A 109,164-nucleotide genomic window follows, 5' to 3' on the forward strand; every position below is an offset into this window, starting at 1 on the left:
TCTGTGGGGTTCAGCCAGGGGGCATCATTACAGGGGAAAAATGGAGGGGGGGATTGTGTCACCCCAGACAGCTCCATAGGGGATTGTATTAATCCTGGGGGGCGGGGGTAATGGAGCATATAGCTCCGGGGAGGGGAGGGGAGGGGAGGCCAAGCCAGGCCGGGGGTCACTTGTCCCCCTTGCCTCCTAGCCCGTGACACCGCCCGGCAGCCCCGGAGCTCTCGGGGCGGCTGGTGCAGGAGCCAGGCAGGGCGGCGCCAGCTGCAGGGACGGGGCCGGGGCCGGGAGCCGAGCGAGCACCGCGGCCCAGAGGGAGGCGTGCACGGGCCGGGAGCAGCCCGCCCCGGGGGGAGGAGGCGGCGGCGGCGCTGCACGTCCCGGCGGCCTGAGCCTCAGTCCGCCCGGAGCCGGGAGAGGAGCAGCACCGCCCGCCGCTGCCATGCCGGTGGGTGCGCCGGCCGCTCGCTGCTGCAGGCCCGGGACTGCCCCGGCGCTGGGGCGCGAACCCGGCGGCTGCTCGTGGGGTGCAGCTGGGACGCCCCCCGCCTCCCCGGGTGCCCATTGCCGGAGGGGTGGAGCATCCCCCCAGCCCCCGGGCCCTTTCCGGCCTGGATTCCCACCGGCCGGGGAGGGGCCTGATCCGAATTCGCCCGAAGCCTGCCGGGGTTCGTCCCGCTGGGGGTTGGTCCGGATACGGAGTCCAGAGGCGGATCCAGGCTTCCCCCAAACCTGGGTGGGCCCGGGCCAGTGGATGCTGTGCCCAGCAGGGACCGAGGGGAATCGGTTCAGGCCGGGCGTTTGCCTGAAAACCAGATAACTTGTTACTAGTAGCTACAGTGGGGACACGCCCGGGCCTCTGGGGCTGGGGGGCCTCTGGGAGATAGTCCTCAGCACAGGTTAATGGCACCTGGTTTTCTTACTCGTGGGGGATCCTTATCCTTACGCTTGGGAGAAGCCAAACAGCCACAAAACTTCCCCTCCAAACCAACCCTTGACGTTCTCTTTTGCTGCAGAGGCTAGGAAATGCCTGAGGGTCAGGCTGCTGGGGTATTGTCATCCTGCTGAGCAATGTTCTCATTGATTCCTTCTGCTCCCTGTCTGCCTGTATCATGTCTTCTCTTTTTGGCTTGCAAAGATTGTAAGTTCCTCAGGGCAGGAATTGTACAACGCCTGGCCCAATGGAGGGCTTGGTCCACGATGCCCCTTATTTATACCTCTTGCTGCCATGCAGATGTTTGCACCCAGTTTAACGGAAGGGGAGGGATTTTCCAAAGTTTTTCATTTTGGGAAAATTCTCTCAAAATCAAACTGACCTTAATGAATTTTTAAAATGTGAGCGAGAACAAAAAATAATTGTTGTCTTTCTGGATGAAAACTTTCCCTTGGAGCCTTAGGAACTCAAATGCCGTGGGAGGGGGACAGAAACTGACTAAGGGCTTGACTGTACTTAAAATGCTACGGCTGCAGCACTTCAGTGTGGACACTACCCACACCAAAGGGAAAGGTTCTCCTGTCAGGGTAGCTAATAGGCAGCAACTAAGTTGGCAGAAGACATCTTCTGTTGACCTAGCACTGTCCACACGGGATGTAGGTCAGCTTAACTATGTTGCTCATGGCATTTGGATTTTTCACACCCCTGAATGATGTAACTGGGTCAACCTAACTTTCTAGGGTCAAGGAGCCCATGGCCTTGAAGCAGCAGTGAAATGAAGGCAATTGGTTTTATTATCTAAACAGCGAACATGCAGCGTTAGTGCGAAAAAAGAAATGTAGGATTCTTTCAGTTGTAATAACTGAATATGTTCATTAATAACACAGGCAAATATATTGTATGTTACCGATAGAATATCTCTGAGTAGCAGCTAGGATCATAATTAAAAATATTTGTTTTTTTAAAAAATGTGCCAGTCATGTCCCTTTAATCATGTTTTCAAGGTACAGTAGTATTGTTTGTATTGCAGTGGGGTGTGTAGGTGCCACAACTATGGACAAGGATCCTATTACACGAGGCCAGCATAAGAAAAAGAGAGCCCCTGTCTCAGAGAGCGAAGAGTCTAAGAGAACATAGCAGGGGATTACAGACAGGTTGTGAAGCACAAGGGAGCAATGAGATCAAGTAACTAGATATGCTGGAGTTTGCAGAAAGCTTGGTTTTATGCCAGACTACGTTTGCAGTGTTTGGATTACGATCCGTGCCTGGTAGGATTGGGGTGAGAGCACCTTTTGTATGTGACGTTATAAGGGTTTCAAACTCAGCTCTCCTGAGGTCCCAGGCCAGTGTATTGGGATCATTGCTGACAAAGCAAGATGGGCTCCTGGTTGTCTCCAATCTGTTCTCTTCCTTATTTCAGAAGCACGAGTTCTCCGTGGACATGACCTGTGAAGGCTGCTCCAACGCGGTCACACGCGTTCTCAACAAGCTGGGAGGTGAGTGGCACTGCTCTGAGCCAGGTGGAGAATTGCACGGGGATCAACAAACAGCTTTCATGGATGTGGGAGTTTCCATGCTAGCCTTAAGGGACCAACAGCTCCTATGGCAGTGAAATGGAAACTGTAGTCAAGTGCCTCACTCAGACTGACCCCGCCTCCAGCTGATGATTGGCACATGGCAGCCCTTGCATCAGAAGAACCATTCTGGCCCAAACACTGAGAGTTTGTGTTGTTATCATTGTGTCTGGGACATTAACCGGCCAATTGCAATGTCCAGTACCTATGGATAGTGGCTGCTATTTGCAGAGGCATCTTTCCTTCCCCATATCTCCGTGGTCACAGCTGTTGCTTGCCTAGCACTGTATGTGGAGTTAACGTGAGCATCACTGGGGTCACTGTGTCCTGGCAAAGTAACCCATGGCTGAGGGTAGTTCTCAATCCTACATGGGAGGGAAGGCCTCATTATGCTGACTCCTCCTTTGGTAAGAGACAGTGCAGCCCCCCGGGAGAGGAGTATTGCTTTGGACTGGCCCGCCGTGGCATTTGTCCTGGAAGCTCTGGCATGCCAGATGATGCCCTCCACCAACAGGGAGCTGCTCTGTTGGCAGGTGACATAGCCAGCACAAGCCCCTGTCAAGGCAAAGTGTGGATTGTCTGGCCTGGATGAAGGACCATGAAATCTTGGCCCTGCTGAACCCCAGGAGAGTTTTGCCGTTGACTTTAATAGAGCTGAGATTTCACCCTGTATGTTATAAATTACTTCCCTAAAGAACTGGGTCCTCACTTAGAGCCTTCACCTGCTCCCCTCTCTGCAAAACCAGCTCCCGCTTTTGTTCCTAGTGTTCGGTTTGCTCTTCGCCATGTGTGGCACCATTTCAGGACTGGGTCTGGGGAATGTTCAGGCTACTCTTGCTGCTACCTGAACACCTTGGGGCTGGCACCTCCGGCCCAGTTGGGGCCCTTCTGTCACTGATCAGTTGCATTCCTGGCAACAGACAAGAGTCTGCCAGGTGATCTTCTGCTGAGGGAAACTTGCCTGGGCAAAGTAGCATTTCTGGGCAGCCAGGAGAAGGGGCATGAAGCAGGGGAATGCAGTGGCATTAATGCTGCACCTGTAAGAGACAGCAAGGGACAGAGCCCCTGCAGGGGGCTTAAGCAACGTCTTTCTGGGCATCCTTGGCAGAGAGGCGAGCGACGTCTAAAACACGACGTGCCCATTCCTTTTTAAAATCCACCCTGCCCCACCCCTTCTGGCTATTTCAGAGCCAGACCCTTCTTCCTTTGTAGACTGAGGATGGGGCCTCTCATGCCCGTTCTCAAGGCACTTGCCTGCCCGGGCCTGGGGAAAGACTCCTGGCAAAGAGAAGCAGAAAGGACTTTGGCCGACATTGCAGTCGGCTTAGCACAGTGTTGCCCAACCACGTTCACAGAGGAGCAGTTTGGGGCTGGAAGGCTGCCTGTTCCAAACTCAGTCCTGCCCTCCCCCTGCAGATGAACTTGGGGTCAAGCCACTCCTTGAAAGCCGCCCACCCCCTTCCTGTGGGAGCCCCTGCTGCAACTGGTTAGTCAGTAACTAATTATTGATCTGCAGTGGCAAGATGTCTAATTGGACTCTGTGACCATTGCTGAGATGGGGGAGGAAAGTTGCTCAGAGCTATCTTGTAACTGCAGGAAGTTGCAGTCAACAGACTGCAGCAGTTTCTATTCTCCTTTCAGGGCAAGGCCTCCACCAAAACCCGCTGACATCCCTGGGAGTCTTTCAGCCGACTCCGTTGGGCTTTGGACCAGGCCCTGAAAGCAGAAGGAGCAGAGGCCTGGTGCATCTAGCATACTCCTCCCCGTGCACTGCTGCTATAGGGAGAGCTGTTGTGATTCCCCTGAGGGATATTGCCAGCTCCAGAACAAGCACAGGGAGCCCATCACTGCAGTGGCTATGGAGAAACAGGCCGACCTTTCCCGCCACTGATCAAGGAGCCTGCACTTTCCCGTTCAGCTGCTTTTACCACCTCTTCCAAATGACAGCCCCCAGCCCCCATCTGTGTTACAGAGGAGTGGAGTCGGCCCGGGGTGGGTATGTTGGCAGCTGCCTTCCCTGCCCAGTAGAGGAGCGACTCCTCATGGAAAGCCCAGCTTTGTTCAGCTTGACTGAGAGTGGGTTAGCCCAAGTTTCAGAATGCTCGGCCCTCCAATTGGCCTGCTGGAGCTGAACTTTTATTTATTATAGACTTCAAAAATAAAATATATTGAAGCTGGTGTCTGCTGAGCTGTATTTACCAAGAAAGCCACGCTGGGGTTCCCAGATAACCAGATGGCCGCTCCCCAGCAGCGTGGCAGGTGGAACAATAATTAACAGGGCAAAAAAATCTCAGAGTGCTCTGAATGAATGGAAATGCACCCCGTGCTGGTGGCTCATGCCAGTTCTGGTTTCACATGGATGCCTCTCCCACCCTCACCCTGTGTGGCCCTGCTGCATCAGGAAGAGATCAGGAAAATGCCTTTTCCCAACAGGCTGGCAGTGCTAGCACTGAATCAGTCCAGCCTTGCTGCTTAACCTCTCGTTGGAGAACTGCGTGCTGCTCTGGAGGCCATAGACTGTGCTGCCCTTGGAGGGGAAGGGCCAGGCGGGAGGCAGCAGGTGAGCTCTGAAGTGGATAGGTCACGGTAATACTTTTGTCTGGTGGTGGTAATATGTTGACATGCCAGCAGGAGGCGCACAAAACCTGTGTTAACAGAATATCCTTTGACTGCCCCGCTCTGTGCGATGTACTCCATGTATCCCAGGGGTAGTTTTTCTAGTTAACGGTGTGCCTTGAGCTTCTGTGTTTTCAAACCCCAGCAGACAGAGGGGCCACTGGAAACTAAATTCCTGTCTCTCAGCTCAATCCTGAATCCCTGCACCCTTGGCCTGCTTCTCAGCACTTTCCTCACCAGTAGCACTTCTAAGGATTGTCTCTTTAAACCAAGGGGATGAGGACTTCTGGTGGTTGGAGGCATAGGCTGAGAAGCTCCTGACTTGCTGTCTGACCCTGGAGAATGTCACACAAGGTCCCTGGGCCTCAGTTCCCCCCTCTGTGAAAGAGGGCTAATAAGATAGGCTGTACCTTCCTCCCATGGGCTGAGGTTGTGAGGAAGGAGCCCCACAAAGCGCTCTGAGACCTGTGGAGGAAAGAGGCTAAAGAAATGCAGTAGAGGGGTATTCATGCCCTCTCCTGAGGTTGCAGTGAAGTTAAAAGGCTGAGTTAGCGGCATGAGAAGCTGCATGGTTGGGGGCCTGTACCCGTGGGGCAGGATGGCACGTCCGAGCAGGAGCAGTGGTTGGGTGATGTCTGAGTTTGCATCAGAGCAAGAATGGGCACACACTACCCGAGTCTTGTTTATTTTTTTAGGCTGCTCACCTGGTTCTCAATGGGATACTCAGTGCATCAGCGCTACCCCATCCATTACAGGGGGGAAGAGTTGCGGGGGGAGGCTATGGTGGGTGCTCTGGTTGGAGGCTGCACGGCTGGTTCCTCTCACACGTGGGGTATCTTTTCCCCTCCCCCAGGTGTCCAGTTTGAGATCGACCTGCCCAACAAGAAAGTGTGCATCGATTCGGAGCACAGCGTCGACACCTTGCTGGCCACGCTGAAGAAAACTGGGAAAAGCACCTCCTACCTGGGGGAGAAATAACCCCCTAGCCGATGGGTCGGAGGGTCAGGCTTTCTCCACACCCCACAGGAGGTCAGTCTGCTGCCAAGGGGCTTTCCTTACACAGCTAGTGGATGCAAGACACTGGGGAGGAACCCTGAGCTCACCCACTCTGCCCAGGGTCCCATGTGAAGTGATGTTGGGTCAGGGCAGCCCTGACAATGCAGTAGCGGCAGGGTTTGGGCACGTTGCAGCGTGAAGAGCTGGGCGGCAGGCTGAACTGTGATGCCAATGAGATGGGACTTGGGGAGTCACGGCCAGTGTCGAGATTGGCACATAAGGAAAGTTTGGCCGGTGCTCAGTTGTGGCACGGGAGCTAAAACCACCGTAACATCCCACTCGCCTGCCCTCCTTGCCATGAGGCACCAGCCCCCAGGGCTGGCTCAAGGCACCAGTGCAGGAAGCAGGTGCTTGGGGCGGCCAATGGAAAGGGGCGGCACGTCTGGGTCTTCGGCGGCGGGTCCCTCAGTCCCTCTTGGAGGGAAGGACCAGCTGCCGAAGAATAAAGCAGCGCAGTAGATCAGCCGCCCATCGCAGCTTTTCTTTTTCCTTGCTCTTCACTGCTTGGGGCGGCAAAAAACCTGGAGCCGGCCCTGCCAGCCCTTTGCCCCATCCGAGGCGGGATCTCGAGCTGAGGTGGGAGCATTCACAGTCAGCATGGCCGGAAGCCTACAGACTGGCCCCTCTGAATGCAGAGCTGCCGCTCCCACAGCGGTGCGTGTGTAGGGCCGGGGTGAGGAATGTTAAAGAACAGTCGCTGTTTCCTGGGAGAACCTTACACAGACTTTACATTTGGAAACCTGTCTGCTTCCCTCCACCATGTTGACTGGCTGCAAATATGAGCTTTGGTTCTAGCAATTGTCCCGTTGTGGTCGCATCACCATTGCTTCTTCAGCAGCCACGTGTGATCTCTCAGAGGGAGAGTTTGTGGGGGTTGCGTGTCCCCAGGCTCTGCTCCAGCAGGATGTTGAGGGAAGCCAGAGGATGGCTCCTTCCCTTTCCCACCCCGAGATGACCAAACGGTGTGTGTGTATAGGGGGAGGGAGAGGCTGAGAGGGACTCTCTCCTCCCCCTGATGGTCCCTTCTGCCTTAGTATTAGACATGGCCCCTCATTCCGAGAGACACCCTCCTCTATGCCAGCATGTCATAAGTGACGGGGAATGGCCAGGGAATCTGGCATTCTCCTGGGCTGACTAGACTTTCTCCCCTGGTTAAAGGATGCCTTTTGCAGCCAACTTTTCTGCCCCTGGAGCAGGAACCGGAGAAGCCTGACTAGGCCGGATCCTTCTCCCTTGAGTCTCTGCTCAGAGAGAATAATGCCGTGCACTCGCAGAGCCCTTCTCATCTGTAGATCTCAGGGTACTTGACAAAAGAGGCGAGTATCACTAACCACATTTTACAGATGGAGAATCTGAGGCACAAGGAGGGGATGTGACTTGTCCAAGGTCACCCAGCAGAACCAGGAATAGAACAGCACTCTCTGGATTCCTAGCACCAGTGCCCTATCCAGTAGGCCACATGAAAGAGGGGAAGGCAAATTGAGCCGGTTCCAGCAATCTCAGAGAATCCCGTCTTTGCCTCTAGTGCTTAGAGACATGGCTGGGTCTCGCTTTTAGTGCTGTCAGAAACCAGCCCCTTTTCCCTACAGGGCCCTGGGCCTTATCTGCTACTAAGCCCAAGTAATGCTGAACACTACTTTGGTGAGAACAAGCAGAAAAGGAAATAGTTTGAATTTCATGGGACTTTTAATGGTTTGGGCTACTTTCTCTGGGGAGGTGGAAGAACACCAGCCTAGCACCATTCCCAGCAGAATCTGCGCTCTACTGGAAAGTGCCATCAATGAAAACAAACACTGAACAACACAAAACAACCCAGCCAACAAGGTCCCCGGTGTCTCAGTAGCACTAAAAGGGAGTAGGACACAGACCCAGAGAGACAATGGCTCAGGAGATTGCTCGTTAACTAAAGAGGCGCCAACCTCAAGTCAGTTTTTTAACCTAGCTGAGGACTTGAATACATGAGGGTGCAGAAGATGGAGCCCTAAACTAGTAACAGTTTAGTGGATACTGTGAAGGAAGACAGTGGGTTTCAGTCTGGTTTCTTGTGGGTTTCAGTCCAGTTCCTAGTGGGCAGATAGCCAAGAAGACCTCACTGCAGCTTGAGTGCTCCCTAAGACCTTTAGGGGAGAGGCCACAGACTGAACTATCCTCCTGCCAGAAGAGGTTGTTTCTCCAGGGCAGGGTTGAGAGACAAGTGGGGTGAGGTAGGGAGGGGAAGCTGGCATTGTTACTGCATGTGCTGTACCTTGGATATGCCAAGCTGTCCATCTGGGCTCGTCTACGTTAGCAAAGTTGCACCAGTTTAATGAAGTAGATTTAAGATCTATCTTGTTCAAGCAGTGCAGATCCCTAATGTAGACACATTTAAACCAGTTTGTGTTGGTAAATTCCTGAATTAAGATAAAGCAATTGAAGTGAGGATTAAACTGGTTTGTGTGTGTGTCTGTGTTAGGGATTTGCATTGCTTGAACTAAATGGGTTTAACAAAACTGATATTAAATCAGTGCAACTTTGCTAATGTAGAGAAGCCCTGAATTCTTCTAAAATGTTGTTTGAAGAAAGATCTTGGTTTTAAGAAAATGTTGTTAGTAAAAAAAAATGAGTAACACAAAAATTTATGAAATCTCAGACTCTGTTTTTAAACATAAAACATTGAAGAAATATTCCATGAACAGGAAAGAATAGGAAGCCAAGAAGTCCTGAGTTCGTTGCTCTGCAGGTGACTCATTATATGGTCTTGGGCAAGTCACTCAATCTTTTTATGACTCAGTCTCCCTCTCACACTGTTAGCCAATCAGAGCTCAGGTAGGGAGAAGCTAAGTTCTCAAATTATGAATATTTATGGCCCTGCCCATCATTCACCATCTTCTAACATACTAAATGTACAACTAATAAGAATCTGAAAATATTTACACCTCTACTCCAATATAACACGACCCGATATAACATGAATTTGGATATAACACCACAAAGCAGTGCTCTTGGGGGGAGAAGAGGGGCTGCGCTTACCAGCAGATCAAAGCAAGTTCGATATAATGCGGTTTCACCTATAATGTGGTAAGATTTTTTGACTCCCGAGGACAGCGTTATATCGGGGTAGAGGTGTACTTATATAATTGCTTAAATAAATGTACATAATTATAGCGTACCCTCCTAGGTAGCAAAAAGATGGACCAAGTCTATTGTAAAGGCTCTGTCTGTTCAGTTGTAAATCAATATGTATTAGTGGTTATATCAACCAATGAGAATGCACCTATAGGACAAATGGAAAAGTTGATTTCATTATTTAGATTGAGGCTTTCCAGTTGGTTATTTAAATCATGATTTAAATTGCCTTGATTGAAATCAATCCACCCTGGAGGACTCTTTGCTTAGAGTTAAAGGGTTAAAGATGGGCAGGGATGGTCTAGACAGTATTTGGTCCTGCCATGATGACCTCTCGAGGTCCCTTCCAGTCCTAGAGTCTATGAGTCTATAAATTGTCAAGATTGCTGGGCACTGACCCATCCTGCAGAAGTCAATGGGAGCTGCACGTGCCCATTGCCTCTGAAAGTCTGGCCCTTATCTTTAGTGTAGCGCTCTGACAATTGGAAGCACTGGATAGCGAATGGACTTGGATCATGTACATTATATTTGTTGCTGTTTAAATGGCCACCAGCTACTTGAAAATCACTCTTAGAAAATCCTTTGTCTACCCTTGTTACAAGGAACCTCTTCAGATAAGTGTAGCTGGAGGACAGTAAATGTTTTCCTCTCTTTTCAGGTAGTTTGCTTTACATCTGACGCAATGCTTCTCATACAGCCAGTCACTTCCTGCGTATATGGCACACAGCAAGAAGAGAGAGGATTTTTTCTTTAAAATGAGGATACTAGTTGTGAAACCACATGCACTGGCTGGAGGGTCCCGGGGGGAGTTAATACCTGGAACTCTTTTCCTATTTTGAAATTGACTAGATGTCAGGTTGCTGAGTTTCCTTTAAGGTTTAACCAGCAGGGGGCACCCCAGTATAACTCCCCTCCTTGTCCTTGTTTTTGCAGGAGCGCTAATGTGATGGCTTCAGAGAGAAGATGGCCTGTGTACAGATCTGTTGACACCCTCTGTCATTTGACCCCGGATACCCTGCCAGATGTTGGAAAGGAGGAGGCAGGACCCTCAGAGTAAAGGACTATGATCTACTTGAACCAGAGTTTGTAAAACTCCCCTCTTGAAATGGAGAGTTCTGGTGTGCTCTCCCTCTCTGGCCTTGCAGTAAACGAAGGGGATGCTTCTCTTTTCAAATACATGTTCTGGTGCCTGGTGTTTTCTTCAGCCAGGAGAGGTGGCTGATGCACAAGTAGGGCTCTTAGAAATAGGAGACTGCTTGTTACTTAGGAGAGGATCTCCAAGCTGCTTGTTCTCTAGGGAACTTGCACTGAGCCTTGTGTGCTGGCTACAGTCGGCTTGAGGTAATGTCTCTGGAGAGCTGAGTTCAAATGCTGATGAGGTGATAAGTCACATGAGTTAGTGTCTCAATGGACCTTTGTTATAGTCAGACTTTGCAGTGGGGCGGGGGGGTCGCTTGAAATGTGGAAGAAGAACAAGATTTGCTGAGTGGATCCTTTGGACATATCATTTTCCCTCTATCCCAAGGGAACAGTTATATTACAGTAGCACCTAGTGATCCCAGCTGAGATCAGGGCCCGGTGCTGAACATATATGTGCTTAGAGACAGACCTCGTACTCAAAATCACACTGCAGGTCAGTGACTGAGACTGGAATAGAACCCAGGTCTCCTGGCTGCTAGTCCAGTGTCCCATTTACTAGCCCATGCTGCTGCTTAACCCACATTAGTGTCCACCTGCTGTTTAATTGAGATTGCCCTTGTGATTCCTGCTCCAGCACCACCTGTCTGTCCCCTCCCACTATCTGCTACCTCCCGGCTGCATTTAGCATCATTGGCAATTAGTACCTCCCTTATGAACCATCTTCCAGCCTCTGTGGCTGAGTCCTGACATCATTAGAAGGTCACCGTGGCTAGGATAGATCATGGATGGTGCCTGGTCCTGTCGCACAGTGTGCCCTTTTACTCATCTACATCAGTCTTCCTGGGGCAAAGGGAGTTTGTCCTAGTTCAGCCTCACTGTGAGCATCATTGAATTAACCCTTATTATAACTCTAAGCAGCAGCAGACCCTCTAGTTAAGGCTGAGCTCTAGTTTCCATTCGAAAAGCCCTTTTTCAGATGCCGATGGCACTTGCCAAGATATTCCTCTTGGGCTGACATTTTTCCAGTCATTTCCAACCAAAAGCTAATTCTGAGTAAAATGAGTTCTACTGCGTTTGAGTTCTATGAACTTTGGTGCTAGGGGGTGGGTGTAATAGATTGCCATGTGTTCTGATATTTAAAACAAACCAAAGGAAGTATTTCTTCACACAACACACAGTCAACCTGTGGAACTCTTTGCCTGAGGATGTTCTGAAGGCCAAGACTATAACTGGATTTAAAAAATAACTACATACGTTCATGGAGGATCGGTCCATCAATGGCTATTAGCCAGGATGCGCAGGGATGGTATCCCTAGCCTCTGTTTGCCAGAAGTTGGGAATGAGCAATGGGATGGATCACTTGATAATTCCCTGTTCTGTTCATTCGCTCTGGGGCACCTGGCACTGGCCACTGTCGGAAGACAGGATACTGGGCTAGATGGACCTTTGGACTGACCCGGTATGGCCATTCTTACGTTCTTATTTTTGGCTCTGGCAAATGTCTGTAGCTGGAAACATCAAACTGGCTTGTTTTACAGCCTTCCTCAAGGAAGGAAAATCAACTCAAGTTTGAAGGCAATCCGTTTAGAATTTTAAGACATGGATATTTTCATGCATGCATATTTAGATCATTGTCCGTTGAGTTGTGACCACGCTAAGTTTAGAGAGGTTTAGAACACTGGCTTTTCTCTGGCGCACGTTAGCTCAGATCTAAGATATTCCACAGCCGTGGCTAAACTGCTGTAAGCTATAAGCCCTCTGTTAAGGAGCTTGTCTCTGATATGGAGGCCCAATTTTTCCTCTTAAAAGACTATAGGAACTAAATGCTGAAACCTAATGTTAATGTGACATTAAAGTTATGCTATAAAGCACCTACATGTCAAGCAAGCTAAAGGGCTAGATCCCTGCCCCATTCCTCCTGGGTTGTGCCGCTCCAGCAGCCAGAGCCCAGCTGATCTGCCTTGCTGAAGATTCCCTCAGTGCAGGAGAATCTCTAGGTGTCTTGGTGCTGGCACAGCTGCCTGGGCATCACCCCTCTCCCCACCTATGGTGAGGGGGAACTTCCCCGGGGGAAGTGGGCATGGCCAGATTACTCCTGAACTCCAGCAATCACTGTGTTGGTCTGACTTCTTTGGGGCCAGGGGTAGCCTGTGTAATTTAGAGCTGTCCCAGAATTGGGGACATGAAGAGAGGAGTTAAAGCCACTTTTGCCATCCTAACGTCCACCTCTAGCTCTGCTGCCACTGAGAGGATGTCTGCACAGCAAAAGGACCAACCCAGATAGCAGCAAGTCTCAGAACCCAGGTCAGCTGACTTGGGCTCATCTTCCAGGGCTAAAAGCAGCAGTATAGCCAGTCCTGCTCAGGCAGGAGAGTGGGCTGTGAAACCCAGCGAGGGGGGAAGGTGTCAGAACCCAGGCCCAAGCTTGACTGTCTACACTGGATCAGTTGAGCTTGGCTCTGAGACTTGCTGCCATGGGGTTGGTTGGGTTTTTTTTTTTTTGCCATATAGATGTAGCCTGAGCGTCAGGCCTAACTGTTTCACCCAGAATGTTACCTTGGCTGCAAGAGACACATCTTGTATTTTTATTTACTAAACACCCCCCCTTCTTCTTTCCTCATCATTTGTGTCCAGTTTTGGGGCCCCCACTACAGAAGAGAGTTGGACAAATTAGAGAGAGTCCAGCGAAGGGCAATGAAAATGATCAGGGGCAGGGGCACATGACTTACGAGGACAGACTGAGGGAACTGGGATTGTTTAGTCTACAGAAGAGAAGAGTGAGGGGGGATTTAATAGCAGCCTTCAACTACCTGAAGGGGGTTCCAAAGAGGATGGAGCTCGACTGTTCTCAGTGGTACCAGATGACGGAACAATGATCTCAAGTTGCAATGGGGGAGGTAAAGGTTGGATATTAGGAAACAGTATTTCACTAGGAGCACTGGAATGGGTTACCTAAGGAGGTAGTGGAGTTTCCATCCTTAGAGGTTTTTAAGGCCCAGCTTGACAAAGCCCTGGCTGGGATGATTTAGTTGGGGTTGGTCCTGCTTTGAGCAGGGGGTTGGACTAGATGACCTCCTGACGTCTCTTCCAACACTAATCTTCTGATTCTATGATTGATTCTATGATCAAATGCAAACACTGCTAGTATTTATGGAATCTTTCCTAAGAACTACACAGGATGTGCATTGGAACCACATTAACGGAGTGGGTGAAACCTAGCCTTCTGGAATTTCCAGCCTGTTATGCACCAGTTTCTTCACCTCACCGTTGGGTTCACATTAACTAGCTTTATTTATTGACTCAATGTTCTTTGCTTTGGATTTCCTTCTTGCCCAGGTATGGCAGACACGGCTGGGCATTCATTTTAGCAGCCAGTCTTAACATACATGTGTTGCCTAATTTATTTATTTATTTATTTATTGAGGGGGCGGAGAAGTCTGGCATTAGCTTGGCAAGGAGGTGAAGGGAATGGTGTGGCATGAAGGCACAGCTACCAGCTCTGCTCAGTGGTAGTTCAGTGGAAACAGCAGTCTTTAAGGAGCTAGCCCTCCCTGCCAAACCAGCAGGCGTTGCGGCCTTGCTGTGTTTGGAGAGGAAAATCACTGACTGTCCCACTATAAATCAGAGAATTTTCCCTCATGTCTTTGCTATGGTGTTTCCCAGAGATGCTGGCACCCTCGCTCCCGTCAACGTCAGTGTGGATTGAGGCATCTAGCTTTGTCCTAAGCTCTTGCCCACCATCAGACGAGCCATGCACCTGTGGGTCCCATCTACGCTACCGATGGCAGAGCAGTGGATCTCAAAATATGCTAGGCACGGCAAGGGCTTAACTGTGCCGTGGTTCTGATGGCACGGTGCCCCATGCCAGTGGGGCAGTGGGCAGGTTCAGTGCTGCCCAGAGCTCACCCAAGGCAGTCGCTGTATAACCCTGATGTGCCACTGTGGCTGGTAGCTTGGTACAGCATACGCACTCGTTCCTGTGTGCTCAGCTCATGGAGAGCTGGGCAGCCCCTTGGGAGCTCTCCTTGGGCCCCCGTTTGCAGACGCACATGGAAGCCATGTGCAGAGCACCGCTAGTTAATCAGAAATTAAGTGGGAGCCTCCCCCTGTGGATAAATCAGGTTCAGAGGGACAAGGGGGTGGGTGAGTGGTGGTTGGGCACAGCATGGCTGTGACATGTGCCAGCCCAAGTATCAGCCTGTCTTACAGAGCACTCTGGGGTGCCCTGTGTGCAAGGGCTCTCTGACTACCCAGCTTTCTGCAGCACTTCACAATCCCCCCAGATGCCATTAACCTCTGCCCCTTAGGCCTGCCTCTCATTTGCTAAAAACACAGGCAAGCGGAAGCCAGTTTATTCCTTAAATCCCAGTAGGCTTGTTGGGGGTGGGAGATAAGGCCTGGATTGGGATTAAGATGCTGTGTGTGAGTGAAGCTGAGAACAACTCCTTGATTCCCCAAGACCGTGCAAACTTCTTGCTATCGGTTCAATGAGCGTCTGCTGGGAGCGGCAGGTACATGACAGACTTGTCATTGGTGCCTGGACGCAGCTGACAAATTCACTGTAGCAAATAGCAAACCGATGTCCCAGGGCTGATGCCCGTCCCCGTGCCCCTATCTGCCTTGGGGTTTGAGAAATGCCTCTGGATGTGTCTAGCTATGGGCGATCATTATCATAGGATACTGCTCTCTTCCCCCTGCCATTATCTCATAGTGAGAACAAAACCCTGTCATTACGGCCCCCATAATTTTCCCGCTGCGCTCAGCCTGGTGGGTTCCAGCAACAGCCTCTGTGCCCAGTGCAGATGCCAGTAACAGCAGCTTGCTATGGAGACAAACCCTCCCAGCCCTTTGGTGGGTGGGATTGCATCACACAGCGATGTGCTTGGGGGTTTTTGTGTGTTAAACTTGGCAGGCACCGGAGGTTAGCATCTTCTAATGCCTGGGTAGGCACAGAGTGGGCAGCAGCAGTGCGTTCTCCCCAGGGCTGGCACTCATCCTGCACCACTGGAGGGCCCAAGAGAGAGGAGTGTGGTGTTCATGCCCAGTGAGAACAGACCCTGCCAATGGTGGTGCGTGCTCCTGTCCAGTTGGACCTGGACAGGCATCCGGCGCTCATTTCTCATGCACTTCAGATCCTGCCGGGCACTGGGGTCTTTCCCTGGCCCCGCGTGTAGCCTGAGCCAATGGGCTGTGTGAAAAGCAGGTCAGGCAGGGCTTAACCTCTTCTTTGCTTATTTGTGACTGAGAGGGGGCCTGGGGCTGCTCAGCCCCCACTGTCACAGCCCCTTAGCTGCAATACCTGCCCTTAGGTGGTGAAGGAGCATAGTCATAGGTCCTCCCACTGCTTGCTCTCTGCCACCCCCTCCCCCCACCTCCTGCCACCAGGGAGCAGAACTTGGAGGGCTCGTTGTTCCATAACCCCTTCTGCCCCGGAGGGGGTGTGCTGACCAGCAGGATTCCCCCGAGCACAGAGCTGCTCGTGCCAGGTGGCCGTTAACACATGCTGCAGCGTGGCAGCATTCTGAGCACGTTAATATAAAATCCCCAAAGAATTCAGCAGGATTAATGTTATGTGAGAGCAGAGCGAGCAGCACAAGCCTGATTCGCCGCCTCCCCCTACCCCGAGCAGAGCCTTAGCCTTGCGGGACAATGGGACGGCTCCGGGATTCCACAACCTTGCTAGCTTATCAAAGGAGCAGAGCATTTCATCCAGTCCTCACAACAACCACAAGGACACGCTCTTCCTCGCCGCCTTACGTCCTTTCTGATAAGAAGATAAGCATTTGTGGGAATCTAATTTTCTCGCTGTCTCAGTTACCAGCAAACCACTGTATTTTATAACCCACTACCCTACAGATTCCCGGTGCCACATAATACCCATCCTTCCCCAAAAGCATAGTCTAAAGATCCACTGTGATCATCCTGGCATTGGCGGGTGGATAACCTTTTAGCTTTCAGTCTTTCTTTGATGGCAAGGTGTGAGGGGCCCAGTCATGCATTGGCAAAAAACAGCCTCACCGGCTATTCTGTAGCCGTTTAAGGAACACTGGGTTTTCCACTCTTTGTAATTAACAAGTGACATTGTGGGTCTGGTATAGGGCAAAGGAGCAGTTAGATCATGTGGAACAGCCAGGAAATGAGAGAGTTTCCAAAATAACATTGCCCGGTCTGTAAAGCAAAGGAAGGCGGCCACAGACAAATGGTCCGTCTGATAGGTCTGGAAGTGAAAACACTGGGCAAACTGTAAACTCTTAAAGATCTTTTTGAAAGAGGAGGGATGGTTTGGCTTATGGGAATCTCAGGCTTTCTTCCTTTGGTAACAATCCAGCTGGCACGTGGTGTGAAGGGTAATGAGCGTTAGCCATTTACAATGGGGGATTCATTAAGCCAAGACAGGGATTTTCTGGCATTTGCCTATTAAAATTTCACTTTTAAATTTGAGCTGTGAAACAACATGCTCAGTGCAACACAGAGGCAGGCTCACACCTTCTGGTTTGGCTCTGTCCCCCCGCTGCTCTGGAGCAACCATGAGCTAGAGGTGGAGGGGTTCAAACACGGAAACTGGCTGGAGAACTTTTGGGTGCCTCTCTGAATTTAACCTGAACTTCAGCCTTTAGGTTCACCCATTCCTACAAGGGGGAACCCAGGGCTTAAGAGAAGGAGGAGTACAGAGATCCAATCCAAGGGCAGGATCAGGCTCAGAATATTCTCTACCTGCCATCAAAACAAATAAAAGGAAATATTTCTTCACACAGCGCACAGTCAACCTGTGGAACTCCTTGCTAGAGGATGTTGTGAAGGCCAAGAGCATAAGAGGGTTCAAAAAGAACTAGATAAGCTCATGGAGGATAGGTCCATCAATGGCAATTAGCCAGGATGGGCAGGAATGGTGTCCCGAGCCTCTGTTTGCCAGAAGCTGGGAATGAGCAACAGGGGATTGATCATTTTAGGATTCCCTGTTCGTTTCATTCCCTCTGGGGCACCTGGCATTGGCCACTGTTGGAAGACAGGAAACTGGGCTAGATGGACCTTTGGTCTGACCCAGTAGGGCCATTCTTATGTTCTCATCATGCTGACCCGGTTAATTACCATTCTGCACCTGATGCTCACACGCATCTCAGAGGAGATTGCCGGCATACCAAGACACCCGTGCCAATGCACATCAGCACTGTCTTCTGACCATTCCAGGCAGCTTTCTGTGCTGTGAACGTAGCACAAGAGGGGAAAGCGGACACATCTTGGCAAACATCTGTTACAGGCCCTCCCCCAAACAGATGCTAAAATCAGGAAAAGAACATCTATTAAACAAGCTTAATTAATGGTGTCAGAATATGGAAACACACACACCAATGAAGCCAGTGTGCAAACATTTGATTTCAGAGTGACTCTATAAAAGGCTTATGAAAGGTGGTCAGGGCCAAGTTAAAAATAAAGCGCAGAAATCACATCTCCCAGCCGCTGGGGAATGTAGAAGCACCGCAAAGAGCTGTTGCTTTGCTTCTCGTTTCTCCGGCAATTTGGCCTGGTCTAGCTCAGGGCTTGGCTTCAGGTTCCCACTGTGGAAACTGAAGCTATTCAACCATTTTGCTGAGAGCAGATGGGGAAGGAAAAGAAAACAAAGTCAAATGAGATGCAGAAATGTAGCTCTTGTGGCGGGATACGTCTGTAAGAGCCCCGTGCTGCTTTGGTCCTTGGGCTGACGGAGAACGGATCTGACTCTGGAGGGGCTGATTAGCATGGCTGCTTTCATGGCCAGCAGCTGCCGCAGGAAATGGCATTTTGGGTGGCGGGGGGTAGCAGCTTGAGAGACGTCTCTCATAAATGATCAATACAAATGAACGGCACGAAAGCCTTGGAGCCTTTGCTAAGACACTCTGCCAAGCGTCCCGCTCTTCCTGACTTGCAGAGAGATGGTTCAGTTCTCTGGGAGGCTTCACAGAATGCAAAGGACGTGCTGAGCTTTTGCTGATGTGCTCGCAAGGCAATTCGCCACTGCAACCAATACAATACATAGACTGACCATCTATCTAGCTCTCTTTCAGGGCACAAGACAGCCTCTATCTAATGTAACTTAGGAAGAAACTTTCTCTGTGGGTAGAGTGTTCCATAGCTACCCACAGCAGGGTTTCTTGCACCTTTATAGCTGCCTTTTCTTGGAGACAGGACACTGGACTCAATGGATCACGAATCTGAGCCCATCTGGCAATTCCTTCATTACCATCTATCTGCATACACACTGCACTCATTACTGTAGCACTTGCCAGTGTGTGGGGAAGATGCTTTAGAACAATCTCTGACACTACAGATAAGTAGGGCTACGTTTTACCCTTCCTTCCACCCAGGCAATCCTAATAGAAGTCAAAGGAGCTGCAGTGGGTAGCTAAGGGCAAAATTTAGCTAACGGTAAGTGGAGTGTTGCAATGCTTAAAACAAAACCATCCAGCTTCCCTGCTATTATAAAATTCCCAGTGCAATACAATCTGTTCCATACAATCTCAGAGTTTGAGATCCAGTCGCGTATTTTAAACAGATAGATCGACAGTTGGCAAATACATGAAGACTACAGCTTGTTCCTCTGCAGAAGAAGAAAGGAGGAATGCAGAGAGGAGTCAACTGCACTCGATAGTGTGCCCTCCCTATTAGATAGGGACTAAATTGCCTGCTCAGCTGCTCTTGTGTGGCTCTTACTGAAGTCCCGTTTTGCAATACGCAGGCCTCTGAGGGCAGAGTTCGACCCAGAGAGCCAGTTGTCAGCATCATGCAGGCTGGGATTAGGTGCACAATGCCCGGTCATCAAAACAGGAGTCGCTCGTTTCATCCGTCACGTACGACACTAACAAAGTGTGCAGCTATTGTCAGAATTATTCCATTGATTTGGTCAGAAATGTGTTTAAAAACCTGGGCAATCTGACTGCAGCCTTAACCCAGACAGTGACTAGTGCAGAGCAGAGGATAACAGCACAGATTGCTCAGGAATGGGGCTGCGCGGAGTGGCTCCCAAAGCCTTGAAAATGACAGGAGGGGAGTGAGATGTAAATTTCCACCTCCCTAAGTGAAAAGAGTTCTTTGTTATCAAGGTTCTCTGTACAGATGCAAATAGCTTGGAGACACTGTACAGTGTGTTATTGTTATGGCTAATATGATTGGTGCCAGAAATAAATAAATATACCCTGCTTCTAGATATGGCCATGTTGCATTGCTTTCTCTTAACATATTTTGCATGAATAAAGAGCATGAGATCATATTAATAGACTTTTCCAAACCATAGAGGCTGGGAGACACCAGCACCTACATGCAGAGCGGATGGCTAAAACCAAACCTAGGCAAAAGAGACATGGGACAAAATTGCTAGAAAACTTGCGACCGATCCAAGGTCACCTTCTGCTGAGGGTTTCTGGCCTTTGATCATCAGAATGGTCCATGGCCCTGGGGTACTTCAGGACTCATAGTTTCTAGTGGTTACTCAAATAGCTACCCATGGCTGCTAAAAAGGCCTTTTTCATGTAAGGGGACTGTTGTCCCCTTACTAACATTCAGTGGGGGTGTTTTGGTCGGCTAGCTCCCAGCACTAAAAGACTGGAGGGAGGCCAGTGCTCCAGGTCAGTCTGACTGACAGGGCGGGCAGGCTCATCAGGGAGTCAGGAGGCCAGGGTGGCTCCCGTCCTCCCTGTGAGCTGGAATTGCCTGGGTCAGACAGAGTGGGTCAGAGCTAAGGAGAAAGCAAGGGCCCAAGCTGAGCTGGGGAGCAGAGCCGAGTCAGCCAGAGAGGCCAGAAAAGCAGCCCAGGAAGCAGGTCAGAGCTGGGAGAAGAGTCATGGAAGCAGTGCAGACCTGTGCTGGGAGCAGAGCTGCAGCCACAAAGCCAGGGAGACAGCCCAGGGAGAGCAACTGGGGCCAGCCAAGGGGAGACCTTGGGCAAAGAGCCCAGTGCATAAAGACACCCCCAGCCAAGGGTCCTTTCAGGCCAGACTGGGATGGGGCTCTTAACCCGATGGGGGGCTGACACTGGGAGTAAGGGTCCCACCACCCAAAGCCTGGAGGTGTATGGCCACCACCAGAGCAAGTGTCCAACCCGCAGCATTTGCAGCACAGCCAGGGCCTGAAGAGGAGGCCTGGGACATACAAGGAACAGACAGTGAACTGCCCTGACGTTCCAAAGACACTGTTTGTGATGTTCCCTGCCACAGAGGGGGGTGATGTGTTTCCTTTAACCTTAGCCATTTTTCCTTATTCTTTTTTTAAATTAAATGCTGATTAAATAACTTGTATTTGCTTTAAATCATTTGAAATGATCAGTGGGTCAGGGAAGTGTCCAGGGCAGAGAGAGTACCCTGGAGTGGGAATACCCTAGCCCCTATCCTGGGTGACCACAGAAGGGTTGGGGGTCAAGCCCCCCAGGAATCCTGGCCCAGCCTTGTCGGGGTTACGAGGACTCTGCCAGACAGGAGAGTGCAAGGGGAGTGAGTCCTGAAGGGCAGGGAGGCCTCTGAGTAAAGGAAGTGGGAGCGAGGACTCAGATCCTTCCACTAGCCCATTTCACCGGGGTAGTGCAGAAGCCAGGAAAGTTCCCCACAATAGCAGGACCATTCCCCCGCTTACATTCAGCCTAGGGCTGGTCAGGAGGCTGCAGATGCAGACATGGCCATGGTGATCCTGGCATCTGGGATCTCCAGGCTTCTACTGCAGGTTGCAGTAAGTTGTTCCTAGGACTTTGACAAAAGCACCGATTGGTTCAGAATGTGGCAGCCCATCTAGTAAATGATACACACCCCTCAGAGCTCATCACCCTGGTGCTCAGCTCGCTGCACTGAACATGGGGTCAAATTCAAGGTTGTGGTGCTAATCCTCAAAACCCTCTAAGGGGCCAGTACGGCTTATCTAAAAGACCCCTTCTGTTTCTACCACCAGGACAGGCGGAATGGTGCTGTCAACAACAAGGGTGAGGCTAATGAATGCAGGAATGAGAGCTGCTTTGGTAGCTGGTCCTGGCCTGTGGAACTCACTTCCACAAGAGATTAGCATGACCACAAATCTTGCCTCACTCCAAAAAAATGCAGAACCCACTCTGTCTTTGAGATAATAATAATTATAATGTTACATTAAATGCTGTCTCTAGAGGAATAGAGCCAGGAGCCATAGACAGCAATGTGGTCTGGTGGATATGACAGTAGAGCAGGACTCAGGCGATGTGGGTTTAATTCCTAGCTCTGCTGCTGCCTTGATGGCTAGCCTTGGGAGAGTAATTTCTCCTGTGCCCCAGTTCCCCCAGGAAAGTGGTAGGGATAAATACATTAACAATGATGTGGTATTCAAATGCTACAGCAGTGGGGACCATACACATAACTTTGCCAGCTGTCTTTTTACTAATGGGGGCAGCCAGTCTGTAACTACAGGGTCATCTTATGTCAGAATCTTCTCTGCAGGTCTCCTCGCTAAGACCAGAGAAAGGGAGGATTTTCTTTAAGAACTTTTGTTATTAACTAAAAAGGCCTTTTGAAGAATTTAAATCATCCAAAGTAGCTTTGCTCGGAGTGAGAGCACTGGGCTGGGGATCAGGATTTCTGGGTGCTCTTCCCAGCTCTCGCACTCACGTGATCTGTGACTTTGGGTAAGTCACTGATGCTCTGTGGGCCTGGTTTTCCCAATATGATCCACCTGAGTAAAGCAAAGTGAGTGCAAAGTGTGACCACTCAATCACTTTTCTATTAGCCAAAGCCAGACAGAGGGGAATGAAAACAATTCTCTGAGCTGAGTAGTTCTTATCTTCTGTTTGTTTTGGGAGAGCACAGCTGGGCCTCTCCTGCCTGTATTCCAACCCTACTCTGAAAGAAGGGAATAGTGAAATCTCAGGTTTCAGGCCATCAGCTGATTGCCACAGGGAGCTGGGAGGCATTTTGCCCTCGTATGCATCAATGCATTTCTGGCCAGAGACATGATGGGTCTTTTCACCTTTCTCTGAATTATCAGGCACTGCTGGATTGATGCTCTGGGATCCTAGCTGAGCAATTTCTTTTGGATCTTGGTGAATCATTTTTTTAAATCCCCTGGAAATCTGCAAGATGCATATATGCCTAAGCCCTGTCTTCCTGCCATTAATGAGGTTCCTTTCTCAGGCTTGCTACCATCCGAGATGCTGGAGCATGCTAGCACCTCTCCCAAGTGCTGTCTTGTGCAGCAGGATCTCACCTTTCACTTAGAAAAACCAAGTCAGTCTCTGGTTGCCATGGCTCCAAAGAAAATCTTGAAAATATGAAGGGAGTGTAACCAATGCAGTCATGTCTGCCTGCAGAGCCTGAAACAAGGGCCTGGCTCTGAGAGGAGTGAACATCTCAACTCACCAGGCAAGCCCAGAGAGCATGTGTGATCATATTTTAAACATCTACATAACCTACCCTGAGCAGCATCTCCAGTAGGTGGGGCTTATTTTATAGGCAGAGCTTGGAAAGGTACTACCATTTTTTAAATCCCTTCTGCTATGGGGGGAGCTGAACTCATGGCACCAAGGGTGGGAAATTTTAGGACAGAAAAATGCTTATTTTAGTAGTCAGTCTGTTTCCAGCCTGCTGATCCATTTACCTCCCTAATCTTGTCTCCCAAGAAATGAGGCCTCCCCCACATCCAGTGACTCATGTCAAACCAGGCCTAGGTAGACAAGCCCTGATCAACTCATGCCATGTACTAGCTGTAAGTGTTCTTGCAAGTTTTTCTGTCTCGGGGTTTCTGCTTTTGTTACACTTCTGTCTCTTGTGAAAGTGAAATACGTAGCAGGAGTGTCTGGAAATGAGATTGTCCTGCAGTCAGGGAACAGATGCAGGCAGATTTAGGGACCCTTCCCAGTGTTTCTCACTGTAATCCCTGTGGGGGGCAGTAGACATTAGGAAAGTGCAGAACAGGCAAAGCCAACTATTATTGGGGTACTGTGGTAGCACCTAGGAGCACCTGGACCCCATTGCACTAGGCTCTGTACAAATGCAGACCAAAAAGATGTCCCCGTCCCTGAAGAGCTTATGATTTACGGTTTCCTCTCTTTGCAGAATAATAATAATTCATTCAACTCTCTGGCCTCACTGTCAAAGTTGATGCCTACAGGGATCTTGGCAGCATGTTGCCCTGTGATTTCCTCCCCAGTGGAATGAAGGAAGTGGAATATTATTGGGCAGGGGAGAGGAGGTCCCAGGCTTTGCTCCGGTGTTTTTGCAACACAGCCCATGTATGGCTAGAGGGGTCTGCCCTAGTCTCAAACCACTCAGATGAGACTCATCCTGAAAAACCATTATCCTCAAGGAACAGGAGGCAGCTGGGAGCTTAGTACCTGAGGATCAATGTGGATTATGCTTAGAGGTATGAATAATTTTCTCCAGCTCTGCCTTTTCAGAAGCCATCCGCTATCATGGCATTCCCTATGACTTGGAGTAGCTGTGTGCCCTCAGATATGACATGTCTTGTACAACACATGTATAGCTTTGTCTTGGAGTAGGCAAGGCTGAAAGTCTGGCAGTGAAGCCGCCTGTCTGTAATGACCCTGCAGCAAGCAGTGCCTGATGACATGCTCAGCATGTCGTCTCCTACAGACATAGTAATCAATGTCATTTGTGGATCTTCAGACTTTGATTTTAAGAAGGACATCTGAGCAGCAATGTGGCAGTTGCTCATGGGCTGCTTTGGCATATAACATCCCCAATCTTTTCCCTTCAAAAAAGGTGGCTCTGTGGTGCAATAGATAGCATATTGGACTTCTAGAGGCTGAAGGGATTCAAAGGTTCTGGGTTCGAGTCCCAGCAGAGTCACATTTTGGGGAGGGATAGCTCAGTGGTTTGAGCATTGGCCTGCTAAACCCAGGGCTGTGAGTTCAATCCTTAAAGGGGCCATTTAGGGATCTGGGGCAAAAATCTTTCTGGGAATTGGTCCTGCTTTGAGCAGGGGGTTGGACTAGATGACCTCCTGAGGTCCCTATATTCTATGATTCTTTCTTACCCACCTGAGCTGGGGAGGTGTAGAGCTAACTCCCTCTCCTTTATGGCAGCCAAGGAAACCCCCATGCTGATGGCATCCAATTAAAAGCAGCCTTCCTACTGGCACAAAGGGACCTTAGCATGAACCGGACCAGGATCCAGCCCCAGAGCCTTTCCAAAGTCCTTCTCTGGGCTACTAATAGCAGCTGGACTCATTAACATGGACACCTTTTTAAAAAGGATCCAAGTGTGAAATGGCCTTGTCTGTGGCAGCACACAAGGGGCTGAGAAACGATGCTCTGCAGGGAGTGACCTCTCTTACCTGGCATCTGGCAATGGCTGCAGGGCTTGGCCGTGTTACCAACATACAGAGAGAGGCTAAGGCCATTTTCTCGGGTCACTACGTGATAAAAGACAAGTAAGCAGGTGAGTGGGGTTTAGGCTGGCCTTCCAGGCCATTGTATTGTCTCACAGGACCTAACTCCATCCGCTAAGCTTTATTCTACAAGCGAAAAAAGAGTTTGAAGTTTCTCTTTGCTAGAGAAAATTCCTGGACGTATGTTGGAATTGACATTTCCCCTTATTTATGTTGTCCCCGGGTCCAGTGTTAAAACACCTGTGCCCTCCAAACTGCAGTCAAAAGATAACAAAACACTCAGCTCAGTGGGAAAAAAATGATTGCAGGGCCATATTCAGTGAGCTGAATGCTTGTGTCAGGCCCGTCCTGGACAAGTCTGGGGCTCCTTTTACAGCACCACTGTTATTACTTCACGGTTTCCTCTCCATTTGGTTTCTTAATTCAGCTGCTGCTCTGCCAGGGGAGAAGCCAAGGAAAGCAGACATGCGGCTGACGGGGTTTTTAGGAGATGAGGATGAGTTTCTTTGGGGGGTGGTTGATTGCTTTTGAAGGGGCAATCCAGCCCGCCTTGGGTTGTTTGCGTAGTGAGGGTAAGAGGTGATAGACTTAACGTCTTGGAGAGTGAAGCTGGGCACAGGGCAGGTTCAGCCATATCAATAATGCCACCCTGAGCTGCACCATTCTGCCAACAGACCTCAGTCCTGGCTAGAAGAGGGCAGTTCTGACTCTGTGACCCACTGAATCTTTGGTCTCCAGCAAAGTGCTGGAGATGTGGACACCTGTCCACTGCTGTACATGGCTGTCTTAAACTAGGAATCTGGCCCTTCCCACCCTGTCTGGCTTCTCCAATCTCCGGCACCAACTCCTCCTGCCCCTGTATCTGCTTCCCTTCTCTTCCCCACCACCGAGAGCCGCACCATCTGCACAGCAAGATGTCAGCATGAAATTTACCAAGGCAGGTATCCACTGGGGCTCAGAGTGTCAATAGGAATGGTGAGTGCCACTCAGCCGCTCTGAAAGCCAAGCTCTTATTACATAGCATGAGAGGGTTGCATTCAAAGAAGCCAGCAAACAGCAGCAGCAGAGATGCAAACTCTTGCCTGGCTACAAAGCACATTGGTGAATGGATGGATTGTGCTAAAGGGACAGATGCCAAAAGAAAAAGAGAACATGGGCAGGTCCTACTGTAGAGAATCATCTATTTTCTATGGGTGAAAAAGAATTAGGGATTCTTGGGTGTGTGATTTTAAAACATGTCCCTAGCAGGGGCTCTGGCAAAAGAACCCCTCCAGCTCTTCTTTACAGGCCTAGGATGGCAACAGGCTAGGAGCTGCTGATTAATGGCAAAATCAAGGCCAGAAAAAGAAAATCCACTCAGCTCCCTGCATCTCCCTGCAGAATGGACAGGAGACTCGGAGCCTGGAACGTGCAGGGATCTCTCAGCTGGCTCCTTGTTATCACTGACGCGTTGTCAGAAAGTTTGCAGGGTAGAACCTGCCTTTGGGAGCAGAAGGAGGCTGGGAGCCAACCTCCTGACACATCAGCCTGTGATCATAAGGATCTGCTTTCATTCCAGATGCAAGTTATCACTAGGCACACGCAGAGAGATGAAATCTCTCTCTTTCTCCCTCCCCCTCTCCTGTACGTGCCAGGACTGGAATGCTAGGAACAAGGAGACTGGAGCTGGGGAAAAAATGGGGATGTGCTTTGTAACTCCACTGAACTACATTAAACTAGGAGAGATTTGGGGTGGGCAAGAGCAGAAAAGTGGTTAATCTCTCTTTGACTTGTCCTCCAGCAGAAAAACAAATTCCTTCCCAGATTCGTCACTAAACCCCTCTTTTTTAATTCCCTGGAAGGCGACAAGTTGGAGCGGCAAAACCCTTGAGATCAGTAATGGCACAGTAAAGGTGGACACATTGCAGAGAGCTGGCTGGCTGGGATCTTCTCTCTGTAAAGTTCACCTGGAACAGGGTAGCATGGGCCAGATAGCTTGTGGCATATCCCAGGGAACCAACGCAATTGTCCAACCCTCAGCTCACTTGGGAGGGGAAAGGACTCCTAGCTAGTGTCTGGATAGGACTGTGTATGTCTGTGTGTGACAAAGGGACACTTCTCTAGAAAAGGGTCACAAGCTGCCTAGATTTGAGCACCAGCTAGGGCCTGATTCTGATCTTACATCTGTTTTACACAGGTGTAACCCAGCAGATTAGGACTCTACCATCCAGCCTCTGAGGCTGAGTTGGTATGTTCCTTCCTACCTCTTTAGCTATCAGCCGGCTTCCCAGTGATACAGCAACAGAGTTAACTGGGATTCTGATCCCAGTTACAGATTCTCTCTCGCATTCAGAGCACGGCTCAGGCAGGCAGGTTAATACAAGTGAGGGAGTGAGGCAGGTTTCTTGGGGGTGGGCTGGACCAGAGAAGCAGCAGAGGGACTGCTCCTTATGGGAGCTGTGCAGGGGAGAAACATCACCAACGTGCTTCTCTTCCCCCTCCAAAATTTTCCACCTCTAAAGTCAAGGAAAAAAATACTTCAGCTAATGAGGAGTTGATGCTAATGAACAGGAACAAGCATTCGGATGGGACAATTCTGACTGGCTAGTGAAGGCTCCCACTCTGTAGATGAGACATTTTTAACCTGTTGTTACGAAAGCGTCATGTTAAAACTGTGTTTCTAAAACTCCATTTGGACCCGATTTTTTAAACAAAAAATAATAATAACTTGCTAGCAGCCCCCACCCGGCAGCGCTTTATTGTGGGGAGCCAGAGGGTGGAGAGCTCGGAGAGTCAGCACTTGTATTCAAAGCATTAACAGCTGCCAGACTGAATTGCACTGTGAGGGCAGCCTTCCCTGCAGGGCCAGGAAGAGAGCTCGCAATGGGGAGTCTTTGTCCTGTGACTTGTGATCTGGACCCAGTACACAACAGTTTGGATTTAGTTCCAAACTTCCCCAAAGCTCTGGGCTCCTTGGATGCAGGTGGGTTTTCTGATCCACCTCTAATCTGATTTCTTTCCACACTGGACTGGCAAATGGTGATGGGTAAAGACACGGTGACAGTCACTCCTGGTGAGGAATGGGAAGCCACTGCTAGTAATTCACCATGCTCCTGGGACCTGTACTAATCACTCACTCCAGCTTCACCTCATATGCTGCTTTCCCAGCTGATCAATGGATGCAAAATGTTTGCTGAGCTCATAGTGGATTTTCTCCCCCACACACTTTATTTAAACTGCTGCATTTGTCCAGCTATGATCAGTTCAGGGAGGGTCTAGGCAGGGGGCATAAGTCATGGGTTATAGTAGGGTGATCAGACAGTAAATGTGAAAAATCGAGACGGAGTGGGGTAATAGGAGCCTATATAAAAAAAAGACCCAAAAATCAGGACTGTCCTTATAAAATCAGGACATCTGGTCACCCTAGTTATAGTGATGCTTCAAGAAGAGACAACGCCAGTGGCAAAGACCTAATTTCAGCGTATAATTTGGTTAATTTTAGCAATCTTAAAAGTGAAGGATCACAGAGTTAGTTAAAGCCAGGCACAGGATGGACAGTCCTGGTGCAAACTCCCACTCACACAGCTCTGCCAGTGCCTCTCAGTCTGAATCCTGCAGCACCCCTGCTATTTCAGTTCTGGCCACACAAACACATTCAGCTTTGCTGATGCACTTCTGTCCTGAGGCATGTGACACCCCCTCTTCTATCTGTCCCAAGCATCTCATGGACAGAGCATCAGTCTTGCCAAATTGTGCCACACTCTGGTGGTTGCCGATATGAGCAAACAACTGCTGTTGGAGGGGCTAGTCTGAGACCCACCCAAACTCATTTCACTGCAGCAGCGAAGTGCTGGTGCATTAACCCAGTACTCAACGGGTTCCTTTCTGCATCATCAAGGATTTAAAACACAATGTCGCTGTCTCCAGGGTAAAGGATCTGAAGTATTTTATGTTTGTTAATATATTCTGTTGGATTATTATATTTTTAACCAGACTAAGTTTCCATGTTTCTGTGCTTCCTGATTTCTTTAGCCTTCCTATCAAAAAAATCCTATCAAATTAAATCCACTTGGATTATGCAAGTAACCTCTTGGTTGATTATTCCGTGCATGGAATGAAATATTTATGCATAGTCATAAATATCGAGGTGGCCGAAGACAAGGCAGGTGAGGTAATGTCAAGCTTGTCTCTTTCACTGACAGAAATTGGTCCAGTAAAAGATATTATATCTCACCTTGTCTTTCTAATATCCTGAGCCAACACCACTACAACCACACTGCATACAACAATGGATTGCCAAAGGCATAAGAACTCTTATGTACATCAAATTCTTCGCCCTTTTCTCTCTCCACTATAAAATCAACGTTAATCACCGGCCTAGCCAGAGGATTTTATAATGGCTCATAACAGTATTGAGAAGAGTCCGAGTGAGCTTGGAGATACATGTGACAGGGATGCTGGGGCTTTCCTGCTTGCTCTATTGGTTCTTGGTCTGTTCCTGAGAGATACTGAGCATTCGCAATTCGACAGCAGCAATGAAGAAGAAACAGCTCTCTGCCTCAACCTTATTGCTTTATGCCTGAGAGAAAACACTCAGCCAGGGGCTGATGCTTTCCAAGGATGTCTGGGTCCTTTTTAACCATTCCCCGGGATCAGCTTGTGCTGTGTTTACCACGTACAGTCTCTTTCTTCTAAGCAGGGATGTGGAGCCCTACCACATATGCTGAGCTCGTTTGACCAAAATCAGTCAATTGCTATCCACTTGTGGATTCCTTTGAGTTTGGAAGCAGGATGTTTTGCTCTGTATGTCTCAAGTTGGAGGGCATTTTTCAGCACTTTTAAGTGTCCAGAGATGTTGGTGTGACAGCCCTAAAGATGGAAATTCTGCTTAGCCGCAGAGAGGGTTAAGCACAGACTTGTTCACACAAGCAACACAAATGCCACTCACATAGTGCACAAATATAAACACAGGCTCTGCCAGCCTGCCTGTGGTATGTCTGTTGTAAAAACACACACACACGTCCGAATCTGCAGAGCCAGTGTCTGGGGACAAGCCAACGTTACTGCTCATGTACAGTCTGGTTACCCTTACACACACACTAATAACAGCTTGACTGCAAGTGATGCCAGTGGGGACGTGGCCTCCTGGGATCCCTTAAACTGTATCTCCCAGCTTACACAACCACATCTGCGGAACCACGCCCCTTGGGCAGGATATGGACATGTACTGTCCCCAACTGCAGGGCAGCCATTTTGTACAGCTGGCAATAACACAGGAAGCAGGGAGGGTGGGGAAGAATTCATACAGGAGACACTCGGTACAATCCAGTCACTAAACTACTTACAGGCTGAGGCAAGAGGGGGGAGCATTTAACAAGCATTCACTGAAACTGAATGTTATTAAAAGGACAATAAAATCCCATCTACCAGCCGCCACAAGGGAATTACTACATTTTCCAGGCTTCTGTTTCATTTTCATGTAAAATCACTCGCCCAACACCCCCTAAACAGCCTCCCCTAGTCTCATTTGTCATCGGCAATGTGCAGGCCTGAATACAGTTTTTGTCACTGTTCTGGTTCAAAGCAGCAAACTTCTCCATTAGCCCCTCAAGAAACCAGAACTTCCAAGCCTAGGCCAAGATTTCCAAAAGTCTTGAGTGATTTGGGGCTGCCTCTAGTTTTTTGGGAGGTGGGTGGGTGGGGTTTGATTTTTGGGGGGGGGGGGGAGGGCATACTGAAAGGCTTTAAATGGAGCCTGATCTTCAATAAGTGCAGAGCACCTGCCCTCTGCGAATCAGGCCCCTTTAAGGGCTCTCAAGTTGGCAGGCCTCAAAATGGAGGGACCCAAGCACAACAGAAACGTTGGAAAATCTTGGTCTTTGACTGTAAAGGTCACTGTGGAATCTGCAACATGGAGAGCTGAGTGAACCAAATGGGGGTCAGCATCATGGGCCCAACCAACACCCTTTGTCTGGAGGCCTCTGCTCTTTCACCAGCTCCATCCTAAGCAGCTACAACCCTCTCTTTGGGACACTGCCTTCCATGCAGGAGAGCTCACCCAGGCACTTTTGGCCCCATTCTTGTGACTAGCTGGACTCTTAAGAGGAAGCAACAAGAGGCCACAACACATGTGTGGTGGCTTCCATAGGGACCAGTCCTGCAAGGTGCTGATCAACCTCAACTTCCATTAACTTCAATGGAAATTGAGAGCTCAGCACCTCCTGGGAGCAGCATCTTTCAGGAGAGGGTGCAGACTGCACCTTCTTTCCTGGGCTGGTCTTTTCAGAGACCTGCCCTTCCCGATATAAAATTTGCAAGGCCTCAGAGCAGTTGACTTGATTGTTTCTTGGACGCTTCTCCTCACCTCAACATCGCCTGCCTTTCTCCCCATCCCACAGGACATCTCCTCTCATTACAGGAGGTATCTGCCATTTCTCCCCAGTGAGATTTGTTTATAGCATGCACCCACTGTCCCTAGGACAAGCAGTTGCCTGTCAGGCACACACCAGCCCAGCACAAGAACAAGGGACCCCATCATTCCGTAGCTTAAACTGTTCCTACTTGTTATTCCTGCTGCTTTGCCCTGCAGAGGCCGGGTGGCCAATGTTTGGATGTTATGAGGTGGCACGGCCCCCGTCCAGGGGCGTACATCACCCCTCCCTTTTAGAAGGGCCAGGTCCTATTTATCCAGGCACAGCAGCTGTCATCATCGCACTCTCCATCCAGACACCTCTCCTAGTCCAATACACGTCAAGGGCGTTCGATGGTGTATCCTGTTTATTTCCTAGTCATAGCTTTCAAATGCTGGCCATACGGTATGTGCATCCACAGAGGAGCCTGGAAGGATTCTCAGGCCAGTCTGGGCCAAGTGACGGGGCTGCCCAGACATTGCCCTGTTTGTTGGGTCCCTCACACTGAGCCTTCCTCACCCCTTTTAAAGGCCAGTGGCTTGGAGAGGAGAGAGTGGTGCTAGAACAGCGTCTGATCAGGGTTTTGCTCTGAGCAAGGGGTAGCGGCTGGTTGCACTGTCCTGGGAGCATGCCAGGAAGCAGACGGTGATACCCAGTTCCTATCTCTGCTGGGATATGCCCTCCCCCAGCCCTATGTCTGGCCCAGCATATATCTGTTGGTTGGCCCATCAGCGCAGCTGCACTAGACGGTACATGGGGGAAGGGGGTGAAAACAGAATCAAGACTTCACACATTCCCTGCCTGAAACATAATTGGGTGGGGGGGCTATAAAAATCCTTCCACAGAAGTGCCCCTGCCCCACCCCACACAAGTATCTGCAGTATGTTTAGGAGTCAGGGGGCAGCTCACAGCCACGGTGTGGGCGCTCAGGGGGCAGCACCGTCTGGTCCATAGGCTGCACAGAAGAGTTTGGGGGTCTGAACCTCTGTTTACAGCACATTTGCCTACCAGGAACAGGACCTGCGCAAGGCCTACAGGCCTGACTGCCCACTGGGTAACTTCAGTGAAAATAATGGAGTTATATCAGCAGACAGCTAGGTCCATAACTGCCTGAAAAGGAAGGCTGATACCTCAGCCTCTACCCAATGGCCAGGAGGGGTTTATGGCTGGACGCTGGCTATATTTGAGATCCAGCTCTGGATGAAGCTGAGAGGAAGTTAGAGCTGAACATGTGGGTGCTGAGGGGGTCTTATGCCAGCATCGCTCTGAGATCTGCTGTGTTCCACAGGATGTGGGTCCAACTTCCCCGCAAACCGCTGCTCCACCAAACTCCTGGCTGGGAGAGGAGGTGCAGTTGAAAGATAATGGAGAAGGTGTGTGTGTGTTTGAGAGAGAGAGAGAAGAGACAGCCTTCTCCTTATTCAAACATGTCCACGTTTCATATCTGTGAGGAGAGGACAGGGGAAGTGAGAGATCTGCCCTGCTACGGGGTAGAATGCATAGCAAGGAATGTGGGCTGTGACTCTCCCCCCATGGAAAAAGTGAACTATCCCACAGTAATGAGGAGCTGGGTCTGAGCAGCAGAAACACATCTCTCCAAAGATCATGATTCACCACACAGTCATGCACCGCTGGATTGATTCCTCCCTCCCATCTCCCAGGTCCCTGGCATGCTACTGGAAATCTTTGGTGTTGCAGTAACATCTGCTCATCTTGCTGCATAGCTCTCTAACTAATCAGCAGCCCTACTCGCTAGCCATGTTCTGATTAGAATTTAAAACCTAATGCTTGGGCAAGCCACCCCAAGGCTATTTGCAGAGCGGTGGGTTCCCTCAGGCTCTCACTGGACTGGACTGAGCACTAGAAAATATCTCGCAGTGGTAGATAGATGGGCTAAATGGGTTACTAGCTCTGTTCCACCCCTTAATTTAATTGCTATGATTATGCTGCAGTGCCTAGAGTGGCAGTTCCCCTTGTACCTGCCATACTGGGATCCAGCTGACTGGCTAGTGTGGGTTCATTGGTCCCCATGATGACAGCACATGCAATCCCGTGATGTTAGCATTGGGCAGTCGTGTGCTTCAGAACAAATCCAGCCACTCTCCTTGCCCAGCCCACTAAGTTTCTTATAAATGAGGTGAAGGGGGAAACAACCCTGAGCCAGGAGCTAATGTCACACTCTTGGTGTGCAAACATTCCCTGGGATAAACAAGAGTCCTGTCTGTTCTGCATTTACTGTTTCTAGTCTCTTTCTTATAAACAGGGCTATGGGTCTTCACCAGACAAGCATAAACCATTCTGAGCAGTGATCATAGAATAGAATAGCATGGTTGGAAGGGACCTCAGGAGGTCATCTGGTCCAACACCCCCTGCTCAAAGGGGGACCAATCCCCAGATAGATTTTTGCCCCACATCGCTAAATGTCCCCCTCAAAGATTAAACTCACAACCCCAGGGTTAGCAGAGCAATGCTCAAACCACTGAGCTATCCTTCCCTCCTTGATTTACTCTGGGACGGTTGCATGGTGTATGCAAGACATTTAGTGTTCAGACTCTCATCAAGCAGAGGCTGATATATCCAATGACGTTCCTATAGTGGCCCCCAAGTGTTGTATTTATTTATATATGCCCTGCTTTATACACCACTCACTCATGCGCTGCGATTGAGACCATCACTCCCTTTGCTCTGGAACTAAGTCGCTAGGGAAATCCTTCCAAAGCTGAAAGAAGGAGGCGCTCCTTGTACTGCAGGATTTATGAATGAGAGAGTCAGTCCTTTTTATTCTCTGTCCCCTGGCCCTTCCCACAATTGCCTCATGCACAGGACTGCGAAGTATCACTGTAGCTCTGAAGAACTGCAATGGGGCTGTGATGGAGGGGCACACAGCTCCGAAGCACTGGGTCTCCTAATGGATAAGTGTGTCCCTTCTAGAGAGCAGCACATTTCTTTGGGAGGGGAGGCAGCCCCATAGATGCTGGAACAATTTATGCTGAAAGCCACTGAACAAAACTGTAAATCCTGGGTATGATGGAAACCACTTCAAACCAGGGGGTGCTGCCACACCCCCAGCACCCTAGTTCCAGCACTTGTGGGCAGCCCTCTAAGGGTACATGGTAAGGATCCGATTGTCAGCTGGGTGAATCGGCATAGCTTCATTGACCTTTGAGGAGATAAACCTGTCTGCACTGGCAAACAATTTGCTCATGGGTTCCTCTGCATACAGGGGATCAATGGAAATTGTCTGTCAACAAAGCAAAAACATTTGTGGTCAAACCACAGATTGTTTTGCATGTTACATATGGTGATTTATTGTCATGGAGGGCTTCGAGCCAGTCCCTCAGACTGGAAGGATCACAGCCTAACGGAGATCTTTCAGAATAACATGAGCCTTGAAAAGTTAAGGGCTGGCTGTATATTTCAGTCTGGTATCTGGACAGAAGAGGGATGGTAGGGAAAGCGAAGTCAGTAGCCAAGCCCTTTTTGATTGGATTGCTGGTGAAGTAGTAGTGGTGAGTGGTGTTATCACACAGTCAGGATGTAACCTCGCCATCCATGTAAAGACAGAATTATGTTATGCCGTAGAGCTGGAGGTGTAATCGTGCAGTGGGTTACTGTCATTTCTGGAGGCCTGAGTTCAAATCCTGACTCACGTTAAGAGTGAAAATGAGTTTAAATTAGTCTTTCATCTTAGCCCTAGTGGCTATTTGGCCCAATCATGAATCTCTCACAATGATTGACAGTCTCTGATCAGGCGACGCTGGGGCAATGAGAGCAAGGAGTGATGCAAGTCAGGACCGAGGTGCATTCAGATAGCTGTGTAGGGACCCAGGAGAGGAATAGCAGGGGGTGCTGCAGGTTAAAAGTGAAATGCATTGACAGTGCTGTTTGTAGGGGAACAAGTCTGGAGCAGCAGAGAGTATTACACAGCAGAATGAGTTGCACTGTAGGAGGTCCAAAGATTGATATAATCCCTTCCCTTCTTCCTATACCATTGAAGAATGCATCTCAGCTTTATCCATTTCTTCCATCTTGCTCTCTGAGCATTTGATCACCTTCTCCTGAGATGCAACTTCTACCACATATAAGATCTAATCTTTCTTCAGTGAGCCAGACACATCCTGCCGGCATCTAAAATATTATTTTGTGGCCTCAGGAAGCCTTCCAATACCCATGAGAAGTTTCCATAAGAACGTTTTGCTAGTTCTGAGTTGTCCACAGGTCTTCATAAAGCTGGGGAGGTTGGAGGATTTAACCAGTTCTGCCAGCTTCTGACTTCCTGGGCAATGCAATCCCTCCCACCCAAGACAATAAAATAAATCCAGGGCTAGCAATGTGCCTGTCAAGCATTATATCTGCCGGATAGCCTGAACTCTGCTCCTGCAATTTACACAGATGATGGAGCTTCTTTCTTGCCTTAGACAACCCTGACCAGATGAAAAGGGGCATGTGTGCTACGACTCCGACTGCAAACATTGTGACATTATAACCATGAGCCCATGTCATGTTTTCTGATGTAATGCACAGTCAGAGCAAGTTGATTTTTGCTTTTGTGCATGATCAGCACTTAGCTGCCACGTATATGAAAAAATCCCTATTATAATGATCTCCCTGCCTCTGTCATTTGGTTCTCCTTAGAAGAGGTTTTAGCTTTAGGCCAGAGTAGAGAGCACTGAGCAGTTGCCACGTTGTCAGAATGAAGAGAGCGGTGGTTCCTTTCTTTCTTTGGTAAATTTTTTTTCCAGATGTTTTTCATCTTAACAGGACAAGTATGAACAGCTGCCTGATTTCAACGCTGGGCTCATTGAGAGGCATGACCAATCCACTGCAGAGAAGATTCAACTCTGCAGGGACAAAGATAATGACGTGCAGGCTCAGAAAAAATGACTTCAAGTGCCAGCATGAAATCTCCTTGTGGGATATCACTCCCAGCTCCCCTTACGAGTTGTCCACGTTAATGGCTGAGGCAAAAGCCATTCAACACTCTGGAGGGTGGGGGGTTGGCCATGCTAGGCTGGCTCTCCTGGATCATAGTAAAGATCTGGACAATTTCCTCCTCAGAAACCCTAAAATGGTGGTCTGGTTTGCCCTGCCAGTGCTGCTGGCTGATGCTAACAGCTTCCCATCAGCACACAGGGCCAGATTTTGAAAAGTACTTAGGTGTCTAAAGATGCAGAGAGGTGCCTTGTACGGGTTTCAATGGGAATTAGCCTCCTTGGAGCTTTGAAAATCTCACTAGGCCTTTCTCTGCATCTTTAGGCACCTAAATACTTTTCAAAATCTGGCCCTACGCTCCTAATATCCACCTCTTAAAGGGGAGCCCCTAGATGAATCTCATCCCCCTCTGATTGTTCCATTGTTTCAAATGAAGTCCTTTGGGGCCAGGGATCCCATTCTCAGGGATGGGTTCCAATATTGAAACTTCCACCACACTGCAGTTCTCGCCTTTCTGATCACAGTTCTTGCCTTTCTGATTCTAGCTTTGTTTTGATGCCATTCCCCACCCTTCCCCTGCACGGTTAATGCTTATTCACCCATCTGCACCCTTCATTTGTTGCAAAGTGCTGCGAGAAAGGATGTCTGAATCAAGCTAATGAAAGATCACAGAATCATGGGCACCATAGATAGAAAAGAGCTACTAGAGACCATGGAGTCACAGTGTCTATTCCATCCAAGTGTGGTCTATAGTCCTCTATTAGGTACTAAATTGATACTATGATTGACAAGGAAGATACATACCATTGTATGGTATTGTCCAAATCAGGTTTCTGGTACCCATTGTCTACTGTAAGCCTCTTAGTACCCAGTGACCGGATGGGCTACCTCTACCAAGTCCAACCCTAGCTACCAGAGTGGAGGATATGAGCCATAGTGATTCTCAAAGGTCCCTTGAAGAGTAATTGTATCTTTCTCTGGCTGTGTGTGTTATCCATGAGCGAGGGAGAGCCATTCAGAGTCACGGCATGGAGGCTTGGTGTTACAAACATACACAGCTTCACATTCCAGTTGGTATTATTGGGAGGTGTTAAATGAGCTGTACTATGTTGAAATGGGGTTCACTTGCTGCTGTGGCACTCCCAAAGAAATGTCCTCGTGGCTGGGGATCAGCTCTCATCTGGTCTAGTGCCCCCTTCTGTTGCTTGCTTGCCCTGCAGCCAGGGCCGGCTCTAGGTTTTTTGCTGCCCCAAGCTCCGAGAGCGCAACTGCCCAAGCAAAGAAAAAAAAATAGCCAGAATGCTGCCCCTGAAATTGTGCCACCGCAAGCATGTGCTTGCTTTGCTGGTGCCTAGAGCCGGTCCTGCCTGCAGCCCCTCTGACCTCCAGGCCTCAAGGTACTCTCGCCTCATGACCCAGCCCTCCCACCAGGTCACTACAGAGTTTTCCCCTTGTGGGGCATTGACATCTCGCTGGTACCATCTGTCCAGTTGCTGCTTTCACCAATCCTGTGCCACTTCCCTAATGGCTGGAAGCAGAACCTGGGCCCACTTGCTACTCTGGGTTCCAGCCTGGGGACCCTATAATCATCAGCCAAGGCCTGCACAGCCTCAACCCTCACTGTGGCTTCCTTGGGCTTCTTTCTACTCTGCCTTCCACATGCTTTCTTCCCCACAGCTTCTCTGGATAAACCCTTCCTGCAGGGCTAGGATCCCAGGGCTTTTGTTCCTTCTGGATTTCCTCCTACCAACCTCTCTGTGCCCAGACAGTGACTGCAGCCTCTCCCCCGGCAGCATCTTCCTGCTGCAGACTTCCTCACTTCATAATCCCTTCCCAGCTTCTCTCCCAGCTGGGCTTCATCAGCCATCAATATAAATCCCTGGGCCTCCAGTCAGGTGCAACCGTGAAGATTAATCAGCCCCTTCTGAGCCCCAGGGCTCATGTAGAGTAAACACACCATCACATAGGACACACCATCACAGGGAATGGATCTCTGTTCTGTTCATTCCCTCTGGGGTACCTGGCATTGGCCACTGTCAGGGAACAGGATACTGGGCTATATGGACCTTTGGTGTGACCCAGTATGGCTGTTCTTTATGTACATATGTCTAGCCTGGACTTCTGGTCTAAAGCTTTCTGGAAGGCCTTTATAAGGTTATAGTGCTGTTAGGAACCAGTCCAATGCCACTCAGCTCAATTACCCTAATCAATGCAGACAGTGCCCCTTGACCCTCACCTTCTCCCTATGATGTGACATAGCTGGCCAATAAGGCTGAGTTGTCCTGGGCTGCCATAAGCAAAGCTGGATCAATGCATGGGGAAAGAGAAGTTGAACTAAGGAGTCTGTCCACACTGAGGAAAGTGCCAGTGGTCTGACGTTGGGAGGGAGAAGCCCCTCTTTATACTGGACATGTCAGTTTACCCTTGCTTGTGAGTTACTGCTGGTCCTGAGTTATAATCTGAAGGGTCAAAATACAGAATGGAGCCTGGAGATGCCATAGAATTTAACTGCCTGGTAATTTACAGGATACAAACCTGTGTGGTTTGCCCAGTAAACATGGGTTCAGCTGATCCAATGGGAGGTGTCCAAGGAAGATGTAGATGAAGTCAACATTGACATGTTAGGGGCTGCGGTTACATATTAAGTATTTATCTAGTGGTACAAAGTATATGAGATGTCCAGGGATTACCCTGCAAGAGCTCTGGGATTAAAGGTCTCACTCCTCCTTCCCCCCCATAGACCCTCGGTAGTAACGATAACAGCAGAGTTAATAAGAACGGCCATACTGTGTCAGACCAATGGTCCACCTAGCCCAGTGCCCTGTCTCCCAACAGTGGCCGGTGCTAGATGCTTCAGGCAGAGTGAACAGAATGGGGCATTTATCAAGTGATCCATCCCCTGTTGTCCAGTCCCATCTTCTAGTAGTCAGAGATTTAGGGACACCCACACCTACCCTGGCCAATAGTCATTGATGGACTGATCCTCCATGAACTTATCTTATTCTTTTTTTGAACCCAGTTATACTTTTGGCCTTTGCAAGATCCCCAGGCAACAAGTTCCACAGGTTCACTGAGCTGTGTGAAGTAGTACTTCCTTCTGTTTGTTTTAAACCCGCTGCCTATTCATTTCATTGGGTGACCTCTGGTTCATGTGTTATGTGAAGGGGTAAATAACACTCCCTTATTCACTTTCGCCACACCATTCATGTATAGACTTCTATCACAGCCCCTCTTAGTTGCCTCTTTTCCAAGCTGAACAGTCCCAGTCTTTTCAATCTCTCCTCATATAGAAGCTATTCCATCTCCCTAATTGTTTTTGTCATCCTTCTCTGTACTTTCCCAATTCTAAAATATAATTTTTGTGATGGGCTGACCAGCACTGCATGCAGCATTCAAGGTGTGGACGTACCATGGATTTATATAGTAGCATTATGATATTTTCTTATCACCTATCCCTTTTCTAGTGCTTCCTAACATTGTTCACTTTTCTGACTGCCACTGCATGTTGAGCAGATGTTTTCAGAGAACTGGCCACAAGAACAGACAACATCGTCCAAGCACTCAGAAAGCCTCATGTTCTATCCCGTTAGGAATCCCATAGGATGGACTAAGCCATCAAACTGATCCAAACTGGAATGTTTTTACTAACAGTTTTTAATATTTGTATGACGGAAGAACACAGGCACTGCAAGGGGCATGAGGGCCCCACTGTCCTGTGCACTACGCAAACCTAGGCATAGACACAGTGCCTGCCCCCAGAGAACTGGCAAACTCATTGCAATACTGCAGGCGATGGCTCAGCTGAAAATGGGCATCCCTGGGAATCCTCTAACAGCCCCATTTTTCTCTGATTGCTCTGGTCTTATGGTTTGAATTTAGGCTGTGGACTCAGAATACATTTTGGGAGGAAACAGGGGAGAGGGAGAGTTAGGACAGCCCACCCGAGAGAAAGTGAAGCAGAGCAAGAGACAGAATTGGAAAACATAGAGGAGGAGGAGGAGAGAGGGCGACAGAAACCCTGCCCAGTGCACTGAACGGTTTCCTCTTGCTTGGTTCTAAAACGTTCAGATTCCTTCAGACCTTCAGAGAGCCTGAAGTTTTCTCATCTCTACTGCCCTGTCTGCGAGGTATGGCACAAAACCCTTCTCCCTGCTCTTTCTCTGTTTCAATTATTTCTCATCACTTCATTATTGCTAATCTGGTCAATTCCTGCAAAGCATCTAACACAGGGATCTGAACTGTTATCAGTACAGAAAGTTCTGCCCATTATTCCTAGACAGAGGGGGCATGCTTGGTTCTGTTGATAAACCAATGCTTTATCTATCTATCTATCTATCTATCTATCCCCAGACACTCCCTCTATCTATCTGTCTAAAACTCACTGAATTCTTTCTCCTCCAGAGCTGAAAACCTTATTACCTTTCAGTTGCAGATTAACAGTGTTAACTGTTATGAGATCAGAAATACTGTATATGAGTTTGCAGTCTTTTCTGAGCTGGTTCTGTTTATCCTTGTTCCTTTCTTTTGTTTTTCAGTAGCTATAAATAGATATCTGTTTATTTATTTGTTTAGAGAGAGGTGAAGTACCAGCTTGCAGGCATGTCACATTTATTGCACTGAGAATCAGATTTAGTTATAAATCAGCATTGATTAATTAAGTCCTGGGGCGGCATACTGTCATTTGATACCTTGGTGTCCCATGCGTTTGGAAAAACAAAGTTTTGCAGATTTTGTTCTCCTGAACTCTTTTTACTACATTTACTTCTTTTTTCTTTTTCCTTCAAAGAAAGATATTCTATTCATTCTTTTTCTTCCAAGTAGCTTTTGAAATTATGTCAGGTTCTTCTTATCCCTCTAATAGTTTTGTTTAATTCTAGCTAAATTGTAAAGGACAGGGATAGCAGGAGAGAAAACAGAATTTAGGGGGTTTGTTTTTTTTAAAAAAAGCCCAGTTGAGGGGCATTAAAAATAACGATCAGACACTCCAGTTATTTATGTTTGTCCAAAAGAACAAACCACTTGTTTCCTTCAAAGGCAGCAGCTGCCTTAGCAGTCCAACTGCCTCCCCCACAACCCAGAAGAAAAACTTTGTTTCAGAAGCATGGACACAGTATTACTGCAAAGAAAAGAAAATTCAGCTGGATGGTGACTAAATTCCCATTCAGACTGAAGGGCAAGATCTTCCAGTGAATTTGAATTTGAATATTTTGTCTTTATTATCAAGTTAAAACACCCGGAAAAAAAAACCAAACAAACCTAAAGGAACAGACTGAAAACTGCAACAGATTGTTCTCCTGGAAGGGTGGAAGAGATGGGGTGGGGGGAATAGCTTTAAATGGAAGTAAATGGCTGCAGTGTTCTGTGAAAGAGTTAAAACAAAGCATTGTCTGCCACATAGGCAGAGGCAGGAGATGGGTGGGGGGAGGAAGGAGAGAAAGAGGAGGACCAACTTTTCAAACTTTTTTGCAAGCCCCACCTCCTGTAAGCCCTCTTCTCTGGCATGACTCACCCCCACTGGAATGCTGGCTCCCATGGAAACCCTTGCAGGGTCCTCTGCTGGAGCCAGGATGTAGAGCCTTTATCGCTCAGACAAGCTGCTGAAGGCAGGGAGGGGATGTTCAGAGGGACCTTGGGGGAATGTTCTTCTGAGCCTTTACAACCTGTCTAGAAGTGGGGTGACCAAAATCGGAACAGTCCCAATTTTGGGGTCTTTTTCTTATATAGGCTCCTATTACCCCGCACCCCAACCCCCCGTCCCGATTTTTCACATTTGCTGTCTAGTCACCCTATCTGGAAGCAGCAAAGTCCAAGGGTGTCTCTGTGCAGCATCCAAAAGGCTTTAATAGGCCATCTCTTCATCTTTCCCCTTCCTCCTTTCTAGTCTTCTCCTGCAAGTGTGTGCAAGCTGGTTCATTCTAAGGCCTAAGGAGGCAACAGGGCCTGGGTATTTTTGGAATAAGCACTGAAATCTCCTTATTCTGAAGTGAATGACACCGTCAGCCTAGTAATGCTGCATTTGGTTTGAATGAGGATGGGAGTCTGGCCCAAGTGAAAGAGTATTTTCTGCCTCATCGGGGGACTGTGTCCCAGGCAGAGGGCAGTAATTCAAGGGGAAGGATTCAACGTTACTTTGTTTCCTTATATGGGGTAGCTTAGTCCAAGAAACGGATCAGAAAATAGAGCCCAATTCTGCCCTCTTACTCATGCTAGGTAGTGCCCGGCTCCACAAGGGTCCTGCTGAAATGAACAGTGGAGAAGTTGACTTTGCCTCTCCCAAGCTAAACCCATCCATCTAGCCCTAGAAGGGTCAGAGCTTGATAGACGGATCACATCTACCTCCTGAAGCAACCGAGTCAGAGAGGTTGCTCACAGAGGGCTCGATCCTGCCTGATGTTGTGAGCCTCCTGAGAGCACTCTACAGTTCGACTGCCAAGGTCCCTGGAAAGTCCTCTCTGACCCGGGCTGCTTTCAAACCCTCTCTTCAATGGCGCTTCAAGAGAAATTAACAAGTCACTGTTACATGTGGCAGTGACACAGTTGGCTCAATTACCAGAGCCATGGCTAAACTGAGTGGCTGTTAATTCCACCTGACTGATAGCCTAGGCCTGGTCTACACCGTTTTGGGATCAATTTAACTATTCCCACAAGGGGGTGCGATTTTCTACTAAACTAGTTAAATCAGCACAACCTCTCATGTGGACAAAGTTACATCAAGATAAAGGTGCTTATACTGTTCCACCTTATTCCTGTGAGGAAAGAGGAATAATCTGTGCCTTTTAAAGCACCATTATCCCAGTGTTCCTGCATCCACACTCGAGGGTTTGTACCACTTTAACTAATCTGGTATCCCTATAGCAGAACCATTTTTTTGTTTATGGACAAGCCATTCGTCAGCCTTAATCTGAGGACGTAGCTGCCGCCTTTCCCCCTGGCTCTAAGTGTGGTGCCGGAGTGAGTGTGCTGGTAAGTTGGAGTGCGTTTCTGCAGGTGTTGGGAATCATCCCAGCTTCCATCCAACCCCAATTTCCTGCTTCTTCTCTCTCGAGATTTGGTGCTGAGTGCTGACAGCCCCAAGTGGAACAGCTGGGCTGGCTGGCGTAGGTGGCATGGGATCTGAACAGGGACCTGATCAAAACTACTGGCAAACCAGCGACAGTCTAACCCTGGTTTTATCCCAGAACCGATCTGTTAAATCAAATTGAAAAGAGCCTTGTTCGCATGGCTCGGGCTTTGCTACCACGGTGGCTTCACAGTGCTCCCATTATGTTTATGTAATGGTTGTTTTCCTCCTGTATCTTGACGTGCTTGGTCTGGCTATACTTCAATATACTGGCCTTTTTTCACTGGTATCTTCATCCCCTTTTATTTGATCTGAGGAGCTGCAATTTATTATAGACACTGCAGAGCCGTTGATCACTAACAAATACTAATGCAATATTAGTAACACACGATATCTTGCACCTTTCATATGCTGACCCTAAAGAGCTTGAGAAAGGGAGGTGAGTATTATTAGCACCATTTTACAGAGAGGACACTGAGGCAGGGAGTGGCTAACGTGATTTTGCCCAAAATCACAAAGCTAATCTGGCGCAGAGTCAGAAAGGAAACCCATATCACCTGACTAACCTAGCTTCTATAACCACTAGACCACACTCTCTCCTCTCAGCCACAGCTGCAGTATATGCTATAATAGCAATAGGTTTGCCTAGACTCCTGAAGGACATCACTAGCAGAGAATGGAGATATATATCTTTACATTCATCTGTTTCTTAGCTGTTCCAGCAGATGGAATTGAACTGCAGTTACATCTAAAATGTGTTGATCATCCAGTTTGCAAAAAATGGTACCATCAAACCATACATTAACCAACAACCTCCCTAGTCCCTAGCAGCTCACCTGGGATCCTGAGCTATCAGCTGGAGACTGCTGCCCACAGATGTCAATGCTGTTCTTGTAACTCCAGCCTGCACTCAGACTGGTCTGTGTTATGTGAGTGGAGTGTGTGTGTATGGGAGGTGGGGGATGTTGCCCCAGGTCAAGAAACTCAGCCAGATGATCAATTCCAGGCTCACCAAATGCCAGCTCCAGCTCCCACTGAGCTCTATGCCAAAACTCCCGTGGACTGTCAATGGAGCAGGGGCAGGCACTGAGAGATTTTATTCAAAGCACTAAACTGGTGCATCACGTATTCAGCCTGGAGGAGGGTTGGGATTTTCTGTCCTGTCTGCATATCTTGAACTGGACTCCAGGGGGAGTCCTCTCATAGGCTGAGCAGCACCGTTCTCCTCCCCGCACCCAGAACTAAACGTGGCATCCTATGGGACTTATGTAACCTTGGCCTAGGCAGGGCGTCTGCCACATGGACTACGTCATAGCTTCCAAATGGCTCCCTTCTGGAAAAGCTGTCCAGCTGTTCCACCCCCAGATGTTCCTTCTCGTCCTCCAGGGGAACATCCAGAGAGTGGAGAGGCAGAGGCGGGCAAAAGATACTTGGGTTCTGTCTCCTCAGAGTCACTTACTTCTGATGAGAACTCAGTGCAAAATGAGTTGTCCGAAAACAATAAAACAATATAAAATAAATGCAGTGTAGAATCTACCCCGTATTTCAGGATGTAATGGGGGATGGAGGGGGGGAAGCTTTTTGATTATTTTAAAATCAACAAACCAAAGAAACTAAAACATAACATAGACTTGAAAAACTGAGCTGCTTCAAAGCAGTAAAGGAGTTGCCGTTTTGAGCCTAATTTGAAGTGAGATGTGGATTTATTTTTGTTCCTGACCATGAGACTCTGCCCTTCCATCACCAAACCTCTTTTGCTGGCCCAGTGCCTGCAGATGTCTGAGCCCTCCAGTTTGAGGGTCTGTTAGACAGAACAGATGATAAAGAGCCTGGCAACTTCTTTGCTAGCCTCTGTTATGAGCTAACAAAAACATACCAACGAGGTAGAGGCCAGCCTCCGAAGAGTTCCCACATCTGGGGGTGAATTCTGTGACCTCACACCAAGACAAAGTTGCCTTAGAGGAAGCTTTGTCCCTCTAAACTCTTGTGCTCTTCCAACTTTATTTGCAGTATGCATAGATTTCAAACAGTGGCGAAAGAAAGGTGATTGGTTCAGGAGAGAGCTAAGCTAATGATGATCGTATCTTTACATGGTGACTCCTATCCAAATGGCTTTCTCAAAGGGTTTAAGTGGGACCCAGGTGTTGTTTGGGCCTTGTGTTAGAGAGGGGTAAATTTGACCCAAAGTGCTTTATATGTGTAACAACCTGTTTTTATGCATTGTATCTATTGGAATCACTCTGCCAACCAGCAAAGTGCAGCCACCTCAGGAGTGAAACGTGGCAGCTGTGATTCAGATTAGGAAAGATGAGAACACAGGCTCATGGCTAGTCCTGATGAGTTATGTTAGAGGTTTGGGTGAGCGGATACAGAGCAGTCAGCATTGCCTGAGTTTAGCAGAGCAAGTCCTGATCCCCTTATGCTCCTAAAGTAACATTCCCAGGGAGGAATATAGGACTGTCTTTTTGGATGAACAAGTGGGATCTATGCCTAGTTCCTCATTAATGTAAGGTATCCGAGGGTAGGAGCTAGGACTCATACTCAGGGTTTAACAGTGATGATATTTCACTAGCAAAATCCTGGTTTATGCACAACTCTTGCTGGCAAAATAAAACCCTCCCAATAAAAAAAAAAATCCGGCATCAATAGCACGAGTGCATTATCCTTTATATTATGATAATTGAGATCAAGGACCCCATTTCACTAGGCATTGTGTAGACACAGAACAAAACAGTCTGCCCCACAGAGGGTAGGGTGGGAGGGGAAACTGAGGCACAGAGTGGTGAATTGACTTGCCCAAGGTCACACAGTAGGTTAATGGCCTGGCTAGGAATAGCAAGCAGGTTTCTTGGGTCCCAGTCCAGTGTCCTAGCCCCTAGACCACACTGCCTTTCTGTAAATAAAGACAGGGAAGTATCTGGAATGTGCAGCCCTGTGGGACCAGGACTGTGGCAGATGGATGGCGAAATTCAAGCATGTAGGAGAATGAAGTCTAAGGAGCAGTGGCAGCAGCAAAGAGGGGTGGTGAAGGTCAGGAGAACAGCAGGATCTGTTAGAGATGAGGATGAGGAGAGGTGCTAGTCCTGGGGAGGCCAAATGGGTCCAGCTGAGCAGAGAAAGAGTGAAACCAGGCCAAGAGGGGAGACAATACGAGTCTGCCACAAGATGATAATGCAGAGCACCTAGATATTGTAGTAACAGCCACTTGAGAAAGGCAGACAGGCAAACGACAGACACTTCTGATCCCCAACACAAAGGCAGCAGTAAATTCGTGGACAAATTGAAAGACAATGGGACAGATTCTGCCTCTTCCCTGGTTCCCCCAAACCTTTCTGCCACCTTGTGGAGTAGAGGGGATTTGAACTGCAGAGGAGTTCTCCCCAGCACAGGGGCAGCATAAGGCCAACAGAGGTGGCCCTGCTGTGCAGCTCCCATAGGGGCATGGCAAGGGCATGGCCAGGAACGAGAGGAAGTGTGTCATGGAAAGTGGGAGCATGTCCAAAGCTTGGCTATTCTGAGCTGCAGAGCAGATTATAGGCTGCCATACACGGCAGCTGCTGTGAATTAGAATAGTCCTGGCTGATCCTGGAGCAGCCCAGCCCGAGGGAGGTGCAAACGTAGCCATTGGTCATCATTGCCCCTCTCTTCTCCATCTGCCACTCCCGGACTGCACCTCCTGAGAGTCAGAGCATGGAATCAGGCTCCTGGAATCTCAGCTGTGCTGGGTTTGAACCGTGCCCAGCGCAACATGGCCCCATTCTCGGTTCACCACCATAATAAACACCATAAACAGTAACAACAAAATGCAGGTTTGTGACAAGATTCAGGGGATAAATTCATCCAGGGGTTCCTGCCATTTTTAGCTTTGGCTGCCCCAACACCTTGTCAATTAGCCAGTCGGTTTGTTTATACCCAGACCTATCAGCAACATTAGGGGCATCGCCATTAGATCAAGGGACATGATCATTCCCCTCTATTCGACATTGGTGAGGCCTCATCTGGAGTACTGTGTCCAGTTTTGGGCCCCACACTTAAGAAGAATGTAGAAAAATTGGAAAGAGTCCAGCAGAGGGCAAAGAAAATGATGAGGGGGCTGGAGCACATGACTTATGAGGAGACGCAGAGGGAACTGGGGTTATTTAGTCTGCAGAAGAGAAGAATGAGGGGGGATTTGATAGCTGTTTTCAACTATCTGAGAGGGGGTTCCAAAGAGGATGGATCTTGACTGTTCTCGGTGGTACCAGATGACAGAACAAGGAGTAATGGTCTCAAGTTACAGTGGAGGAGGTTTAGATTGGATATTAGGAAAAACTTTTTCACTAGGAGAGTTGTGAAGCACTGGAATGGGTTACCAAGGGAGGTGGTGGAATCTCCTTCTTAGAGGTTTTTAAGGTCAGGCTTGACAAAGCCCTGGCTGGGATGATTTAGTTGGGGATTGGTCCTGCTTTGAGCAGAGGGTTGGACTAGATGACATCCTGAGATCTCTTCCAATCCTGATAGTCTATGATTCTATGATGATATTCAAATGTAGCCTAGCTGGTTCAGTAGGAATGGTGCCAGCTGTTCTGGATGAGCAACTCAGCAAGTCATGACCACGGCTGCCAGGAAGCCAGCCTTGTTCATGAGCAACAGAGGCCTGGTGATCCTGGATAAGAGCTGGGTGTGGGCAGGGCCACTCAGACAGGGGGGCAAGTGGGGCAATTTGCCCCAGGCCCTGGGCCTCGCAGGGGCCCCCACGAGAGTTTTTTGGGGCCCCTGGAGCGGGGTCCATCATTCACTCCGGGGGCCCCAGAAAACTCTTGGGGGGCCTAGGCCCCCGGAGCTTCTTCCGCTCAGGGTCTTTGGCGGCAATGTGGTGGCAGGGGGGTCCTTCCGCCCTGGGACCCACCACCGAAGTGCCGGGTCTTTGGCAGCAATTCGGGGGCAGGGGCCCCCCGCCGCCAAAGACCTCAGGTCCCCTGAATTCTCTGGGCAGCCCTGTGTGTGGATCAGCCATTGAAATTCACAGGAGGTGACACCATCTTCTTCCCAGGCCCACCTGGAGTTCAGCAGCAATGCTGGGGGGAGAGGAGGGATCCTGGTTGTTGGTGTTTTCCCCTGAAGCTCTGGTATGGGACACTCTTAGAGAGAGGATACTGGGCTAGAGAGACCATTGGTCTGACCCAGGCTGTTCTATGCGTGATGCTGCTTGAGCAGTGTCACGGAGTGTGGGGAGTCCAGTCCTGCACCCCTCTTCCTGGGACCCACAGTGACTCTTAGCCAGCCAGTAAAACAGAAGGTTTATTGGACAACAGGAACACAGGTTACAGCAGAGCTTGCAGGCACAGTCAGGACCCCTCCATCGAGTCCTTCTGGGCTTTCAGGGTGCTTGGATCCCAGCTAGGATACCCTGAATTCCACCCACACAGCCCCAAGCCCAAACTCAAACTGCTTCCCTCCTGCCACTCCCTTCCTTTGACCCCTTCCCGGGCAAAGGTGTTGACCTTTCCCCTCCCTTACCTAGCTCAGGTTACAGGCTCCGGTATCGTCCATCCCCTAAAGTCCTCCCCTGCTCTCCCACTCCCCACACAGACAGCCCCTGCTCCATCACAAGCAGCTTCCTTTTCTTCATTTGTTCCTTGAGGACTGGGCGGGAACGGAGCCTTTGAAATGCTAGATCTCAGCAGCAGCCCTGTTTTATCCCCTCCAAAATATCCCTGTGCTACATCCCTTCACCTCTGCCTCTAATGCCCAGTCCTAAGGGCTGAGGAGAGTGAAGTGCAAGTGCGGAGCCCAGAAATGCCAAGTCCAAATACTTCAGAGAGGTGAATGCCAAACACTGTGAGGGTCTCTCTCCCTCTGCTGCTTCAAGGCACTTCCAACCAGGGCCGGCTCAGAGCAAGGGATTCCTGTCAGGTCCCTCATGGTAGCCCAGGTCACTGAGCTCCTGGGATGCCCCCCAGGCTTTTTCAGAAGATCCTTTCTCATCTCATAAGGGCTTTCAAGTCATCCTCACCTTGACCTGTCCTCAGAGTCTGGTCACAGACTCAGCATCATCATCTGCTGAAACCCAGTGTGGAATTTACTGGAGACAGGAACATGCATTGGACGTGGTGGGATGAATAGATACCCTGAGAGCCTGCAAAGAAGATTGTGCTGCTCCTGTCCTCTCCATGGTAGGTAGAGAAAGTGGGAAAGTATCCTCCATGGACTCACACTGTGGTGGAAAACCTTGGAGTGCAGAGCCACTGAACTGCTGCCGAGGGGCTATATTATCACATAAGAATGGCCATATTGGGTCAGACCAAAGGTCCATCTAGCCCAGTATCCTGTCTTCTGACAGTGATCAATCCCAGCTGCTTCAGAGGGAATGAACAGAACCGGTAATCATCAAGTGATCCATCCCACTCATCATTTAGCAAGGGCCATTCATCACATTGCAAAGGAGCTCGGGTCTTCCAGACCCTGAAATTCCTCAGGGCAAAGTCTCACTGCAGCTTCTCTCGAAGGCTGGGGGTTTATGAGAGTTTATTTTAATTTTGTTTTTTAAATAAACTTGTTTTCCTGCCTCTGGCGCGAGACGTCTATGCCGTGCTTGTTTGCCTGGAGAATTTATTCAAGTTCCCCCTTCCTCCAAACACAACAGTGGGACCTCAGAGCGTCTCCTGGCTTCTAGTGAGCATCCGATTCAGAGACCCCAGCACAGCACAATCCCCTGTTGTTGTCCGGGTTTAGAGATGGGGACATGATCTACATGCAATCCAGGTTGGTTTGGGGGCTGCACATTTTTAATGCAAGTCCATTCTCCCCATTCAACTCCCCCTTCCTCTTTGCTCAGCACAGAGAAGTTTCCATGCCTGAGACAGAAATGAAGCAAAAGGCAACTTCCAAGCCAAACAACCCCTGTTAGGAGACACAGAAGAAAAGCCCTCACAAGCCAGGGGACGGCGGCGATGGAGGAAACAGCCAGAATCGGCTGTACTTTTCCACCCAAAATGCCCATCAAAAGGGGAAGAACTAGTGACCTCAGCTTCAGGTCTTGGCAGTGACGGGGAGAGCTTTCAGCAGTCTCCAGAGCAAATAAAGGAGAGAGGAAGGGACTTGGTGTACAGAACAGGAGGATGGGGGTGGAGGGAGGACCCTGTATGCACTAAGCAGCAGCCAAGCCACAGGAAATAGATTCCCCCCGCCGCCTACTTCTCAGCACAAGAGCCTTGGATACCGAAATGCCAGCTGCTGTGCTATATCCATTGGCTACTGTGCAGCGTACCTTCCAGACCCACCGAAATCCACATTACCACTGCGCTCTTGTATCCCAGGCGGGGAGTATATACATACCTCTGTCACATCTGTGTATAATATGTAACGGTCTGTAAATTGGGAAATAGTACATGGTCAGCCAGTTTTCCCACTTAAGCTACAGGCCTGCACGCTATTTTAAATAGATTTCAATATACCTGTAGCTAAAACATCCTGCATTTTAAAGAGCATGAAAACAGGCCGGTCTGTGAATAGGTGAGATATCATTTTGTGTATTGGAAATTTATAGGGCATTCTTCTTCGGCCAATGGAATAGTGAAGTGATCCCGGCAGGAGTAACACATTGGTGAATTAAATAGTCATGCAGCTACATTTAGCTAAGCAGTGAGCCATAGCAGAGAGTGCCTTTCTGGGCAACGAAGGCACAGCTCAGTGTAATCCGGTGAGCTTCCATCTCCTCTTTTTCAGGAAAGGCAGATGCTCCAACTTTGTTTTAGGTAAGAAAAGAGCAATAGACTCTATCCGAGTTAAGCCAGCCTTGCTTAGATGGGTCTTCGGCCCTTAGCTTTTTGGCAGGGCAGGGCTACGTAGGAGCCATCATCCCCGAGCTGCTAAAAGACAGACAGACATTGAGAAGGACTCTTGATTGTCCCCTCCTAAAACACAGGACTTGTTCACCTCTCACTTACCCTGGGGATTAGCTCCAGTTACAGCCACTGATGGCCACGGGTTCAGACACACCATTCCAACCCCCATGTAAACAAGCTCCCCTTAGCCAGGGCTTGCATTGGTGCAGTGTATCCCTGTTGCAGGCAGGGTTAGGTTGCAGCAGTGCAAATGGTGGTTTGAAGGCCCATTGGCAGTCCAGGATGCTCTAACTTACACCACTCTGGTCCCTGGAGCAGCCCAGCATCTGCAGGGTGCAAAGCTGGTGTCAAGCCCCCCCCCCCGGCGTGGGACACAACACAGAGTCCTCTCGAAGTCTCACTGAGTCAGTTTTGAGGCCCATGGGCAGGGCAGCATAGGGGGAGGAGGTAGCCTGCACTGCTGCAGTCCCTGCTCTAACAGTCTGAGGATCAACAGAGGGCATCAATCTCCTGGGTTTCCCTCCGTTTGTTTGTCTAAGGCCTGGGACACATACTCAGCAGGGTGAGGCCAGGCAGGTTGCAGGCCTCAATGCAACAGCAGGAGATAAAGAGTTAAGAGTGGTAACAAAGATCTCAGCCCTCTGGGAATGCAGGGACTCGGTGAGCTGCCTCCACTCACACATCGGCAGCCATGCTCGGCAAACACCAAGGCCCTGTGTACAAAAAGAAAATGATCTGGGCGATGCCCCAGCCCAGGGTCTTTTCAAACAGGGTGGCGATGGTTTGGCTGCTAATGCAGATAGGGGCAGAGCAGAGAATGCCCTGCCATTGTCCTCAGCTGCTGAATTCCAGCCCTGCTCTGGGCTCAGCTTCTCCTGTCGATAGTGCAGGGGACTTTCCCAGACGGGATATTGGAGTCCCTGCATGTTTGGCAGTCAGTTCATTCTGGGACTCAGCTTGTGCTGGTGCATGGAGCGCAGAAAGTGCCTCGGGAGCCCACCGAGGGGGCTAAGGGCTTGTCTATAAGGGGGAAAAAGCCTGCAGTAGCTGGTGCGTGCTCACTAATCCAGACTGACTCCTTGTGGGATGCTCCTCCGGTGCACTACAAGTTCCTTTGTGCACATTAGCTTAGTGTGCTTTGGAAGTGTAATGAGCTGACCCACTCGAGGAGGCTCTAGTGTGCAGTGAGAGCGTCCTTCCCGGGAGTACCGAGCAACTAGTGCGCTTCAAATTCACCCTCACTGTGTAGACAAGCCCTGGGAGCGAGCAATGGTGGGTCCCTGGAAAATAATGGGAAGCCTTCATGAACTTATCTGAGATACACGCACAAAGACTGAGTCCCAGGCTGACGTCCCCTGAGCCCTCTTGGAAGAGAGATGCAGATACTGTAAGTTCTCCAATATCTTTTATAGGAGAAAGGGTGGACATTGGTTTGCCTACATTGAATCATGCAGGCAGTCAAGATTGATTCATTTGACTTTTAAGATAAAGGGCACTACTGCAATCTTGAAGGTAGACATCTTCAGGGTAGATTTGAGGCCTAATGACTTGTAGAAAGAGAAGAACTTAGAGAATTCTGGGACTTCCTGAAACTTCTAAAACTTCTGGAAAAGTTTTATAGGTTTACAACAGGTTAGAGCTTCATTCTGGAGTGTTCTCTTTCTCCCTCTCTCATTCTGTCGCACTCTGACTTATTCTTCCTCCTTTGTTCCCTAATTTCTCTTCTCTGAATGGAACAGTATATGATGCTGTGTGAAGTTTTATATGCTATACCTAGAGCTGGTCTAATCTTTTTCAATGAAAAAAAACTTTTTGCCCAAAATAAATATTTGCTGAATATTTTAATTCTGTTTGCAATTTTCTGATGTTTCAAGGAAAAAAATAGAAACCAAAAATCCAACCACATTTTTTCCATAAAAATTTCAATGTTCAAAAACCAATTTTTTCCCCCCACTGAAGACAGTTTTCTATTTCAATTTTTCACCCAAAAGCCAATATTTTTTTTGCGGGAATATTTAAAAAACAATTGTTTCACCATGAATGTAATTGGCCATTGTATAATTGTAAAGTGCTTTGAGATCCTTGGATGAAAAACACTGCAGACATGAAATCATGGTTATTAGCAGGACTCCTAGTTCACGAAGGCCTTTTCCACCTTCCATCCAAGCTTTCTCCAGACCCAGCCCGGGGAATCAGTGACCCAGACGCCCTCCTGCAGTGAATTCTGCAGGTGATAAAGCTTCACTCTGTAATGCTAACATCCAACCCTTGTTCTTTTTCTTTCCCATTTGTCCAGGCTTCATTGAAAGATGCGGGCCTGGATCTTCTTCCTTATCTGCCTAGCTGGCAAGGCGCTGGCAGCACCTGTAAGTATTGTGCCTGATTCTCATCTTACCAACTTCCCTTCCCAGAATGGACAGTCCCTGAACCAGGGCTCCCACTGGGGGCACTGCCACCAGTAGAAGGTTGTTAACTTACACCTCCACATTAAATGCCAAGGTACATCCTGTATTGGGTGGGCTTTTTTTTATAGGGCTCCCTCTTCTGTCTCCTGCATCATGGCACTGAATGGACCCTCACTGCAATTGCCCCACTGTGACTCCCTTTTCCACAGCTGGTGGAGCTAAAGGCCCATTTTTCCATAAGTTTGAGATCCTAACTGATCTTCAACCATCACCCACATCCTTGCAGTGCTATGGTCACCGCCCGATCTTTATCTACTGGTTCCTATGAAATGCTTTCCTGGCTTCCTCTGTACCCTTGTCCAGGGAAGGAAGCCATGGAGCCATTTTGCTGGAGGTTTAGAATGAAGCCATGAACCAAAGCCAGTGAGAGAATAGACCAGAATCCCTTGGGAATGGAGCACTTACTGATTATGTGCCTTCTAAGCCCCTGCACAAACTCATGCCCCAGAGCAAGAAGATTTCACAGGGGGTGCAGCCCAAATCAGGGCCTAGGCCAAAAAGTAGGAATGCACGGACATTGACCCCTTTGATTCTGGATGAAATAACCAGGCATAGCTGGGAAGGGAGAGAAAATGCTCCTCCTGGATAAGCAGAAATGGCTACAGGCCATCTGACATCTGGTGAAGGATTAAGGGACCAGAAGACCAACGCGCGTTCCATCAGGATCTGCTCCGAACAGTACCACTTTGGATCCAGGAGCCACACGGGAGGGAGGGCACCTGAAATTCCAGCACAGTCGGACTGTGAGTCAAAGGAGCTGGAACGTCCTCAGCCAGGCATAACTCCTAAGACACTAGTTCAGATTCACTAACCCAGTCCACTGGGGCATCTAGCCCAAGCTGTGCTCTGAGAGTGGCCTTTGGAGAAACCTGTTGCCCCTTGTGAAGTCAGATTTTAAGAAGGTCTTCACTAGTAAAGCAAAGATCCAAGAGGAGCTGCCCAGGGAGGTGCCCCTCTCTCCTCCTCACGCTGGGAGGCCCGAATGTTATTAGCCCATTGGCCTGCAGGTGGAGGCTCTCCACGAACTGGCACTCTGCCACTGGGTGGGAGGAGTGCATTTGGTGAGGCATTGCCAGCAAGGAGCTGCTGCCAGAGCGTTGAGTGAGAGGAAGTGAATAGTTAGCTGAGATTACAAGCTCTGTGGGGCAGGGACTCTCCTTCTGGTCATCTGTGCAGTGCAGCGTCTAGCACAATGGGATCCTGCTCTGTGACCAGGGCTCTTATTGCAATGCAAGGAATTAAAACATAATAATAGTAATTAATAATTGTGTGGGAGGGGACTTGGCCTCACTGACACCGCCAAATGCCTCTTCCCAGGCAGAGACCCTTTGGGATGAATATCCTTGTTCTACGTTGGAGAGTGGGGCTGGAGCTGCGTGGAGGGCAGCAGAGGGGGGAGGCTTTTCTTCAAGCCAAACTCTTATCTGGCACAGCTCTGACACAGAACCCCACTCATCCTCTGCAGGCTGGGCATCACGTGCCCCTGCCAGACTACACACGACATTTGTATTACGCTAATCAAGGGCTCAAGAATTCCTGCAGTTCAGCAAGGAGTGAGAAATGGCTGCCTCCCATGTCAACGACGCGGGAATGGCTGCCTCTCTCCATCAGGAGAGGTCCCATTTGGCTCTGGGGACGCTGTGCATTGACAACGCAAACAAGGGCCGGGCACAGCTCTGAGTACCAAACATCTGCCTTCTCTGCATACAGGCAGAGCGCGCAGAAGTGCAAAACTGCAGGGAACAGAGACAAAAGGTGTCACAGTTTCATAGTTTCCCCAGCTGGCAGGGTTCCCCTTCCTGAGGATGCTGACCGGTCCGCACGAGGCTCTGAGTTTGGCTGTGCAAAAGGGGCCGTGGGGCAGGAGATGTGAGATGTAGGGGAGGTCGCATTTCTGACAGCACTTTCCCCCTTTTTCCTCCTTTCCAGCAGGAAGCCCTGCCAGACGAGATTGAAGTAGTGGAGGATCCTACAACTGTGGTATGAAATGACACAGCATTGCCTCTCTCTTGTACACCTCTCCGCCCCCTTTCCTCCTGTCCCAGCACCACTGCTCCCACTCCCACAGGGTCTTCACTGGACATACATGCACTTGACCCAGAAGGTCACGTCTTCTCAGGCCCATTTTGGATTGGCTAGGCTGCAAGGGCAAAGCCGTCCAACCCCCTGAAGGCAGGAAATGGGTCCTTTCCACCCTGGCCTCTGCTGAGAGCTGTTGACTACACTGGCTTATAAATTCCAGACCTAGCACAAGACACGAGGTCACTGACCTTTCAGCTCTCTTTTGCTTTGCTTGTGCAGGGCACTGGCTCTGCCTCTCTCATGCTGTGATGTGCCATGAGAGGAAACCACCCTAAGAGTCTATTGTTGGGTTTGTGGCGTATGAGCAGCACATGAAGAGTTCCTCCAGTTGCTCCTAGACTCAGAGACTTTAAGGCCAGAATTGAATATCATGATCATCTTGTCTGACCTCCTGCATATTGCAGACCACAGAACCTCGCCCACCTGCTCCTCTCACAGACCCCTAAGCTCTGGCTGAGTTACTGACATGCTCAAAGCATGGTTTAAAGCAGGGGTGGGCAAACTTTTTGGCCCAAGGGCCACATCTGGGAATAGAAATTGTATGGTGGGCCATGAATGCTCACAAAATTGGGGTTGGGGTGCAGGAGGGGGTGAGGGCTCTGGTTGAGGGTGTGGGCTCCGGGGTGGGGCCAGAAATGAGGAGTTCAGGATGCAGAAGGGGCTCTGGGCTGGAGCAGGGAGGTGGGGTGCAGCGAGGGTAAAGGCTCTGGCTAGGGATGAAGGGTTTGGGTGTAGGAAGGTACTTTGGGCTGGGACCAAGGGGTTCAGAGGGTGGGGTAGGATCAGGGCTGGAGCAGGGGGTTAAGGCATGGGAGAGGCTAAGGAGGTGCAGGCTTTGAACGGCGCTTACATCAAGCGGTTCCCAGAAGCAGCGGCATGATCTTTCTCTGGCTCCTATGTGGAGGGGCAGCCAGGCAGCTCTGCTTCCTGCCCCGTCCCCAGGCACCACCCCTGCAGCTCCCATTGGCCATGGTTCCCGCCAATAGGAGCTTTGGGGGCGGCACTTGAGGAGAGGGCAGCGTGCAGAGTGCAGCCCCTTGGCTGCCCCTAGGTGTAGGAGCCGGAGGGGGACAATGTTGCTGCTTCCAGGAGCCACACGGAGCGGCCCCCAACCCTGCTCCCCAGATGGAGTGCCAGAGCAGGGCAAGTCCCAGACCCAGGTCCCCAGTGGGAGCTCGAGGGCTAGATTAAAATGGCTGATGGGCCGGATCCAGCCCACGGGCCGTGGTTGCCCACTGGCGATCATAAGAACATAAGAACAGCCATTCCGGGTCAGACCAAAGGTCCATCCAGCCCAGTATCCTGTCTACCAACAGTGGCCAATGCCAGGTGCCCCAGAAGGAGTGAACTTAACGGGCAATGATCAAGTGATCTCTCTCCTGCCATCCATCTCCACCCTCTGACAAACAGAGGCTAGGGACACTATTCCTTACCCATCCTGGCTAATAGCCATTAATGGCCTTAACAGCCATGAATTTATCCAGTTCTCTTTTAAACCCTGTTATAGTCCTAGCCTTCACAATCTCCTCAGGCAAGGAGTTCCACAAGTTGACTGTGCGCTATGTGAAGAAGAACTTCCTTTTATTTGTTTTAAATCTGCTGCCCACTAATTTCATTTCGTGACCCCTAGTTCTTGTATTATGGGAACAAATAAATAACTTTTCCTTATTTACTTTCTTCACATCACTCATGATTTTATATACGTCTATCAATCCTCCCATAGATAGACTCTGAGCATGTGGGCAAGACCCAGCCTCCAGACACCTGGGTAGAATTCTCTGTAGTAACCCAGAGCCCTCCCCATCTATTGTCCCATCACCAGCGGTAAATCATCTGTCCAGGCTTCGGTCTTGGTGTGGAACCCCTCCCGCCTTCTGTCAGTGGGACCTGCTAAATGGCACATGGTCAGATTTCCCAGTTAGCTCAGCACCCAGCACTGCAAATCTGGTCACTTTCTGAGTTCTCATGCTAATTCTGGCCATAGTGACCGTGCGCCGTATCCCATTGGCCAATCAGAATACAGCTAGGGCTGAGCTGATCTGTCTTCCAGGAGCCTGTCGGAGTCAATCCCGTCCAGGTGGAGGTTGGGGAGTTTGAGGAGCCCACCGAGGATGTGGAGGAGATCGTTGCTGAGAGTAAGTGACTCCCTGCCTGCCCACTCCCCACCCTGCTCTGCAGCATCCCAGCCCAGGGACCAGAGACATCTGCCCCTTCCTCCTGAAGGGGGATTGGGCTCAGATCCAGCTTTGCTTTCCCGCTCTCTTTCAGATCCCTGCCAGAACCATCACTGCAAGCACGGCAAAATCTGTGAGGTAGACGACAACAACACCCCCATGTGTGTGTGCCAAGACCCTTCCACCTGCCCACCTAGCGTTGGCCTTTTCGAGAAGGTGAGCAGAGAAATGAAGTGCTATTAAGGAGGACAAGGATGGGAGAAGCCGAGCTGCTGCCTGTACATCACATGGTGACCAGTCCGAGGCCCTGAATGGCTTAGGAGACTGAGCATAGGAGACGGTGTCGTCTCCCTGGGTCCCGGGTTTGAATGTGGCCCCGGTCAGTAATCCCCAGTCTGGTGGCCCATTTGAAATAAGTTCGTTGCCTCGCACTCGTTCCTGTAGAGAAGACGTCAGAGCCAAGAGTTTGCCAGGCTGACTCGTGGGAGTCTCTCTAATGATCTGTTCCCCTTCCCCACAGGTGTGTGGCACTGACAACAAGACCTATGAGTCCTCCTGCCACTTCTTTGCCACCAAGTGCACCCTGGAGGGCACCAAGAAGGGACACAAGCTCCACCTGGACTACATTGGGCCCTGCAAATGTGAGTTTGCACTAGCAAGGAGGCAAACCGGCCCCCGCATAGCTCCTAACAGGTGTCTACGACACATCTACCCGCTGCTCAGCAACCAGTTATCTCCACTGTCTGGCTTGCAACCCTGCAGCTCGTCCATGGTGCTGGAGTATAGGCTCCCGGTGTCAGGCACACACAGGCTAGGGATCAGCTGCTGCCATCTAATCAAATCCTGAAAGGGCAAAGGGGCTGCAGGAAAGACCCTTCCCCATCCCACCACTAGAACCCATGAGCTGGGAGAGGAGGTAACCATTTAAGGGGAGTGGTCCCACAGTTAGGGCTGATGGGGGCCAATCATCTGTTCGTGCCAGGGGTTCCTGATCCTGCCTTTTAATGAGATAGCACATGCCCTGTCCCCTAAGGCCCCGATGGGGCTTGCCCCACCAAATGGGCTGCGGTCATGAATTTCTCCCCAGTTCTCAGTGTGAAAGCAGACAGGGACTGCCAGGAGAACGTACATTCCTGCAGCGTTTCCTGATGCTAAATGGGTACCCGTGTCCAGCTCCACCACCGTGACAGCCTAGCCATCAGCACCTTCCCTGCCCAGTACTGTCTGGCTGCTCCTGCATGAGTTAAGGAGAGCTTTCTGGGACCCTCCTTGGCCCTCAGCCCCCCTGGGCACCCGCCCTGGACCCAGGTAGAATGCCGCCAGCCTGTGGCACTCCCTGGCCCCAGCGCGCAGCACCAGCCAGGCTGGGGATGTGACCAGGACTCTGCTACTCATTTCTGAAGCAGCAATAAGTGTCATTGGACTGGGCCCCCTGCCTCTGCCCAGCACAGCTACAAGAGCTTGAGGTACCTTTGTGTGGCCACTACAGCCTGGCGCCAGCATTCCTCCCAGGGAAATGGCCAGAATTTGGCCTTAAAGGTGGTGCTTTTTCCTACCGCTGATCTATCCTTGGAAAGGCCACTGGGATCAATCACAGGCAGCACCATGTCTCCCCAGCCTCTGATCTCAGAAGCACATGCAACAGGCGCTGACAACAGTGCAACGTGCCCTGCTGGCTGGTACTCTCCATTTGGTCCTACCCACAGTCCAAGCCTGGCCCGTGACCACCCCACGTACCCAGACCCCACAACCAGTACATCCAGCCCTAGGGACAATGTAATGCAAAGGGAAGGCGGCCTGCAGACTCACTGGAGCTGCCAGGGCAGAGGGAATTGCAATCACTAGACAAGCCCCACTGCTAAGCGTTTTGCTGGCTCAGCACTTCTGAAACATGGGTGGCCTATCAGGAGCAGATTGTTTCATCCTGGAATGCCCATTTCAGATGCAAAGCCAGGATCTGTCCAATAGCCTTATTGTGGTCAAGGTGTCTCAGTGCTAGACAGCAAATAGCAGAGCACAGGAGGCTGCTCAGGAGTATAATTCAGCAGAGAACTCCAGGTGACAATGAGGCCTCTGTATTTTATCCAGTGCTTCTCCCTTAAGCCATATGCTGCTGGATTTCTTGCAGCTGGTGTTATTCAGGGGGCAGGGGTGGGAAGGCTTGCAGACAGCTGCTCATCACACACTGCTCCATACAGAGACCCTTCGTGTACAGGGCTGTATCGGGAAGCACCCTGATTTGCATTTGCAGGGGGTTTCTAGGAGCAGCACCAGCCACCTGCTGATAGTGGGAGTTTCAACTTGAGGCTCTGGTGCCCAAAGAACCAGCAGCCAACATGGGCTGCACGTAGGGACCTGCCGTTTTGCACAGGAGCCAGGTGCTAAACTCACAGGCATTTAAGGACACTGGAAACTACCTAGGGCCGTTGACACCTGATGGAGGGATGCTGAATCTCTTTAGCAAAAAACACAGATGTCAGATGATCAATTCTCTGCATGTTCTTTAGCCACAAGGGACCACTGCAGGAGAATGGAATCTGTACGCCATCAGATTTTCCTCTGCTCCTGCTGCTCATTCCCTACTCGATCATCCTTAATCCTCTGTGGGCGGCAGAATAAATTCCACAGCAATCAATTGGCAGGGAGCAGACCGAGGGTTTGGACTCCGGGTGCGAAATAAGTGGCAGCAGCTGGCAGATCCCTCAAGCAGGAGAAGACATTCAGGAAGACATCCCTGGGAGCAGGGGGCTGATCAAGAAGAACTGTAGAATTGTTTTTAAATATAAAGAGTTTTCCTACCACCTCTCCCATTCCCCCCCCGGCCCAGGTGTCTGCAGCTTGCCAATAAATCAGTGGTTTGCTCTTTCCAAAACAAGCTTAGTCAGCACAGCGGCTGGCGTGTTTTGCTTCCCTCAGTGTCCTCATCCCCTGCAGGCAGCAGACTCCCTCACAGCATCTCATAATAGGGGCAGTAGAAAGCTCAAGTGAATAAACCAAAGCCCCAGGCAACTTTTCTGGTGGCTGGATGGGAAGCAAGGGGGGAAGGGATGAGGTTTCGCTGCAGACAGAATGCAGGCTTATGCTAGCTTGACTGTGGGAGGCACAGAGCCACTAGGTTTATGGATTCCTAAGTTAAGGCCAGAGGGGACTGCTATGGTCATCTACTCTGACTTCCTGCAGTAGGATTTTCCCCTGGTGGTTTTTGCACAGAGCCCAGAGATTCGTGGTGGAATTAGAGGAGATTTCCCCTTCTGCCACCACGGCTGGATCATTCATGGGCTGCCGGCAGTGGGGCTCAGTGGAAGGTTTGGTCCCAGCAGCTCTGAGGGAGGTGGAGTGTGCCCAAGACAGCGGTGCTGCTCCAGGGGGAAGAAATTCAACCACGAACCCAGCAGCAAAACACCCGGGTACATAAACTGTAACAGGCCACAGCAAACAGCAGAGCCGAGGTGAAGCCCCTCCCAGCAGCTCAAGGGCAGAGGAGGCGACGTTTTGTCTTGAATGGGAGTCCTGCTCCAAGAGGCAGGGTGGGAGCAGCTCCGCTCCATGCACCGATGCCGTCTGCAGCCGAGGGAAGGTCGGTCCCACTCAGGAAGCTGTGCAGGGCTCCACAGGGGAGAGGCCTGGGCCGGGCACCGCGCTGATGGCTCTGTGCTTGGGTTCCAGACATTCCTCCCTGCCTGGACACAGAGCTGATCGAGTTCCCCCTGCGCATGCGCGACTGGCTCAAGAACGTGTTGGTCACCCTGTACGAGCGGGACGAGGACAACAACCTGCTGACGGAGAAGCAGAAGCTCAAGGTGAGTGGACATGTGGGGAGCCCACCCCGGTGCCCGCGGTGACCCAATCCCGTGAGCCCTGGTGCCTGCAGGGAGCCCCACTCTGCGCACACACAGCCCAGTTCTGCACACACTAGTGTAAAGGTGGATTCCAGCCAGCACACGCTGGTGCACCCCTGAATCCCAGCTTAATTGCAGGCTGGTGGATGCACACAAAGTCCACCCTAGTGAGCTGTTCAAACCCCACCCCCCATTCACACACGCACTAGTAATTCTCTTGCTCGTCAGCACTCCATCTTCCTAGAGCAACCCCCTGCCCAGCCAGCCTCTTTGTCCCCCTCTGACAGTGACCCCGCCCCCAGCGGCTCTGTCCAGGAGGCAGGCTCCCAGCCGCAGCCACCAGGCAGCTTCACGAGGTCTCTGCTTCAACAGGTTAAGAAGATCCACGAGAACGAGAAGCGCCTGGAAGCCGGCGAGCACACTGTGGAGCTGCTGGCCCGGGACTTTGAGAAGAACTACAACATGTACATCTTCCCTGTGCACTGGCAATTCGGCCAGCTGGACCAGCATCCCATTGATGGGTACGGAACTCCCCTCCCACCCAGGGCCAGGGGTCGATTCCCTGGCCTTTCTCTGCCAGCTTGCTGGGCTCACGCTCAGATCAAGTCACAAGTGCAATGAGTTTCTCAGTTTTATCCCAGCCCCTGAGCGTCTGTGCACATCACAGACCCACGGCACATGGGCGCAGGTGTTTTGTGCTCCAGAGGAGCACAGGAGCAGGAAGGACAGGGATAGGTTAGGGTTGTAGTGAACTAGCCAAGCCAGGCCAGGGGGCTCAGGACTGGCCTGGCTGAGGTATTCAAGGCTCAATAAGCAGAGCTTTGCTGGGGAGAGGCCTGGCTCAGATCCAGATGGCGATGGATCACAGCTCGGGCAGGCTAGCAGGAAGGAATGGGCTGTGCAAGGAAAAGGATGCCAAGCCCTGCCGTGAAGATGAAGATGACAAGGCTCTATAAATACATGGAGCAGAGGGGGAGCTTTGTTAGCCAGCATTAACCCTCTGAGCTCCTTGCTCCATGTCTGCCTTTACTGTGCCCCGGCATGCTGGGCTGTCACAGGAGAAACACCCGTGTCTCTGAGCTGCTGTCAGCATAGTGCTGGATGGCTCAGGTGGCCAGCGAGTGCTGGAGGGACTCAGGTCCCTGAACACCGGCTGGGCAGTTTCCAAGGGAAGGCATTGCTCTAGCCAGGCCCCAAGGAGGAGACAGGGAGTGAGCCATGAGCCACTGCCCAGCGCAGACTGAAGCCAATGGAAGGACTCTCATGAACTCCATTGGGCCCTGGAGCGGACCCAAAGGGCATTCTCGGGTGGAAGGATGTGGAGAGGAGCCCAGAGGAGGACAGGGGATGTGGGAAGTGGGAGAAGCAATCTGAGCAGGGACAGCAGCCCCATGGGATGCCCCTGTGAAGACTGCTCGCCCCCTTCCACTCACCCCTCCCTAGCAGTCCCACTGTGCCAGAAGCCACACACAGGGACGGGGAGGGGGCAGCGACGCTTCCTGCCCCATCAGCAGAGAGAGGCCGTGGTTCATTGTTGGGGGGGACTCTGGCCTGGGGTCAGACCATCTCGGCTCTCCTGGCAGGTACCTGTCCCACACCGAGCTGGCCCCACTCCGAGCGCCTCTCATCCCCATGGAGCACTGCACCACCCGCTTCTTTGAAGAGTGCGACCTGGACAACGACAAGTACATCGCCCTGGAGGAATGGGGCAGCTGCTTCGGCATCAAGGAGAGTAAGTAGCTGCTGCCCCACCCCGGCGGTAGCTGGGGATAGAAGAGGAAGGGGTGGGCAGGATGCAGGGAAGGGTGGGACCAGTCCGAAGACAGCTCTCAGAGATCCCAGTTGGCCAAGGACTAAAGAGAAAGCAGCAGCAAATGCAAGGGGAGATTTGTGCACCATTAACTAAGTCTGGTGAGGGGCGTCCTTTCCCTGTCTGCCCGGAAAGCGGCGGGCACCCTTTGGGCACTAAATAAATAACAGCATGCATAGAATTAATGCCTCTGCTTGTCAAAAAACACTCTCCACACGGGGTGACCTCTGCCCCGGCTGCAAACAGGGCTGGGAATATCCTAGGAGCTTAGGTAATGGGAACAGGAAAGAAAAAAATCTATTGGTTCCTCCGTGGTGGGATATTCAAAAGTGCTCAGCGTTGGCCCAGCTCTGCCTCTTCTGGAGTCAGCGTTAGGGCTTTTGTCTAGACACAGCCCTGCCGTTTGGATTACAGGGGAGGGAACCACAGCCCACGGTAGTGCGCTGCATCGTAACTGCCCCATGTGAACACTGCGGATGTGAACTGAGGGATCTAGTTCGTATTACTGCTCGTCCTGTTTAATAAGGACGGTGTGTCTCTCCTGAACTGCACAGGATTCATTAGACTGATGGTGCCCAGCACAACAAACTCCCATGGCTTCAATGTAAGCTTTAAAGGGAGTGGGATAATTCATTCCTAACCGAGGCCTTGTTTATTATGATTTAACATTTCTACTGTGGTAGCACCTCAGGCCAAGCCCAGTTGTGCAAGGTGCTGTACAAATACATAGCAAATAACAGGCCCCGAAGAATGCATGTGCAAGTGAAGACTATCAGATTAGGTGGCAGTGCTTCGGAGGCAAAAAACACGACCATTGCTATTTCAGAGAGTGCCTGAGTGACCACCCCTTAACCTTGCCTATAGGTCATTATTGCTGCGTGACTGTCTGCCTGTGGGAGTCATTGCTTAGCTTAACCCAAACCCAACAGATCATTGCCTCCCTCACAAAAACAAATTGGTGTGAAATGACTCTCCTGATTGGGTCATCTGAAGTGGAGTCAGAACCTGGGAATCCCTGGGAAATTGGGGTCTCAAAGGAGGAACTTCTACCACATGAGCTAAAGGACCCATCCTGGGAACTCACAGCACAGAACTCACAGCTCCGGAGGAGAAGGGTGCTAAAGTGGCTTTACATTAAGCATGTGCTATATCAGAGGTGGGCAAACTACGGCCCGTGGGCCACATCCAGCCCATGGGGCCCTTCTGCCCAGCCCCTGAGCTCCTGACCTGGGAGGCTAGCACCCAGCCCCCCTCCGCTGTCCCCCCTCCTACACAGCCTCAGCTCACCCTGCTGCTGGTGCAATGCTCTGGGTGGCGGGGCTGCGAGCTCCTGGTGGTCTGGGTAGCACGGCTGTAGTAGGGTGACCAGACAGCAAGTGTGAAAAATCAGGCCAGGGGGTAAGGGGTAATAGGAGCCTATATAAGAAAAAGACCCAGAAATCGGGATTGTCCCTATAAAATCAGGACATCTGGTCACTCTAGGCTGTAGCATCGCCAGCCACTGGTGCTCCAGGCAGCGCAGTAAGGGGGCAGGGAGCTTGGATGGGGCAAGAGTCCCGGGGGGGGCCATCAGAGGGTGAGAACCAGAAGGGGTCGGATAGGGAGCAGGGGCTGGGCCACACCTGGCTGTTTGGGGAGGCACAGCTTCTCCTAACCGGCCCTCCATACAATTTTGGAAACCAGATGCGGCCCTCAGGCCAAAAAGTTTGCCCACCCCTGTGCTATCTGCTGTGATCCCTCCCCCAACACGCCCCTCCCATGACCAGCTCTGCCCCCATCACACCTGTGCCAGAGCTTGCAAAGGGCATCTGGCACAATGCCTGTGCTGGGGGACTCTTCCTCCTCCTGTACAGCCCCTTCGTGCCTTCCCAGCCGTGTTATCCAACATGAAAGGAGTCGGAAGCGGGGTGAGTCTGATAGCTTGAAGGCAGTAGTAGTCATTAACGTCTCTGTGCGATGTCACCCCTAGAGGGGGACAAAGACCCACACGGCATTAGCCTGGGTTACATGTAGCACAGTCTGAATGTTAGTGAAGACTTGCTTAACTTCTTCTCTCTTTCCTTTTGCAGAGGACATTGACAAGGACCTCGTGATCTAAGCCAGCAGCTTCCTTCTCTGTTGCCTCCTCTTTTTTTTACCTCCTGTTTCCTTTTATTTTAAAACCTTTTTTGTTTCGTTTTTTCCCCTGGGGACAAGGTGCTAATATAGATCTAAACGAATATTAACGGTGCTAAAAGAGACAACAACCTATTGTTAGTAGCCTAATGAATACCACTAGAATACTCTGCTCACTCATCCATCTCGGTGTATTCTTCTCTGCTCTCTGATTCGACAACAACATTACAATAACCAACCCTGTTCCTGTGCTAAATAGCTACTCCCTCTTCTTATCCACTCTTGATTTTTTTCAGACTCCTTACTAACATGTTCTTCAGATCTTTCAAAGTAGAGCAAAGCCATCCCAGAGGATTAACTCCCTGATTTTCAGACATCAAGTGAGGGAAGATGTATCCAGAGGACGTTAGAAGATTGGGCTTTCCAAAGTTTAGCGAAGCAATTGGTGGTGAAAGTTTGGGGTGCTGGATTTTAGTTCCCGTTAGGGAAGATGGAGAAGGGAGTGGGATAGACACTGAAGATCCAGAATGGCAAAATTAAAATTCCCAGGGCTTGAATTTATGAATAATTGGGCATAAATAGTTTTTAAAAAACACACAAATTAAAAAAAAAACCATCATGTAAAATCCCCTCTAAAAATAAAGGTTTGAAAATGCTACATGCTTTATTATTACTCAGTGATTGTATTGTTCTTGTGTTTTCCATGCTTTAAAGTTAGCTTTTGGTGCTGATGTGTTTGGTGGTGGTATTTTTATTGGATCTTGCTGTTGTGATTCCGCTGGAGCCAAGACATTACACATCCCCCCATGTCACTTCCCATCACTGCCTCTGGCACTCTTAAATTCCAGCCCTGCTCCCCCAGGGAAGCTCTGTTCAATGTGGAGGTGACGCTCCTGCTCAGAAAGATGCATGTGACATAGACAAGCGCCTGGTTGCTTTTTTTTTTGAAGCTGTTGTGGTGTTTTGATTTTGTTTTGTTTTAGTTGGGGTTTTTATGGAGCAGGTCCCAGACAGACTTACAGGAGATGGTTAGATCTCGCAGGCTGAGAACTCTTTTTACCTCTGAATGTTTCCCGGTGCCTTTTATTATTAAATTCTTGCCACAGTGTGAGTAATCTGACGAGTCTCTCGTAATAAAAGATAATTATTTGAAACCGTGACACTAAATGACCTGACACTGTTTCCGGTCTCCCTGTCTGTTTCTTGTCATCCTCATTCAGAGGTCAAAGCTGAGCACCCAGGTCAACTTCTAGGAGTTAAAGGTTATGCCAGATGCCATCTGAAAGTTAATACCCCCATGAACTGCAGTCACAAATCTTGGACCTTAACATTCCCGCTGCACAATGAATTTCATTGAATAACACTATGTTCCTGGAACAAAGAAACCATTTCCCTACAGAACAGGTAGAATTTTAAAGAGCCCTGACTGTGGGTTGCACGTTTGGCTGGACCCTAATCGCAGTGCCATCAGTCAATGGGTCTCCTCATCTGCTTAAAGCATTTTGCTGAATCAGAGCCCGAGTGCTCAGCCCGTGCCAGAATCAGTCCCCTTCCCTGTGTGATTTGGGCATTCTGAACGCATGACTGTCTAACGTGGGCTTCCCTGACCTCTTGGGTGTTGGAAAGTTGTGTTGCTTTTTGTTATTCAAAGGTTATTTGCCATAGATTTGGAATCAGGTCTCAGTTTAGGCGTCTGTGACCTGATGTCACAAAGTATTAATGATCTCCATTAGTACTACTGCTCCCCAGGCGTTCGTGATGACTGAGCTCTATTAGAGTACCGCGATCACCAGAGTGTTATCTTGTTAGGATTCTATGAAGGAACAAGGATAAACCCAGTTAACAGAATTAATTGCCGGTAATTTCTAAATTGTAAGCAATTTTTTCCAAAACCCCTCCTCCACCCACCCATTCTTCCTCCTTGGGAGTCAGGATCTTCTGCATTTCTTTCTTTTGCAAAGCCCTCTTGCCCGTGCTATTCTGAGTCAACTCTGCCACATCCTTTATTTAGAGCAGGGACCAGCTGACACTGGGATTAAACTAGTTGTCTCTCACCCCCCCAAAAACACACCTGGGTTTCTCTCTCACACACACACACACACACACACACACACACACCAGAGTTGAATTGAAGAGTCCCTGTGAATTCTATTTTCTTGTGGACAAGTTGTTGGCCTTGTGCTAGTTTGTCATTGGAGGGCTTAATTTGAGGGGCGGGCTGGATGGCTGGCAATACATCTTGTTGGTTTTAGTGGTTGGGTTCCCCCTCCCCCTGCCCTTTATAAATTATTTTTAGAACAAGAGAACAGTGAAGACTTTGATTTGAAATGTTTTAATTGAGAGTGACCTAAGCCAAGTTCGTTTCACAAGATCAGTGATTCTGGGTGTCTTTTTACTTTGGATGCCTGGCTCACGACTGTCAAGGGACCTGATTTTCAGGGGAAAGGTACGCGGGACTCATAGCCACTCACTTCTCTTGAAAATCTTGGCTGTGGACTTTGCCAATCAATGCAAGAAAACAAAACAAAACACAGGTCAAATTCTGGCCCCTACCAAACACAATAGTTGAATTGGTTGATGGAAGTAAGACAAAAGTGATGCTATTGCTTTGTCTAGTGCTGTGGGTATTGTCCACAGAGAGGACGCGTGTGCAGAGAACTGGTTGGAACTAGGAAATCATTGACACTATTTACCAGTAAGGGCTCATTCAATTAGTACTTAGATTATCTACGCAAGATTGACAGAACTAAAGGAAATTTACAACATAATCACTTCTGTGCTACCTGGACAGCTGCAGAGTGGACCAGCAATAGATGTCCCATGGGAATACAGCTAGGCAGTAGCTGTATTAAAAATCATGCTTACATTTTTAGGGATGATACATACTGTACTGTATCTAGTGGCAGGATAAGATCTAGATAATCCTGAAGTAAATACATCGCACCGCCCCACCATAGGCACACACATAATATACTTGCTATCATTTTCATGATAACATGGACAGATGCACATGTGAGCAGATCTGAACATAAATGTGAGGACGTGTTTGCTAAATAAATACAAGCAAACCTTCCTTCCAGACTGGGGTCCCGATCTAGTTTCAGTCACAAATTAAAATAGTCCCAGTCTCAAAACACAGCAGAGAGCAACATGATGGACACTCACCGGGAAAGCAAGAGACATTCAGGTCAGGACAGAGGTGCCCTGGTAAAGTTGCATGTGTGTGTGAAGCTTGCACAGAACCTACCTGGTCGCAGTTCTAAGCCCCTCACCTTTATAAGCCCTCAAATTCAAAGAGCGCGGTTATAAAAATAAACACGGACTTGTGTGTCGGCCAAAAATATCTGAGTCGTTGAGTGGTAGCTGGGGACTCAGTTGGCCTGGGTAAACCATTACATCACTCACAGCCAGGAGAGAAAGTTGTCGGAGCTCCCTTCCTTTCAACTACAGAAAGCTGCCCTGAAATGTTCTGCACACACGCTGGCTGCACCAGCTGGTGTCTCTCAGGACAGGCAGCGTTCTTTAGGGCTATGCCATCCAAGCAGGGTGGTTCGCTGAATCTGGAGCACCCATAGCCGCAAATGGCCAAGGATTTTTTACAAAAGGAACCAACCTTCCAGGCTTTCAGCTCAAAGCTTTGAGAGATCTTCTACATACCGAGCCACGTGCCTGGGGTACCATGCAAGGTTTATTCCTCAGAAGGCAGGGACGGAGGAAAAAAGCCATAACCCCAGGCTAATGTTTTCCCCACTGGATTACAGTTGTAGCCTTCCAGAGCAGATGGGCCGGCAGGCAGCAGTCACACATTGTGGGGTGTGACTGGGAAAGTTTGCATGAGCTGAGTGGCACCAAGGGACAGGGACACCGTTGACCCAGTTAAGCCAAAAATGTTACTTTCTTCAGAAAGCCCCGACAGCATCCCTGGATAACACAAGCACTGTGCATTTCTCAGCACCTTCCCTCGGAGGATCTCAAAGCACCTTGAAAAGATGATCGAATTTAGGTTCACAATGTCCCGGTAGGGTCCTTTCCACCGTGGAGCAAATGAGACCCGGTGAGGTTTCATGATGTACAGAGGCAGGGCTAGAAAACGTGCAACGCTCCATTCGCAGTTAAGTTCCATAACCATCGGACCATCTGCCCTCCCTCTCCGGCAATTCTGTGAGCTAAATAAGTCAACAGCCAGAATCCATCTGAGCAGGACGTGGAAAATCAGCCCTAGGAGGGAAAGAACAAGAATCAGATGGGGACAGAGCCACAATGGGATAATTCAGGTGGAAACAGCAACAGTCAATCCCATATCGGAGGAGCAACTCTCAAAACCTGTCCAGAATGAAACAGCGCATGGTTCGCTAGAACCCACCTGCCCCTTGCCTGGGGTGATATACCAAGCTGGCTTTGCATGCAGCGAGTTCCTGGTTCTCATGCTTAGAACTCCCAACGGCATTTCCATCTTTGGCAATGACCCACAAGGAGATGTGTGAAGTGGGGAGGAGGTGTGTTCGTTGCTTGGGGACTGATGGCTTGGAGACCCATTGGTTCATCTAGTTTGTCCTCAGGTATTTTATAGGCTGTCAAAGGACATCAGTGGCAGGCTCCTGGATTGCTGCCAATCCTGAATTAAGAAAGAAAATTCCCAATTTTCCTTTGGCAGGCTGCATCTACGATGCCATAGGAAGCTCCCAAGGCAACTGGCAACATCTGGTATTCTTGGCTGTGCCAAGGGTGAATACAAATACAATTTTACCCACTCTTTCGAAGACAAGTGTGTGTGTTTGGGGGTGGGGGGTCAGGGTAGAGTCTACACTGGTCATTTGAAGGGGCAAGAATATCCGAGCTATGAGTGTAATAAATAAAATAATAATAATAATCTCTCCCTTTTATAAAGAGTGTCTCAGCGGTAGATCTCACAGCAAGGAGTGCAGTATTATCCCCCTTACACAGATGGGAAACTGAGGCACAGAGAAACCCAGCCGGCCCATGGCAAGCTGTGAATAGAGCACAGGTCTCCCACATGCCAGTCCAGTGCTCTTGCCGCTTAGCCATACTGACTCCATGAGCAACTACGTGTCGTTGGTTTCCACATAGTTAAGAGCCCCTTCCCTCCCTACAACTTGCCATTTTCATTTGCCACGTCTGGATGAGGCACCTTCTGTGTCCCAGCATACTGAGATGGTACGACTGATCCAAGATTCCTTTGGGGGAGTAGCCTTCACCTCGTTCCCCATGGGGCTCGGCCAGCAGATAGAGTTCCAGCCAGCTCCAACACCCAGCAAAGATGTACAAAATCAGAAGAGATAACAAAGCTCCAGGCCCCCCAGTGGCTGGGAACCAGGCCGCCCTCTCACTCACTATCCTGGAGCAATATTTTCTAGGATTCCAGGTACAGGACAAACAGAGAGATGGACGGATGACAGCACAGAGTGATTGCTCTGAGAACCTGTTTTCCAGTCGCTCCCTCGCAGCCAGAAAAGCCAGGCCTGGAGCAGCAGCCAAAACAAGGGGAGAATTCCTTCCAAGGGTGCGCTGTTTGCTTGATCCAGCCCAGCCAATAACAAGAACCCACACACTAGCCATTCAAGGGAAAGCTTTCAAGTGCTGAGATGGATATGAAGCCACCCCGCTTGCTTTGACCCAAGGCACCGGGATGGATGGGCTGGGAAGCTAGAGAGCTCCACCTCGTGGGATTTCCATGAGAACTGTCGAGTTTTCCACTGCCAGGGGCAGGGGTGGCCTGCCTAGGCCTGTATGCAGTGGTGGTGTAGCTGTGTTGGCAAGGGCTGTGCATTTCGGTCTGCACATCAGTCATTGGAATCAGCCCTTATCTGACAGTAGCAATGTCTGCATGACATTGGCCTAATATGACACAAAGGGATCAAATTCAGACATGGTGTAAGCAGGTACAGCTGCACTGGTTTCAACAGCTTTACACCAGATCTGAATTTGGTCTGAACACTAACGCAAGAATCTATACCAGGGCAAAAGGCATGTGAATTTCATTACCATTATGGCATTACAGTCAATGCCATAGTCCAAGTAACACTGGGACTTTCATTATAACCCCCTAGTTTTCATTTGCTTATAACTTCCGGAAAAAAGCCGCCTTTATGGATGGCCTTGCACCAAAGATGATTCTTGATTTTTTTTTCCAGATAGGCGAGAGTTCACAAGAATATTATTTTTCTTATTATAATGAAAACAAAGCCTTTTGTAGATGCACAAGAAGAAAACAATGGCTGAACTTTATAAGCTGGAAAAAAAATACAAAACAACCAATATTCACATCTGGAAAAAGTCAGTTTGGCACGTATGCTGCATTAAATTTTCTCTGACATCAAAGTTATGTTACTAGTTACAGGAAAACATATTAACACACACAGGTTGTCCATAGTTGCACTGGGGCAGTTTTGAGTTGCTATTTCATTGGGAATGACCATAACTGCATAAGATTTTTACTAGGTACCTTTGGAATTAGAGCGAACTAAATACAGAGATTAACACACTAATCTCCTCTTTTTCTTTTTCCTTTATAAAACAGGGAAGTTAAGGACAAATCTGATGTGAATGCAACACTAAGTTTACATTTTAAACCATCAAAATTCAGGCAATGCAAAAGTTTAGGAGCCTTGACCATCACTGTTACTGCAATTTTACGTTAACACAACTCCATTGACTTCAAGATCCAAGATTCTCAGGTGTGATTTAAAATCAGTTGAGTTAAACCAATGGCAAAGGATATTGCGGACACCCTTAAACTGATATAAACCTGGCTTACATCGATTTATCTTAAAACAAGTCTACATAGGAAAGTCACACCAGTTTAACGTAATGTGTCCTTTTAAATGCATTTCAGTAAGCCTGGTGCAAAGGGCTGTGTGGACACTTATTTTGTTTTAAACCAGGCTGATTTTGGTTAGGAACGAATTTAAATTAAACCAAAACAAGCCATACCTTGAACAGAAATAAGTGTCCATATTGAGTTTTGCATCAGTGAAAAAAAATGATTTGCGTTTACCCAGGACAACTTCTGTGTGTCGAGAAGACTTCAGAGTAACCTTAACTGATACACAAGTGGAGGAGCTGGCCATAATGTGTAAATCATCCTAGCTCAGTTGAAGTCAATGGAGCTGTGACAATTTAGATCAGCTGAGGATCTGATCCTTCATGCACGGGGCCAAATTCTGCTGTCAGCAACACTGACATAAATCTGGAGTAAACCTCACTGCTGTCATGCTCCGAGCCCTTCGGATCTCTCAGGGAGGGGGAAAGACAGATGGTCCTTACGGGAACAACGAATAAGAATAAAATCTATGGCAGGTTTTGATCAAGGTCCATGTGCAGGACCATGATGAAGCTAGGGCCTCTGCTGATAGAAGAAAGATGCAGGAGCATTGCCCATAAACAATCTGTCAAATAACTAGAACATTAAGCAAAGCGGCCACTTTATTAGGATCCCAGAAGATCCGGGACAGCAACAAGGGAACAGAGGAAACATGCACAGGTTCAGTCATGCTGGGTGAACCGAACGATCACTCAGGACCGGTGGAGCCACCAGGTGTCAGCAGACAGCAAGGAATGTGTGTCTGGCTGCTGCAGAGAGAAAGCAAGCACTGGAAGGCCCATCCTCTGGCTGGTACCAGACTATGATACCTGCTATCAGGCTGGGTCCTGAAAACTGTTTCAGGACATGATCAATAAGCCTCGGGAGACAGACTTAAAGCAGGACAAAGAGCTGCACCCAGAATGCACTGCAGGACATTCACCAGGTTGTAACTATGGGGTCTTGTGAAGCATGGTGCTTAATGTCACATCTGATAGCGAGGAGGGCAGGAAGTGCAGCAATGGATTTCTCCTACCTCTGGCACTAGGCCCAGAGGAAGGCAAACCATGTCACCTTGTGCAGCTGGTAGGTTCCCAGAAGCCCATATGCTTGGTCTGTGCCTGTGAGCCAGTGCATTGTGGGCCCGAACAGAGATTCAGTTCAGGTTCTTTTAGTCCCAGGAACCATACCAAGACTCTGCAGAAACCCAGCCAGCTCTGGTTTCTCCTCTTCAGTTTACATGAATGCACAGACCAGGGGAGTTCCAGCCTTGTCTGGCCCCAGCACGGCCTCTGTCATACAAATAGGTACCTTAGATGAGGAAAGGACTTGGGGGGGCAGAGTGGACAAGTGACCGATACTGATCAATTTTACCCAAGGTGAGGGATTGTCCCTCCTAAACAGGGACATTTGCCATGTGGGCAGTTCTCTCTCTTGAGACTCTCTACAGTTAATTCCTGACTAGATTATTTTCCCCACCTGGATCCCAAGGACCAAAATCTCCAGGTTAACACAGTAGAGTCCAGCCCAGGACTTTGGTGCCAGCTGCGTCGTTAGTAGATTTGGCTGACGATTTGTGCCCTGTTGCTCCTCTATGGGTGCGTTGGGCCCTTTGGCATAACGAGCAGCCTCCTTTCTGTCCTTTTTTTCCATAAAAGTTTCTTTTCCAGGTGCTGCTTCATGGCCAGAACCGCAGAGAACTGGGGAAGACACTATGTTTTCACAAAGAAAGTAAATCACTGGTAAAAACAAAACAAGAAAAAAAAAAGAAAAAGGAAGGAAGGAAGAAAAAGATACAATATAAGCAAAAGAAACCTCAAAAACTATGCAGATAAGGAATCAAACCTGGGCTGTAGAAGGAAAACGTGTCCCAGGGCTTAACTGATTGAAAGGGGCAGAGAAAAGCAGCAGTAGAGAGGAAGAGCTGAGAGGCTAGAAGAAGCAGCTGGGACCCAGTTCCTGGGGAAGGCTTCAGAAAGGAGCAGCCTGAGCCACGAGAGAGCACAGGCCCATGAAGATAGGCTGGCATGACCCCCCCCCCCCAACTCTAAGGCGGGTGATAAAGGAGTAGTCAGTGAAGACTGAAATCCTGTGCTTTACTGGGGACATTTGAAGCCAGAGCTCAGAGAAGAAAGGCTGTGATTGAAGCTGTGAAAGAGTCAGAGCTCTGAAAAGAGGGGCTGTGCGCAGCAGGAGACGGCGGGGAAGGAGACTGTGTTTGAAGCTCCTGTATGTTACTAAACTAGTCCCCAGGAAGGGATGTGATTCAGGCCTCAGCAGATTTACTGAGGAGCTCCTGGGGGAAGGGAAACTGAGGTGGGTGCGGCAGAAACACTCCAGGCCAGAAGGGGGCACTGCAGAATAGTGACCCCTGTGTTTGCGGGAGGTAATGAGGAGACTTGCTGTAGGGACCTGGTCCATTAGTTTGTTTTAAATAGAAATAATTAATTTTTATTAATTATCCCCTGACACACCTGGACCCCATTGTGCTAGGCTCCGTATGGATACAGAACAACAGGCTAATTTTTACCCCTAAAAGTGTATATGTCTTCCTGTGGGTTGTATGCATCTAACCGCACTTTGCACTTAATGTAGCACCTTAGGATATAAGGAGCTTGAAGAGCTTTACATGCAGTCCTTCCCGTGCTACATGTGACATAGCGGTACTAGTAAAGGGAGCCGTAACATATCTTGAATTACCCCCGGGTCCCTCTCACAGACACCTAGCTCTATTGTAGCACACCAAATGCAATGCGGGTTAATTTTAGAATGAAATGCTGTATTTATAGACCATCGTGCCTTTCATCCTAGGGCCACAATCTTTCCCAAGCATTCATTAACCCACACAACTCCCCTGTGAGTAGATAATTATTTAGCTCCATGTCATAGATAGGGAAATGGAGGTGCAAAGAGGTAAAATAACTTCTCCCTTGCAAGGGCTGCTACAAAACCAATGGAGGTTCCCCAGGTTAGAACCAGTGTGACAGAGCATCGGGTTTGGCCGAGACTTTCAGTGACGCTTGGGAAGGTTACTAGCCTCAGATGACATTATTTATGTGCATTCTCCACGTTTTCTTAATTGCATAGTCTCTCTAACTGATGTTTCAGTTGGACTCTGGAGAGTTCATGGGTCTCTTGTTATTTCTTGTCCAACAGCTGATTGATCACTTTTTCTAGTGCCTGGATTTTAGATTCTGTTCTGTTGATGCCTACAGGAATGGAAATCTCCTTCCAAGAGCTAAATGCAACATCTCGAGACAAACAACGGCGGCTACGTGTGACCTACACGAATAGAGTGGGGTGTTTTGTCCCCCTCTAGTGGTTGGTATGCATAAGGGCCTTATGTGGCCACTATTGCTCCTGGCTAATGGACTTATATCCAGATTCTCAAAGGGATTTAGGCACCTAACACCTATTGAACTCAATGGAAGCTAGAAGTGTAAATACCTTTGAGGATCTTGGCCCCAATGTTTTAGCTCAAGTGGTAGAGGCTCGTGCTTTTAGTATTGAAGGGTCAGGTTCAAACCTGGCTGACAGTCCGAGGGAGGTCAATTACAGTGACTCCTTGTTCTGCTCTGAAAGGGGCAACTTCCTTTCTCTTTCCACCTGCTCAGAGCATGGGCTGGGCAGGGTCTTTTAAATTAGTAATGTTCTTCTGCACGCCTTGCCAGCCCTGTCTGTTGACCGATGCTTAACTGCTTGGTATCTGTGGCAGGAGGACCCCCAATCACAGGATAATCCGGAGCCTTTCAGCTCTGCACCTCCCTGGGGGTAAGGGGCCTGTTTCAGCACATTGACCATAGTGCAGGCCCTGGAATTCACAGATTACTCTTGCCTCGAAGCTGGCCTCCCAAAACATCATGGTACAAACAGAGCATAAAGAGCATACAGTAATACGGCTTCCCGAAGTGCAAACAGTACAGATAAGGGAGGAGAAACCTGCGTTCTGCCCCTCCGCTGCTTTTCTGCCTGACCACAAACAGGTCCTGTATCTGACATTCCACAACTCTCAGGGGCAAGATTAAAATGGCTGGACCTGCACCATGCCCCAGCACAGCTCGGCCCAGCCCTTGCACGTTGCCTAGATGAGCAGTCATGGGAGCAGCTACTCATTTTCCACAGAATAAAACGTTTACAGGTGCAAACCCCGACTCTGATGCCTGCAGCAAGAGCGGGTGCACCCAATACAGCCTCTCTTGGGTATCGGAGTGAGAGCAGCTCCTCCCACTCAGCCTTTTCCTCAGCTTTTCAGGCCGACCTGCAAGCCCGTGAATTGCAAGGGCTTCATTCCTTCGTTTTAGCACCGAGCACATTAAAAGCCCCTTCGTATACAGCAGGAGCAATTGCTGCATTTTGCAAAATGAAACACATACCCTTGATTGCACACTCGGCCTGAGCAACGTCTGCTCCAGTCTGAAAAGTTATGTGTTCTGGGCACTGGAATAGCAAAGCAAAGCGGACCCCATGGTGCACACATCTCAGGACCCAGAATACCCTGCCAGATGATACCTATTTCACAGTACTGCTAGAATCTGAGCGCTAAGCTTGGGTTGTGCTTATGGTTGCACTGGGTCCTTTTCTGTGCAATCTGCAAGCAAGAACTATGGCTGGCTCTCCTGCTTTTAGCCGCTGGCCGTACCTTCAACATGTGTGGGCAAAAGCAGGCTGTTCGGTTGCAGGCAAAGGAGATGGTGCACGTTCTATGTGGCAGGGAAGGAGCAGATGAACTGCAGGATAACGCCGTTGGGAGGAGCTGGGCAGGGCACAGTTTTCTGGCCTAGCCCCCTTCTAATAAATATTCATAAAAGAAAATCTGGGAGGAGCCAACAGTCCAGTAAGAAATCAATTCTAACAGGTGGGTAAGGGAACAACAGACATTGGGCGGGGGGAGGGAGCGGCTTGAGTAATTTCTGCTTCTAAGAACTCATTCACAGGGAGCACCAGGTATGGCCAGCAACTAGGAGCCTGCAGAAGGTGACTGCAAGATGGAATAAAACACCTTGGGTGTTCTTTGTACTGGGTCTCTTCTAAAACCACTTCCTCTTGTTCTCTGTGAGATGTAACAGCAAACATTCTTTTCTCCTAAGGTTTGTGCCCTGCCGCTGTCAATCCATCACACACACCGAGCTCGCCAGGTTCCCCGACAAGTCTCCTCTTGCTTATTTACTTACACTGTGGCACATTCTCTCCCTCGCTCTCTCTGGTATTTCTCATGAACTCATTTCACTCATTCGGTTTAATTGGGGCCTGGTGCAGCTCCCTTCACTCCCGCGGAGTTACCCCCCTGGCTGCTGTAATCCAGCACGAGGTGCCTTCAGCTCTGTGCGCTGGACTCTCCTGCTGACCGACGTGCAACGAAAGCCGCTTTGTGCCTGCTCCACGGAGGCCATGAGGCTGTCATAGAGCCTGGCTCATTAGCGTCAGATGTAGTGACTTGGATTTTTAGTGCAGGAGGGCCCCGGCTTACGCCCTGATAGTAACCATCACCTATAACTCTTGCTACCACAAGTGCTGCTCCTGCTCACCTATCCGGTTTCCCTCCTTTAAGTCTCTCACTCGCCCTTTCTCTTTCCCGCTCTTTTTTCCCCTTCTTTCTTAGTCTCTTCAACCTCCTTTCTCAGCCGTGGGCGAACCCTTTACATTGCATTGGGCTGATATTAAAATCAAAGGCAGCCACGCTGGCGGGGGAAAGAGGAGATAGTCAGAGCCATGCAGAAGGGTACCCAGCCACCCCTGCAGGCTCCAGCCTCGCTCACTTAAGGTGGGTGATCTTTTCTTTCCTCACAGATCCTCGGATCTGCAGGTTTGGGAGGCCCTGCCCCCTGCCAGATCCACAGTGTGCTCCGCCCTCACACCCACCCACAAGCCCTTGGGGGGATATTTCCCAGGATGCCCAGCAAGGGGAACCTGATGTCATTTTCCATTTCTTGGCGTGGGTGTATGTGGCGGGGCGTGCTCAGGCCTCTGTCTCTCTCTCAATCCTAGTAACCAGAGCCCTGCATAGTGGGCCATGAGGGAGCACACAACTAAACCAAACTGGAAACCCTTTATGCAACCTCAGCAATACGTTCCCTCTCATGCCTGCTGACCATTGCTCCTTGCAAACTGCTGCCCCGTAGGCAACCAGGGCACTGTACTTCCCACTGCTAGGCTGTTCCTGAATGTACCTGCGTGTTCATTACAGTGTTGAGTCTCACTTCCCCTCCAGTCCCACAACCCCTTGTAGTTCAGCCGTTGGCACTGTCTAGAAAGGCTCCCTTCACTATGTCTTTACCAACAACGGCTTTTCTGTGTCCTTTCTCAGCCTCCGGCTGGCAGGCTGTCTAATGTCTGGGTGGGAAGTATGTGTCTGAGACAATGAATGCAGCTTTAAAGGATCTCAGCTGCTCTAATCCATGCACATGTGGGCTCCTGTATATCAGGTTTGGGATTAGCTGTGGGATTAGAGCTTTCATCCAGGTAGCTTTAGCTTGATCCTGATGTGCTAGGTTAGGATTTGAGGGAAAAAAGTGGCTGGATTTGTTGCAGGGATCTTACAGGGATCAGAAACAGTCTGACACCAGAACCAGAACAATTTAGTCACAATGGAACCTGGATTCAAACCACACTCCGGTTTGGATTAGGCAAAATACTAATCTAACTGATGGGGACTTGCAGAAATCAAAATCGCCCTCTGGTTTTGGCTGATTTCCAATTTCTTGACATTCTCCAGACCTTGGGGAAGAAAGCTGCCCATGCATCCTCATGCCTCCATTTACCTTCTCTGCCCTCCACTGAGATGAGCAGCCATGCTTACCACTGATAAGGGGCAAATTCGACTCTCTACAATATCAGCCTTTCAGCATTCTTGGGAAATCATCCATAACAATAACCAGCACAGATGTCCTCAGCAGGGCAGGAGGGAGCATTGTGTGATTGGGGGAGCACCAATAAATGACCTCATGACAGTACAGAAGCCAGAAAGCAGCGTGTTTCCTTGTCCAAGCATGGAATTCACAGGGCTGCCAGGTACCATGACAGCTCCATATCCACTCCAGGGGACCACTCTGTCCAGCTTAGGTACGTTTATGTCTTCCATTACCACAATATCTGAGTGCCTCATGATCTTGAATAAACTTATCCTCACACATCCGTGCCAAGCAGGGCAGTGCTATTATCCCCACTGTACAGATGGGAAACTGAGGCACCAAGACACTACGTGACTTGCCCAAGGTAACACAGGACATCTGTAATAGAGCACAGGACTAAACCAGGTCTCCCAAATCCGATGCTGGTTCCCTAATCACCTGACCAGCCTTCCTCAACTGCAAGTCCTCTACAGGTCTGGTCCAGCATCTCTTCTGCCTTTGCATTCTCGAGGTTTGATTTCTTGTTAGGTGGGTTCAGGAACTGTCATTATTATTTTCATTTTTTTAAGTCCCTGCCACTGACATCCCCATGCTTCTGCCAGGTTTGTGAAGCAGCTGCCTTCACTGCAAGGATGCATCTTGAAAACATGGGTTTCGCACAAAAGCAACTGTTTTACAGACCTCTGACCTGATTCAATACAGGCCTGAGAAACGAGGAAATCAAGGCCGGCATCACATACCTTGTATTCCTTTGCCAGCAGCTCGGATGAGGTTCTCTGGCCTGTACCATGCAGAAGGTCAAGCTGGATGATCGCGACCATCCCTTCTGACCTTCAAAATCTACAAAGAAGCATTGCTGCTTATTGCCCAGCCAACAGCACCACAAAGACGCAGGCTTGGTGGGTGCTAATTTCTCTTGTTAAATCTCCTAGTGGCTCCACTCTGGAGGGAGCCAGTCATGCAACAGCCGGCTCTTAGCGTCAATACACAATCACCTCCCCCTTTTAAATCTTTACCCTATAAAAAGCCAAACTCCATCTTGCGACCACACCAGGCCTTGCTGTCTCCTGGGCCTGGCCTACCAAACACCCTGTTTCAGCATGGTATGATATTTAGGAACCACCGAGGCAAGAGCTTGACATGGCTTCTCAGCCTCCATCTCATTGCAGTCACATCTACCGCAGGTTGGGTTAGTTTCTCAGCCATCTGCTTGCTGCTGCTTGGTCACCTGTCCTGCCCTTCCAAGCCCCGAGCACACGTTAGCCAAAGGATCCTGCTGGAGGTATGGCGTCAGAGCATGCTGGCAGGGTCATGTGCACACTAGAGAATATAGGTGTCTCCCACGTTTCCGCGTAGGCCCCTTTACTGCCAGGAGAAGCTTAGCAGGCGGGGGCTTTGTGGGGGCAATTCATTCCTCAAACTTGCTCCCAGATCTGTGGTCAGGACTGGTGCCCTTGACAGCACCACAGAGCAGAACGTTCTTGGCTGCGGCAGATAATGGTAGCTACAGATGCACTGGTTTTGGCTTGTTCTCATAGTTAGACAATGGGTCCATTCCTGCTCCTTCCTCCCATTTCCTTGTTTATCCTCCTGGACAGATTTCTTCCTCTATCCTCTGCATCCTTGCTGCCTTCTCTTCTTCATTCCACCTTTGCCCTTCCTTCTCCCTGTCCCTAGATCTCCTGTCTAGACTCGGATCTGCTTTCTCCAGCTTTATTCCTCCTCCCTTTGCTTTTTTATCCCCTTTTCCCCACACTCCAACTTTTACCTCCATTCTGCTACCTACCTCTTTCTGCTTCTCTTCTCTTCCCCCTTCCCACAGCTTCCACCTCTGATCCCATTTCTCTCCCCTTCCATCTTTGTTTCTTTGCAGCTGTGCAGAAGGTTGGACCTGCCTGTGTTTCTCCATCTGCAGAATGGGATAATATCACCTACTTCAAAAGGGTGGGGCTTAATTCATTTCTAGTTATCAAGTGCTTTGAGATCCTTGCATGAAAAGCACTTTGTAAGTGGAAAGTAACATATTATTATCTCTCCCTACCAGCCTTTCTTTAGCTGGGGGCCTAAGACAACCTGCATCTAGAGCTATGTGGCATCATCTCTTTGTTCCTATGCAGATTTGTTCATTCATTCTTGACACCCACATTAGCCACAAATTGCCAACTGCTTCAAAGATTTTTCAGACTCGTGTAAAGCCGAGACCAATACCATCCAAACAGAGTTCTAATTATTACACCAAAGACAATAAACATCCATCGAAAGCCTCAACAAACCAGACTGTGGGGTGTTTTTATGCACATATAGATAACTGCAAAAAACTATATTTATTCCCGCATGAGCATTATATGAAGCCAGTTTGACACATACCTATTATATATATGTGTACACACACACACACACACACACACACACACACACACACACACACACACACACACACTCGCCCTTTCTTCCAGTGTCCTGCTGAGTGGCAGCAAATGTCAGTGTCTTAGTGGAGGAGAAATCATGATGCAGAGGCTAAGTGTGATTGGCTTTATTACACACACTACCCAAATCCTGAAATCCTGAAATGAGATGGTCAAACAGCATGCAGGGCAATGCCTTTTTCCAGGAATCTCAGCCCAATTCTAGCGCCCAGTTCCCAGGGATTCACTCTGCCTCACGAATTGACTCCAATCAGAGCCCAGGGCAGAGAGCAAACTCTCCTGCTGCTCCCTCTCTCCTGAAGCTACGGCTGCATCAAAACCTTACATAACCCTGAACTAACCACAACACGCCATGTCTAAGAGTCGAAACAACACTGTAGACCTTTGTGTGTAATAGCACCACTTGGTGGTGCTTTGCCATTACAATATTTTTATGTCACAGTCATTGCATAAACATGCATGACTAACAAGCCATTTCATGTATGAATGTTTGGGTAAAGATGTTTGACAAAAATCCCATGAGCACCGGCATGCATGTTCACACTCAGTCACACCAACATTCTTGCATGCCCACAGTCTATATATGTTCTAAATGACGTGAGTATGCCTAGGCCTGTTACTGTCCCTGTGAGAGTGAGCTGTGTTGTTCTCAAGGCCACCCAGAGCGGGAGGCAAGTGGGGCAATTTGCCCCAGGCCCCGGGCTCCACAGGGGCCCCCATGAGAGGTTTTTGGGGCCCCTGGAGCAGGGTCCTTCATTCGCTCCGGGGAACCCGGAAAACTCGCCCTGGAGCATCTTCCGTGGCAATTCGGCAGTGGGGGATCCTTCTGCTCCAGGACCCACCACCAAAGTGCCCCAAAGACCTGCGGCAGGGGGGCCCCACACCGCCGAAGACCCCAGGCCCCCTGAATCCTCTGGGTGGCCCTGGTTGTTCTCGGTACATTTGGCTGTTCATGTGTTCTCCATGAGACTATTGTGGTTTCTGTGGTGAACAAGAAGCGAAATACCTTGGAATTTACAAACACAAAGGTAATGTAGAGGGTCCCTTCACTGCGGCTGACAATCAGATAAGAATCAGAGAGGTAGCATGTTAATCTGGATCTGTAAAAAGCGACAAAGAGTCCTGTGGCACCTTATAGACTAACAGACATACTGGAGCATCTGATGAAGTGGATATTCACCCACGAAAGCTTATGCTTCAATATGTCTGTTAGTCTATAGGGTGCCACAGGACTCTTTATCACCTTTAATCGGATAAGAGGCTTTTTTCCTCTCCTGAATGATTTCAGGCATTTGGAGGATGGAGATCAATTAGATCTAGAGGAGCTTGCCAGAATATCCATATTCTCTCATTCTGCTAAAAAATAAAAAGGAACCAGAATTCATAGATTCATAGATTCTAGGGTCAGAAGGGACCAATGTGATCATCTAGTCCGACCCCCTGCACAAAGCAGGCCACAGAACCCTACTTCTATAACAAATCCCTAACCTATGCCTGAGTTACTGAAGTCTTCAAATTGTGGTCTGAAGACCTCAAGCTGCAGAGAATCCACCAGCAAGTGACCTTGGAGCTGCAGCTGCATAGTAAATATTTCTGCTCTGTGCTTTAGGAACTGTGTGTGTGTGCGTGTGTGTGTGTGTGTGGTTTGCATGTGCTTGTACATGCGTCCAACAGAAAATTAACAAGTTCAGCCAAAATCTGAGCATTTACCCCCATTTTGTGCGATTTACCTCACTAGCATGGTAACTGCTACAAAGGACCTTGGCTGTGGCCCACTCGGGCTGGCCGCTCCATTAACAACGCGGGCCCTATCTCTATTGGGCATTTATTTAGATGCTGGGGCCTGATGCTCACTTTGTCCTGTCCTTGCAGCAGTGGTGGTGGGAGGAAGGGGGCTTTAAGACACTTTTTTTGTGCTCCCGGTATTCTGGACTGACACCACTAATATAAATTATAGCAGCCTCAAGGCTGCTCTAATTCTGCTTCCCATAATTCCCTGTGGGGTCTTGGGAAGAAGATAGTAGCCATATCTCAGTGCATTCTGGCCAGGCCCCTTATTCGTCCCTTGTATTGAGAATTGGGCCCTTACAGCAAGTCTATATTGGCAACAGAGATCCCCTGCGCTGTGGATAATCTCAGGAGGCCCTTTCCATTCACTTTAAGGCCCTTTGATGTTGCCACAGTAGTTTAAAGGGCCCTTAGCATAACTGAGATACAGGCCCCTGATGTCTAATTGCATTCCAAAATATATTTCACCTTTGTAGCTCCTCCTGTGCCACGGGATTTCTTTCCCAGTCAGGGGTGTCACACAGCACCCAGTTCTCCCTAGGTTCAAGAAGCCGTGAAGGTGAGTGTATGAGTGATACTTTCATTTAAAGCACAAGGATCATTTGGAGAGAAACTTTTCAGATTTTTACAGCTTCATAATAGGTCTTCTTATTTGGTGCTACGGTTTATCCTGTACCTACATGTTACTGTGTATAAGGCGCATGAGAAAAAAGTCTAACTTTTATTATATTTAGGCCTACCTGTCAGATGGCATTTCTGCAACAAAACTGCACTTTTTCCTAATCCCTTTATAATTTGTCCCATTAACATATAGCTTTGTTGTTGCCGAAGAAAATCTTTAGGAACTGCTGATGGTCTGCAAAGTTATGCCTCATACTTTCCTACTTGGTCAAGGATACTGTACAGTTAACAGTGTAACTTTATTTATTGTACACTATGGGACTGCTGGCTGAGCATACAGTAGCTTCTAAAATAGATTCTATTACTTATTTATCGAGTAATAAGATCAATATTAGCAATCTGCATACAGGCCTGTTTAAGGACCAGTCATCACTTGACTCATACGGGAAGCCAGACAAAAATGATATATTAAGTAGAAAGTTCCAAACCACAGGGCTAACTATTAAAGTTCTAGATAAGAAGTTAATGAAAGACAGGATACTGTGGGGCCTGGTACCCAGATCCAGCCAAGCTGTGCTCATTGCAGAATCCCAAGGTTGAGGAGTGAGGGAGGGAAGTGGTTCTTAGACACATCTGAGTTCCCCCAAGCCTGGAACCAACAAGGGGACAAATTGGCCCTCAGCATATCATAGAGAAGCCTACGGGTGGCTCTAAATTATGCTGACAAGACTGATCCCCTAGGGACCATTTGACCAGCTGGAGATTGCACGAGTGCAGCATGCCACACACATTCCCCTGCCTGCCTCATGTCCACCCCAAATGCTCCCTACATTGGAGTCAGGAGGAAGAGGGAGCAGGTGGTATAGAGTCCACCCAGGACTTCCCCTGCATTAAGGGAATCTCCAGTTGTCCCATGAGGGCAACTCTCTGTCCCCTTTTTGCCAATAGAGCAGTGCAAAGGGGACAGGGCCCAGAGTCGGTTCCCTGATGTCTAGAAGCTAAGAATATGAACGGGAAATGAAAGCTTCTGGTCAAAGCAGCGCACGCTCCATGGTGTGTCATGCCGAAATGGGCTGGAGTGGGATCCTCTCAGCCCATCACAGTTAGGTGTTGTTGTAGAGTGACTGATGCATATATATACAGTTACTTTGCTCTGTTGCACAAATTCTCTGCATGCTGCTTGTGTATGATTTGCATGATGGCTGATTATTTCACAACAATATCTGTACTGTAGGTAAATCTCTGCGTCTACTTTCACTGACACCTGTTATCAGAAACAGACATCTAGCTAGGTACCCACATGGCCCCCATCAAAGGCCAGTCAGAACTCAGGACTTCCTATAATCACTCAATGATTATTTCTGAGTCACTCGATTATGAATATTCAGATTCCTTCACTCTGATTGGCTCCAGGACTCATACTATCCAAGTTATTTGCCAGCAAGACCATCTCCTCTGCTGAAGCAGAAACCACTCCCCCAGGTAGGTGAAAGAAAGAAGGGTTCAAAAGGGATGTGAGTGGTACCTAGATCTTGTGCTGTCTCTCTGCATGGGGCAATCTCACCCCAAAGGGCGCCATCTGCAGAGCAAAGCACAGATCCTGCCCTGTCTTAACTGCTCAGATGGACAGTCCCAAATTTTAGTCTCTTTGCAGAACCAATTTGCTTTGTATTTTTTAAAAATTATACGTTTGCGAGGGAATGGCCCCGGAGGCATCATGGGATATTCCATCAGAAGGCAAGCTGACCTCCTCAACCAGCCAATCACGGTTGCTTAGCAGTGACATAGTTATCAAAATACCCCTACCCAGAACCTCTTGGAATCCTCCACATTAGCTTCTTGTGAAGAAGTCATCTAATTTATTATAGCCTGAATTAAATCTGTTATTAATAAATCCACATGCTTAGTCTGACTAGGACAGTTAGTACATGTTGTTATTATTATGGCTATTCACTGAGGTAGTGCTTCAGGGTACGTCTATCTGCACAGCATTTTGGACCGAGCCCCCCATCCCTGGTTGACCAACTTGGGCTACCGAGGAGCTCTAAAAATAACTGTGTAGACAACAGTGCTTTCAAACCACAGCTTGGACTGGAGCTCAGGCTCTGAAGCCTGGGGAGAGGATGGGCATCACGCCAACCAGAGACAAGGAGCTGAAATAATTTGTACAGGGGTGGGCATGCATGAGGACTTTGTCATTGCTGAATAAGAAGGCATAGATACACCTCAACATACAGGAATTGCCCTTTGACCTTACGCTGTGCCCTGGAACACCCAGAGGCTAGCAAAATCCTTCCTGGCTTCCTCCCCGGCTCCCTCCCAGGCCAGAGGTTTCCTGGCACGTGCCTAGGGGCAAGCCCCAGGTGGAATGGAACCCCAAAATTGTTAAAACACAGAGAAGGGGAAACAGGGGACCTCATGGTTGTAGAGCATTCCTCAGACAAGTCTTTAGATGTCTGAGAAACAAGACGCTGCACTCTGGGTGGCAACCACATGAGCAACCTCCTTTGGAGGAATTCCTAAGGAGGACTGAATATATCAGCATCCAGGGACACGTCCCTCAGGTCCCCCATGGACCCCTTCTCCCAACTTGCACTGGCATTAAATTAAAAATAATCTTGCAAGTGATTCCTGTGTTCCTGGTCACCATTAGAGGGAGGTGGGACAGGAGGGAAAAAGCAAGGTGCCAGCGACAGGCCCTGCCCGCCCACGTCAGGTGGACCAGTCACTCAAGGCAGCCCTCACCCCACTCATGTTTTCTGCCCTCCCCCGGACGAGTCCTGGTTTGTCCTAAGGTTTGCTCTGCTTGTCTCGTTTTGCAAGTGTTAATTTTGTATGTGGTAAGGGCTGAACTGTAGTAACATGCCCGGGTTCCCCCCACCAGCTAGAAACATGAAGCCAGGTTGTGCAGCGAGGCAGCAGCAGCCACACTGAATGCTGGGACTTTCACTGCACCAAGCTTGTGTCTCAGCCGTTTTAGGTCCGTTTAGTGAATCTGGAGCACTGGTGAAGAGGAGGGCCAGAGAGCAGTGCTCTATTGGCTCCCCAAACACAGCTCCAGTGATGCACCCCCACTCTAATCGGCAGCCCCTTGTTACCCGAAATTGGGCTAGCTAGGAAGCTTAGGGAGGACTAATGACCCTCCAGAGTTTGGCAGAAAGCCGCACGTGTATTATACTGATAGCTAAGCTCAAAAAAAGGCGGAGGAGTCACACTCGCATACTCATGCTCCCAGGACAGACATGGCACTGGAGATGTTAGGATCCATCAAGGTAAGTGAAGGGCCACCCAGAGTGGGGGGCAAATGGGACAATTTGCCCCAGGCCCCGCAGGGGCCCCACGAGCCCTGGCCCAGCGGCAGTCCGGGTCTTCGGCCGGCATTTCGGCAGCAGGGGCCCTTCAGTGCTGCCGAAGACATGGAGTGACTGAAGGGCCCCTCACCGCCGAAATGCCAAAGACCCGGACCGCCGCCGGGTGAGTACAAGAGCTGCAGCTCCCCGGCTTTGCCCCAGGCCCCCTGAATCCTCTGGGTGGCCCTGGTAAGTGTCCCACAGCACAGCAATGGATGGTGCAATGAAGGTAAGTCTTCCCGAGGCACGATGGAATGCAACGCAGCGAACCGCTGGCCAGGCGGTCCGGGCGAAGGGCCCTCATGGGAGGTACAAGCTTGTGAGAGCACTGCTGAGCACATGGCCCCTTCCCCTTTTAAGGACCTGCTCCTCGTGGCCTGCAACTAGAGATGACTTGGCCAGTCTGGTTGGTCACATTCCACCTTGGGCAGTGTCCATGCAGCGTCTATGCACTGGGTATGTGAGTGCTGTCTAATTAGAGTGTCATGGCCTGCGACTAGAGATGACTTGGCTGTGTCTGGTTGGTCTCCACCTCGGGCAGTGTCCATGCAGTGTCCATGCACTGGGTGTGTGAGTGCTGCCTAATTAGAGTCCCAGACACCTTGTCTACCTGGGAGCTCTTCTGATCTTCCAGCTGTTCAACCAGCCCATTCATCCCACAAGCTTTCCAGGAGGGAAGGGGAGGGGGAAAGCCACTTCAGAGGTATTCAGAGAGGGAGAGGAGACAAAAAGGGGAGGAAGTGGAGTATAACAGACCTTTTGAGCATACAGGTTATACATAGCATACAGATCACTGCTGCTCCTACAACAGGGGCTACCTCCAACTTCGCTTTATACTGCAACATGGCATCTAAGGATGTCACTGAAGACCAGGATGCTCACATTGCTTATTCCCGAGGCCGCACATTTTGAGCCCAGTGCTCCAGAAACACAAGAGCATTTAATGAAATCACCCAATTGCTTCTTCTCACCCTCCAGCAAGACTTTTATTTCCATGGCCTCATAATTAATGAGCAAGATCCCGCTCAAAATATAAGAAGCTATTAGATGTACTGTTTGTAAATCAACACTTTTCATGAAGTTACCCTCTTAGATCTGTTGGTTTCTGTGCCATGGGGTGGGGGAACGGGTGTTGAATTTTACATCAGCTGCAACTTTGTGAGGAATCCTGAATCCCTTGTGCCAAAAATACCCTCCCAAGATGAACTGCAAACCTCTGCCTTAACCCCAGATTATCTTAGACCCAGTCCTGCGTCTCCACCTCTTGAGCTATCCCTTGTACACCTCTGGGCCCAATTATCAAATGTAGATGCCTACACAGCTGGGCCTCAGCGCTGGTTTTGGTGTCCAGCTTGGAGACCTGGGGATAGTATTTAGATGTTCACATTAGAGTCTCTGAGCCAATTTCAAACATGTTATCAGTGGATGCAACTCAAAGGCGTTTGGAACTGCCGAGTTTAGAGCAGTTGCTACTGCAGACGGTGTTGTAGCTGCCAGGGCTGGCTCCAGGCCCCAGTGCGCCAAGTGTGTACTTGGGGCGGAATGCCGCGGGATGTGCTCTGCTGGTTGCTGGGAGGGCAGCAGGCAGCTCCGGTGGACCTCCCGCAGGTGTGCCTGTGGAGGGTCCGCTGGTCCCGTGGCTCCGGTGAAGCATCCGCAGGGACGCCTGCAGGAGGTCCACCGGAGCCGCGGGACTGGCGAGCGGCAGAGCGCCCCCCGCGGCGTGCCGCCGTGCTTGGTGCGGCAAAATGGCTAGAGCCAGCCCTGGTAGCTGGGATGTAGATAAAAGCTTGTTACAAGGAGGAGGGAGTAGAATTTGTTCTCTTTAACCTCTGCGGATAGACAAGAAGCAGTGGGCTTAATTTGCAGCAAGGGCGGTTTAGGTTGGACATTAGGAAAAACTTCCTAGCTGTCAGGGTGGTTAAGCACTGGAATAAAGTGCCTAGGGAGGTGGTGGAATCTCCATCACTGGAGATGTTTAAGAACAGGTTAGACAAACACCTGTCAGGGATGGTCTAGATCATACCTAGTCCTGCTATGAGTGCAGGGGACTGGACTAGATGACCTCTCAAGGTCCCTGCTAGTCCTATGATTCTATGCTAGTTTTTTGCATTTAAAAAAATCTTGATATGAGCACCTGGCCTCTCTCTGTTGATTGCTATTGCATTCTGACTTCCAGGGCTGCTAATCCTGCCCTGAGTCTCACCCGCACTGTTCACGTGAAGATACCAATCTGAAATGGAAAGCAAGACATGCAGTGCGTATGGCAAGAAGTCAGTGAGAACGCCTCACCTCCCATGATAGTGGGAAACAAAAGGTGCCAACAGCTTGTGCTTCACAGGAACTGCTAAACAAAACTTTTATTAACACATTACAGAAAAATGAAAAAATGCCAAATGTAGGTTCCATGTTGTTGTAGCCGTGTTGGTCCCAGGATATTAGAGACAGAAGGTGGGTGAGGTCATATCTTTTAGAAGTTGGTCCAATAAAAGATATGACCTCACCCACTTTGTCTCTCTAATGCAGGCTCCTGCAGCTGCCTTTCCCTGCCTCCAGCTCCAACCTAAATTATCCTTCAGACTTAATGGCACCCTATCAAGGTTGCTACGCATATGCACTGGCCTCCTTGACATTTGCCCCGTAAGTAAGAATGCAGCAGCATTCTGTCTTACCTTAAAAGTTCCAAGAGGGTCTTCCTCACTTCAGCAGGGATATAATAGCCACCACATGATGTTATGACGGAGGTTCAAAAAAAGAGGCACCCATCTCCATTTCAGGGCCTGTTTACAGCAAATTACAACCACCACATACTAGAGAACACAACCAATGAAAGCTGGCTTGGAATGGAACCTCCTACCCCGAGGATACATGCAAGTCCCATCCACTTTACAAGAAGCAGCCTAAGGAGGTAGATGAGACCAGACTGCAAGGCCTGAGATCAACAAACTCCAGTTTTGTCGGACAGGCAAAGGAGCTGAATTCTAAAGCTGAGCTCCTCCAAAAACATCATGCCTCTAGCTGTGGAGTTCTGTGTTCCATACACAGGTTGCTACCAGAAAAGGGGGCTACAAGAGGTAGCCTCCTGGAGCTCTTTACTGCTTGTTTTAAATAAACCAACAAATGCCTGGATGGTTGTGTATTCCATTGTAAAGTGAGCCAGTGTCTTAGCACCATGGGAAGGGGCTCTTCTCCCACTCTCATGCCCCCTGTCATTGTGGATGGGGCTTTCCACCCCAGCCTAGATTCTCAACCAGCATCCACATTCCTCTTCTTCTCACCACCTGCACCCATCCCGCTTGCATCAGGCAGGAACAGTTGAGCCACTCCTGAGTGATTCATTCCCCACTGGGCAGAAATACTTCCTTGGATACATACAGTTGGGCATAGGAAGGCGTCGGAGGGCCTGTGATCTAGGATGACTCACTGAGCCCCAGGAGAGCTGCTGCATGTAGGGACACAGCTCAGATAGAGGTCATGGCAAGGTTAACACCAACCAAAAGAGGTGTGCTTCATAACCATGAGATTTCACAGGCGGATCGGGAGCACTGCTCTTTGCAAAGACTGAGAACGGAAGCGACCTGCAAGGACAGAAAGCAGAGACACAAGACAGGAAAGGACCAGGGATTGACTCGGTGTGAACAGGAAAGCAAACATCCCATGCCGATCAGCAAGGCGTCTACATCATTCACGCCTACATTCTGAAACACTGCTGTAATTCCCACCCTAGCCAATCAGTTCGGGCTCTTCTGATTCATTGCATTGGCTTGTGTGTAAAAGCAGCAAAGAATCCTGTGGCACCTTATAGACTAACAGACGTTTTGGAGCATGAGCTTTCGTGGGTGAATACCCTCTTCGTCGGATGCATGACATGCATCCACCCACAAAAGCTATTAGTCTATAAGGTGCCACAGGATTCTTTACTGCTTTTACAGATCCAGACTAACACGGCTACCCCTCTGATACTTGGCTTGTGTGTATGTTCACTGCTGTCCACTATAGGATGGGATCAGGGCTGATTAGCTGCGGGTCAGGTTTAACCGAGATTTTCCTTTAATTCAAAACAGCAGACGCCTGTGTTTTGGGGAGCAGGAGAATGTGGGCTCTAGCCACATCGTGAAGTTCCAGGTGGCTGTGGAGTTGTTAACATATTTTGAGTACAATGAAAGGCTAGAGAAGGTTGTACAAGCTGTTTGCCAAACCCCCTTGCAGCCAGGGATGGATGAGGTAGCTCAGATGAAGGGCCAGATCCGGTGGCTAATTTGTGCATGTGATACCTCCAAGCCAGCACCACTGGGGGTGATGTCAAGCTCCCGAGAGAGGGTGGGTGTACAGTGCACCCAGATGGATGGCGGTGGTGTGTTAACGTAGACAGAATGTACGGGCTAAAGATGTCAACATAACCCAGTCATTGCTCCACATTAAACAGTGTTAAACAAGGTCCAGGGTTTAGTATACACAGACCTCAACCTGCTTGGTACCATGGCAAACACACCATTAACGATCCTTTTAACCTTTTATTAAAGATAAAAAAAAAGGCAAAACAGTAAAAACCTTTGAAATGTAAACTATTAAGTCAAGTTTTCATTGTAAAAACATCCCTTGTTCCCTTCTCCCTCTAGCTGGAAAGAGTTTTTCAAAGGAAAAGCCCCTTGTCTGACAGTCTCTTAGATGGTATCAAAGATGGTGATAACTGTCCTTTGGGGGAAGAGGAGATGAAGTTAGTTGTGATAGGCTGGACCTCTTGCTATTGCCTTGTTGTTAAAGTACAATTCTGTTTTATCCCAGGTGGTGTCTGGACTCAGCTGGAGCTGGTAGAGGTAGCGATGGCACTTGGGTCCCTCTTTCTAGCCTGGTCTGGTCAGGACCTCTCTCAGGGTTAGGACAACGAAGGTCCAGGATCCCAAGTGACGGTGGGGGTGAGGGTGGTAACCATGACCAAAGCTCACTCCAGCAGCCAGTTTTTCTCCCCAAAGTCTCTTTCTTTAAGGACTCGAAAGGAGTGATGGATAGAATAGCCCATCCCCTCATTATTTTGTCCACCAGTTAGGCCTAATATCCAACATACTAATTTTGGTTCATGAATTCCCACATTCTCTTGTTTACCAAGCATGATCTCAACAGTCTTTGAGTTAAATCACTAGGCCCTTTTGTTCAAACTAATTCAGTCTGCCTCCCTCTCGTACCTTTTCCCATCAAGGTATTTGTTGTTATAGGTTATTGTGGCCTCATGAGAACCTTCACACACTTTTTACAGTGGAGCTCACAATTCGGGTAGATTTGTATGCCCAATTATTACAACAGTGTCATCGAATCTGTGAGCAGTGGCATCCCACCCCGGGAGACGTTCCCACACTGCCTCCATCAGGGGTAGCATAGCACCATCCCATCCAAAAAGCTCTCTTGTACTGGGACACTTTAGCCCAAATATATTTTTCCCCAGATGAATAATGTGTAGAGAAAACCAAGATGATGGAGGAATCCTACATCACAGGGCCAGATTCAGGAGGGATCTATGGTAGATTATGCCAGTATCAATCTTGGCAAACTTCCCTGGTGTGAGAACATCTACTGTGTGTGGGATCATGCTGTGGCTGCACAAAGCATCCGCCTTCTTAGTTACCTGGAGAAGGCAAACCCGAAGGGGCTGATGCCACACTGTAAGTGGGCAGTGCTGGCCAGAAATGGGGTATGGTCGGCCTGGATGAACAGCCCACTGGTTCTGCATCTCTGGCCATTCTCCTGCCAATAAAGCTTTTATGGATTATTATGGATTCTATGAATGATTATTTAGTGTTTCTACTATGGGATGATCCCCAGTCCTGCCTCTGGATCCCATTGTGCTGGCAGCTGTGCAAACATAGACCCAAATTAGGCACCCAGGAAGTGAGTGGGAATAAAAAAACATGTTACTGCCATTTCGGCTGCAAAGCAGCTCGCCCTAGAGAACGGCTGAGCAGCATTACTAAATAGATTAATGTGATGAATGGAGCCTGCAAGGTAGGAGGGCTCTCCACTCCCAGAGAAGCTAGTGGCATCAGTGGAAATCAAGGATTCTCAGGGCTTGCTAGGGAGCAGGAGTGCTAATGCTTAACGTTTGTTTTTAATGTTAAATAAAACTTGGCAGGATCAGGCCCTTAAAGTGGAATTACAGCATGCTGTGTGCCTCTAAGAGGGGCTGGGCACTCTATCTATGCCCCCAAGACAATCTCCAGCCTCTCAGTGTTGCTGGGAGGTGAGGGAGTGAAACACCAACCAGCAGCCATGGAGAAGGCGGCAGCCAGAGAAGGAAAAGCAGGACTGGAGGAATGTTCTCTGGTTTGGAGATAGATGTGAATAGGGGTGGGTGGGATTCGGGGGCAATTCCATCCCGGGGGCTGTGGCTCAGGGTCTGAGGGCACAACCCCTGCACTGATAGAACAAGCAGCATTTGGAGGCCATGGTTGCTGTAAACCTGGTGGGGTTGCTTTGATCTCCTCTTTGGCTCCATCCCACTGGCTTTAAAACCATCACGCCCCAGGGTCTGGCAGGAGCAGTTCTAAGTAAACTCCCCTCCCTGTTTTAATCACTGCAGTCAGATGACTCTAGGAGACAGGAATCAAAGCAGCCAGCCCAGGCACTGCGAACAAAGAAAGAAAGACCCCTCTCCCTGCTGTCCTGTGGTTGTTTTGGGTGGGAAATTGCTTCTAATGAAAGATTGATAGATAGGCCCACAGCTTACTGGGGGTGTGTATGAGCAGGTGTGGAAGGATGAGGGGATGTGGGTGACTTTCTGCCACCAACTATTTTTCTTTTGCGAGCTAGTTTTTATGAAGGGGACTCTTCCCAACATGTCTGATCTGTCTCCGGTGCATGCCCACTTACAGTGGGTCTCCTTCAATCTTCCCATTCAGATACTGTCCAGAAAAAGGGGGTCAGAAGCGGAAAGGAATGTATCCCAGGAGGGAGGTCTCACCATTAATTCCCCCCCGCCATCCCCAGCCATGCTTTGCTAATCTCTGGTCATTTCGGGGGAGTGTGGAAAGTGCAGGGCAAAGATATAAAGTAGCCCTACCACAAAAGCCATTTTGTACCATACCAACCAGAATATTCTCCAGTGTAACCCTGGGACGCTGGTTAGAGAGATCTCTGTTGTAATAGGAAGTTCACAGTTGGAGCACAAGTTATTACTGGAAAACAAAATGTTCTGGCATGCTGCAAACCAGTCTGAATTCCTGAGGCTGGTGCACAAAACAAGAAAGTAAATAAACCCAGCATGTTCATTCCCAGACCCACCAGAAACAGAGGGAATAAGACAATATGAAGGAGGAGGGGGATAAGGTTGGTGAGATAAAGCAATCCCAGGAGGGTATTTCAGGCAATAACTATTAAATTAAAGCAATGGAAGATTTTCTTGAAGGAAAAAAGCCATGAATTTTAGTGATTAACTGAGAATCCCTGAGATTGAAGCCTTGTACCGACCAGCCATAATATGAACAGTGGTGTTGCAAACAGTCCCAGACTGCATCATCAGAGGACCCTTTCCATGCCCTAGGAGTGACAGGACTATTTGATCTCTACACCCATCCAGTCTACCTCTATGCTGCAGCCAGCCAGAGTAATCACTGTGATGGGGTTTGCCATGACCTGGCAATGGGACGGAGCCAACTGGTTCATTTCACATACTGTCAACTGATGGTTCTACGTTTTGGTCACTCTTTAAGTGGGCTACATATGAACTAGCCATCTTAGAGGAAAAGGATCTATAAGGAGCCATCAACCCGTGGTGCCCTCTACATCACCCTCAGAGGACTCGGAGCTACAAAGCCAAGAGTGTATTAGACCCCACACACACACACACATACACATCCCGTGCCCAATCTACAGTGAATTTGAGTCGACTACAGAGCCTGGGGTTTTAGCTCAAGCTGTAGTGACTAATGACCTGCACTTGGGACATCAGTGTTTCAGTCCCCAGCGTCAGCCCAGGAGGATGGCCTATACAAGAATGTGAGCCACCCCTTTTTCCTCCTCTTACAGATACTGCTGGCTGTCTTTCAAAGTGAACATTTGTTGCACACCCAAGATTTCTTTTTAAAGAAAAGCAATGGCCTATCAGAGCAGAGGGCTTCACTCACGTATCGCTCACCTGGGGATTCTGAGCCTATTCTGTATCATTCCACAGCTAAGCCCTGATGGTGTCTCAATCTGGGACAATTTCCTCAGGGAGGAGAGAGACTTAACATAACTGGATTGCACAGTGCTGCTGCCAGGGGTCCTTGGTGAAAAGTGTCCTGACTATCCCTGCCAGGAATCCGAGTGGATTGTCTGAACAGAAACACCGCTTCGAGGATGATGTGCTGTTTTCTGATTCTGGAACTTAATCGAGCCTTTCCTGGAGGTATCTGCTCCAGCTCTCACTTCCCAGTAAGTCAGAAAGAGGGACAGGAGAAAGAAGTTAACAAAATACAATGGGGCCTAAGAAACCTGGGCTGGTTTTCAGAGATGTGGAGCACCTGTAGCTCCCACCTGATTTCAGCTGGATTTGAGGATCCCTGGAACCTCTAAAAGTCAGTCATCAGATTCATGTGTGGATTCAAATGCTTACTATTCCACATCCAGGTTTGCACATGTTGGCCATAGGGCCGAGTCCTGCTATTGATGTCAGGGGAGTACTGCCATTGAGTTCATTGGGAGGTGCTGAACTCCTTTCGGAAGCCAAGGGAAGGCCTGACTCCATTAGGGGTGTTTTATGTCCGCGAGAATACCATGAAAGGACTGTCTGCTTGTGAAACTAAACTGGCCCTTTCTTAAGGGAACTTATTCACAGAGAACAAGTGCCACCTGCACGTGGCATTCAAACCATCTGTGTACAAGTCCCTCATGCCTCCTCCAAACTCTTTCCTTCTGCAATCAGTGCTCCTCATCAGTTTCATCCAGGTTGCTACAAAGTACATTGGAAAATCCCTCCCTTAGCATTGCAGGGACCTGCTTACAATACATCCCCTCTGCCCCAGCGTGGTTTAGTCTTGTGGCAGACCTGCTCAGGGGAAACGAACGATGTTGTAATTCTGACCCCAGATTCTGCTACCCTCTTGCACTTTGCAGGACTGGAGCAGCTTGATTTGGGCACTTGGCCTATTCCTGACTGCACTGCAAGTCTCCACCATATTTCAACACTGTCAGAAGACCATCGTTTTGTAAGTGGGTTCCCCACCAAGGGCGGTTTTGCCTGGGAGGAAGAGCCTAAGCCTTCACAAAGAGTTTCAGAGTGACCAGGCCCATCAATGCTTCCATAAACATCAAGTGGCAAGATGCAGCCAGGGCCATGTCCTTCCTTGTCAAAGATCAAGTCAATTGTTTAATGGAGTAACAGAGTTATACAATTCAGCCCCCACCTCCAGCAGTCATATTAGCATATCTGCTGATCCCAGATAGAATCATAGAATGTCAGGGTTGGAAGGGACCTCAGGCAGTATCTAGTCCAACCCCCCTGCTCAAAAGCAGGACCCATCCCCAGACAGATTTTTGCCCCAATCCCTAAATATCCCTTTGAAGGATTGAACTCACAACCCTGGGTTTAGCAGGCCTATGCTCAAACCACTGAGCTATCCCTTCCCCAATACTTTCCTACTCTATGAATACAGCCTCTCTATCTGCACCTGTTCACCAATTACTGTATTTATAAAAGGCATCAGATTCAGGCCATTTATACACACACTCACTCTCTCAGGCTGCAAAGCTTGCATTTAAACATAGAGGCTGGCTGACTGTTCTCAGGACAGATGGCTCCCTTGTCATGCAATTAGGTCCCCATTTCCTCTCCTTTGGGGAAATGTTAGCACTTTAATCTATTACTGCAGGTAGCTGGCTTCTTCACTGAGATGGTACCTGTAAGTAACTGCTAGCTCCTCATCCCATTCCAAAGTTGCTCCTCCTACATCTGATTCATTAAATCACAAAATACCTCCACCAAAAATATACAGGAACCCTCCTGCCTAAACCTTCATCCCTGGCTTGCTTCCATTCAAGGCTCCTTCCCTCAAGACTGGGACAGTCCAAACCCACCTCCTCACTCCAAGGGAGTAGCATGCTCACCTCCCTTATATCAGGTTGTTAATAATCCAGCTGTACTGGTGATGACATCACTTTCCTTAACCTTTTCTTAGCCAGCTCTCATTCTCTGCTAACGGTGGGTATAGTAGGCAATATAGGTCCACACTAAAACTACTTACATGAAACTTACCCCCAAACTTTGGAAGTTCAGATGAAAATAGGACTGTGATCCAAACTATCCCCTCCCAGGCTTGCTTTGATAAAATCCAAAATCAATCAACTCAAAATCAATCAAGGCAGTTTTGCAGAATCCAGAATAAAAGCCATCCTTTTATTTCATTTCTGGTTTTTAAAACAATGTTCCCTGGCTTTGCAGAACATCTTAAACACGTGCCCATCTTTAAAAAAGAGAAGGAGGAGAATCTGAGGAACTACAGCCTGTCATAGTATAAACCCCCACTCTGAACCTTAGCGTCCAAAAGATGGGGTACCAGCATGAATTCCTCTAAACTCAACTACCAGCTTAGTACTTGTAGCGCTGCCACCAACCAGGAATTCCAGTGCCTGGTACACTCCGGTCCCCCCAAAACCTTGCCCGGGGACCCCCAAGACCCAATCCCTCTGGATTTTAACACAAGGAAAGAAAACCCTTTCCCTCACCATTGCCTCCCCCAGGCTTCCCCTCCCTGGGTTACCCTGGAAGATCACTGTGATTCAAACTCCTTGAATCTTAAAACATAGAGGAAAATCCACCTTCCCCCCTCCTTCTCTCTCTCCCTCCCAGACTCTCCCTGAGAGAGAAAGTAATCCTAACACCGAGAGAAATTAACCTCTCTCTCCCCCTTCCCTCCTTTCTCCCCACCAATTCCCTGGTGGATCCAGACCCAGTCCCTTGGGGTCTCACACCAGAATAAAAAAATAATCAGGTTCTTAAACAACAAAAGCTTTTAATTAAAGAAGGAAAAACAGTAAAAATTATCTTTGTAAATTTAAGATGGAATATGTTACAGGGTCTTTCAGCTATAGACACTGGGAATACCCTCCCAGCCTAAGTATTTAAGTACAAATTAAAATCCTTTCAGCAAAATACAAATTTGAACTCCTCCCAGCCAAATACACATTTGCAAATAAAGAAAACAAACATAAGCCTAACTCGCCTTATCTCCCTAGTACTTACTATTCTGAGCACATCAGAGCCTGTATCGGAGAGATTGGAGAGAAACCTGGTTGCAGGTCTGGTCACTCTCAGAACCCAGAGAGAACAACAACCAAACACTAACAGCACACACAAAAACTTCCCTCCCTCAAGATTTGAAGGTATCCTGTCCCCTGATTGGTCCTCTGGTCAGGTTACAGCCAGGCTCACTGAACTTGTTAACACTTTACAGGCAAAAGAGATATGAAGTACTTCTGTTCTATTAACTCTTAACTATCTGTTTATGACACAGCCTCACCTCAGTCTCTGGAAAAATCATGTAGCAGGTCCTCCAGGAATCCATTTTGAATCACGTGGAGGAGAGGAAGGTGATCAGGAACAGTCAACATGGATACACTAAGGGCAAGTCATGCCTGACCAACCCGATTGTCTTCTATGATGAGATAACTGGCTCGGTGGATATGGGGGAAGCAGTGGATGTGATATACCTTGACTTTAGCAAAGCTTTTGATACTGTCTCCCACAGTATTCTTGCCAGCAAGTTAAAGAAGTATGGATTGGATGAATAGACTATAAGGTGGATAAAAAGCTGGCTAGCTCTTTGGGCTCAATTGGTAGTGATCAATGGCTCAAGGTCTAGTTGGCAGCCGGTATCAAGCAGAGTGCCCCAGGGGTCAGTCCTGGAGCTAGTTTTGTTCAGCATCTTCATTAATGATGTGGCTGGTGGGACAAATTGCACCCTCGGCACTGGAATGGGTTACCTAGGAAGGTGGTGGAATCTCCATCCTTAGAGGTTTTTAAGGCCCAGCTTGACAAAGCCCTGGCTGGGATGATTTAGTTGGGGTTGGTCCTGCTTTGAGCAGGCGGTTGGACTAGATGACCTCCTGAGGTCTCTTCCAACCCTAATCTTCTAGGATTCTATGATTCATTTGACAATTAATCTGCTAGGAATATATGGCACCTCTTACGCATCAAAGAAAGAAGTGCGTGGAAACCAAAGCAGGGGTTCCTGCAGGTTTGGACTAAGCGGTCTTGGCAAAGCTGCATGTGAAGGGCTCAGGGCTAGGAGAGCAGCCGTGCCAGAGCTCAGAGTTGCATTTGCAAAGCAGAGCGAGCGATTCTGCATGGTACCAGCCTGTACCATATCTGTCTTTGGCCGGCTCTGTGAGTTGCCCAGTATCACAAACACAGAATTCACACACTCCTTTTGCATGAAAGCACGCTACAAAATATGGGGAGGGAATCACATCCATTTTCTGCCCCACGTCTTCATTGGTGGGTTGGAGGAGGACTGCGTGGGCTGCTTGGTGCCAGAACCATCCACATTACTTAGTTTTTCCTTCAGCATTAATGATAATCCTTTAATGAATTAAATGGAGCAATTAAGCAGAATTTTTTAGAAGTGAACTGGCATAAAAATGGAGGCTGATATCTTTACCACTCACTATGATAATTAACATGACGCCCCTGTGCTTTAAGGATTCACCACACCTCTCCTATCCATCCCTTTATTTAGCTTCTTGGCTGTCTTTATTGTATGAGTTTGGATCCTTTGCTCTTTCATGAGATATCTCAGTGTGTATCTAGATAGAGAAGTAACATTTCAATGCTCCAGGATGACTCAGCACAGTCATCTAGCAGGGTGCCCCATACCACAGCCAACTAAGAGATCAGGAGGTTCTAGGGGGAACAGGACTAGACCCTGAATCCACAGGACAGCTGATGCTTCTGCGCTGCCACCATGGTAGGGCTGTAAGCATTACTACATAGACTCTGCAAAGATACATGCCACAGGAAGGACTGCCTGCAAAGACTGGACTGACAGCTTCCCTCATGACTCCTGATTGGTCCAGCCCTCCTATTTAAGCCCCAGAGGAATGCCAGGAAATGTCTGTGCAATGAAGTGGATGCTTCTATCAGCTGTAGTGATAAACCTGCATCTGGCTCACTCTTGGGTGCTGGACTCCTGGTCCTACCCACTAGGCCTGACTGTCAACATCCTGGTTGTGACAGAAAGTACCACAGTTCAGAGGCCCACTCCAGAGCCATTGAAGCCAATGAAAAGACTCCCGTTTGACTTCAGTGGGCTCTAGATCAGGTTCTAAGACAGCTCCTAGTCCAGGAGATGCCCTCACTGTGTATAGGTCCTCACACCTGGCCTGTTGTGTTTTAGGGGCGGCTGCTCATCCACATGTGCCTCATGCACTGGCTGGTAGGGTGTTACGCCTCTGTGTCTCTAGGAGCCTCACTTGTACACGTCCGTTATCCAGCTCCACTCGTTTTAGTTCTATTGCTGTGACGAGGCCAGTGAGAGGCTCACAGCAAACCCCTAGGATGTGAGGATTGTATCTCTGCTAGCCAGGCCCTTTATCTCACTGGCAGACTTGTCAGCCTCACACCTGAGCATGCCTGCACTGCCTCATCAGCTACAGCCCCTAGCTAGCCCCTCACCGTAGCTCATAGGCTCAGAGACTTTAAGGTCAGAAGGGGCCATTATGATCATCTAGTCTGACCTCCTGCACAATGCAGGCCATAGAATCTCACCCATCCATTCCCGTAACAAACCCCTAATCTATGTCTGAGTTGTTGAAGTCCTCAAATCGTGGTTTGTACCCCTAGTCCCAGGGCCGGCGCTACCATTTAGGCAGCCTAGGCAATCGCCTAGGGCGCTAGAATAATTGGTGGGCGCCGTTTTGCCAGAGGGGGCGGCAGGCGGCTCCAGTGGAGCTGCCGCAGTGGTGCCTGCGGACGGTCGACTGCTTGCGCGGCTCCGGTGGACCTCCCGCAGGCACCACTGCGGCAGTTCCACTGGAGCCGCGGAGCCCCGGAACCCCACAGGCACCACTGCGGCAGCTCCACCGGAGCTGCGGGACCAGCGCGCGGGGCAGCGAAATTGCCGTCCGCCTAGGGCGCTCAAACCCCTAGCACCGGTCCTGCCTAGTCGCCTGCTCCATAACCTCCTTTCCTCTGCCCCATCCTGTGCCCCCCACTTTCCTTTCCCCACCTTTGCCTTTGAATATTTCATACTTTATAGGAATCACTTGGTGCCTCAGTTTCCCCATGGAGATGATTCTTCCCTACCTCAAAGGGTGCTGTGTGAGATAAACTCATTAAGGTGCATGAGATGCTCAGATATCATCCCCATATCATATCAACCCCATAACAGCCCCGGATAAGTACCATGATGCTCTCTCCTGCTCTTGTGACAAGTGAGTGGGTCTCTGTGATTTACATCTCACCCAAAGGACGGTGAAACCTAGTAAATGCCACAGCTGCACCCTGGAACAACTAGTGCTGCCAGAACCTGGTACAATAAGCACAAAATGAAACCACAGGAATTGTTCATTGAAAGCGGCTTAAGTGAAGTCTGTTGTGTCAGGGAGAGGGGGAGAGGAAATTCCCTTTAAAGTCTCCATGCGTATTCTATAGGTAATTAGCAGCTAGAGCTCATTTGCTCACTGCGGGTGATGCAAGTAATGGAGCCGAGCAGCCATCATCTGGGAGCCAGTCCATGGAACCTAAGGTCTTGGCTACTACATTGGGTTGATTTACAGACCGGGGACGCTGCAGGGACAGGAATCACTGTTTAGACCAATGCAGCACACTGACACCCCAGCGTTTGCTCACATTCTTCCTCTTTTCCGGACGGAGGCATTTTGAAACTTTCCAACAAGAAATGTATAAATAGATATTTACCAAAACTAAAAAATGTCACAAAAAAAGCTGTGGTTTTATTTGAAAAGCATTTTTCATCCAAATCCTCTTTTGCTGAAAATGTTTGGACTAACCCCACTCGCCATATTGGCTTAGGTGTTGGGCCCCCTCCTGCCTGCTGCTGGAAGATGACAATCCTGTTCCGGCCAGAGGGTTTGCCAACTTTCTAATTTCTGAAAGCTGGACACTACAGCAGGAGAGCTGGAACCTTCCCCCTCCCTACCTCTTCCCCAAGGCCACACCCTTGCCCTGCCTCTTCTCCCAAGGCCCCACTCCTGTTACTCACTGCTCTCCTCCTCCCCCTTACTCCATCCTGTCCCCCTCCCTCCCCACCACCAGTTGGGCTCCCTCTGCTCCAGGGCTAGGATGGGAGCCTGCTTGCCCATGAGATGCAGGTAGGAGGAAGACCCAGCTGAGCAGGAGCTGGCATGGGTTCATGATCCAGTGCCTTCTCCCTTGTGCCCCCCTTCCACCTGTGGTAACTGGACTTTTGTGTCCGGTCACTACATGTGACCGGACACTGTACAGGTCCCTCTTCAGCCGGACTTTCTAGTTGAAAATTGGACACCTAGCAACCCTAGTTCTGGGGTACAACAGTTACTACAGTCGTGTGCTTCCCATTAGGGAAAGGTAGGCTTGCTCGCACCCAGCAGTGCTGTCTCCTCAATGTAGGTGAATCACTCCCCCGTTCTGCAGTGCAGTCAGCTGTTGTATTGCTCTCTCCCTGCAGTGGGGCATAACCATAGTTTAATGCCAGCAGGGGCACCAGATCATCCAGTCTGATCTCCTGTACTTCACAGGCACCAGCCCCACCCAGCACCCACACCCTGAACCCAACAACTGAAATTAGACCACCGTACTAACCCACATGAGACTATGAGGTGCCACAGGGTGTGTGTATGCAGCCCTGGATTCTCCTAGTGCAGGAGGGACCTCTGGAAATGTATTACAGTCCCCTCGTCCTGCAGAGTGCTCCAGGAGCTCCCTGAACAGAAACGTGTGCTTTGAAAGCGAAGGAAGAAGGTGGGGACAGATCCCACCAGAAAATCAGCACAGCAGTCGCCACTCATTATTACCCTGGGCTGTTCTATTCTGATTGCCCGTGAGAAACTAGTGGTAGCTTGAACAGTTCAACAGGTATTGGTTGTGTTATGGATGGTCCAGGCTACCAATAACAGTTCCATCAATGTGCCCAACCCTGCAGTCCATGTGCTCCCTAAGAAACCCAGCCATTCCCTGTGACGGCGCACAAGGAATGCAGGATGGGCCCCTAAGCATTCTGGGAACAACAATTTGGCACCAGTGAATGAAGCAGAGGAACCGTTCTCTATTGGCGAGTTGAGCAATAGGAACCATTTCTCCCTTTGGGTGGTTGTGCAAGAATCTTCAAAATGGGAAAACCGCTCGGCCAGATTGGGAAACCTCCTGGATGCTCCAACCAACAGTGCCTGCACAATATCATCCCTGGGAGACAATAGCAAGAGACCCTGCCCTGCTGCTACATGTCCAGACAACGTGCTCAGAATTACTGTAAACATAACCTGTTCAGTTCTGAATGTTACTTTTGGCTCAAGCATCCCTTATTGTTATTTGTCCCTGCTCAGCGACAATGACTTCAAGCGAACCATCTTGGTTATTGTATTCCCTGTGATGTACAATGGAATCAATGTATAAACCCCATGGAGCAGGGGCATTATCCATCATCTCCTTCTGCCATCAGCTCTGGGCTCCATTCAGAAAAAGAAGAGGGAATTGAGAGGAGAGTGAGAAACTAGGGGGTTGGAGGGACTGATTGATCGGGGCAGATTAAAAGCATTAAACATAAATCGCTTGGCTAAGCAAGATCTTTGGATGAACGCCTAGGAGGGGCGTAATTATTAAGTGCGGTAGCTGAGGATACGACTGAGAGTAGTGGAATGAAATTGATGAGGAAAAATGTCCTGACAGTGAGACATGCGGGATTGCAGGATAGTCCCCCAAGGGAGATGTCTGATGTGCCATTGCTCACAATTTTTAAAGCTAGACTGGAGAGAAGGTTCCAAAGAGTCCTGTAGGAAACTCAACATCTTGACTGCAGTCATGGGATAGGTGTGACTGTAGATCGAATAGACATACCTGGGCTCGCTTTAATCTCGGTAGCTTGGGTCTCAGACCCGGGAAGTACAGCACCATGCACCAGGAGTAAATAACCAGATGGGCTTGCATAACCCATACTGAAACCCCTGCTACCACTGCTTCCCTGCTGCAGGGACCAACCTAGCTAGATTAAAGCTAACTTGAGCTGCAGTTCCATCCAGTGATAGAAGTCTAGACAGACCCACAGTGCTCAGGGTGGAGGGGACTCCATATGCGTCAGGCAGCGTTAAGTCCTGCCTGGGAATCCCCTGAGCAGAGCAGGAGAGGGTGCACAGGAAGAGCGGTTGATCCTGTGCACCATTCATGCCTGATCCCACCGTAGCTTGCGCATGCAGTGCCCACAGAAGGGCATTCACGGAGCGCTGGGGAGGGGGAAATGATGCTGGGAAGGCAGCCCTCCTCCAGAGCATTCCCTCTGAGCAGTGTCTGGGGCACTGTCCTTCCACTCTGGTGAACTCTGCTTTTTCCAGTAGAAGGAAGGAAGTAGGGCAGAAAATCCCTTCTCCTGAACCATAGTGGCACATTAATAATCACCTTAGGAAAGGTGCTTAGTTCTGGCTCCATGGGAGGACTATCTGTCTTGAGGGTGGCGGGGTGGGGGAGGGAAGCTTTGCCAGGGGGCAGTGGTGGTGGACAGCAAGCTAGAATAACTCCTAACCCAGCCCACCGAGGCTGTCAGACAGACCTATATGCTGATTTGGGCAGATGATTGGTAGCAGGGGGCTACATCAGCATTAGTGAAACAAATGTGCTGTTTTCTACCTCCTCTATTCCATCGCCTCCCATCTGAAGCAACATCTGATCTCATGCTTGTAAAAAGGGACTGGATCTGCCTCTCACCTGACTGAGCACAGAGCGTCAGGCTGAGCAGGAAGAGATGAGTAATGCTTAAGCACAGCTAGCACGTGCCAGATGACGGAGGAGAGAAGGCCATTCCTATCTCCAAGGCATCAAGGTCTCCTTGAATCTCATCAAAAAGTGACATCTTTATATAGCTGCATCACAAAGTCTGGGTCTGAGGCTGGTGAAGAACCAAGCCCTGACGAACATAAAATACATGGCCCTTGAAGACAAGTTTTCCGCTACAGATCCATAGAGTCCCTCCTCAGATCTGTTTTGTGCTGCACGTAGAACTGGGTAAAAAATTTCATATCAATGGTTTTTTTGCTGAAAAAATGCAGATTTGAGTCAATCAAAATGATTTGCAAATTCAGGTCCTATTCAGTAAATAGTTCTGGCAAAGGAAAAAAAATCAGAAATGTGTAAACATTCTGACTTTTTGTTTCGGAATCTACTGACATTTAATTTTTAAAAAACATTAACAATATTTTAAAACCTGAAAATGAAACAAAAAGCCAAAAAACCTCTTTCAGGTTGAGTGAAACATTTTGTTTGATCTGAAACAAAAACAAAAATAGGGTTTTCATTTCATCAGGAAAAGCCCCAAAAATTGTTTCAGTTTGATCCAAAACATTTTTTTTTTGGTTCAACAACTTAGACAAAAACCTGGTTATTTGCCCATCCCTAATTGCAAGTCACTGTTCAAATAAGCGTAGCACTGCACGGTAGGTCTGTTGCAGGCCTGTTGCAAGCTGGCAAACTTGATTGCCTATTCCTCTTCTGCTGCATGCTGGTGTCCTGTGCCAAGACCAGCTCAAGATGAAACCCTTAACCAGAGACAAAGTCTTCCAAACATGTGTGATCCAGAATCCCTGGGCCAGATCTTCCCAGGAGACCAGTCGAGGTTGAGTTTTATGCACATATCTCCTGGGGTTTACATGTGCTTGCTCATAGGTTCTTCTTTCATTGCATGGGAATGTTCCCCTGACAAGTGCAAGAGCTTTGTGTTGTGCCACAAACCAGTGATCAGACAACACAGTGGATCAGATTGATTCTCTCTTGTGCAAAGTCAGCTGATGGAGCCTTATGGAGCAGAAGGTTTTGTGAACGTCTCCAGGTCTTGTTTCAGTTTGCTAAGCTACTCTGAATGGCCAGGCTCCCTCCCCCTCCCTTTGTCAGTCATATTTATTTTTTCCCACGGGCAATTCCGTCCCTTGGCTCTTGGGATGCTATAATCACACTAGCTCTTCCGCATAAACAGAGAAGTGAAACGCTAATATTTCTAGTGTGAAAAACAAGCAGAAACCCCCACCTCCACCAGACAGGTGGTTGGTATCTGTCCTAAAGAAGCAAAAAGAGGGATAACACTCCCTTTGGTCCTCTTTGCAGCTCACTCGTAATGTAACTTGTGCTGAAGAGTGAACTATAGGAGCCTGGGGTGTTCCCAAATCAAATCCCTGCTGCATGTCACATGCATTATTAAGTTCCTTCCTACGCCCATCCCCATTTACTGAACTGCTTTGGCAATTTCTCCCTAACATGCATTTTCAGGCCTTTCCCTGAAAAAGGACTCAGTCAAGGTCATTAGGGTCACACGTTCTCCTGATCCTCAGAGATCTATTGGTTTCCAAAGCCAGGGCTGCCGCCTGGCCAATCCCTGCTGGGTGAGCTGCCAACACCTAACAACCCAGGGCTTGGGGCTTCTTCATCATCACAGGTGCAAACTTGCATTTCACACCATCCTTCAGCTCAGCTTGCCTCTGCCGTATGGGGAAAGCCCTGGCCAATCGCCTCTCTAGTTCAGTTTGAACCTTTGCCTCTGCAATCAATTTTGTGTCCCTCTACACTTCTTAATATATGTGCTTTCCTCTTATTTGTATGAGATATTCATAATGGACCTGTTGTTTGCAGATGATGCAGCCCTTGTAGCTCATGATGTTGATGCCCTACAATATCTTATTACCAAGCTTTCTGATTCATGCAAAATCTTTGGGCTAGCAATAAGCTTGAAGAAGACTGTTACCCTGCACCAAGGCTCTTCAGGACCAGTTCCAGATATCACCTTAGATGGTATTCATCTATATGTTGTTAACCAGTTTTGCTACCTTGGCTCTACCGTTACCAGCAATGTAGATCTAGATGCTGAGCTTAGTAGAATCGGCAAAGCAGCCAGGAACGTTGGTCTTTTGCAAGACAGAACAATAACACATTGTCAACTAGAGTGAGACTCCATATTTATAAGATGTGTTTTATCCACTCTTCTGTATGGCTCAGAAACATGGATCACTTACAGCAAACATACCAAACAACTAGACTATTTTCATATCAGATGATGCTTGGGTAAAATTCTTCGACTAAGATGGCAAGCCAGAGTGACAAATGTGGAAGTGTTAAATCGTGCTGGTATGTCATTCAGGGGAACGTTGATTAGTAAGGTGGCTTGGACATGTCAAGTGAATGCCAGATTACAGGATCCCGAAGAGTGTACTGTATGCTGAAGCTCGCAAAGGGTCTTCAGGATGCTTGCAAAGATGATTTAGTGTCCTTTGGCATCGCTGTGAATGCTTGGGAAAGGAGTGCAGAAAGCGGCTCTGACTGGTGGACGATCAGCTTGTAGATGGAGTGAGGTGACTGCACCAAGCTTTGTGATGACCAGCGTCAGAGGAGGAAAGAATCTGCTGCTCGGATTCAGAGCATTGCTAGTGCGTGGGCATGCCCGAGCTGTGGACGGGACTGTCATTTGCACATCGGACTCAGCAGCCATCAAAGAACTCATCAACACATACACCACGCTCAATAAAGAATGACAGTGTCTATATATATATATTTGTAAAGGTTTCCTCACCCATTACATTTTTAATCCTTTCTTATATTCAATTTATGTTTGTGGTTCAACCCTTTGCTTCCCCCTTTCCTAATTTAATTAACCCTGACCTATTAACCCATCGTTTCTTCCAGCCTCCCCTCGTACACTTTTCAATAGCCGTCCCCTTCCCACTGCTGTGCCCAAAACCTCTTTCTTCGGCATAAATGGCTCACTCAAGCCTGGTTCCTCTGACCTGAGTGGGATGCTACAAGACACCTGGGGTTAAGAAGATACAAAGATTTGTCTCTGCTGCTCCTGCCAGCTCCTACCAGGGCAACTAGGCCACTCAACAGGCTGCCACTTGGAAGTTGGTGATGGGACTTCTGCCTTGTGGAGTGTCAGGGGGCAACCAGCACTGAGGTCTACAGAGGGTGGCAGAGAGGATGGCTGGCTGGTCCTGCATGCATCAGAGCTCCAGTATATGGGTTTATTCATGATATGTGAGTTAGAAATAGCCTTTGTACAGTGCATGCCATAGATCATCTCACAAAAGTTTAAGCTCATTTAAGGTTGGTCTGTGAAGTGGAGGGTGTGAGCAAATGTCAAGTTTGGACTGATTACATTACCAGGTAAAGGACTTCAGGGCACTGACAACAAAAGGGAGTTAAGGATTCGAATGAGCAGTAATGTGAAATGCACGGGCAGCGTGGGCACCAGCAGCACCTGGGGATGGGATCAGAAATCTAAGAGCAGGAATCCATGCTCACGAACTCACAGTTAAACTTACTGCAAAATTTGGAGTTAGCTGAGAAGCAGTTTCCACCCGGATGAGCTGGAAGGTTCTTTTCACCTTCCTCTGGAGTATTCAGGGGAGACCATCACTAAGACCAGGTGGGCATAATGCTTGTGACCATTTCCCCAAGACTCAGGGAGCTGGCGATCCCTTGTCCTTCCTACTCCTGTCTCCTGTGCACCGAGGGAACTCTAGCCAGAAACCGCAGCAAGAGAACACTCTGTTTTCAGTGACAATGACTGGAGCCAAAGATGACATAAGCGTTCTGGCAATGGATGGAAACCGATTGGCTGAAAGTGAGGTAATGGTTTATAAAGGAAGACTGACGGTGGAGAAACGTGCTGAATAGCCAGCCCATCCCACAGTGATGTCCACGGTCAGGCTGTGTCCTA

The 109,164-nt window shown here is 49.1% G+C and overlaps 2 protein-coding genes and 1 non-coding gene across 4 annotated transcripts; all 3 read left to right on the forward strand.

Moving 5' to 3' along the window:
* Positions 1–289: 289 nt before the first annotated feature.
* On the forward strand, positions 290–10,460 carry ATOX1 (antioxidant 1 copper chaperone). The gene is made up of 4 exons (XM_050961650.1): positions 290–445; positions 2,352–2,427; positions 5,975–6,150; positions 10,216–10,460. The coding sequence occupies exons 1-3, from the start codon at positions 440–442 to the stop codon at positions 6,097–6,099; spliced, it is 207 nt and encodes a 68-aa protein (XP_050817607.1). The 5' UTR covers positions 290–439; the 3' UTR covers positions 6,100–6,150; positions 10,216–10,460.
* A 13,664-nt stretch (positions 10,461–24,124) lies between these two features.
* On the forward strand, positions 24,125–24,209 carry TRNAR-UCU (transfer RNA arginine (anticodon UCU)). Its single transcript is given in 2 exon segments — positions 24,125–24,161; positions 24,174–24,209. It is a non-coding gene; the product is annotated as a tRNA-Arg (tRNA).
* A 15,844-nt stretch (positions 24,210–40,053) lies between these two features.
* Positions 40,054–66,173, forward strand: SPARC (secreted protein acidic and cysteine rich). 2 transcript variants are annotated; one of them, XM_050961626.1, is made up of 10 exons: positions 40,054–40,198; positions 53,254–53,323; positions 55,355–55,402; positions 57,555–57,639; positions 57,773–57,894; positions 58,199–58,319; positions 61,345–61,478; positions 61,890–62,038; positions 63,101–63,249; positions 65,397–66,173. In XM_050961626.1, exons 2-10 carry the CDS (start codon positions 53,267–53,269, stop codon positions 65,423–65,425), a joined length of 894 nt encoding a protein of 297 aa, XP_050817583.1. In that variant the 5' UTR covers positions 40,054–40,198; positions 53,254–53,266; the 3' UTR covers positions 65,426–66,173. The 2 variants fall into 2 exon arrangements, with proteins under 2 accessions (XP_050817583.1, XP_050817582.1); XM_050961625.1 differs by having other exon boundaries at positions 40,055–40,198; positions 55,352–55,402.
* Positions 66,174–109,164: the final 42,991 nt, after the last annotated feature.

The sequence above is a fragment of the Gopherus flavomarginatus genome, chromosome 7, assembly GCF_025201925.1.
Source record: "Gopherus flavomarginatus isolate rGopFla2 chromosome 7, rGopFla2.mat.asm, whole genome shotgun sequence".
NCBI classification, from domain to species: Eukaryota; Metazoa; Chordata; order Testudines; family Testudinidae; genus Gopherus; species Gopherus flavomarginatus.

Bases quoted from the DNA above. Each gene is read 5' to 3' on its own strand.
- SPARC (XM_050961625.1), top strand. From the start codon at position 53,267: ATGCGGGCCTGGATCTTCTTCCTTATCTGCCTAGCTGGCAAGGCGCTG. The intron at 55,403-57,554 runs GTATGAAATGAC...TCTGTCTTCCAG, and splicing joins TGGAGGATCCTACAACTGTG to GAGCCTGTCGGAGTCAATCC. The intron at 58,320-61,344 runs GTGAGTTTGCAC...CTTGGGTTCCAG, and splicing joins CTACATTGGGCCCTGCAAAT to ACATTCCTCCCTGCCTGGAC.
- ATOX1 (XM_050961650.1), top strand. The intron at 2,428-5,974 runs GTGAGTGGCACT...CCCCTCCCCCAG, and splicing joins CGTTCTCAACAAGCTGGGAG to GTGTCCAGTTTGAGATCGAC.